Below are 122,550 nucleotides of genomic sequence, written 5' to 3'. Positions count from 1 at the left end.
GAAAGCAGAAGAGGAAGAGGTGACGGGTCGTCTGCAGACGCTGACCTGCAGTCAGGTAACTAAACACAGTGTCATACGGTACAAATTATTATTTTTTCATCATTAGTGGATTATTTGCCCTGTTATCAAACCAGCTTCTGTTATCTTCAGAGATAACAGAAGCTGGTTAATCGTCACAGATGGACACATTTTTATGATTTTTGAAGCGTAAATTAAATCAATTAACATTAGGCCACTGAGTTTCTTAATACACTGCACTATGCATACTTTACTATAAATTGATCAGATTCAGATTTCACCTTATTAAAAGTTTTTCCAACAGAGTCCGCTGTGTGGCACCATCATGTTTCTATAGCAGCCTAGAAGGGACAAACCACACACTGACTGTAGAGAGGACCTTTGTCATTTCAGTAAGTTGCAATTTGCAACCACACCACTAGATGCCTCTTAATCCTACACACTAATCCTTTAATCAACTATTATTTTAATATGATCTAAAATGTTCCTTTTTTACATTTTAAAATCTACAAATTAGGCAATTTTCTGTCCCTGTACAACCCACCTGATACAGTGCTCAAGTAACTAACGAGAGTCTATTAAGCTCATTTGATCCGACTGTCCTTGGTGTTAATTACAGTAACTGTTGACATTCAGCAGGATTTTAACCACCCTATATTAATCCTGTTTAATGCAGGGGAGAGATGAGCAGGCCCGCTGTCGTTAAAGAGTCTGATCAGCAGTCTGTGTTGTGTTTGCATGCAGACTCTGTCCTCCAGAGCTGCACCACCCTCTCCAGCTCGCTGCTAAAAACAGGCCCTTGTGCTCCCAGCAGGCTCCTCCTGTTTCATTTACATCCTAAGCATTTAGCTGATGCTTCATCCAGAGGAGCTTAGTGAGAGTGAGCAGACAGAGTTCAGCGTCTGGTTCAAGGACACTTTTCACAGGACACACGGCCCTTTCAGGACTGACTCCATAACTTCTCTTTTATAGGACAGTATCTTTTATGTCGGGCCACCTGGCTGCCTCAGATGAGGATGTGTAATATTTTGGTGTGCCGCTTTTATAAAGCACATGTGATTAAACTATTCATAAGCCAAGTTGGTGTTCAGTCGCACCAGATGCCATGCAGCTGGAAGCTGAGGGTGAAATCTCTTTTGAAGTAGTCTATTTTTAGAGATGGTTTAAAGGGTGAATCTCACAGTACAAGAAAACGTTTTGACCAAAACCAATTGAAAAGAAAGGGGCCCTGCATGGGAATGTTCGTATGGGGAGTTGATAACAAAGTAATAACTAAGTATCTTTAAAAAAAAAAACAGTTTTGCACAAAGACAATTTGATCTACTGGTTGAGTGACTCTACAAATTAGAAAAGTGCATAAAACTAAAAAAAATATATAAATCCAATTACATTAAACTTGAAGATAAACCAACCAGAATCAATCAAAAGAGATTGAAAAACTGCAATTGTATCTTCAGAGAGTCACAATGAAAAATCCAGGAAATCAGTTGTTTATTGGAAGACAATCTTGGGAGCAAAAATCCAACTGATAACATTGAATTAATTGAATATATGACATCATATACATCTCAATACATTAACAATACCGGCCTCGAAGGCCTCCAGCATTTCCACAATCGTTGCACTTGTGCACTTTTCAATTACTGACTCAATATTTCTCTCGGAGTCTGCACTTCTATCTCTGTGTCCAAAAAAGTGCTTCAGGCTGCAGCCTGTTAGTTTTGGCCGTCTGCAGTAGTTATGGCACTCAGCAGGTAACAGAATAAAACGGCTCGGCTCAACTCAACTTTGTCCCCTTGTGCATACAGTACTTACAATCATGCTACAAGATGTGCTGCATTTGGTGCTACCGAATGCTTTTCATAAAAATAACAATAAAAAAGACAAATGCGTCCACGACATATAAAACCATGATTTAGCCCAGTAGCCCTCGACAGTGTGATTTTTGAGATGATTTACAACAGCTGCAAAAAATAGGCTCCAATACACCAAGTAATATTTATTGTTAATGCCTTTTTCTTCAAATTATAAATATTTACAGGGTCTATACTTCTGTGAGAAGAAAATAAAAATTACTTTTGGGCATTATTGTTTGTGGGTTAATCTTCATGTACAGGTATCTTAAGCTAAAATGTCAAACCACTGATGATGCCAATGTTTTTCTGATCAGCGCTTACTGAAAATGAAATTCAAGTTTTTTTAAAAATTCTTTTAGAAGACCTAACATGACACAGAATGAAATAATGCTGAAACATTTTGAGAATGACGATAGAAACCTCACTTTTCCCCCCACATGAAACAGAACACAGTTTTGGCTGATCAAATCTCCTTAAACCTAAACACACCGTGGAGAAGTGGCACGTACAGGAATTATGGCAACGTCACATCGAAAGGTTGTCAAATTTAGATGGAGAGAAAAACAGTCCTCACCCTAAACTTACATCATTTTGAACGTCCAGTTTGTAAAAAACATTTTTCACAAAAGTCTTTTCTTGAGACGACGAGGAGCCTCCGCCTCATCAGGTGCCTCTCGGCCAAGCTGAGCTCGGCTGAGAGCTCTTGAAAGTGGCCTCTGGTGTGATTGGTCCCAGTGAAATTGGCTCATCAGCTACTGCTTCATGGTGTTCTTGATGGTCCATCTCTGCCCCGAGCAGGGCTGCAGGACCAGCAGGTGACCGAAGTAAACATTAGCCGGCACCACCTCCAGACAGCGCCCCGTGGCTCGATTTATGATGGACTCATTCTGCAGGGCAGGAGGAGAGACAGCGTGCTGGTTTTATCAGGTTTAACAGATGGCCCTTGGACCACATGTGACTCTGACGGGATGTGACGAGAGCCAGGCCTGATGTGGGACGATGTTTCTCATTTAACCTTCTCAGGTGTTAATTATAGTGTTTTAATTGTGGGGGAAAAAAAATCATCGGCACATTAATTTTGAGACTTTTGTAACACTATTGCCATGAACAAGGCCACTGCAGGAAACCACAACCTGTTTCTACTGGACTTTTCTTCACTGCTTTTCACTGACCGTCTGCTGTGTTCTGTGTGAACTCTCCTTTCTAGTGCAAATACAGCTTCAAAGCTTTGACTCTTCAGCTTTAAAAAATCCTCAGGTAGAAATGAAAGACTGATGGAAAAATGATCTTTTGGGTTTGTGTCTAAAAAAGGGGAAAAAAAATGTCAGACGTGCCAAATGTCAAAAGTGGCATCCTGTGTCCTCGAAAATTGGCCCATAAGTTTAGAGTAATTACACCATAAATCAGATATTGATCCTTTAAGCTCAAAGATTTAAGTATATTTTGGCAGAAATCTATAAATTCCCTTGAAATAGCCTCACAAGGTAAAGTGTTAATCTTGTTTAATGCCACCAATTAAACACTCATTCTCATCTCTGCTTTACTCTAATGTCCACATCAGGTTTACATCAGTTAGCACTCACAAAACAACAAAATTTGGCTCTTTTATGAACAACCTCAAAAACAGTTTTCTTTCTTTTCCTCACCTGAGAGAAATGCCATGTCTTCTGCTTCACGTTGGTCACCTTTTCACAGTTGAGGAGCTGAGGAAAGCTGTTGATCTGGTCATCCACCACACAGCGAGTGTCCTCCCCGGTGCTGCCCAGGGGGCCCAGGAACAGATGACCCTCTTTGGTGTAACGTCCCAACTGAGGCAAAAGACAAACATGCCGGATGGTGTCTACTGTCAAATTTTCCACTGAGATTATGGCTCAGCCCATGAAACATGAATGATTAACATGTGTTCTCTGTCAAGTGTTATACTGTAGCTGACATTTTCCTTTCAAACCACACCCATCGTATCAGTCTAAATCACAGGGTTGCCTCAAAATTTCCAAACAAACCCTAATTTTAGTTTGCTAAATCAAATTCTTGTCATGCATGGTATGGAAACTGGTGAGAAACCACCTCGCACTGAAAGTAAAAACTCAGGAGTAACAACAAAACTTGATTCATAATACTTCATATTCACCTTCTGTTCCATTGGTTTCTTTTCCTGAAGCTTTCTGTCCATTTTCTAAGATAAATGAGCATCTACGTGCATCTAGCAAAGACTGATCAGTTATGTGTTAATCACCTATAATTCTGACAACAAAGCGCAGGCTGCAGTTTCTCACTTTGAAGTGCACGGCTTTACAGTAAAAGGTTTGCAACAGCACAATGAAGCAGTCAATTATTGAGTTGTGCTTTAATTCAGTCTTCAAATGTTGAAGAAGCCCAGTGTGATGAGTCTCTCCATGCACTGTCCCCGTCAGGGCTCTGGTGTCAAACTGCAACAGAAATGTTGAAGCACGTGCAGAAAACTGTGTCATATGTTTGCAGTGCATAAACCAGGTGATGTGGGTATATTTTGAGCTTAAAATCCTAACAATGCCACTTGCAGTCCCTAGAGGTCACTGCTGCTTCTTTAGACACCTTGGGCAGCAATTACCTGCAGTGTGAGTGAGACATTTTTAAGTCATCAGACAGATGACTTAAAAACACAACTGAAGTGTGACTTTTAAAGAAAGGGGGGTATTGTGCTGCACGATTGCCAGAATTGTTGTTATTTTTAGCTCCGCAAGCTTCCAGCATTTTACCACTGAAACCAAGACCAGTGCTCCCTGAAGCACCTGTTTACCACTGCAGGCTAAAAAGAGATGCCCCGTGGGCTGAAGGGCAGAGGAAGTGACACTGGCTGACTCAGGGCCTCGGCACAAAAAGTGCAACACAGAAACATTTTTATCCTGACAGCAGAACTCTCTCCTAAGAGGATTTCAGCTGAGCCTGTGTGAGAAACACAACTGTAAATCACGTCACTGGTGAAAAGTGGTAATGAGTTGTATGTGTTTTCAAGAGAGAGGCAAAGAAAGTGGTGAGAGATGCACTCTGTATGCTGAATGTATAAATGTGACGTGAAAGATTTTTTTTTTCTTGTTTTCAATATTTCACAAATGACTGAAATCATCACTGGGAGGTGCATTTTAAAATGTAATTTGAAATTATTCAGGAGTGATGAATTTTATCATTGTTGTTATTCACACTGGAGCCACTGCTTCCCTGTTGATGATCCTTTTTCCTGATGCTGTTTGCTGCAAATCACTTAGTAAAGTCAGTTTTGGACCGTTCTGTTTGAGCTTTATATATTAATCATGACCATCCTGATGTTTAATAATGATGACTGGGATATTACAACAATGCTGGTTTACAGATACATGAACGACACTATAAATAGCCACAGCTGTGCGTAACGGTCGCTCGTGACGACAGCTGTCTTGATGATGTCGGAGAACCTTGCTGATGAAACAGTCGGTTAAATTGCACTGTTCTTTTTTGGGTCTGTTGACAGGGTGCAAGTACTAATATGCAAAGAGTATATTTATGGGTGTTTCGCATCCATTTATGGACAAATGAACCTGATGCATGTAAGCCAACCGCCAGAATGACTCAGATTTATGAAACAGAATCGTGTCGTCACACAGATAAATCTGACAAAAAGAATGCGTATGCATAAATGAGTCTTTATACATACAGACAGTTTTAGTCATGAGTCTACAGAGTTGTATGCATCTGGCCCCCACGTCCATGTCCTACCTGAGGACCCCATCCATGGCAGGGGTGCAGGGTGGCTGTGTGGTTCTCCTTCACACCCTGATCCATACACAGGTGGCTCACTTTAGAGTTACGAATCTGAAATCACAGAGCATCTTTTAAAATCACACTCAACTTCACCTGTCACAATTCTTTGTATCTTTGTATTTAGGTGTTAAGTTCAGGATCCAGATGCATATTAAACATTTGCTACAACCCTGATTCCAGTCTTTTGTTGCTCTGTGTGAAACATGTTGCTGAGTGCAGAGGTTGCACAGAGCACAAACCTTTTAAGGCATCAGGGTTGTATTATTTTTATACCACAGCTCAGACAGTGTGTGGGGATATGCTCTCTTTTTGTTTGGGGTTGAGATTTTTTTTTTCTTAAAACCCCCCCAGGATTTATTTTTCTCACTTCATCTCTCATCCGTTTTCAGTGGTTTCATCTATATGTACAAACGCGCCACACCGTAAAAGTACAAGCTTGTCTTCCCCCCTCTTTCATGTCAGTTTGACTGCTGACTCACCTCGCCGTAGAAGAGCGTGTTGTTGTACCTCCTCATCTCCGGGTAAACATTGTCGAGGTACCACTCAAAGCTTTTACACTGCAGACTCTTCCTCAGTGCAACCCTCTGAGAGATGTCTCCATAATCAATACCGTGGTTCTGCAAGAGCACAGCGAGTCATTATGGGAAGTCTTTGCTTTACGGAGGCATTTTTTCCACGTGAATGGTTTAAATGGTGCTGCAGAATATTTTAACACAAATTTCCACTTTGCTATCGTCTGTTGATTACTCCCACAACAATGATTCAACTAATTCCCAGTTTATCAAAGTTTGGACATTTGTTATCTGCCATGCAGGAAACGTTGCTCTTTAGATTTTTATCAACTGCGCTAATAGTTCATGTGCAATGAAAACGAAAACGAAGGGCACAGAAGTTAGCATCGCCGTCATCCTCTCTGCAGGAACAGTCTCTCACCTCCACAGGGATGTTCCAGGCCAAGTAGACATTGGACTTGTACTCATCCATCCAGACCTCAGCCACGCGTAGAGCATTACGCCGTGTGTGGAAAGCTATGTTACTGTGGTAGGGTTTCTTCATCCGTGCGATGTGAGCCACTCTGGAACAAGGCAGCACCTCCATACTGCCTCCACACAGCCACACCTGCAGGTTGGTGGTTTACAATAAACATGAAAATTAACTTAAAGCTAGCTAGTTACATTCAGTTATGTTTGCAGACTTCCTTCCTCACTCTCTGGCGTATCATTTAATGTTTTCCAAGAAGTTACAGAAACAGGCGACAAAATGAAACGCACCTCGACTAAAATGATTTCTCTGGGTTCGAACATTGTTGGAAATATTTGGGATAATTCAAGTACAACTCAACAAAATATACATCAAGGTCTAGTCGTTTTTAGACATTTCAATGCAGAAATGTTATGTATCTTTAACGTTGGTATTAAAGTAATTGATTAAATCAGGTGGAAAGTCTTACTTCACTAACCTAACAGCAGAACTGGAAATAGACTTTTCTCATACTCATCACTGACACAGAGAAATTTGGAAAATGTTCAATTTCCTTTCCTCTGCCTTTTGGCAAAAAACCCCACAATAACCGTGCAGAACAACAATTCACTCTCCATCTCTCAAGATATACAGCAACAGACTCCCAACCTTCTCGCTCCATCTGACCTATTTATCTCCATTGCCCTGCTGTGAGCTGCACACACAGGGCTGGTCCTCCAGGACTCCTAATGGGGCCTCATTTATCAGCGGTGCTACGCTACGGTGGCCACTGCTCCACTTAAACCTACAGGGGTAAAAAGGGAGCAGGAGGAGGAGGAAACTGGGTGACACACAAACCCTGATGCCCAGTTCGATGTTCTCCCCTCCGTAGACGTCCATGCCTGAGTCGAGGAGGCCGAGTTCGCCAAAGTAGTCGCGGTTGGCAACGAAGGAGCAGCCGATCATGGCGGGAGTCCTGCAACGAGGGAAACACAACAATATGAAAACAAGCGACACAGAACATTTGCTCCTGCATGTGTGGTGTGTGTGGATTTGTTGTGATTTGTCTGTATGCATTTGTCTGTGTGAATGCAGCACGCATACAGATGTTTAATATATAATTCTGCATGTGTACAAGTGATAAATGCATTTTAATTTTCTTTTCTTAAAAATCTGCTTATTTATTAGTGTTTATTTTGAATTTCAAAAAAATGGAAAAATGGATTAAACACAAATATCTGGGTGGAAATCAAATTATAAAAATCCAATTTGCAGCACAAAAACTGCTGTTTTTTAAATGACTTTGAGTCTTATTTGTTGTTCTCCTCTTATTTATTCCTCATTTATTACACAAGTATATCCCCCAAGAACTTTTGATAATATAAGATATATAAAACCCTGCTTCTCCCAAAAACACTTTGTTTTCTTTTAAAAAAGACAAAAAAGAAAATCGTACATATTAATAAAAGTAGCGTATTTCTATTTTCTGCTACTTTACACTTTCGTTCCATTTGTTTGATAACTTAAGTTATTGGTTACTTTGCTGAATCATTGCCAGAGTAGCACAATTTAAAATGAATTAATTTTATTGGCAATTGTATTAAAACAAAAAAAAGACAATTCTAATAATCCAAAAAATGCTGAATATCGGATCTGATATCTTTACCAAAGTAATATTATGACTCGATATCTTTACTTTTACTCAAGTATGACTTTGGGGTAAACTCTGATTGTTTGTCAATGGGACTGAGTGAGTGCGGTGGCGTTGGCTCACCTGATGGGAGCTGATATGTCGCCCTCATCCCACCACTGCTTGGGCGGGTTGATGTACATGCACCACAGCTCCCAGTTGTAGCCGTGGCCTGAGTTCTCGTAGCGCTCCACCTCAAACGTGTCGTGCTTGATGTTATCGATGGAGGGCAGAATAATCCTCTTGTGGTCCTCTTTTATTCTGGCCAGAACCGGCTCGGCCCTGACAGGAGAATAAACACACACACGTGTCCACACTTTACAGACACAAACTGAAAGACAGACGACACAGAGCTTCTTTTAAGATCCCCCCTCTCTCACCCACTTCACTCAGTTATACGGTCCCTCAAGTTGTACCAACTTTATCACAAATTCCATTTGATTCAGCTCAGCACAGCTCTGGAGGGCATGTGTCTATTTATGCTGAGTGAACTGGGTTGTGTACATACTCTAAAGTACACACTGAGCTTGAAAACGAATAGGAGACCTATAAAAAGGTGTCAGTGGGATTTACAAAAAGGCAGTCAAGTGTTCCCGTCTCAGCCAAATCATTCTCATCTTTTAAATGATTTCTTGAAATGTACTTTCATGAACGTCCTATTTCATTGCTTGCTTTATGTTTTGTTTATTTGACAAGCTATACGTCCGACAGTATCTTTTAATCCTGATTGTACAGGCTTTACCCTTCTCCCTCACTCCTTATCTTAAAGCCTCTCAGGTGTGAAATTGCTTTTTGTGTGTTCATTTTATGCTGCCTCCGCTATCCTTTGTTCTCTCCTTTAATGATTCTGTAAAGCACCTTGTAACTTTCTTTTTAAAGTGAAACATACAGTCTATTCTTGTTATTGCTCTTATCATTATTTGTAATTCAATGGCTGTCGCACTGTTTGGTTTGGAATACTAATTTCTAACATTCATAAATGTGTCCAAGTGAAGGTCTACCTGAAAAGAGGAGGAGGGATCCCAAGATGTTTTCATCCCAGACATCACTGACACTTACAGAACTATATATAAAAGAGCAGGTGTCAATAGTTATTCCAGTCTTACTCACCAGGACGGGGTGAACTCCACATGGGCGTCAAAAAACCCCGTCACCTCGGCGGTGGCTACCTTCCAGCCCTCGATTCTGGCCCGGATCAGTCCCTCTCTCTTCTGGTTCCTGACGATCTTCACCAGGCCGGGGTAGCGCTTGTTCACATACTCCTCGAGTGGTCCTTTCAGCTGCTCTGCAGTCCGTAAGACGAAGATAACACAGCCAACAACATATTGAAGCCCTGATAGTTCCAGTTTTGCAGCACAGGACAGTAGCTGACCTGAACTTTGAGCTCTGAAATAAAGACTAAATCATTTCTTTACAGCTCTCAGTAAAGTATGACATGTTATGTTTCTGCCTGTCCTCTCACTACAGACTGCTTGCCAAATAAAAAAAATAAAAACTCACTTGTGTCCTACTTCAGACCGAATGAATATCACTCACAGCTGAGTGCACAGTTGAGTTAATTTGATTTCAAAATGCTCATTTTTTCAACACCAAGTTAGTTTTCCTTTTTTTAAATTTCTGTTCTTGTTAGTTGATGTGGTAATGTTTTTGATTGTTCAGGCCCTCTCTATAGCCAGGTTGGTTTGTCCATTCTGGGCTACTGTAGAAACACGGTGGTGCAACATGGCTTTGTGGATGACGACCTGTTCCCTCTCAAGATATAAAAGGCTCTTTCTAAGATGACAACAACACTGACTTTTAGTTTCAGGTCATTATACACTAATGAAAACACAATTGTGAATATTATATTCCATGTCTGCCAACAGATCCTCCTAAATCCCATAAATCCTATAATAAAAATGTTTGAATGCATCATTTATTAAACTGTAATTAATCAATGAAGCATTATGACGTGTTTTGTTAATTACAGTAAACCAATGGCAGACTGAAATGCCAAATCAACATAGCATAAGAAAATATGTGAAATTAAGCTTAAAGCTCCCAATTAAAGAAAAAAAAAACACTTTGCGCACAAATCATCATAAATGCTATGAACAAATGCATCAGCAGAGAGATCTGACCTGACTCTGAGCACTGAACTGTACAAGCTGAGGTAGACCGTCATTATATAGCCTCTCATTAATTATTTGCCCCATTTATTAGGATAATAATCACATTATCTGTCGTCTAGGACTGACACTGTGATGCCACATCCTCCAGGCCTGACACCGACATAAACAAACAACAAACAAAAAGTTTCACCACAACCACACAATGAGATTTACGTCAAGAAAGAAAAACAAATGACGCACACACAAACAGTCAGATGACATAAATCTGTTCTCTCGGTTCTCTGCGGTGCCGTTTTGAGCTCCAACAGACTCCACAACACGAATCAGAGTCTGCGGCTTCCTGAGTGTCATCGACTGCTCCACCTTTGATCTCTCCATCAACTCATCAGCCTTTTCCCCCCGGACCCAAACACTCACAATCCTTCTTCCTTTGCATCACAAACACACACATGCTTAAAAATTCCCTTAAACAAAAACACATTTCTCATGCTCTGTCTTTTCTTTTCTCTTTCTCGCTGCTTTTTTTTTCTATTTCTTTCTCACTCACACACGCTCTTGATCACAAACTCATTTCCCATGCCGTGTCTTCTCTTTCTCAAACACACACACACACACACAGACACACATCACATCACTCATACACACTCGGGTGTGTACACTGCAAGGCCACGGATCCGGGTGACTCGTGCAGGCGGTGAGAGTGGTGAGTGTTATTTGTTTGCATGCCTCGCCCTCTGCGCCGCTGCAATCTCTTCCCCGCCGTGATGGATAGCTGGCTCTCAGCCAATCAGCAGTTTCAAGTGAGAGAGGAGTGATGGGGTTCAACTGTCTCCATTTCCTTTTGCTCCTCCTCTTTCTCCCTCAGATATTTTTGAAGGAGAAGAATGACAATATTCTATATTCCTCTTATCATCAATAAATATTTGATGCTTGAGTAATGTTTGCAAAAAAACTACAGTGCGCATCTCTTTTAGGAAATGATTTAGCCTTTTTTCAAAAACAATATATTTGTGACAGTGTTATAGCGAGGATTTAATTCTTCGGTAGGAACCAGCGGGCTTAGTGCTGAAGCAGACGGGGCAGGGACATCAGAAAGTGTTGAATGACAGGGAACGGCATTGTTGGTTTTTCATGAGATTTGTAGAAAATAAGAGAGACAGAATAACATCAGCTTTATCCTTTAATCCTCGACCATCTCATCGTTCTCTTCCCTTTTTCTCGTTATTTGTGTTTGCTTTCCGTTCTGTCTGATTGCTCCCTCTCTCTTTATTCTGGATTTCCATCGCCTTGCACTCGTTCTCCTCCTTTCTGTCCAACCTCATTTATCTTAGAGCTTCTCTGTCTCTCATCCTTTCCCAGTCACTGCCACTTTCTCTAATAGCCTAGTTGCTCTTTCAGCCTCTCCTTTCATCCTCTGATGCCTCTTCATTGCCGTTTCTCTCTTCTTCTCTCCTGCTTTTTCACTTATGTCTATATTCAAAACCCCTCCACCCTCTTCACTCAACCCTTTTCTTCCTTCCTTTATTTCTTCCCTTCTTCCCGAATTTCTCTCCAACACCTCTTGCTCTTTATCTTTCCGGTACCTCCTCTCTCGTTTACGCACTGCCTGGTCTCATCTCCTTCCCCTCCCCTCGTCTCTCTTTCCGTCCCTTGATGTCACAAAGCCCAGCTTGGCAGCCCTGCCCGATAAATAAGACAGGGACATTTCTCCTGTGACATCCAATTGTGGCGCTCCGCCTCTATCTGCCTGTCTGCCCCTGCGAAAATTCGACACCATCAGTCACCTCAGCAAATGCTGCTCCTCCAAAGCAATGACCACGGCTTTTGTCAAGGAGATGCTCATCACCTTGTCAGGCCAACAAAGGCATACCACAAGTTTGACGCCTTTATCCCGTAACCCTTCAGAGAGCAACGTGTCAGCAGGTTCATGAGGAACATATGAGGATGAGAATGTGTCAATCATTTCCTATAGTACAGATGATAACCATAGTTTATTTTCCTTTATGAGGCGAGAACATGTCATTTCGTGAATCCATCCTGCCTACAAGCTTCAAGCTATGTGCTTGTGGCTGAACCACAGTAGTTCTGACCAATCAGCATCCTATGAGGAATTACTGGACGCTTCAGCTGTGGTTTAGATATGACGACCGGCGAGAGAAGCAGCTGTTCGTTTGAAAACAACAATGGTAGCTCTTGACGAGGTTAGTGTAGATGCTACTGTAGCATCTGTTGTATCAGATCTGAAAGTATTTCTTCATTGAAAGAAGAGCGAAGAAAGACAGTGACGACTTCCCTCGGTGAAAAAAACATGTTTTCACTCTTCTCTCGACTGACTTCAGTGAAAGTTTGATTTACAGACACCCTGCACTGGTGGTGGCTTTAAAGGAACAGTGTGACATTTCGGAAAATATTTGCTTTCTTGCAGAGAGCTGTAAGTCTAGATCGATAACACATATCTCATACTTGCCCATTAAATAGTGGCCAGGACCAGTAACTTCCCAGAGTCTCTGGCTGTGACGAAACTGCTCAGAGCCAAAAATAGACCAGGACAGAACCCCCCCCCCACCTTTTGTGCGCATTACACAATTAAGATTTAGCGAGGCCCTCTCAGCTCTCCCTGTATCTGTCTGCTCCGTTGACTTTCTTCATCAGCAGTATGTCTTATAAAGTCGCCCATAAAACACAGCTTTGGATTTTTCTCATCCGCATTTCCGTTTTCACAACAGCAGGTGATTTGCATGTGGAGGAGGCTTGTCATTAATTATGTAACCCTTTCGAAACTATCAAAGACAATGTGGTACTGAATGAAATCGCCACCACCAGGTGAACTTACAGGCTTGTACGAAAAAAGACGGCTCAAGTAGGCCCTCAGTGAAGAGGAGAGGTTGTATCACAATCTGTGCATGTACAGGATGGATGCAACACCAGCGCACATCTCTCTCTCTCTCTGTGTTTCTCTGCAGAGCATGTGCGAACTTCAGCAGACAGGAAGGGTAGAACGAGGGCAGACTGTCCACTAGTTAATCGATCGTGGATGACGTCATCGTCTCGGACAGATGACAGAAAAAATTAAAGTAAAAAATGTGAAAATGGGTCGCCAGATATACCAGCCGTTAATATACTTGTGCGGCCCGCTCAAGTAATGTCTATGTGTGGGAAACACTATGTGGGAGTCAATAAGCCTCATATTGACCACACAAACGTCAGAGCATTATCGACCGTTTTATCTCTTGGCAAGACATCCAAAATTTATATTTTCCAAAATGTCAAACTGTTCTGTGAAGCCACTTTAAAGGTTTTTATGTGATTACAGGATCTCTCAGTTTTCTGACAGCAGGTTTTGTTTGTAGAGAAATGAGACAATCAAGGTAAAAAATGCTGCAGTCTATGTGTTACTGTCAAACCTTTAATCTCAGTGAATCGTCTCAGCTAAGTTGTCTCACTAAAGTCAAAACAAATCTTTTGCCTGAAATGCTGCCATATCATTCGATATAACTTCAATTTACATGTCTCCTTTACAGAATCGCCAACATCTAATCAAAACAAACAGGATCACAAACACGACACCTCTGGAAAGAAATAATGATAATCTTTGCACTAAAAAACCTCTGAAGCTGACCGGGTAAAATACTTTCTATCATTTGGTGGTTGGTCAGGAGAGAACAGGCCATCTATCAAACTAAGAGGCCTACTGGGAGCCTTCTGTCACCCTCTGGTTGTTTTGTCCTCTCTTCGTCCGCCCCTAGAGGCAAATGTTTTCTTTCACTTAAGATACAATAATTTTTAAATCATTTGTGATTTGGGAGAGGAAATCTTCCTTTTCTACTGACCGTCATCGCTGTTGTCGTCCACCAGGATAATTTCTTTGAGCAGGTGAGCCGGAGTGTGATTGACAGCTGAGTGGACGGAGCGCAGGATCACCGACAGAGCCTCGTTGACGAAGATGAAGATGAGGGAGATCTGCGGGAGGTCTCTCGGGTAACTGACCTTTCTGCATCTGTACAGAGACACGCAAACACACCACACCATCTGTAACACAATAACGTTATATGCCTGCCTGTGAAGCAACATTCTGGGCTTTGCACGCTCCACTTATCCTCCATCATTGCTGTAAAAGAGCAAACTGCCTCCATGGGGCTGCTGACATCTTGTTCGATGAGGCTGAAAGGCAAACCACGTGCCGCTTCCTGTTCTGCCAACCAAATTGGCCTATTCATAGTTTGTCTGCCGCAGATAGGAGGCCTGTTTTTTCTTTACTGCTGTTTTGTTTAAGGAGCTCTAATGAAGAGGAAAGAGGCAGGGCGAGGCTCTGGCTCTAAGTTTAGCAAGAGTGGGAGAGGAAATGCCTTCTCTTTTTCTTGTCTTATTTAGTATCAGTAATCTCATTTCCAACATGAAATTACATTTTAATTACAAGCAATTCTATAATAAATCCAATGTTTTCATGAACATTTGTGAAACCAGATGACACTTCTTAGGCTTTTCAGCAGGAAACACTCACATCAGCGTCGGTTGTTAGTGGATGAACCATGAAGAACGGTGCCACCAAAAGTTTTTTTTTATTTTTTTTATTTTTATACTGCTTATATTTTGTGAAAGTACCAAGTCATCGCTGCAATATTGTCGTACTATAGATATCGAGGTATTTAGTAAAAAATATTGTGATAGCATTTATGAAGTCCCTTTGAAAAGATTTCAAAATATCGAGACATATATTGTGTATCCTGATACAGCCTAAAAATACTGCAACATCATTTTAAAGCTGTCTTGCCTAGCCCTGTGATGTATTTGATTGAGATACACTTTATTTTTTTTATGAAGTGCATACAGTTGCAGAGAAGGTTCGCTGTTTGAAGAAGTTCTCCAGATGAAGCCAATTAAAAGTGGAAAAGTCTGAGGGAACGTATTAAACCCCCCCTAAGGGCAGATACATAAACTCACTGATATGGAGAATCTATGTTCATAATATACAAGGCAGGGGATGCCACGGCAATTATGGTAATAAGAACAGGGGGAGGCCGGGCTGGTGCAAAGCAGCGTAACCAGTAACAGCAGTGTGTAGCAGATAGAAGGGAGCAGCATGAACGATTTGAAGTGTGAGAGTGTGAACTTGTCACTTTACAAGTACAGCTTCATTGACTAATCTGAATGTGACTACAAGAGTCAGCTCATTTCAGCTTTCTGTACAGAAGTACGTAGTTTCTTATCAGCCGATACATACTGACATACCTGAGATAAGCTAAAGTCTGTTGTGTTTATGTATCAGTTGACTCTCAGTATTATTTTGTAATGCAGGGGAAAGCAAGTTTGGGCAAATAAATGTAAGAGCTCTGAAGAAGACAGTAAGCAGATTTAGAAAAATTCCCCTAAACTACATTTCTTCTTTGTTTCTTTACATCTCTCCCTCTCCGTCTTTTCACCGCCACCTCCGGCTGTGTGTGTGTAAAGGGACCTTCAGTTAAACACAGGAGACTCCTCAGAATCCATCATACATGCTGCTGCTAAGCCTGAAGATATCACACCCCAACACGCTTCACACGCCGCTTTGATCCCGGCAACATAAAAGACCCCCCCGAGTGACAAATGAGAGTGCTGGATTCTGATTCCTCCACTCCGCAACCCCAACACACACTCACGCACAGTTGGTGGCAGCGTTAGGCCCACGGCTTTCTCATCATCACTGACTTTCAAATAGAAGGACTGTTACTCGATTAACCAGCAATGTGGGCCAGAGACAGACAAACTCTTTACAGGACCTGCACCATGAATGTCACTACAATTTACTACACAGGGCACACTGGAAGAGCACGAGTTGACGTGTGCACACTCACAGACATGCACAGGGATCTGCATATTCATCAATGATGTGCAGCACAATTCAAAGTGTTCCTGTTGTGTGTGGTGGGAGCATCCATGCGTGCCTGGAGATCAATAGCCAGCCTGTGATTGCAACTGCATCAAACATGAGTAAGAGGCAGCGAGGGAGGGAGAGAAAGAGCTTCACACTACATGTGTGTTGCCTCATCCCATGAGAAGGGTCACCAAAACAAATTTTACATTAGTGCAACTCAGCGTGCATGTTTTGGACTTTTGGACAGATGATGCACGTTCAACTTTCATCCAATGGGTAATGGCAGAAGAGGAAAATCTAAAGGGTATTTCAGATTATTTGTATTCACATATAAAGTAACAGGTTACACATTACTAGTAAGATCGTACAAATATAATAAGGAATGTCACTATTTTAATTATTTCATCAAAATAATGAAACTTATTAGACTTGATTACTTTTTGATAACTTTTCTAAAAAATGTTTTAAATCGGGCGATAACTGTTTCTGAATCTAAACCAGCTACATCACAACAAGAACACACATAAATAACACTGTGGGGCGGCAGGTACTTTATTTTATGCGAGGTTGGAGTGATGTAGGGAGCTGCCATGAGCGCGCCCACAGAGTAACAATGAGAAGTGTCAGGTGGGCTGCGTGGTACATGATCCAGTTATTGTGAAGCATGAATGAACCGGCTGATGCCAATCACCTAAAGCAAGAGGGACTTCAGCGCTCAGACTGAACTAAGGCTGTTCAATTGAAATGATTCACCAGCAACATGTCTCTGCATAACCAGGATCACAGTTTTCATTGTAACTACATTAGAAGGTGTTTTTCATCTTATATCTACATCTTGTTTTTTCTTATTTCCTTTTTTCTTATTTCCTTAATATTTTGCTGGGTTCCAGGCGTTTCTGGGTGATTCTGGAGAAACATAATAGATTGTTGACCCAAAGCATCAAATACTATCTCCACTGTTCAACTGTGTGTCTACAAACAACAATCGATAAATCCTGCACGTCTTTAAATGTAATTGTACCGAACTCTTAGCATCACAAACAAATTCCATTAATCTCCATTTTACTCGGCCGTGGCAGAAATCTCAGAGATGGATTGCGTCTCGAAATTGTTCATTTGTTATGAACCAGCATTACATTTTAAGTTTATCCACTCTTGTACTCACTTTCCAGGCCGGTGGTCCGGTATAGTCCGATCCAGAGAGATCCTGTCACTGAGGTAGGCGTTGTAGCCGTACTTCTCCCTCAGGTATTTAGCGTCGCTCTCCTCAGCTGGCGACAGTGTGGCAGGGAGGCCACCTTTACCCCGACCCCCGAAGCCCTCAATCAGACCCAGAGATTTGGACAGACCTGGGTGAGGCAAACAAGATTACATGTCAGGATCCTTTAGTCAGGCTGAGTCACTCTCCCCTCAGTGAGGCACTGTGTGGCTTACAGCCGATAGCCCGCCTCCACATCACAGCTCCAACCTCATATGAACATACAGTGTGTAGTCAGCGGCTGTCAGCACAGGTGAACCTCTGAGCTGAATTCACATTATGACAAGTGCTGGCACAGATTCACACAGAGTACCTTCACTGTACAGATATATTTCACTAACAGGGATGTGTGGGCCTATTCCAGGACTTCCTACTCTCACTGAGGTCAGTAGCTCCTGTGCAAAAACACGACATGAAACACTTTTAATGATAAAACACTCATTTCAAGGCTGCAAACTGTTAATGAAGCTTCAAGGATTTCACTGTTTCAAATTAGGGATAAAATAAGCTTCTTCTTTGTGTGACTGGATGTATTTGTGGGCGGCGGTGTGATTAAAGTGACTATCCTGCCAACGTGGTGAGCTGCGTTCAAAGCCTCTGCGTTGGCAAACATCCTGCTGAAGAGTCCTGAAGGCAGCGAATCTCTAAAAGCTCCTGCTCTGTAGTCGACCCTGACCTCTGAGCCCCCTTTACCCCCTGGTCAACACAGCGCTCCTCCAGGGATTCATTAAATACAACACTTAACTAGAAGGGCCCTCAGTAGAGCCCACACCTCAGAGATACCAGCTGCCTAAAAACGGTTGATTTGTAAATTCAAGATTCAGGCTTGACTCCCCGAGAAATGTGTGTAAATGTAAAAAACGCCCTAGCTTGGAATAATAAAGAAAGTGAGAAAAAATCCTGCTCTGTCCCTTTATCCAGCTCTGCACCAACAGTTAATGGGGTCCAATCAGGGCCGAGACTCAGCCTCCATCAAAGTTTTGGGGGAATCATGGAAATTGAGTAGTTTTTGTGTAAACATGCTGAAAAAACCAACCAACAAACAAACAAGAGGACCCAGGTGAACGTTTAACTTAAACATAATTATAGTTTATAGTTTATTAAACTTAATAGTTGTTTCACTGTTAAACTGCGACAGGCCTAATCAACCATTTACAAAGTCTTATGAACATCAGCTACAACTTTCAAATAAACAATGGCTTAATACATCATTTACAACACATCGTTAACTGTGAAATAACTATTTTTAAGTTTAATCAAATATAAAATCACCTTTCAAAAAGTTAATTTTCTGTTTCAAGTTCAAATGTTGTTCCTTTAGTCATGAATTCAGGATGACCTAACCTTTATTCATCCAACTAAACCCACATCTGACCTTCATGTAGGTTTTTAAAATGAAATGTTTTATTGTAAATTATTCATCATGTCATGGTTGGTCTTTGCTACCAGCTGCAGAGGCTAAATATTCTTATATGTAACAGTTGGGGATGTTTGCTTGCAGGTCAGCTGGCTGGATTTTTATAATCTCATCAAACATGCTTAAAATGAAATGATGTGACAGGAAGATCCTCACTATGAGAGGAAGAGGTCACACTGTCACATCCTCGCAGCTCCAGGAGAAACTCTTCCTCCCTCTGCAGATTCCTTGAGGGAAATCAGGTCGACGTGTTATTTCGGTTTAAATGTTACACTGCTCTTTACCGTTTAACTGCCTGTACACCACGTCCTCCAGCGAGCTGAGCCTCTTCAGCAGCACCTCATGGCTGATGTTGGGCCCCTGCGCCGTCCCGTTGCCCCGGGGCCTCTTCCCGTCAGCCGGAGCCTCCGGACCGGCGGCTTGGACGCTGCGTGTGTTGCACTTGGCCCAGAAAGTCATGAAGCCAGCGACAGCGAGCACGTTCAGCACCAGTAAAACCCTCCATCTTCTGAACACAAAAGCCATTAAAAAGTCGCCGGTGTCCGGGCTCCGAGCGGCGGGGGGACAGGAGGGGGGAGAGTCTCCGGAGAAGCCGAAGGTGTCACAGATTCAGGGCTCCTGAGGCTCGCGATGCGCGGAAAGCTGCAGGGATAATTCAGCATAATGATTCAGGTTAAAGCTTACAGAGAAACAGCAAAGACCAACAGACACGTTGCTGCAGTTTGCAGCCTTTCATTGCACTGACTCCCGGTCATTAATCTGCTCTCTTACCATTTGGCACCGGGGTTATTTTAGGTTGCATCCCCCTTCTGAGCAAATTTGGGGCGCCTGGCCATCGGCTTTCATCCGTGTCACCGCCACTTCCAGCCCGGCTGTAGGATCATGCACGGACGATGTTAAACAAAGACAGCAGCATATGTTGATCTTGAGGAACAGATACTCCTAAATAATTGAACAGAGAGCAGAAAATCAAGTCCGTCTTTTTTTCCCCTCCTCCTGCGTCTAACAGAAGTCGGCAGCGATGCGACTGAGGAGGACTGCGCGCAGGAAAATCCTCGCAGATACTCAGAGAAAACCCTCCAAATGTCCAGTCAACCTTTGTGCTCCCTGTATGCCCGCTCGTACATCGTCTTCCAGCCGTCACACGCTGTAATATTCACAGTGAGATGCGGCTGAGGAGACCGTCGCTTCGGGTTGTGAGCGGGTAGCAGCGCTTCAAGAGACGCAGCATCCTCCGGTGGAGGTTCAGATGATCCGGGAACGCGGCGGCAGAAGAGAAACGCGTCCTGATTTCTCGTTTTTCACATTTTCCATCATTCACTCAGCACATACCAAACGTTTTCCTGTTATTCTACACGCCCTTCTTGTTTGTTGCGCCTTGTTATTTCCCCTAATTCTCCTTATAACCTACACAGAGCTTAATAAGGGCGCAGGGAAAAACGTGGAGTGGATCCGGCGACGATTCACTTCACAGCAGGGCAGCGTTGGTGGGTGGGGTGTCTGCTCACTGCTCCCTTATTATCTGCAATTAGGAGAATATTCAAATGTTTCACAGGGTTCCCACAGTGGGATCCTGGGTCCACTGGGGAGCTTTAGGGTGGGTTTTTTAATCCCTTATAGACTAAAAAATGTATTTTATAGTTGACTTCAGCCATTACAGAGATAATCACAGCGGGATAATGTTTAATACGGACGACTCTGCAGAAATATCATCACCCTCACAGAGCTGGTACAGAGTAACCCAATTCTGCAGGTCTCAGGTTGTGTTGCTCCTCATAAGGAGACATCTTATCGATTAACTGATCACTGATCATCTGATATGACACCCTGTGGTTTGTCTGTCACCCAAGTGGAATGAACGAGCGGTGGAAAAGATATTCCTACTGAGATAAAAGTAAAACACACCACAACACAAAAACAGTCTATGACAAGTAAAAGTGTCTCATTGTTATTGTTTAAACACAGCGTGCAACAGCAAAATGTGTTAAAAGTGTTCAATTATTGACACATGAAGTGAATGTTAGCAGCATTTTAATGTTGTTACTGCAGGTGGTGCTCCACTGATATATATATATATTTTTTATTGATTTTGCATGCTGATATATACTGGTACTTAACTGCAAAGGAAACAAGATGTTAATAAAAAGTTCATAATGTCCTTCACACAACAGTCAGAATGCTTTATAATGTGGACGTCTGTACGTCTTTGATCGTATGAACTGTATGAAGGAGTTTCCACTGCTGCATCGTATATTCTGTGTAATGAAGCTGTGACCCAGTTAGAGTAAAAAACTCTATTAGTCACTATTAGACTTACAAAGCACACAGCAGTATTTCACAGAATGTCATCACTGTTAGGCAAAATGTCAAATAGTAGTTTTATGGTTGAAGCCTGGTGTGTAAGAAGAACTCACTGATCCTACAGACCATTTTATTTGGAGATGCTTTACTTTATATTTCTTTCACCACTGAGGACCAGTCTAACCGCTGGCTGAGATGTGGAGTCAAGTCATCGAGACTTGGACCTGAGTGGACCTGAGACGTTCAACATACAGTTATTCATACACACACTGAGGATGGTGGCTGTCTCACAAGGTGCCAAACAGGGGAATCGAACCACGAACCTTCTGATAACAAGACACTGGCGCTACCCCTGAGCCACAGGTGCCCTTATAACAGAAAATCAATGTATTGTGCTAATGTTTGACAAGGTTTGATAAACTGGCTAATAATAAGGGCTCTGATATCAGAATCAGAATGATAATTCCTTTATTTGTCCCGCAAACGGGGAAATTTCTGTGTTACAGCAGCCAAAGGACAGTAATATTACAATAAACAATGATAATAGTTAAACAAATAATAAGAATAGAAATAGACTCATGTACATTGTATATACATAATATTGTACAATATGAACAGTTGTTAATAAATAATAAATATGGGTAAAAAAATTGTCCAGTTAGCGCAAAAAAAGAGTCATCCTGCTCTCTCCCACCACCTGCACTGTACCTTGTCTTTTCACTTTATAAAGACCAGATACTGCAGGGAGAAGTGACTTGACTTGACTTAGACAGTCTGCGACCTGACTACTGGGAGTCCTGGGGAACCTGTAGTTTATGCACACCTGAGGGTAAGAAAGAAAAGATGTAGTGAGCAAAACTGGACGATGTAATATTTCATATAACAGAACATTTTATAATAATAATAATAATAATAATAATAATACATTTTATTTATGGCGCCTTTCAGGGCACTCAAGGTCGCCTTACACAACATATAGACAGCGATTTAAAAGAGCAAAGGACACACATTTTCCCTCATATTGGACCCCTTATAGAACATTCAATATTTATGTTCTGCTTAAAAGAGCTCTGGTGCTGGTGGGATTGATCTCTTGCTGCTTTAATTTTTTCGGATTTGTTGCAGGATCATTTGTCGCAGGCAATGACAGGCGTTTATCTGATTTCCGAGGTAGGAGGAAAACGTATTTCTTTAGTTGGGTTAATGTGCATTTACTTTGTCCTTCATGTGGATCCTGGGTGGACCAAGAATGGACCTCTGGGGTACTCCATTTAGAAAGCACACAAAGGCTTGATTTATAGATGTATAGTGGGAAAAGTATCAAATGGTGGCAGTATAGATATATTGTTGAACTGATGTGGTAAAACACTTTACAGTACTTCATTTCAGAGCGTTAAAATGTGCGAGATTGTGCAAAAAATGGGTCACCCAGTTAGCTGGGATGAATCAAGGAGCTCGGTAACTCTGCAGCTTACTGAGAACCATGCCAACTCTGATCTGCAGGCAACCCAGGAGGAAAGAGACAGTCTGAGTGTGTGTGTGTGTGTGTGTGTGTGTGCGAGAGAGAGACTGAGAGAAAGAGGTATAGGTATAGTGAGATCAAAACCAGTGGTAGATTGTGAGATGAATCAAGAAACAGAAAGAAACATCAAGGGGGAAGAAGAGAGAGATCATCAGTGAGACGCACACGAGGAGGCAGAGAAACAGAGAGAAAGGGAAAAAGAGAGTTTTAGAAAAGGCGGGAGAAAGCGCAGACACTGGGGAGGAATCAAAATTCAAAGGGAGGAAAATTCCTAAAGCAGTAGAGAGAGACACGCTGAGATGCAGGCGAGAACAAAAGAGAGAAATGTAAGAGGGAGAGATTGCGTGACAGCTCCACAGAAGACAACCGGGTAAAAAAAAGAAGTGTAAGAGTAGATTTGAATTGATATTTGTTGAAGGGCTGAATGAGAAAGTCTCAAGTACTCTTGTCAACCCATCAAGTTGCTGCAGAGGAGTTAGTAAAGAGGCGGACAGTTCATGTAAAGCAGGCAAGTTGAACTGCGTTCAACCCCCGAAAAAACACAAACTAAAAACTCTGAGGCTGTGCTCTGAGGATGCCATCAATGTAATGTCAGTGTGTGTCTGTCAGTGTGTATGATGTCTGTTTATCTTTGGAGTTTTTACTGCGTTCACCCACCAAATAATTCATAATGCTTCTCTGGTGTAGTTGTAGTAGTGTATTTACTACATCCCTGAGTATATTTACTCTATTTCATCCTGTCTGCATGTCAAAGTGTCCTCGAGCAAAACACTGAGCCCTGAATTGCTCCATATGTGTTGTTATGTACTACTGTTATATATCTATTTAAATCGCAGGGAATATACAGAATATTAATGAAGCATGGTTTTTATCATCACTTACTGATGTTTATTAAATCTGTACCGATCACAAAGAGGAGGGGCAATAAAATAAAGAAGAGCAGATACATCTGAAGCTTTGAGACAACTGATGTTTACGCTGCATCTCAGCGTCATGAAGAGAAAATCTGTGAGTGCATGCAGTGATTTGGATGAAAAGGACACAGGGGGAGATATGAGTCTATATAGTGTGTCTTATATACAACAACTGATCAGACATATGAATGATTGCTTGCATTTCAAAATATGGCTCATTTTTGTGACCTTGAGCCACCAAGATATTTTGAACAACTTGTAATAAAATATTACATGAAACATTTTACTTGGTCAAAATTTTAGCTCTGAACCTTCATCAAAGACATAAAATGTAAACGTGGAGCCCACAGTAGAGTAAATAGGCACAAAATTAAAAATAATGTTCCTTCATTGTCAAAAGTAAAATATCCTCCAATGTACGTGTTACTCTCTCAGTGATTTGGTCTTACAATAAGTCTAAAAAGATATTTTGACTACAAATCAGACAAATATACGATAGGAAATAAAAACAATGCCCTGATACACCCTGATAATTACACTTAGTTACACTAAGTTGTGCTGACGATGGTCCTTTAAACAAAAAAATCACTTTTTATAAAATGTATTCACATTGTTTCATCCTTTTGCACATTAAATAATTCTTTTTGAGTCTCTTACACTTTTTTTTTTATTAATCAGGCAATATTTTAGATTCAATGGGACTGCTGATTTTGCTGCTGACATGCGCCTGACATTATCCTTTGAAAAACCTGGATTAACCACCGATGACAACTACCTCACGGTCCTGTTGAGCCTCTTAGGGCAGGACAACCTACACCTCCATCCATGTTATCGTTGCACTGAGTTTGGTCTTTCTGGCTGATTAGAGCAGCGCTCTAATCAGCCAGAATAACTGAAGAGACCCGTGTGGGTGTGCAGGGGCTTTGATAGTGAGACAGGAAGTCCCATTAAGTTCGACTACAGGGCAGGGAAGAACAGGGAAAGCGGAGAACAAAGTCAGCAGGATAATTATAAGTGGGAGGGTGAGGGTGGGCCGGGAGTGATGGGGGGATTTCATGAGATTATCCTATAAATAGTGTGGCAAGTTTCTTTAGTCATCAACGGCAGTATGTAACTCTGGCACACCAGTGATAAAACTGTTCCAAAAATTAGCCCTGGGCTTATACCTCTGCACAAGTTAATACCATTCTCCATGAGACTTTATGAGTTGCTGAGCAGGATTTGAGTGTGATGAAGTTAATCACTGCACTGCGGGGAGAGAGAGAAAAAAAAAAAAGTAATCCAAAACCTCCGGCTCCCTCTTTTACCAAAAGCTTGTGTCATTTATGCAATGGTACAATTATCGGTCCTGTGGGAGTCTATTGTGATCTCAGCTGGCTTTGGCAGATGCAAAGACAAATTGACCTTCACGTCGAATTGAGTGGAGGGTGTTTTTCTTTTCTTTTTTCTGAAGGATCAGAGAGGGTATGCAGCACATGGCAGTGGGGTCGAATGTCTCTGCTAAGCTCAGCCAGAGAGCCGAGGGGTACTTTAGGTCAGTCAAGGTTTCAGCCCACCTACATGCACCCGTCTTAAATGCAGCCCTGTCATGGTGTGTTTGGTTACCAGTGGCCTCAAGGTCACCATGTTGGAAGGACTCTAATCAAACATCATAACTGTAACAGCTCTGACAGATTGAGACTCACTGTACAGTTCTCTGTAAAACAACCGTTTTAAGCTCCTTAAAAGACCTTTTTTCTTTTTTCACACTGTTACTACTTGCTACTTGTAAAGCATAGCATATTTGTAATGATCCATAATTAAAACACAAAGACTTTACGTCCATTATCTTTGCCCACAACTCAAGAAGTAGCCTAGTATATAAACACAATGCACAAAATAAGTCTATTACATTTCTTCATTCACTGGGTTCATCTGTGAGGAACGTTCAGCCTGATCTTACAAAACTGTTACAGGCGAATTGTCAAAGTTGAGAATCGGGTTTCAAATGTATGATTATTGACTTTTTTGCGTCAATACATAAGATTGGAAGATTGGCAATTAACTGATCGGTAGAAGGAAACTGATTGCCTACTTTGATACTCAAAATAATGAGACTAAATGATTACTGGATTAATCATGAAAATAATCATTGGATTAATTGATTATATAAGAATTCGGTACATGCAGCTCTAACCAGGTCAGTATCTTCTGTCTTCATCTATAAAGTGGGAACACAAAATTACATGTTTTGGGGGCAAATGGCTTTTTGATGATAACAAAAACAATTTAAGAGATTACTGAACAAAATAAGGAGATCACAGCTTCAGTTATAGTTTGCAGCAGGGATTCAGTGACTCGCTCAAGGATACATTAGTTCATCTGATGCTGTCGAAGGGCTCTGAACTAGAATCTACTGGTTTAAGAGTTACTCTCATCGAGCCTCCGTGCCGTCCTAACTGGCTAACTGAACTCAGCCTCAAATGAGTGAACCAGGAGAGGAGTTTCTCAGTTTTGTCTCTGATGCTCAGTGACAGTATCACAGCAGTCTGATCTTTTCAGAGACAGATGTGAAATGATGAACTGGGATACAAATTTCCCCGACATGTTTAAACACTGAGAGCGACATAAAATCACCAACACGTCAAGAAACGTCTTTTAAGTACACCCGTGCTTCAGACACACGCACAGTCTGCAACAGCAGCAGCCGCTGCACTGTGTGTGTCATCCCTGTCCCCATCCTGTCATCGTCTCCGTCACTCTTCAGCCTCCCACATTCATGTTCTGCGAGGGTCCTGCGCTCCACTCGGCTCCCACACTCCCCTTGGCAGGATTCAAAATCAAACTGCGCAAACTGTCAAATGCATCAGATGTCAAAAACAGTTCTACATCCTGGTGTCTGTGTCATTTACACACAACCTCTTCACCCCTGCTTCCTGCTCGAGATGCCGTGTCGGGGACAGGCATGTACAGTTTGATCGGATCTTCTTCAGCGTGGTTTTAGACCCATGTGGGGTGATGGCTCGTTGGCTCTAATTTAAGATGTCCTACTTCCCATCATGCCTCAGGGCTTCAGAGCCAGCAGTGTACTTCTTCAACGCTGCTTTTGTAACTTTGCTTACAGTCAGTGTCACTCCCGCGTGGCGACTTTTTAGAAAGTTTAGAGTATGATGTCGAGTTTGATGAAGAAAAGGAGATTCTGCGTACCTTCATGCTTTTCTGAAAATATTGTATTACCTAAAGTAATACTGTACGAGAAGAGGAATACTACTGAATACTGCTCAAAAGAACATTTATTACAGATGTACCATTACAGGAGCCAACTGGGCATGCATGACAGCAGATGTGTGACCTTTTAACGTACATCAGCACAGCAGTCATCAACTATGGGACCTCTGCAATGGTTATGTATGACTTGCCTCAATACAGTGTGGTGTTTTGGTAATCTGATAAAAGCTGATTTGAAAGGAAAAAAGGAGTCAGTCGGAACAACATGAACAGCATGGAGAGAGTCGCAGCTTTCAGAAGTTCAAAAGCATCATTCTGGTATAGCTGGTATATATTGACTGAACCCACTGTGAAAATACTGGCTGGTTCAGATTTAACATCTCATTAAAAAAGAAAAAAGAAACTGAAATTCATTGGTATCCCCATTAAAGATTTAAATTCCAGCTTCATTTCTGCCTGAAGCTATCCCACTGCTTTTCTCAATATTACCTTTTGAAGTTTAGTAATAGCTTTAAAAACCTATTGAGATTTAAAGTCTTACCCGCTGCGAGGTCAGCATCTGTTTCATTAGCTTTCACTTTCAGTTTTTCAAAAAGTGAAATACCTTTATTCTATTTGTGAGAACAGAAAAAGGGCTGATTTCACAGGTTTTTTTCTGTATCCAGACCACATATGATAAAGTTTAGATCAAAAACCCCTGGACTTATACTCATACTTCATTTTTAAATCAGGAGGACTCAGAGCACAGAGGTGGTGCTGTTCTGGCAGGTCAGGAGGAGAGAAAAAGTCATGAAATCCGTCAGAGATCCACAGTGACTGGAGCACATTGGACAACGCCTCGATGCTAGCTGTTAAAACTTAACAAAACTAACATGCAAAAAGAGACGCGTAGAGACAGCTGTTCATGGTTTGTATCTCTCTCATGCTCTCTTGAAACAGGTTAAGAACACAAAGTAAGTAACGTGTTGTTTGTTTGTCTCTGTGTGAATCCATCGATCTCCTTCGCTGCGTTTCAGTTTTATCGACAGCGTGGCACCGACACACGCACCCTCTAAATCAGCCAAATTCATTCCACCATTTCAAAGCACAAATTCCAACATGCTGGTTGCTTTTATATTGATCAGATGCCAAACATTTTCAGACATCAGAAAGTATTAACATTCCTGCAAAGCTCATGTGATGTGCACAAAACTCAGGCGTCAACGACTGACCTGACTTTGATTGTGTTAGTGACAAAGTGTGAGATCTAATCAAACAGGTGCCGCTCCCAATCTGGGATTAGGACCGTTTTATACTGAATTATCCTTGATTGACACAAGATAACCCAGTTCTGAAGTCTAGACTTGGTCTTACACGGCCTGGATGGAGAAAAACTGGTGACCTTTCCTTCTGTTTTTACTGATAGAATAAAGGTTTCAAACCTTCATCTCTGAAGACTACTTGTTTATTAGTCCATGTCTGACGAGTCTAAATATAATATTTAGATCTAGACCTGGTCTACTGTGGTTTGGATGGAGAAAAAGAATTGCACTTTGGTCTGTTTACACAATGAGACTTCATGTTTCTCAAATTTATAATTGGGCTAAAACTATTTTATGGCATCTGTTTTGACCTCTAGTGCCCTTTTCAAAACTTTAAGTGGTATAACAGCAGAAAATTGGCTGAGAAATATGACAAATACTCATTAACTTTCCTCTTTTTTGATTGGAAGCATTAAAATAGCTTTCCATGGCTTACATTAACTCTTTGGTAACACTCAGAGGCACTTTAACAGAAAGGCACCACACAATAAAAGAGCTGTTTAATGTGTCTGACTGTGTGGTCAGACCTTTGCATTCAGGTTGCTCTTCCTCAGTCTGTGGAAGCAGAGTGTGGACGAGGCCTCAGGAGGGAATTCCTCTTCTGTCTCATCACGGACTGTTCTTCGTCTCCACTGGCTGGCAGTTCAGCTGTCAAACCTCCTCAGCCTCCTCTGCCTGATCTCCTCAGCCGTCGCCTCCTCAGAGAGGTTGAAACCATAAGGAGGCGGAGCTCTTCTCTGGTCGCTTTGTCCTAGAAAACAAAATATCATTACATTTACAGTAATCACTTTAGATTTCACATGATTCTTATCTGGACTGACTTTTAATTGTCAAAGGTTTTCTCATTCATCAGTACTCTCCATCTCCTCCCTCACCTCTGTCATTCAGACTGTTTCTAATGGCCGCCTCTATCTGCTCTACCTCCGTCAGTCCACCTGTATAAGATGCTGTAGGGTCTGTTGTGTAATCTGATGCATATTGATGGTTTCCTGAGTATCCTCCATGAGTGCCACTGTAGCCTGCAGACACACACACACACACACATACACTCATGGTATAAGAATTTAAATTTGAGGAACATGTTAAAAGGTTAAGGCTGGTCGATTCTATATTCCTCTTACTGAAAAGAAACAAAACATATCAAATTCTGTGTAAATATCATAACTTTCCTTGAATGCTCCGTTACCTGAAGAGCCTGTAGAGCTGTAGTACGCACCGGGCCGGGAGTTAAATCCGTTTGCTGTCACAAACTCTGGTAAAAATGCATACAAACAGACTTCAGTATAAACATAGCGTGCATTTAGGTTTACATACTGATAAATACTCAGGCACAGAGGTCTGCACACGTTACGCAATTTTTTGTTACGCAAAATAAGAGCTCCCATGAGGCCAGTACATGGTCATAGACATCTTAAATCACACGGTGCTTTAAACAGGATACACGGGTCAAAGGTTACAGACGCACATAAATACAGACCTGCACATTTCTTCATTACGGCCTTCAGTGGTCCAGCAGTGTAGAGAAGACCTACCAGGATACCTGCCAGGTGACCGATGAAAGAGGTCCTGAAGAAGAAGCAGGTAAACTCTTAACTAATGAAACACTGACATCTGGTGGACACTTTCACCCACTGCACCAGACAGCACGTGTTAACGGGACTTCACTAATTGTCAATCATGTCACATCAGTCAGTGGAGAGAAGATGGAAGTACATTATACATAAAACATTATGCAGTTCCTCAGATTCGGGATAGTTAGTGAGTGGAAACAGATGCTGTATAATTGAAAAAGGCAATAACACTCTCTGTGAAGCAGCTGCAGAATACTAACATGATGTTTGGACTTAAACCCTAAATGAGTTCAGCTTCCTCAGAAAGTACCGCTGCTGCTGCTTCTCTCATTAATGTTGCTGTCCAACTTAACTCTGTTCAATGACTGTACCTACGTGTGTACTTCAGAAAGTAGCACTTATTACTGTATAGCACTTATTACTGTATAGGGCTGACCGATAATTGTGTTTTCATTGTCATGGGGATATGAAAATGCACATCATAAAAGACGGCCTGAAACGCAATGAATAGGAAAAAAATCAATGTATATACACACACCATGCATTCATGCTCAGCATGCAATCATTTGGCCAATTCAATGTGTGAACCGGTCCTTGATTGGACATTGATTATCTCACTGAAAACAGAAGCATTGACCTCGGCAGTGCTCCTACTCTGCTATGTGTGTCAGTACCGTTCACACTAGTATCTCTACAGTGTGTCTGAATCCTGGTTCATTTGTTATACAGATTTCTGGTTTGTTACTCACCCTGGTGATGTTATATGGATCAGCACCAGCTCTGCCCAGCTAGCATAGCGATTAGCAACAGGTAAACCCATCACATAAGTCACACCTCCAGGGTGGTAATGGTTACTGAGCACCTTCAGCGCGAACAGGACTCCTAGAAACACAGTCATATTAACAAGAATTACAAACAGGACGGTTAAGAAATGTCACCCTAGTGTGATTAGAGTTAAAAGTATAGTAGAGATTAGAGTAAAACAAAAATGCCTTAGACCATGTGGTATGAGAAGATGCGATATACCAGCTGTTATTCTGTAATGTGATGTTGCTTTGATGCATTTTCACAGAAGAAAAAGCAATAAAAATCACAAAATATCACGTGGATGGATCAATGATGACAGAAGGGTGTTTGGAGCATACAGAACAAAAACAAATAAAGTCATTAAAAGCACCATAGAAGAGAATATATTTAATGTTGACGATGTCAGAATCAGATTTAAAGTGAGTTCTTCAGCTTCTTCACCAATTTTCCACATATTTTTAGTAAGTCGACAGTTGAGTCTTTACAGATACCCCCAGGACGTCCCTGAACCTACAGATTTATCAATAAATAAATACTCCCAAGTATTTACTTAGCATTTAATTATAATTCCATGTTGTAACAGTAGAATTACATGAAAGTAAAATATTTTCGACCAACTATACTGTTTATCTTTTGTGAGTCTGCTGATGAGTCTTTACCTGAGAAGCCGACAGCACAGGCCATGCTGTAGGACTGGTCCTGTGTGAGCTCTGTTAACAACGCCTCCAACACCAGATAGACCAACCCGGTGAGCAGAGAGAAGACCGACAGCAGGTAGACGAACCAGGCTCCGCCCAGCCGCCGCTCCAGCCTCATACCTTTCCAGAGGAAGGAGGCCATGTTGAAGTAGAGGTGCCAGTCGTCTGCATGATGCAGCGGGGACAGCAGAAGACGCCGCCAGTCTTTAAACCAGTACGCCTGCTGGACGCTCACACAGGCCTGAGGATTGGAGAAGCAAATCGTCACATTAGATGAGCTGGAAACAAATGTTTGCTTGATAAACGACTTCAACGATTTTGACGAGGTTATCAAAATTGCTGTTGATTCATTTTTTTTGTCTACAGAATACTTCATTTGTTTGCTTTTCTTTTATAGTCCTTTTTTATTGTTAACTATTTATTTGCTTGTTTTACCGTCTTTAAAACAGAATTTAAACTTCTCTCAATGTCTAATTTTAATATACCTCTGTGCCTCTGTGAATTGCCTCGTGTCTGAATGGTGCTACTCTGACTGTTAGTGCCGTATTACTGCATTACCTGCATGAGTGGAGCTGCAGGAAACAGGTAGAGGTACACGTTGAGTCCCAGGACACCCAGGGTGACTGGGGGGATGTTGTCCAGGCCCACCTGGAGCAGCTGGGAGGCCAGGAGCAGCAGGCCCAGATGGGATCCCCTCTGTCGGTTCCTCATACTGAAAAACTGGCTGAGGAGAGACAACTGAGAGATTATGTTTCAGTCTTTTCTGCCTTACCAGAATATTTACAGTGGAAGGAACCGGGGAAGACGGTGAAACAAAACACAGAGTTGCTCCACTCTGGAACAAATCAGGGCAAATATCTGTTTTTCTGAAAAGAACAATATGAATAAAGTTTGGCTGCTCGGTGGCAGAACAAAGATAATGAGTTAGATTCAGTAGGTACACTGTTAATCTGAATATCCACCAAAACACTGAAGCTAGATATCAGAAGATCAAGAATGTGTGTTTGAGACCGGTCCACTGGCACACTCTTGGGCTCTGCCTGGAGGTTTGATAATAAGTAAAAGTTAAATGTAGAGTAAAATGAGTGCTTGCTCATATTAATGCATTCATTCAATCGACTTTTGCTCCAGGTTAGTTTCCCCCAACAGTATTTCAAAAGATTTGAGGACATGTTTTTTCTCTCCTGTGCCTGCGAATGACACAGAAATCAATGCAGCTGCTGTTCGAGTATTTACTGTCTCCAGACTTCACCAGTCTGTCTCTGAGCTGTTCAGATAGTCACATACTAACATGCAGTTTGACTTAATGCTTAAAAAAGACTGACTAGACTCAGAAACGATGTGATAAAACTTCGAGGCAGCTTTTATCTCTATTCTTCCTCCTAAAGGAAACTATCTAACGACAGTAAACAGCCTAACATCAGAGTTTAAGACGCATTTATCAGCAGCATCGACGATAATTTAAATCAAACTTACTGTCAGCTCAGTCGCGTCAGACCACTTCCTGCTTCTGTGACGCTTCAGCTAATGCTAAAGCTAACTTCAAATATTAGTTGGCTGTTTTAGCCTCGTTCGCACATAAACTCCTCTTCAAATGATTCAGCGCTCACAGACGAGTTGGGATTGTACTTATAAACATGTTAGACACACGTCAGCGCAGCGACTTTCTTCATGTTTCATCATTTCCAGCAGAAACTAGAAGCTACTCAGCAACAGTTGGTGGTTGAGTTCGCTGTCACGTGATCATAACAAACCTAGCGGCGCATGCGCATCACGGATCTCTTCTTCTTTGGTTTTTAGTCCTCATCAGTCCTTTTCTCTTCTGAGGATGCCAACTGAACATCTTCAGCCTTTAATATAATAATAATTCAGTTTGCTTTTTATTCAAATGTATATTATAAACTACTTTATTGCCATTAAAGTTTGGAGACATTTTTTAATGATGTTTCTTTGGTTGTCATGATCTTTTGTGTCTTTCCTTTTCCATTCTGTGGTTTCTGATTCTGTACTCAGTCAGGATCTGTCTCTGCTTTCTGTCTGTGGCAGTAAAAAGGAAATTCTGCATGTTCATAATCTCTTTAGGGTCAGATAGCGTTATGATCTACTTTGCTTTTGTTTTCTTCCTTCCAGTGTTCAAAGTAGATTTCTTTACTTTCTGGCAATTTTAACAAAAACACATTCCCTATAATGTGAATGATGGCGTCCAGACTAGGATACTCTGTCCTATTAAAGCAACAAAGTTAATAGCAGTCTACACACGCAATATTAACCCCTGCTTAATGTATTTGATAAAGAAACCTGTATTAACTACAACCTTTGTGGAGATCTTTCCATACATAAATCTCTGTTGTGCATTTTAGTTTTCAATTTCTGATTTTCATTATTTATTCAACCTAAATATGAAAAATGTAAGCATAGCAATCAATCCATTTAACACATGTATTTATATGTGTACTTATATGAGTTGACTGTTGAATGTTTCAATGTAGAACTGTGAGTGTTTACTGCCCTCTAGCGGCCACAGGGAGGAACTACAGCCAGACAAGATCTGTCAAGTTAGACACAATAAAATAAGTTACACTTCCGGTCAATACTTTCTAAATCAATTAAAATGCCCAGGCTGAAACAAACAAATTAATAAGCAGATTATCATGAAATTATTATTTGAAATTATTATTTGAATTGTTTTCTAGTGGTCAACAGCTCCACATTTGAGAAATTTGTTATCATTATTTATAATAGATAACTATTATTATTTAGTATGGGTATACGTTACTTATTTATGTCAGTGCTAATACCTTTTCTACTTACAAAGATGTTACAATCCAAAATTATGAATTCCAGCACCACATAATGTATTTTAATAAATACTAGCCCACCTTTATCTCACTGAATATAAGCAGAGACAGACACAAAGTAAGAGAATATTAGCAGGTACTTAAATTAAAAACACGACGTGTTGAGAAACACGAGTTTTCACTGCCCTCCAGTGGCCACAGTGGGGAACTATATAAGGGGAAACTGTCAAGTTAGACCTGACAACGGGATGGAGCTTCCTGTCAGCAGTTTCAAAATAAGTCTAAGAAACCTGATTGAAACAAACGCATGATTTAACATAATTACCATTAAATTATTATTGATAATTATTATAATTATTATCTAGCGGTCAACAGCTCCTCATTCTCCAGCGGGATAAGCAGAAAAATATGTTATCATTCTAATATTTTTTATTATTATTTAGATGTAAATATGGGAATACATTAGTTTGTTAGTTGTTTATGTTAGTGCTCCTATCTTTTCTACTAATAGTACAGACTTGATGATTTAAAAATGATTAATTCCAGCACCACATAATATATTCCAATAAATACTACATTTATTTCACTGAAGATAAGCAGACACAAAATGAGAGAAAATTAGCAGAAATAAAAATTAAAAACATGAGCGTGTTGAGAAACACGAGTTTCCACTGCCCTCCAGTGGCCACAGTGAGGAACTGCATCAAGGCGAAATGTCAAGTCAGACACGACAACATGGTAGAACTTCCTGTCAATACCTTCAAAATAAACCCAAGCGACTTTGCAATTAGCGATAGATCAAATAGGCCTAGTTGTTGTTTTTTTACACTTCAGTGAAGTTAGTTTTAAGTTGGATATTCGACAGACATTCGCAAGCCACTCCAACATTTCAAGTGCACCCGTATTGCAGACATTACAGTAAACACAAGGAGAAGACAGCTACAGCTTGTACCGACTTCCTGTTTTCAAAATAAAAATGTGGGATATTTAAAGCAGAGACACTGAGTTTAAAGCTATTGAGAAGCTATTGAGCTAAAATGCTAATATTTACATATAGCCTAAAAAATAATGAAAATTATGAACAGATGTAAAATGTAAAAACAAGAGGTGTTTCTCATACAGCCAGTGTAGTTACATGATCCCACACTGATTTTGAGTCAATTGATCACATGACCTGGAAGCTATTGAGCAAAAATGCTAATGACCCGGAAGCTATTGAGCTAAAAGGCTAATATTTACATATTAAAATTAATAGAAAATATTTAGAGATGTAAAATGTAAAAACAAGAGGTGTATCTCATGCAGCCAGTGTAGTTACATGATCCAACATGATTTTGAGTCAATTGATCACATGACCTGGAAGCTATTGAGCTAAAATGCTAATATTTACATGTAAAAATTAATAAAAATTAATAAAAAATATTTATAGATGTAAAATGTAAAAACAAGAGGTGTATTTCATGCAGCCAGTGTACTTACATGATCCCACACTGATTTTGAGTCAATTGATCACATGACCTGGAAGCTATTGAGCTGAAATGCTAATATTTACATATAAAAATTTATAAAAAATATTTAGAGATGTAAAATGTAAAAACAAGAGGTGTATCTCATGCAGCCAGTGTAGTTACATGATCCAACATGATTTTGAGTCAATTGATCACATGACCTGGAAGCTATTGAACTAAAATGCTAATGACCTGGAAGCTATTGAGCTAAAATGCTAATATTTACATATAAAAATTTATAAAAAATATTTAGAGATGTAAAATGTAAAAACAAGAGGCGTATCTCATGCAGCCAGTCTAGTTACATGATCCCACACTGATTTTGAGTCTATTGATCACATGACCTGGAAGCTATTGAGCTAAAATGCTATTATTTACATATAAAAATTAATAAAAAATTAATAAAAAATATTTAGAGATGTAAAATGTAAAAACAAGAGGTGTATCTCATGCAGCCAGTGTAGTTACATGATCCCAGACTGATTTTGAGTCAATTGATCACATGACCTGGAAGCTATTGAGCTAAAATGCTGATATTGTAAATGTAAAAACAAGAGGTGTATCTCATGCAGCCAGTGTTAAATCAGTGTGGGATCATGTAACTACACTGGCTGCATGAGATACGCCTCTTGTTTTTACATTTTACATCTGTTCATTATTTTCATTAATTATTAGGCTTCATGTAAATATTAGCATTTTAGCTCAATAGCTTCTCAATAGCTTTAAACACAGTATCTCTGCTTTAAATATCACACATTTTTATTTTGAAAACAGGAAGTCGGTACACGCTGTAGCCATCTTCTCCGTGTGTTTACTGCAAAGTCTGCGATACGGGTGCACTTGAAATGTGTGAGTGGCTTGCGAATGTCGAATATCCAAATTAAAACTAACTTCACTGAAGTTTTTTTTTTTTTACATCATGCTACGTGTGACTTCTCTCAACTTCTCTGTGTGACCGTCAGCCTCAGTGGAGGCGGTTTAACCTCTCGCTTTGCCTAAACAGTCTTTGGCATCAATTACGAACACGTGCGCCACATTAGCTCACCGCGTCCCGATGAATAATGGAGGAGCGGCTCTGACACCGCATCACGTTTCTCTGTGCAGAAAGTAGAGACGCGTGTTTACAACCGAGTTCACAACTTCCTGTTTCTGCAACACACACACACACACACACACACACACACACACACACACACACACACACACACACACACACACACTCGTCGTTCAGCTGCGTCTCTGCCGCCTCCAATGAGCACGAGCCGGAGCGTGCCGAGAGGCTGTTGCTATAGTAACAGCGGTATGCGAGGATGTGTCGTCAAGACAACGAGATTCAAATAGATCATCACCGGAAAGACTGGCGGTGCTCACTTCAAAATAAAAGCACACCGTTATCATAAACAAAACATAGATAGATAGATAGATAGATAGATAGATAGATAGATAGATAGACAGATAGATAGATAGATAGATAGACAGATAGATAGATAGATAGATAGATAGATAAAATATCGTATATGTTATAATTTACCAACCTCAAAAAACAAAAACAAAACAATCTGCAGAACAGTAAATTGAGCCACGAACAAAACAATCCGTCATGTTAAAATCGGCATGTTTTCTTTTATATGTTATGTGAAGATATAATTATTTTATATATTTATTTAAAAAAACAACTTTTATTGCATTTAGTTCAAATGTCAGTACAGCCACAGGGGGTCTTTTGTGTTTACAAGCATGTTTTTCGTTTTGCATATTTCATGCACTCAGTGATGGAAAAAGCAAAATGAACAGAACAAAACGTTAAAAAAAACAACAAAGCAAAGTCAAAAACTATGTTAACATATTCATCTATACATGGATCCACCTGCATATTTGAAAATGCGTTACATCTTCTTTTATTACTGCCCATGTAGAGATTAACTGGGAAAATAGATCATTATAAGATATACTTCTTAATGTAAGAGCAGAGGACATGTAGAGAACAACAAGACATTTTGATTGACTAAATAAAGACTCCTCTTCAAACAATGGAGCCTAACAGTCAGTAGGATAGTGCTTGGAGCTGTCGGATGTGACTATTACTTAGAAAGCGTGAAGCGGAAGTGCCTTTAGTTTGATAGGGTGCAGCTTGGAGCCGGCGGTGAAGCTGGAGCGGGAGAATAGAGGGGGAGCTGAGGCAGGTACAGGTGTGTGTCTGTGAATGTGAATGTGAATGTGGGGGAGAGAAGAAGGGGTGACGGCGTGAAGAAGAGACGGAGAGGGGTGAAAGGAGGACAAAGGAGCCGACTGAGAGGAGGAAGAGCTGGAGAGAAAGAAGGGAGCAGTAAGAAGAGAAGGAGGGAGGATGTCGGAGAGGATCGCTTCGTGTGGGAGCCTGTATGACAGCACCAACCTGCTGCTACAGTACTGCAACAACGGTGAGCTGCTCCGTTCACAGCAACACACTAAATAACTCATATTTTGAATGGAGTTTGGTGTACGCCCTGAAATCTGTTTGGAAATACGCACGAATTCACCTAAAACGTGTTGACAATATCATTCATTCATTCATTCATTCATTCATTCACTGGAAATGTACTGGAGGGAAATATCCTCAGCTGTTTATGTCCTGTGACTGCGCACATTAACCTGATTGGATGCATCAGAGGCTTCATGAACATCATGACATGACAGTTTCATCTGATCATCTCAGATATTCTGCTCGTCTTCATTGATTATGTTCAAGATTTTTTTTAGAGGTTTATTTCCTCTTGAAAGCAGAAAAGATGTTAAGGATAGTAATTAAATTCTGATATAAATATTACATTAACCTCATATATTTTAGTGTTTAGTTTATATGTTAAAACATTGACTATTCTGAATGTGTTTAAATGGGATTTCCATGGTGGATATATCCATTTTTAGTCACAGTCCATCAGTGTAGAAGAAGAAAACCCTTTTTTTTTTGCATTTCCTCGTGCTTTTCCCACACTTTGCATTGATGCTATTGTAGAAATGAGTTGTAATACAGTCCAGGTAACATTTGAATCAGACACCGTCATTTCCTGTCTCATGAAATATATCAAGCATTATGTGAAATATATCATTGTATCACAAATGAGAAGCTTGTCATGTTTACGTGATCCATTTTCTGCATTTGAATACGTGATGATCATTTGGCTGTTTCAATATCCTCGTCTCTCTGTATCTGTCACATCCTGCTTTACAAATGTAATGCAAATATCCTCCCGCTGCTGCTGCCGGGCCATATCATATCTGCGGTGACAATGGGGGATTGTGCCTGGTGATTAAAATGTGTCTCTGTCCTCTGAACAAGGAAGGAAGTGGAGGTTCTTCCAGCTGTTTCAAACAGATAGATGGCATTTAGATATATCATGAAGAGGTCAGTTAAATGCATGTAAGCTACTGTTGTTATCCAAGAGAACAGTCTATGGACTGACACCGTGTCCCTGCAGTCTGCTGAACTTCACAGACAGCCATATTGAGCGGCAGGTGCAGAGACAGCAAGGGGTCATGGGAGTCTGATCGGAGCTGTGAAGTTCGTTATCCAACATGTAGCATGTGCCATAATTTGAACCGTTGGGTGAGTGTCAGGTCCAAAATATAAAGGTTTGATATAAACTGAAAGGCAAAGCTTCAGGTTCTGCATACAGGAGCTTCACACAGGTGATAGAGTAAAACAGAATGAATATTTAAAATAAATAATATCAGCTGCAGAAGGAGCTTGGTGAGTGACAGCTGGTCCTGCCGCGAGGGATCAGCTGCCTAACCTGGGCGCTTTTGTCTTTTGTATCTGGTCCAGTGTGACGACACATTTCTGCTTTAAATTACAGTCGCAGATAGAAGACTGATTCCAGTTCAGTCACTCTGAAGCCTCTGGGACAAACAGGTAGATTAGTGAGGTGTGTGTTTCTGTATTTCTGAGCACCAAATGTTCCTGTAGTGACAGAAACATGAGGCAAATGTCTTATCCCCTTTTATATCTGCAAGAGTTTGGGTTCAGGGTTCATGTTGAACTGAGATTAGGTTTATGGTAAGTTGGATCTCAGCGAAGGTCCAGTGTAGGAAAATAAGCCCGAATGTGTTTGCTGACATTTACAGAGTGTGAACTGAAAACTGAAGCACAAAAGGAAAGAAAAACATGTCTTTTTTCTTGCTTCCTCCGCTCAGAGATCAGAGGTTGAACTCTCTGGATCTGTGACTCCCCCTGCGCCACTAGACCACCTCCCTCCCATTACTGTGCCATAAGGATTAGTATGAGTGAATCCCATTTTGGGATGTTGATGTACCGATCCGATACCTTGTAAGGTATTTATTAGAATTAAAAAATATATATATATAATATATATATAATATTATATATAATATTTTTATTTTTTCAGAATCAGTGTCAGGAAGGAACACATGGTCTTGGGACATCTTTCACACTTGACATCATAGGTGCTGAAATTGAAGCTGAAAATAGGCCTCTGTGTGTGTGTGTGTGTGTGTGTGTGTGTGTGTGTGTGTGTGTGTGTGTGTGTGTGAGTGTGTGTGAACACAACCTGAGAATATCATGAAGTCGGGAGGGAAAGTGTGATGTCTCTCTGCTGTGCTGCGGCAGGTGAGACGCAGGTGGAGTGGAGAATAATGACAGTATATCAGAGAAGACGTGTATCATCTTGTCGGCCATGTTGAGTCTGGATGTGTTGGTAATCGCAGCAGCGCAGCATCTGTCAAGTGAGTTTCAATCGACCCACTTCTTTCTTCCTTTTTTTTGTTGTGTCCGTCCGTCGTTCCTCCTCTGCCATCTGTCTGATCGTGGTAACCAGAGATCTTCGACAGGTCTACCTTCCTCGGCCACCTGCTCACATCTTGAGCCAAAAGCTGTTTGTATTGTGCCTTTTGAAGTTTGTAAAGTTTTATTGTTCTCAGGTGAGGGGTAGATCTTCTGGGCAATATAATTAACCGCCCGTCTGGGACTCCAGGCTGCGTAAAACAAACGCAAAGGATTTCTTTTCTATTTCCTCCTCATCAAAAGTCCATTATATATTACTGACCCTTTATCCTTTCTTTTGTTCATTCCTTAAATTGTCATCAGCGCAGAGACATATGATGAATAATTAAATAAGAGGCTGTACACTATGAAACTAAACACTAAGCTAATACTCAGTCATTTAAGTTAAATGAGTCTGCACTGTGTAAAAGCACACCAGCAGCCCCAAATGGCAGTCAGGGGTAACTGAGCGCCCACAGTCGCATCATTACACCACAGTGAACGGCTCTCTTCTCAGTCCTGTGGTCTGCAGGAGGTTTGAAAGATGTTCAGCTGTTGTCGGTGTTTCCAGCGTTCTCTGTGCAGTTTTATATTTCACCCAGATTTAATTTAGTCACCAGCAGGGCGTGGAGACGTATACTTCTCACTGTGCTCACATCCAGAATCTGATTTGTGCAAGGAGGCTGGGATTTGTCTTGATGATTCAGCTTCGTTGGAGTGCCCTGAACACATAGTGCAGCTCTACAATCAGGAATTACATCAGGACTACATTTACTGTGTAACAGTATCATAGATGTACTCTGGGAGTGTGCGAGGCGTGCAGAGTACAGAATGTTCTCTCAGCTGTAGATTGAGATGAAATGACCGAAGAAGTGTGCGCAGTGTTACAGCAACAGGAGCTGTTATTCATTTAATGCTGCACAGACGTGTGATTTACCAACTTTATTGGCATTTACTGTACACAGAGAAAACAATCTCTTAGCTGATTGTTTTCCTTTAGTCGGATTTCTCCAAAATGTTAAACTGTCAGAAACAGAGGAGGATCTAACAGCCTATTTTCAGTTCATCCAACAGGATCTTAGACGACCATTGTGTTGAATGCAGTGGGACTTAGGAACAGAAATGTGATGCAACATAATCACCTGAAATCAAGGATCAATTCATTTCATTACCTCAGAATGAGCCTTTTATGTCTCCAGCAGCTTTTTGTAGGAGTTACTGAAAGTTAAACTCCACCACTCGTACACATTAAAGTGTGTTTACAGGTTTTGTGGGAGTACCACTGCATATGTGAAAAAAGTAGTGTAAAGCCTGTTGTGGCTCCAGAGGAAGCTGCATGTAATCTGATAAATTGCCTCCTGTGATGTCACCCAGTGGCAAAGTTGCATTGTGGGTAATGTAGGCATATACTGCACTGTTGGACTCATAATGGACAGTTTGAAAACAAAACAAACTAAAGCCTTTTTACCCTCTCATTCTTCTTCCTACCTACATTACCCAGAATGCAACTCAGCCACTGAGTGACATTACTGGGGGCCATATATCAGATTACATGTATTACTCCCCTGTAAGACCTGTAAACTCACTTTAATGTGTAAAATTGGTGGTGTTACCCTTTAAATCTGAGTGAATAGTGCATTAGTTGGGGACTATTTTCAGTTGTGGATTAATACACATCGGTGCTGTAGTGAGTGTAACTGGCAGCAGGACGCTGTGACTGACTCATAATAAACTACAGCGATAATGAAGGAACATGACACCAAGTCATCACTGCGCCTCATTTATGTGTTTTTCATAGACAACAATGGGGCACAGAGTAATAATATATGTATGTATCAGGCTTTGGCCAAAAAAAATCTCATATAAATCACAAAAATCAGCATAATTGGTTTTGGCAAGTTTTCACATTTATACATAAGAGACCAGAACATGTTGTACCGTGACAGCTGGTCAGTTGAGTTATACTTCTATGCAATCGTGCAGTGAGGGCATGATGGTCACGAGTGCTGCGTCACCTTTATTTGTGTGTGTGTCTGTGTGTGTGTGTGTGTGTGTGTGTGTGTGTGTGTGTGTGTGTGTGTGTGTGTGTGTGTGTGTGTGTCATTGATCCTGGAGTCCGGCTCTGCAGCATCTCTTCCTGGTGGTGCCTGGCTGTACAGATGCTGATGCTGGTGCAGTGTGTGTGTGTGTGGCCCTGAGCCATGCTCCACCCCTTCTGCCTCCATCCTCTCTGTCTATAGCTAATGAGGCAGGAGGAGGAGGAAGAGGAGGAGGAGGAGGAGGAGGGGTTGGAAATGAAGGAGTAGAAGAAGAGAAAGGAGGAGGAGGGAGAGAAGGGGGAGGGGATGATCGGAGGAGGAGGGAGCGGTCCAGGAAGCGAGATGGAGGATGGGACGGGAGAGGAGAGTTTGTGAATGTGTGTGTGAGACAGTGTGTGTGTGTGTGTAAAAGAGAGAGAGAGAGAGATCGAGCACTGGTCGCAGACAGAGAGGGGAGGGGAGGGAGTCGGAGTCCAGGAAGCCTGTGGGGGAGGAAGAGTGAGAGCAAGTGGACAACCTGAGTGAGTGTTTGCTCCGTGGACTGACACTGGGGTTGATTGGCAGGAGCATGATGGCAGGTAGGCGAGCGGAGCTCCACCTTCATCATCATCACTTCACTGCACCATGAATATTTGAGCAGCCTTCAGTTTTCTTGTTGCCCTGCGCCGACCTCCCATTGTCCATCTCACCATCTCTCTCCCGCTCAGCCCACCCCCTCTGCATTTCATCATCCATATCTCTCCATCTGTCTCCCTTCATTCTCCCTTTTACTCCTTTCCCTCCAACTCCTCACGGGCTTCTTCCCCCTCTCCATCCCTCCCTCCTCCCTCTCTGTCTCTCCTCTGTGTCATGATAGCAGCCATGTGTCTGTCTCAGCTGGTTTTTAAGTAACACTAAAGTCATGTCTGTCTGTGCTGGGATGGCTGAGAGGGAGAGCTTGTAAAACAATGTGTGTCGCCTGCTGAATATCAAATAGATGAGGTTTATAGGGAAAGTAATTGAATAATGCTGAGGTGTAAGCGTTGTTGGTGTGTGTGTGTGTGTGTGTGTGTGTGTGTGTGTGTGTGTGTGTGTGTGTGTGTGTGTGTGTGTGTGTGTGTGTGTGTGTGTTTGTGAGAATTCAAGGGCGAATGGAAAAGTAGCCGGCTCTGCAGTGTTTTTTAACAGGTGTCCTGACAGGAGAGGAGACGAAGGTGAACTCTGCTCATCTCTCCATCTGTTTGCTCTTTCTCTTTCTTTTCTCTCCCCACTTGTTATGCATCCTTATTCTCTCTCGCTCCTCTCCTCAGTGACATGCTAAATGTTAGCATAGTTCTCAGGTTTATAGCTCATGTTTTCATAAGTTATATTTAAAGACAGAAGGACATCCATGTGAGCTGGGTGTTAGCTCGATCGCTGCCGGGTAATCTGGTCCCTGGACCGAGAGACAATCCTCTCATTTGTGGTACTGCCTGTTAGTGAAGGTGACAATCGGGACTTGTCAACATCTACCCACAGCGCCCACAGCACTGTGCTAAAACCACAGTTGAACAAGTAGTCTTCAATGATGCACAGTGTAGACATGCTGGTGGTTTTCATAGCCGACTGGTCGACTGTACAGTTAAGTCGTATAATCTAACAGAGCAACAGACTTCTTCGGCAGTGTTCAGATTTGTTAACTGTGTAGGCTAGGGCTGCAACTAACAATTATTTTCATTGATTAATAGATTAAAAATAAAAAATGTTGATCAGTGTTCCCCAAAGCCCAAGGTGACATTCTCAAATGTCTTGTTCTGTCCACAACTCAGAGATGTTCAGTTTACTGTCACAGAGGAAGAAAGAAGCCAGAAAATATTCACATTTAAGAAGCTGGAATCAGAGAATTATTACTCAAGCCAGTAAATCTGTTATCACGATGGATTGAATAGATGACAACTAAGCAATTAATCATTGCAGCTCTGTAATCAACTAAAAGCACCCAAATTATCTCACAATAACGGCTCAACAACTAATCGGAATATTGTCAGAATCACAATATTGTGATATAGTGCAATGTCCAAGTGGCAGGTGCTTTCTAATAAAGGTAAAATGTGTAACAACAAACCATTATTAGTGCAGCGCTGTGGTGCTACAGAGATGCTCCGGCCTGTGAATCATTTTCTACAGACATACAGGAACATTGAGTTGGTTCAGATCCAGTAAACATCTCATCGTCATCATATTTGTATTTTTTCAGGGAAAATGAAATCTAAAAACTACTGTAAACTGTAATTATATTATTATTATTATTTTTATATTGTTCAGCCCGACTCATGATGCACCTTAAAGATATAGTAGTAGTAGTAGAGATAACTGCCTCACTATAAGGCCGGCGATATCTGCCGAATTTGCATATGACGATGTCTACAGTGAAACATCGTGATGGACGATGACGTCGTTGTTTAGGACTTTGAGGCAGTGTGTCCCCTCAGTGTCGTTGTAAGGCAGCAGTTGTGTATTAGCTCACCACTGTAGCCGCCACTGTTCCCACCGATGCTCTGACATGAATCTCCAACTGTCACCCTGCACAGGAAACTATCCCTCGTTACCACCGACATACATCCCTGTGCCAGGTGTGTCCTCGTCTTTGCACCACACGTCTGTAACTTAGCTTTGTTCAGCCTTGTATGCATAAAACAAAGTTGGCCTACTAGTCAAGGAAGCTAAGAAAACTGTGTGTAAACAGCATGAGTGAGAGAAACAGCGGCCCGCGGGGAAAGAAACACTGCTGCCACAAATTTAACCGAGTGTCTTGGGTTCTCCTAACTGAGCTGGCTTCATAAGAAAATAATAAACGGGACATGGAGACGTAATGTTATTGCACTGAGCAGCAACATATTTCTTTTCATTTCCTCTCCCCACATATCACAAACAACAGCAACTCTCGCCCTACGGCAACTCTGAGGGGACATGCCTCTTAATTGTGCTCTCCGGTGGGGAGCCTTTTGAATCACAATGTTACGATGGTCTGGGATCAGTAGTCGATGGCTGTCAGCGTTCATCAACCCAACCCTACCTCACTATGTGCAGTGTGTATGCAGTTTAATAAACATGCAGTGTATCCGTCTTTATCTTTTCGGATAGTAAAATTGTCTCTTTCATGTTCTTTCATCATCTCTGTCCTGTGTCCCTCTCACTTTCACTTCCTGGTTTGTTATCAGTGAACCTAACTGTCCCAGCAGTTTAGATAAACACGATTATTTCTGTGTATAGTTAAACATTAATCCTTCTTCTCACCCTATTTCTGTCTCACTGTTCGTTTCACTCTCTACCTCCTCCCACCGACAGTCTGTCCTCTCCTCCGTCAGTTCATTAAGTTTGTTTGTTTCTCTCTTTCTTGCTCGCTCATTCAGTTTGTTTTCATTATTTGCATTAATTCTCTGTTTGTTTCGCCTCACACATATACTACTAAGATGTTTTCTAACATAGCTAACAAAGACAATAAGAGGAGATTTAGTTTGTGTAATAGCACCACTCATGACGTGAGACATCACTTTATCTGTATGCTCATACCAAAGAAAACATCCTTGGAAAGGATACTTTAACGCTTTCCATAATTAATTTGATTCTCTGACTTTTAATTTTCAAATGGGTCATTGACTCTGAAACTGCATTTGGACCATAATGAAGACAAATGAAGGGGTTTAAGAAACTGGCAGCCGTTTTAAAAACCCATCTTTTAAATTGTGACGGAAACTTTGGGATACAATGCCAAGATTGAATAAGTGATTAATGTCTGTAAAAAGCAGAGTTAATGAAAATAAGTGTTTTTTTTCTCAGTTTTAGAAAGTTCAAGTCAGTTGAATCCTGTGGTCAGAGGAGCACAAGCTCCAGTTTTAGTGGTAGATTACACAACCGTCTGCTTCTACTACATCAGAAAAATTAGCAGAAAGTTTGAGAAATATAAGAAGAGAAACAGTGATGAAGGCTTGAGTTAATCCATCTGACCTGCTGCTGTTTCATCAGCAGCACCTGCCATGCAAATCTCTCCTGAGCTTCGCCTCTGTATGTAAATCTGACAATTGTTTTCCCCGTGGCACCTTCCTGTCTCATTTGACTGCAAGATGTGATACAGTAACAGTAACAGTGCTCCCTGTGTCCCCCGGCTCAGCTTACAGCGCTGAACTGATGCATGCTGGGAGTCCTGTATTGGCTTGTGCAGAAGTGGTGTGGCCCAAAAAATCCCTTTTTCAAGTGCAGCTTTCATTTAGTTTAATCATTGCTTTGAGTAGTGTACACATGATGACTGTGACATTTTTTATTAAAAAAGGAAGCAGCACCTAACTTACAAAGTATATCATTTTATATTTTTTTTAATTTATTAGTATCATATTCAAGACTAGAAAAAAACTGCAATAACTGCACACTGCCAGGGTTGACTTTCAAAGCTCAGGTAGAAGATAACATATCTCTCGTTGCTGTAATATATAAAAGCTGTAATCACTTTTTAGTCTCTTTTTTAAATGAAGGATTAAGAGGATGTTGTTGCAGAGCTGGATTCATGACAGAGAAGAGACAGGGTTCAGGGTTTAGGGCGCTGCATGAAGAGTCGAGATGTTCTGTTCAACCAGAAATTTGCTTTTGACTCTATCAGGTTGTAATCTGTTAGACCACAGATTAATAATCCACACTGGGCAGTTTGCCTGCTATAATCTAGTCAGCCTCCGGTGATGTCACCGTGGTGGGTGGGAGGATGGTGGACGATTAGGCTGGAAAGAGTTCAAGATGAGAGGACTGAAGGCAGAGGACGGAGGGATGTGAGGGGGCTGACATCAACAGCAGCTCATTTGCGTATATATTATAAATTACTAATAAAAAGCACACTTCGCTGGTTGAAATGCTCCAGTTCAAGTTCAGCTTTTTCTATTATGGAGAGTTTTTAATGCTTTTCAACAGGAGCCTGCAGCCATGCTAGTGGCGCTGCGAGTTGTACTGAGGCACAGTGGGGGTTTTTTTTAAGATAAAGGCTAACATGCTCACAATGCTGATGTTTAGCAGGATAAAAGGAACAATTCACCCAAACATGAAAATTTAGTCATTGTCAATTCAACCCCCATGCAGAGGGAAAGTTGGTTCAAGTTTCACCGTCTGCAAAATATTTCTTGAACTTCACAGTAAACAGAATTGCATCATTCACCTAAACAGCTGAAGTGGCTGGAGACTTGTTTAAATGCTGTGATACTTGTCTCTGAATGCCCCAAGATCCCAAATTGATTTGAAAATATGTTATTTACACCATTTTTTAAGCCGAAACCTAAGCTGCAAAGCTAAAAGTGTAAGCACGCACTCTGTCTGTGCACGAGTCGGGCTACTAATTATTTCATGTCTGTTTTCTGTTGTGGTTTTCTTGTAAATATTTATGCTTACAATCAGTGTTTCTCACCAAAACACAGTGTGTGTGTCCTCAAGGCCAAACAAACATGTTGAATATATTTCTTCTCATAAAACATAAATGCAAAAACCCTGCATCATTTACATCCGTGTGACATCAGCTATTCTTTCTGTCACATTTGCATCACTGCCCTCTGCAGCTGGCAGGAACGGTGCTGCAGAACAGAAAAAACAAAACAGGGAACTCCCCATCAAAGCACAACAGGTGGTTAAAGACTCGACAGGACACCAAGTCTCGATGCAGGAGGACGTAATGAAGAGGACAAGGTTTTGCTTCTCGGTCTCCATCCCTCTTTCTTTTTTCCTCCTCTCCCATGCTGTCCACACAACAACCACACAACCTGCTATCTGGTGTTGTTTTCCTTCTCCTACTCTCTGACTCATACTCACACACGGAGTCTGAATTATTTAAACCAGTCAAGTTTCGTGTGAAACTCAAAACCATGTTATTCACAGAGCGGCGGCAGCAGTGGAAGATATCCACAACACTCGCCCGAAGGAGCTGTTTGTGTTTACATGCAAATAACTGGGTCCAGATGTTCAAATTATGCAGTATATATTATATTAATAATTATTAATAATTTTCTCACTTTCATTCACTCCCTCTGATGTGTATCTACCAACGTTTGTTAAACATTGTGGGCTGAACTGTGATGTATTTTTTGTGTGTGTTGTGTGTGATGTTTAAGGCTGCATGTGATACATTTTTGAGTAAAGTACCACAGTAACTTACTTTTATCCGTGTTGTACTTGACTACTCGGGGATGTAATTTAGTCGAACCTAAGACTCAGAGGACTTCAGAACTGCCTGTGTGTGGTGCATACTGGACTGTGCACAGGCACTAAGTTGTAGTAGTCACCACAGAGTCTTCTCATTGATAAAGAATAGCGGTAATATATCGTCACGACTCTTCATGTCCCAGTAACTAAAATCTTTACTAAACCCTGCCTCCTCCTGTCCAGATGACACGGTGTCAGCCAGCAGTAACATGGACATGGAGGACCGGGTGTCCCACCTGGAGCAGAAGCTGCAGCTGCAGGAGGATGAGATCCAGCTGCTGAAATCGGCTCTGGCTGACGCCCTGCGCCGACTAGGCTACTGCGAGGAGCAGAGCCTGGGGATGCAGCCAGGAGGTGGCCATGCTGCTGGGAGGAGACCTCTGGCCACCACAGCTTCAGCACCAGCTACTAAAGGTAAGTAAGGCAACCAGCTGAAAGGCAGCCAATGTCCTGCACCCCAAATCTGTCATTTCCTCTTTTTGCTGAAGCTAATAATAATTTGTTACCTTTCAGTGCGTCAGCTCCTGCAGGCTCTTCCCTCCAGACCTCTGAGTAACGGCTACGTTCAACAGAAACGCCTCCTCTCATCCCCTTCCTCTCCGAAGAAAGAGGTGCTACAGTCCATTAAGAGGTATAAAGACACTAAAGAAAAGAGAGACTCACACAAATATGGGAATTTTTTTTTATCTCAGAAGGGAATTGCAAGGCTTAAAGTCAGAGATGCAGCTCATTTTCAGCCGATACCACTAAGCGATATTACATGCTTATCATGGCCGATACTTATAAGATAAGCAGTAATTTCACATTTTTTAATTTTTTTAAAGAAGTTCATACTTTGTAGTTTATGCACACCTGAGGGTAAGAGATGCTGAGATGTAGTGAGAAACAGTGGATGATTTGATTTCCACAGTTCAAATAATATTTGTTGAGTTAAAACTCATCCATATGAGTGACGACATGTTTGGCTGTCTAGTCTACACTGCATGGCTCTACCCAGGTGCAGCAGTTTGACTTCACAACAGGCTGCACATCAGAGTTTGTAAATGCTTCGCTTGTTAGGTCAACAAAAGCAATTTGGCCTCATATTATCGGACAGAGTCATTTTGCTAATAAGAGGAACAGTCCAGTGAATTTTTTGCTGTTTCATCCTAAGTTGTGTTCCACCGTCTACATTCTTTCACAGTTCATTTTTTCTTATCCATCACCCCTCGTTTCGTTTATGAGACCCCCATCTAACCAGGGAAATTAACTAGGAGTGTAACTTTATTTTTAGCAGTGGCCTCAGGGAGTAGAGGTGAAGAAGGGTAAAGATAAGTTTCACGGCAGAACATTCTGATTTAAGTTTTGTTCCTCCTCCTTTGTCTCCTCTCCTCTCCTCCCCTCCAGAAAGAGTATGTCCACAGAGCGCCTCACCCTGGTGAGGAGAGAGATGGAAGCTGGGAGTCGGAGTCGAACCACCTCCTCCAGCAGCTCCTCTGGAGGCAAAAGGTATCAGCCTTGTGCAGCATGATGGTGTAAATTATACAGTGTGTTTCTAAATTCATGAACACCTACTCATACCTGGTATATTCTTTATGCATGTGATGCGAGAGAAGCAATCATCAGTCACATTTTCAGAGCCAGATGTTACAGACAGTCTGTATTATATGTCAGCATGAAATCAGACTAGAAACTCTTCATTTCGCCTCTAACAAGCCCAGAGAGCATGTTTGTGTATTGTACAGAAGCAGGGTTGTGTGTAATGAGCTGCCTTACTGTCGACTCTCTCTTCTGTCACACAGTCTGACCACAGTCAGTCTGAACACGACGTGCAGCCGTCAGAGGCAGAAAGAAAAAGTCAAGAGTGAGTGTTTGGTTACAGCAAGACCAAGAGTTATTTCAGATATTAGATTTCTGATATTTAACTAACCAGATATCAGTTACTGGACATGATAAATACACTGGCAGCCTGTCCAGGATGTGACCTGTCCTCACTCCCAATGCAAACTTGGATAGGCTCAGCTTCCCACAACACTCGCTACTTTTACACAGACTCTAATATTCCACTAAAAACTGGAGTAATGGCTCAGTCACAATTGAAACGCCTCACATACCCACCTCAGTTACAAGAGACTCACCCGAATGGAAGGAATCTTTAAAAAGGTTTAAGGTGGTGGTATAAAACTTTGATCTGTTCAGTAGTAAACACTTAAACTGATCGCTTCTCTTTGGTTGAAATAATTATATTCTTCTCTTTGCATGTTTGCACCACAGTTTCACTTAAAGTGACGTGAACAAGTTTCTGGGAGAGACAGAAAAATGTTTATTATTTAAAACTTTAATTATATGAAACTTTTTGTGCAAAAGAAAAGAAAAGTAATCTGATAAATTTAAGTTGCGTCCTCACACAGTTTGTGCACGGGCGCTAAAATGGTGGTCTGCGGTAAAAGACAAGTGGAACGACTGCCTCCGCTCCCCAATCTAATCAGCATCTGTATCTGAGTTTGATGGAGGCGTTTTGCATTTACAGCCCAGAGTGTTGGAGCTGCTGAGGCTCCGACAACTGAAGGTTTAGAGTTTCTGAAGTTTAAAGCTCACTCAGGATGTGTGAGAGGGAGGCGAGGAGGAGCGTGAGATGAATTCTGCACAACATCATCATCATTAGTGTCGTCTGATGTGTCTCATCATCATCATCCTCATCATCATCTGTGGCTGTTACGCTTCCACAGTCAGCACTTCCTGGTCACCTGCAGAATATCTGGGATGTCACCATGAGTTACCTTTTGATGCTAATGGACTGTTGGTCTTTGTGATGCCACAGCTGTGATAGACAGTGAAGTATCCACGTGTCACAACATGTGTGGACTTCAGCAAACAAACCAGAGGAAGTTTATCTTTGATTAATCATAGTCACACACTTTCTCCATTGTTCTTGTTTGTCTTTTCACACATCCGTCTGTCTTTCACTGTTTAATTGCCTACATTTTTTTTTTTTTTTTTTCGATTTTCATCCTTTTCCTACCATTTCTCAAATTTTGTATTTCTCTTTTCCTCTCCTTTACTCTCCTCTTTCCTCCTTTTTCCCTTGTAATTTCCTGTCCTGTCCTTTCCTTTCCTTTCCTTTCCTTCCTCTCCTCTCCTCTCCTCTCCTCTTCCCTCTCTCTCCTGTCTTTCTGCTGATGGATCACATTTCCAGTAGTTGTTGGTAAAAGGGGGGAGTGGTTAGCAGGCAGAGGGGATGGGTCTTCACAGTCGGGAAATGCGTTCTGATTGGATGATGGGGCCTCTACAGGCTGAACTAAAACTTTGCTGAGTGAAGGAGGAAGTCGGTGTGTTGCTGCGGCTGTTAGACAGGACAGGAACCACTCTGACTGCTCACCACTGTTGACTGTTACTCTAACGGAAACCTTGCAGCCATGAAGAGATCTTCCAGGTAAATACCTGCTTTATAATCGACAATCAATGATTGACAGAGTGAGTGGGAGACTCTGAGCAGAGAGGATTTACTGATAAAGCTTTTTGAAAGAGAAGGTGTTATGAGGTCTGACGGATTCATTGTACAAAAATGAAGTATGTATTCTGTGAAGGAAGGTGTTTAGCTTTAGTCTTTGGTAGCTACATGCTGACAGCACTTTTAAAAATGCGTATGCTGTTTTTAAAGTCAACCGGAAGAACTTCAGAAAAAAGGGAAAAGTGTTTTTTTTGTGTGTGTGTCACACCCAGCTGGTCCTACGTTTGTTGGTGACTAATATTTAAATAGATTACAGGTTACACAATGAAACACAGTGTGGTTTGAAAAAATGCATTCAGGCTTCACCATGTTAAGTTTTTTAAAAAAGTCAGTCAGCTCTTTGTGTCAGTCTGCCAGACAGCCTGAGGAAGTTGTGTTGTGTGAGGTTTGCGTGACAACAGAGTTTGTCACGCAAACGTTTGATCCCCGTCTGCAGGGCTGTGGGTGGCTACGGGGAGGGGCTGCTGCATGGTAACATGTATACTACAGTAACAAGAGCCAGCTGTGTTAGTGGACCACGGATCAAATGGCATTTTAGCCGTTAGTCGTAGTTTAATTGTGTAGTTCAAACAAGGAAGGAAGAAGTGATTTGTACTGTATTACGTGCTTTTCATGAAGAAAGCTCTCAGAGGCCGAATTTCAATTTGTTCAACTGCTTAAAAAACTCAAATCAGACTTTTATGTAAACCAGAATGAAGCAAATGTGTTTCCTTTTCTGAAGTTGATTTCTTATGTAAGAGGTCTCTCATTATGTCACACATGTGTTGAATGAATTTATATGCCTCTTTATGTGCAATTAGTGGCTCCTTTGTCCTCAGGCTTCTAATTATGGTGGAAACAAACAAACATGTCACATTTTTGTCCAGTTATGAAACACACACACACGCACACACACACACACATACGGGTTGAGTGAATGTGAAGTGACAGGACAGTCACACTGTGCTCAGCAGTTCTGTCAGTTCACTGACTGTTCTGTTAAATTAGATCGACTCTGGCAGCGGACAGGACGCAGCTCCTGCTTCACATCACAGACTGAAGTTCACAAGAAAACCAAAATCTTATGTTTCTGTGGAACAAGCTGCTTCACATCACCTACTGCAGTTTTACTTGCATGTGTCACCGTGGGTGATGCACATTTGTACTTCAAGTAACATTAGTTTTAATTTGCTGAAAGGGGGGGTTGGAATCAAACCTCTCTGTATTCTTAATATCACCCTGCAGCATTGTGACCACAGACAGGAGGCTGATGCAGCTGTCAGACTGATGTTACGATTACCGATTCTGCTCAGCATGCAAAAACACTGATAACATTGATTGGACCTCCTGGTTAACAGGCAACTGACATATCGACCATGTAGCTCATTGCAGAGAAGCGCTTTGCACCACTAAAACAAGGTGAAAAGGTAAATTAAGGTTGAGAATCCTCCGTATCTAAGGATGTTGTACAAAGTTGAGTTTTGCAGTACAGGTCTAGATTTATGCAAATACAAGGAAAAAGGAAAAGATTTCTATCACGTTCACTCTGTCCCTCTCTTCATGGGACAGAGCGCTTTGATCCAGAAGGAAATCTCATGTGGCTGCTCTTCTATTTAAATGAATACGTATGCGTGTACAAACACAGCATAAGTAAACAAGGTTAAACATCTCGTATACAAACCTTCCCTTAGTCACTTTAAAACAATGCAAATTCTGATGAAGGAAAGAGGGGAAAAAAAACATCTGCATCCAATCAAAACTTTCTCCCTCTCACTCGTTCTCTCTCTATCTAATTATCTCTCCATCTCTCCATGTCTGCCACAACAACATCATATTAGTCTAATGGAAGACGGCACAAAGTTTGGTCTCTTAGTGTGTTTCTTGTATGAGCTGAGTGAAGATGTGCTTGCATCCATTAGCTGAACCACTGCAGTACTTCAGTCATAATGGACCAGGAAATGGACGCACACTTGACCGCTCCCACAGTTCAGGGAGCCACAACTAAACAGTCGGACCACAACATCCATTTTCTCTCCGCCTGCATCACTTTAAAACCAACAGATTTTCTGCAACGTCCATTGACGCAGTTCCCCGCAACTGGGTAAAGCAGCTTCCTCTTAAACAATGTACTGATGCTGATTGAGTTATCAGTAAGATGCAAGGAGAAGGCACTTACTGTAAATGTTTCAAGATGTTAAAAAACATTTGGAAACAACACACAAGATTACATAAAAGTTTTATAAGTTACACTGTGGCCTTTCCTTGTGCGTACACACCGACAGTCAAAAAGTTTTTACTCAAAAGAAACTTTTATTATTTTTTCAGCTTTCCCGAGGCCATCTCTTATCTCTCCGTCACAGTTTTTTATATAACACTCTGGTCTGTGAATGATGACGACAGCTAGCAGCACTAGATTTGGGATTTTTAAGCGCAAATCCAAAAACTCTGAAATAAAAAAAATGGAAAAAGTAAAACATAAATTATTCAGCATTAAGTAGTAAAGTAGTTCCTTTCTCACCTGAGATTTATTCAAAAGTTTGTTCTGCTGAATCATTTTGTGAAGCAGCTTTGCAGAACACTCGCCATGTTTTTCCAATTTGAAAACTCGCAGTGACTCACGAGCAGAGCTGAAGAGAAGCAGAGCACATTAATTACTGTATCTGCCTGTTGGGTGAAGGTTGTCCTAATCACTTGCCAAGCTATCTCTGTGCCCATTAGTGTGGATCAAGCAAATATCTGTTGAGACCTTCCAGACCATAATGAGAGAAGAATGTTTTCGCCTCGCTGACGGAGACGAGAAACTTTTTCGGAGAACTTGAGATTCAAGGAAATTTTAAGCCATCGCTTCACAAAGACTTCTTGGTGTGTGATGTGAGGATTTCTCAGAGGAACCATGAAGCGTGTTTGATGCTCGTTAGTCCCCGTTTGTTTTTACAAGAACACATTGTGTTTTCAGACTGCAGGCAGCCAGAAAATGTCAACAATACACTCAGTCTGCATGTTAATGAGCGCTCTGTTTGTGCGCTCCCTCTCCCTGGTAACCTGGTGACTGGGACTGCAGCCGCATGGGTTTCAGATCCACAGTTATTTGCCCTGTCCGGCTGCCAGTTACCCAGCATGCCCTGCACTAATTACTGGCTCTGAATCAATCTTGTCCTCCCATTGGCTAGAGCCAGGCCACGCCTCATCTTCCTGGCAGACCAGGCAGAGCACGCACACACACACACAACACGCAGCCTAAGAGACAAACGGGTCTTTATGTGGGTATTCTTGAAGAGCCGACACCCTGCCTGGTCGCCTCCAGCTGCCCAGAGACACAACAGACGCCAGTCAGGTCTTCAGATCAGTCGCCTGTTTACTCTTTTAATGTTCTTCCGATGCTTTGTGTAAGGTTCAAACACACACACAAGCTCTGATCTTTTATGATCGTAATTAGTCTGATTTCTTTCTACTTGTGTCCTTTATTGATTTATGAAACTGATTATGGCCGACCTACTTTATGAAAAGAAAAAAACTTTATGGATACATATCACATGGCATTTCACTTGGCGTGACCAGACAAGCTCAGAGATACAGTGAGACATCCGCGTGCTGTAAGACTTTCTCAGGTAACTCCCTGTTAAACAAATGTGTTGTGTCCTGTTAAGTTCTCTTGTCAGCAAACAGAAGTCGCGCCTGCGTTCAGTGTTCAGTGTGTGATTTGAGGTCTAACAGTTCCTCCTGAAACATTTGCAAAGCCGATTTATTTCAGTATTTTAAACATGATTTGTTTGCATCCATCTGTTTATCAGGATTAGGACGGCTGTGGCTCAGGAGGTAGAGCAGGCTGTCCACTAATTGGAGAGCCGGTGGTTCGACCGCTGGCTCATGTCAAAGTGTCCTTGAGCAACACACTGAACCCCAAATCGCTCCTGATGGCCGTTCCATCAGTATGTGTGTGGATGTGTGAATGGCTGAGTAAAGAAATATCATGCGGCAGTTTGGATAGAAAGTGCTTGTATCGCTCCTGATGTGCAGGTAGGCACATTGCTTGGCAGCACCATCCGTGTATGAATATGAATGGGTGAATGTGCAAGAGTTGTAAAGCCTTTTAAGTGGTAGGTCGACCAGAAAGCACTCAATAAATGCATGTCCGTATACCAGTCCTCTTCTTTACTTGCTTCATTGCGATCAGCTGGTTTGCATGAATGTTCGTACATGAAAAATACAAAAGAACTGGGACTCGTTTGTAAAAACACCGCTCCACAGTCCAGGGTACCTTTACATTTCACATTCAGCTGCCTGAAGTTGCATCTCCCCTCAGTTTACGTCTGCAGAGCCCATATGGTTCATTATTTTCTGAATGGACCCGTTTGCTTTTCTCAGGAAAATCAAACAAATCATTCCTGTGGCTGTGCAGGAAGAGACGAGCCCTTTATCTTATCACGCCATATTTTTACTGCTGTTGCCATGGTGATATCCACCTGTCAGCTGAGGCAGCGCTTCAACATCCTGATAAACTGATTGGTTGACAGCGTCCTGACAGGTTCAGGTTGAGTGGTCAGCATGCACTGAAGTGCTCAGCGGGCAGTTCTGATTGGTTGACAGGCAGCTGATTCAGGAACAGCTGAGGATGAAGCTCCGCTGCTCCGAACTGATGAGGCAGCTACAGGTTTTGATTGACAGGTCTAATTATGAATTCTGGCAAAGTGGCTGACACACCAGCTGTCATTTTGAATTTAAAGTTGTTATCCAACTTTTTTATATAAACACATTCAGCTTTTCTACGCTTCTCTTCCCCCTCTCTTCTCTGCTCTGATCGTCCTCGGGCACATTGTTTGGCTGAGCAGCACATTCATTGTGTGTTTAACTGATAATAAGTGTCACCATCCCTGTGTGATTACACCTCACAGGACCTCTGTTTACTTTGTGTCTGCTGACTCCATCAAAGCCACTTGTTGTCTTTATTGACCTCTGTGCACAGTCGCATTAAAGCATTGGTACTTTACTCTTTTGGTACTTTTACTCTCTTCATCAAAGAAAAACAGAACTGTGTCCTTTGTATCTTGTTCAATAACAAAGATGTTTGCTCAGCGTACTGTTGGAGACTCTGGTAAAAATGAGCTGTTGGCCATTGTTGATCCCCCAGTCTTCCCACAATCTGTTCATTATTTATGAATCATCACTGTACAGCGCACACAACACACTACACAGTTTTATTTTCAGTCAGGCGGAGGAGGAAATATGAGCAAGAACATGCAGTATTTTGGCTCGATCTGAACAGAAAAAAATAAATAAAGGCTGTAAAATTTTACTTCAGCACAGGAAAGCGCCTCAAATTAGCGGTCCTTTCTGGATGGGTAACACCAGACTCACGAAACATCTCATGAGATGATAATTGCACGGTGATCTCTAAACGATGATCTTTCTCCAACCCTAACCGAGGGCTTTTTGTGAATGAAAATATCCAAATCCTGACCACAGCAATGTTGTGTCAGTGAGTTTAGAAAGATTTACATACATTAAAATTGTTTTTAATTGTTTGTTTTTTAGAAACCTAAAAAATAAACTTAATATTTGTTGCCACCAGGGGGGGAAATACTTTTCACAGCAATTTAAGATCCTCCAAGTTCCACCTAATATCTAATATGTACATGCACACAATTTTCCAAGCACCAGGAGGAACCTTCATCCGGCCTCTAGAGTCCATTATCTCAAACAAGAGTAGCAATAACATGGGAGCGGTCTGGATTATATGATCTATGGCCTGAGTGTGTTTGTCTGACTCTGTACTCTGCAGCTCCTCCACAGACATCCCTGTTGTCCAGTTAATGTAAAATGGAGCAGTGAGGGTTGCAGCCCTATAGAGCAGAGAATAAATAATTCAGAATCTTTCAGGAAAGCCTGATGTTATGGAACAAAGTGTAATGAGCTTTGGAAAATACTTTTTTCATAACAGACGACAGGCAGACCCTGAATCATCTTATGCTGCCCAATAATCTTCCAAAGCATTTCATTATTTTTTTTCTCTTTCTGTTTCAGCAAATCCAAAGAATGCACCCTCAATGCAGGTAAGAGGAGTTTAACGTGTGTGTGTGTGTGTGTGTGTGTGTGTGTGTGTGTGTGTGTGTGTGTGTGTGTGTGTGTGTGTGTGTGTGTAAGTCTCTGAGTGTCTAATTTAAGTCTGAATTAGTAATTATGTCTTACCCTCACATTACTGTCGCACTTTAATTCACTGTAAAGAGGATGAGCAGCCTCTGATGTGTGAAACTCAATTATCCTTCAGGAGTCCTGGAAGAACTCTTGAAGGATTTTTATAACTGTCAGTTTGAGCTATCAAATATCTCGAACATCCAGGAACATTAATAAAGAGCCGAAGAGTACCGACTTCTAAAGCTTTAATTCTGTTAGAAAAGAAATGATGGTGTTCAGTAGTTGAGGTTATGTTTGCATTTTTCTGAGAAAACCATAAAGGTTACTGATGGACTGGCTGCAGTCACATGTTCCATTTGTGTATTGATTATCTGATCATCTGAAATAATGGAGACAAAAGGTTTCCATTGACATTCTGGTCTTGGGTTCACTCGGGAATGATAACCTGCAAATTTCCAGGGAAAAAAGCAAAAAAAATTCAGAAATGAAGGAAAACATAACCAATGAAGTTCGAGATGACACAGTTTTCCTCTGACTGTTGTCAGCAAAGGAAGTTTGAACAAAGCACTGTCAGGATTTCAGCATTGATGTTTGATTTTAGATTTCAAGAAGCCAAAATTCTCTCATCTGCTGTTCTGAATCTGTAGAGTTGTGTCAGAAAAACACTTTTTTCTTTTTTTAAATGGCAGAAATCAAAACAAAGCCACAAAGCCTCTTTGTGTCTGTGTTTAAATGAAGACTCATGAAGTCTCACAACCTTCGATTAACAGAGTTTTGTTATTTTCTAAAAAAGAGATCATCGTTCTGTCTCTTCTACTTGATCTGCAGCTTGACCTCCTTCTACTTGATCTGCAGCTTGACCTCCATCTCTCTTTGTCTTCCCTGTCTCCTTCCCTCCAGAGGACGGCTACGTGAGGATGTTCCTCCGAGGTCGTCCTGTTACCATGCACATCCCTGATGAGCAGAGGGAGAGCTACAGCATCGACCAGAAGGTGGCGCTACCCGACCGCAAGCTCAAACTGCAGTGGGTGTATCCTTCAGGGAGAGGGAAGCTGTGAAATAATATTTAATTCATCAGCTTACTCCTGATCCATCAAAGAAACTGTTTCTCAGTTTTCAAACTGTGAGGGGCGCCTCCCCCCGGGGTACAGGAGAGGTGACGGGGAAGCGTGGAGAGAGAGGCAGGAGACAAAGACTGCATGAGATGAATCTGGGTCAAAAACATGTTAACACAGAGACATACGGTGTCACAGCAAAACGGAGACATGATACACATTTATTTAGACTCCCTGTGATTGTCACTTCTCAGGGTATCAGTGAGTTAGTAAGTTGTAAGTAGTTTTCTTCAGTGTCAAAGTAATCCGATTATAATGTCCAGCCTCACCCATCTTGTTCCCTAACTTAAGCATTGACCAGGTACGGCTACCGTGGACGTGACTGCCGCTCCAACCTCTACCTGCTGCCCACGGGAGAGATTGTCTACTTCAACGCCTCTGTGGTGGTGCTGTACAACACAGAGGAGCAGCAGCAGAGACACTACCTGGGCCACAACGACGATGTCAAATGGTGAGACAGCAGCAGGCTGATAACAGCTTTCTTTCAAATGTTTGATAGTTAACATAAGGTCAGGGTAGAGTAACATGCTGACTGATGCTCCCTTTTACACTGGTTCTTGTGTGCATGTCAGCGTATCACCTCTGCTCAAAGGCTTTGCTGAAAGATGGTTGGTTCATTAGAAGATTCATCATGACAGCCAAAACCAAAACAAGGACAAAGAGAACAAAGCTTCACATTTTTCAGATTCTGTTTCTATCGTCATTTAAATTGTTCAGCTTCCTGCAGCTGACTGTGTTGATCATTGATGTGATTTTTTTGGTTTACTTAATGAGCGCTAGTTGACATCCTGAGTGAGCTCTGTGACTGGATCCTCGAGGATATAAACACACTGAATCCCCCTGAGGCATGCTGGGAAAACTACTCATCTCTACAGGGATGCAATCATTTTCTTCTCTCCCACGGCATCACGTTGAGTTCTCCTCTGAAAAAGATTCTGTGCTAACAACTCTAATTATTTTGTCACTTTTTATTTTAGAAACACAAATTTGTTGATATAAAAATCTCAGAATTTGCAAGTTTATATTTTGAAAGGTGTCGATAGTGTTTTTCTAAAAAAACATATTTGATATTTATTTTATTTTCGTTTATTTCCTTGTGTATGAGTCAGTGCCCAAATCTAATATGGTGTCAAATATGGCTGCAGTAACGATTATTTTCATTATCGTTATTCATTTTCACAATTTTTAATCGTTATTCTATTAAATGTCAAAAAACTGAGACAAATGCTCATCACAATTTCCCAAAGTCCAAAGTGACATCTTCCAATTGCTTAATTTGTCCAACCAACAGTCCAACACCCAAAGACTTTTCATTTATTGCAGAGAAAAGTCGCAAATCCTCACATTTAAGAAGCTGGAAGCAGCAAATGTTTGACATTTTTGCTTGAAAAATTATTTAAACGACTGATCAATTATCAGAAACAGTTGGCGATTAATTTTCATTTGATCGACTAATCGATTAATCGTTGCAGCTGTGTTGTCTATAATGGAAACAAAATGTCTGCGGTTGTGACGGCTTTTAGTGTTTAGTGTTTATATTTTCAAAGATGTTTTTACTTCCATTGTTTGAACCTGAAGCAGCTGTTTTAAATCCGCAGTTGGACACTCATCATTTTTTTACAAAAGCCTGAAGCAGCATAAGAAAAATATTCAAATGAAGTAATAATCTATATTTTCTCTTCCGCAGCCTGAGTGTGCATCCCGACATGGTTACCATAGCAACGGGGCAAGTGGCTGGAAACTCCAAAGATGGAAAGGTGCTGTGAAAACTACGCTTACATCCTCCCACAGAGTTTCACAGTTTTACTCACAGATACATACAGACACAGTTCAGCTTACAGCAGGTATTGAAAAGGTGAAAACAGCTGATTACAGACAGGAACAATGCCAGATCTGTTTCCATCTAATGGTTATTAATAGCAAGAAAAGTTATTTAATTATTTTTATTTACTCCCACTCCCCGTGGTTTCTACATATTAAATGAGTTTGTCTAACGCGTCTCTTTCACCTGTCTGTGTAGCTGCTGGCTCCTCATGTCCGTGTTTGGGACTCTGTGAGCCTCAACACGCTCCATGTGATCGGGATGGGAGTGTTCGACAGAGCGGTCACCTGTGTGACTTTCTCCAAGTCGGTGAGCAGGTTCACATCCTGTCGAGTTTCAAAGTTCAGTCAATGATAAACGCTTTTAACTGTTGTTTTGCTCGATGAAGATCTCACTCCTCATTGTTCTGTCAGAATGGCGGCACCTTCCTCTGCGCTGTGGACGATGCCAACGATCACATCCTGTCGGTCTGGAACTGGCAGAAGGAGAAGCAACTGGCTGACGTTAAGGTGCCCCGATCCTCTGATCATCTGACCCTGATCCCCTGATTATAAAGCATAACATCTCCTGGTTGTAAACATTGATAAACAAACAGTATGGGTTACTAGCATGGACAAAATGGACAAATTACACTTAATGAACATGTTTCCATCTTCATGCCTCCTGTCTCTGTCTCGCAGTGCTCCAACGACTCTGTACTGGCTGCTGTGTTTCATCCCATGGATGCCAACCTGATTGTCACCTGTGGAAAATCTCACATCAACTTCTGGACCATGGAGGGCAACACTCTCACCAAGAGACAGGGCCTGTTTGAGGTAAAGACACTGCTTCAAAAAAGTCACACCGCCCTCCAACCTCAAGTTCATCAAAGCCTATAAACTTGCTTGTTATTTCATTGCAATACAACTAGCTATTACAACAATCTTGTAATAAACCCTGCCATCTCTCCCTCTGTCTTTCTCTCTAGAAACACGAGAAGCCAAAGTACGTGTTGTGTGTGGCGTTTGCTGAGAATGGAGACGCCATCACAGGAGACTCCAGTGGAAACATCTATGTCTGGGCCAAAGGTAGAATTTAAATAACTCACAATAATCCCAACCTTTTGTTCAAATCTCCAAACACCGACAGACTGGCTGCTGACCGAAGTATGAAAATGCAGCAGTGCTGGTCATGTAAGAAGATGATTGGATGTTTGAAAAGCAACCTGTAAATTAATAATCCAATTATGGATCATTATGGTAAATATAGCCATTAAAACTGTTGTGCAGGAGTTTTAGTTTTAGGTCTTAATTTCATAATAACTTTGAAACTCTTGAAAAATATTCCTGGGGCTCATCATCAGGCAGTGTCAATATTCTGTTACCCTTCTCCATTGAAAATATAAAAGCATCCATCAGAGACAGGCTGTCCTCTGTTTGTGTTCTGATTGACAGGTGGTAACCGCATCAGTCAGCAGGTGTCGGGGGCCCACGAGGGCGGGATTTTCTCTGTTTGTGTCCTGAAGGACGGCACCATGGTGTCTGGAGGAGGGAAGGATCGCAAGGTGGTGCTGTGGGGGCACGACTACAGGAAACAGGCCGAGATGGAGGTGAGAGACGTGAAGTGTCCTGTGTGTATCAAAGACATCTACAGTTGAAATGGCTCAGTCTTGAAAGTGTGTGAACTGCTCTAACGGGAGCGTGTGAGCTTGTTTACAGTCTGTGCTGTGTGTTTGTCCAGGTGGGCGAGTCGTTCGGTCCTGTCCGGGCTCTGGCTGAAGGTAAACCTGGAGAGCTCTTCGTAGGAACCACCAAGAACGCCATCATCAGAGCTGCTTTCCCTGACACATTAACTCCTATTGTACAGGTACACACACACACACACAAACACAATGTGCATGTTTCTGTAGAGCACGTCATGTGGTTTGTGTGTGCTAACACAGACGCCTGTTTCAGGGGCACACAGATGAGCTCTGGGGTCTGGACATCCATCCCTCCATGGAGCAGTTTGTCACCTGCTCCCAGGACAGACAGGTTCATCTCTGGGACACCAACTCCCATCAGCCCCTCTGGAGCAAGACCATCGAGGTGACTGGCCTGACGGCACTGGAATATAACAAAGAATTAAAGAAGATTTGACAATCTTCAATAATGTGGGTCTAAAATAAAATGAACTAATTCATCTTCTTCTCTGCTCCCTCTCGTGCTCCAGGATCCAGGGAGGTCTGCTGGTTTCCATCCCAGCGGGGCTGTTCTGGCTGTGGGGACCATGACTGGAAGGTCAGCCTCAGTTATATTTCAGTTAATTCAGTTAAACATTCTCAACAGGCAAAACAACGACTACACAAGATGACAACTAATGTATATTTTAAAGCAGCAACATGTAAAGCTACAGACTGTTTAAAGGGGATTACTTTGTTTGGGTTTTTTCTCAGTTTTAAGTATTTACTCCTTTCTCTGCTTTATAAAGTGTAAATATTTCTGTAGGTTGGATGAAACAGTTAAGACATCATCTGTGGTTGTGTGTGTGTTGCAGGTGGTTGGTGCTGGACACTGACACACGAGATCTTGTTTCTATGCACACAGACGGCAATGAGATTATTTCCAACGTCAAATACTCTCCAGGTAAACATCACCTGTTCCTCCACATCACTGAGCCAGAGCCATTATACAGTAGACACAGTGAAGAGGCAGCTGGTAGAAATGTTCACGTCACAGTGCTGTGTTAACTCTGGACTCTTTTGCTTTTAGACGGTAACTTCCTGGCTGTTGCTTCCCATGACAACTATGTTTACATCTATGCTGTGACGGAGAATGGCCGAAAGTACAGCCGTGTGGGGAAATGCACTGTGAGTATACTTTTCTTTTTGAAATTCATATCTCTGTTGTCTGAAAGCTATAAAAACTATTATTTATTTATTTATTTATTTTTTAACTTCATTGTTATTGTATATTTTTTTAACTGCCACTTTTACTTGAAGTACTGAAATAAAAGTTTCCCTCCATAATTATATGATTAACAAGAACACTTTCAGTTTGAACAAAACTAAAACATACTGACTGAGAAATTAAACCCACATTTTCTCCAACATGTGTTTGGAATGAAACCCTCACATCCCTGTGATCAATCAACATAAACTCCTTGTCCACAGGGCCACTCCAGCTTCGTCACCCATCTGGACTGGTCGAGAGACAGCCAGTACCTCGTCACCAACTCAGGAGACTACGAGATCCTCTTCTGTAGGTCCTCCCTCTTGTCTCTCTTCACATACACTTAAAGTTTACTCTTTCATTTCATTGACAATAAACACTTTCTGCTCAAATACGTGCACTCAAGTAACTCATGCTTCAAGACAAAAAATGGAAGTGACATTTTGACTTGCTGCACAGAGCATGACAAACTGTTTTTGTTGTTTTTTTCAGGGGAGGCATCCAGTGGTAAACACGTGACCAACATGGACGTGGTGCGCAACCTGGAGTGGGCCACTTCCACCTGCACTCTGGGCTTCAACACCTTTGGTAGGTTGAGAAAACTCACTTTTTTTTTCCTTCTGTGATTTAATAATATGAAGCCTGTGAGCCCGCCTGAGATCAACAAACAGACTCCACCTGTAGTGTCAACCAGAAGGTCACATGGGATTGGATTATCACTCCTGTCCAAACCCACCCCACAAAAATATTTCTGTCCCGTCCCAATCCCAGAAGAATAAATCCCATCCTGCAGCCAGCAGCCAACCACAACAGCAGAGGGTAGAGAATAAAAAAGAATAGTAAAAGCAACAGAATGACTAGCATTGTGTTATTAGTAAAGAAATTAGCATTTTTTTTAAATTAGAAATGCATATTTATACATGAAAATTCACCTTTTGTTGTTATGAGAATTCACATCTATTCCTGTTGACTTGTATTCTGTCCTGTCCCAGTCATGTGATGTATCGTGACATTGACTCCCAGCCCGCAGGATTCCCCCCAAAAAATCAGCCTCTAACGTAAATAGATGAATTAACAAATTCATGTAGTTTTATACAATTTGCATTTTAGGATCAGTTGGCTGATGCTCAGAGGAGTTGGCAGTAAAAGCAGAATAAGCTTCAAGCTGCACCAGGCAACTCTATATTTTTTTTATCTTTACCAACCTGCAAAGTCCAGATTTCTGTGGATGGAGCATCCACCCACAGCCGTTAGGAAACAGTTTTGTCCTCTCTTTTACATTTGACTCATCAGTTCAGTTGCTGGAGAGATGTCCAGATTGACCTTTGATCAAACCACTGCACAGCATTTTGATGCAGGCTGAAACAGCACATGACTGCTTCTCACCCTCTCTCTCTCTCTCTCTCTCTCTCTCTCACCCTCTCTCACCCTCTCTCTCTCTCTCTCTCTCTCTCTCTCTCTCTCTCTCACCCTCTCTCTCTCTCAGGAATCTGGCCAGATGGAGCAGACGGCACAGACATCAACGCCGTGTGCAGGTCACATGACGGCTCCCTGCTGGCCTCTGCCGATGACTTTGGCAAAGTGCACTTGTTCTCCTTCCCCTGCTCTCAACCAAGGGTCAGTCGTGTTCACTCGCAGTACCACGCAGCGCATCACTGTCTGTTTGGATGTCTTTGAAATTTGCTCTGCGCTGCAGAGGCGTTGACCTTTTACACTTCCAGAGTCGAGCAGCCACACTGTTTTCTCTGCGAACCTTGTCATTAAGTGTTAATGAACACTGTGAAACACCATGAAAGCTCAGCAGAAAGAACAAAATACTCAACCACAGGGCTTTCACTGTGGGATTACTACCAGACCTATAATGTGCACAATTTCTCCCAGGTGTTTATTTTGTTCTCACAAACAGGTTTAATTGTTGGGGGGGGGTTTTCAGGGGTTTTTTTTTAACACGTTTTTAGTCAAAGCCCTTTAAGCTGGAGCTGTAAACTTAATTGTCCATTCAGACAAGCTGGTTGCCATTAGCACAGAAACTCAGAGGCTGTAAATAGTTACAACAAGTTGATAAACTGGGGCTACAACTAACCATTATTTCTATTATCAGTTAATCTGCTGATCCATAAAATGTCAAACAACTGCGAAAAATGCTGATTAGAATTTCCCAGAGCCCAAAGTGACATCTTCAAACTGCTTGTTTTGTTCAACCGACAGTCCAAAACCCAAAAACTCTTCACCTGCTGTCATAAATCACAAAGACAAGCTGCAAATCATCACATTTAAGAAGCTGCAACCAGGAAACGTTTGACATTTTTGCTTGAAAAGTGACTTTTAACAATTAATCGATGATCAAAATAGTTGTTGATTAATTTTATTTTGATTTTTTTATTGGTTACGAAAATGTTTTTTCACACATAGTGGTAGTTTTTTGTGTAGTTTTAGTTCACTATAATAACCTTGTGTCCCACTGAATTAAATATTTAAAGCCAAGGCTGCAGCAGTTCACCAAATGGAAATACTCAAGATGTCTTCTGTGTCTTTTTATACACCTGAAATTTTCTGGAGCTCCACCAGAATTTAAAATAAAGTACTGTGGGTTTGAGCACAACATATGGCATGACTGTCTGACTGACTTGCTGTTAAGTTCAGCAGCGAAACAGCTGACCTTGTTGTTGTTGACTTCACGATGCATCGTCAGACTAATTCTTACTCGACTTCCTCCCTCTGTCTGCTCACATTTCCAGGCTCCGAGCCACGAGTACGGTGGCCACAGCAGTCACGTGACCAACGTTGCCTTCCTGCACGACAACAGTCACCTGATCTCCACCGGCGGGAAAGACACCAGCATCCTGCAGTGGGTGGTCGCCTAGGCAACACTATCCAACCACATCTCTAATCCCCACAGTCGGGGACCAGCATCCTCTCTGACCCTCTTCACCTTTACACTGTTTTATCCTCCTGCCACCAGGGGGCAGTATCTCCACTGTGCCTACTGGAAATAATAAAAACACACAAACGTAAACACGACTTGACCGACCCACAGATGTCACACCAGATCAGATGATTGAGTATCCTTGTAATAAATGGAATATTATTTAGTGTCCTGCTGTTTGTACTAGAATGTAGAGAAAATGACTTGTTGTCATGCAGGAAGTGAATCCTAACTGTTCCCAAAAAAATCTACTACTGCAACACCAACCGAGCTGGAAACTGCTAGTGGTGACTACACAGTAAACCTGTGATTTTAGCATTAGTACTAACTGTGCCTAAACTATATTTATCTTAACCCCCTTTAATGAGAATTCCACCTATTTTAAAGGGAAAACGTGTTTGCAGGTTTTCGTTCCTTAATTACAAATCATGTAAACTTCACAGTTTTGTTGACCAGTTTTGAGTGCATGCTACAGTAAGGGTTGTATTTATATTTTAGGGTTAAATATTAGAGAACTTGCCCTTCCTTTCCAAGCAACTATTGGTGTCAATTAATTTCCATAATGTACGAAAATCAGTCACAAGACTTCAGCTGAATGCAGTTTTCTATTCAGTTTACACTAAAACAGCATCAGCACCCACCCACAAGAAGAAGATTGGATGTTCACTGTAAATGAGTACTCAACTAAAATATTTTCTTATATAGATTTCCAGGTACATAGAAACAATGGATTCTTGAAAATGAAGAAAAAAATGCATTTAACTTTCTTGATAATCGCAGTTTGGTTGTCAAAACTGTGAGCTGTTGTATGGTATACATTATTCGGGGAGTTAAAAACATGCAATAACACTTGACCCTTTTAAGAAGTCATGTAACGCTGCACCCCAGGTGAGTGTATCAGATTCTTGGAAACATTCCTGAAGCCTGAAATCTCAAAGACACAGTAACCCTTCAAACATGAGACAAACTCGTGAAGGGGCAGTATTTTTAAAGTCAGTGTTCCTGTCCATTAGCCTCCAGCTTTAAGGAAAGAGTGATCCATGTTTGGAAGAACTAACTGACATACAAAGAAAGATTGTATTAGAATTCCTAAAATGGGTGGAATTCCCCTTTAAAAAGACTATAACCCCATTGCCTTGTTATCTCACACTTCTCCATCCTTCAACCTGATTTCAAAGCTCTTAAGGTGCAGATTGTTCTGAAGTATTACAGACTGCTGTTGGAGATTGTAAACGGTACAAAGTGGCTGTTTTGTCCCGAGCCTCTCATTTCGCCTACTGTGTTTCTGATTGTACTACTACTGTAACTGTGCTGAGAAGGCACTAGATGGCGCTACAATGCAAGAGAATGAGCATGACCGAGGCCGCCCTCCTCCTGTAGATGCTGTTAATGTCGCAAAGGTCTATAAAAAGTAAATATATGTATTATGCAGTATATCCGAGTGGCTGTGTTATTTTAATATTTAACTGTAACGATGATGGATGTTATATTATTCCTGTGGCACTTTTAGCGATGGACAGAAGGGTAATGCTGTGCTGTGGAAGTGAGCTTGAGCTGTGCTTTGCCTTCTGTTTTGTTAATAAAGTTTTTACCCAAGTAGTACTCAGTGGAGGCTCTTTACTTCCTTAAAGTTGTCAGGAAAAGGAGAAAAAAGAGATCATGATCTCAAGAGACAATATCCTGGTTCAGTTTGAGGTGTAACAGGCCATAAAAATCATTTGTTAGGTCTTAATTGCCTCAAAATGTTTTATCTTATTTATTTTCCCCATCTTTTAGTCCTTAAACCTGCCACAGACCCTAATACTGTCTTTACTTTATACTTGCACTTACTTGTTGGCAAATGTAGATTGACCTCACTCTCTCCAATAACTATCCTACATTTATACTTTTATACTTACCAGCATTTCTTGCATAAGAAAAAGTCTTTGGGTTAAAAATGATCTTGAAAAGGTCTTAAATCTAAGACATCCTCATTTTTTATGCCTCAATATTCGATAAATCCTGTTGTGCTAAACTCTTAACCCATCTGAAAATGGAAAACTATTATTGGAAATATTTTGGCTGAAAGCTTGAAGTCGAAACAGGTACAGCTGATGATAAGTTAGTTGGTTCTGTGATCTATTGACAGTCAATATGTGTGTGACGCCAGACAGAGGTCAGTTTGTGGCCAAAGGTTGCTGGTTCGAATACCCAGTTCATTCAGGGTAATCTGGGTGGGTGCATCATAAACCAGTTTGGTTCAGCACATACAGGAACATTTTCGAGGATGGCTGAAAGGCATTATGGGAAACTACAGTAAGTGGCAACCCCAGAGCGAGAGTGATCATTTAACCCGAATCATGATCTTTCCCTCACTCCAACCAAGTGAAGGCGCACAAATCTTGAAGTAGGTGACGTTACCGGTCAGTTACAGCACTTCATCATAAACAGTGATTATGTTTGGATTGATAAATAAAGGTGTGGAGCAGGAGATGGGGAGACTGAGGTCAGAGCCAAAGAGGAAGATTCCTGTGTTTATCCAGCATTCAGCAGGCAGTGACCAAGGTCAGGTCACGTTGGTATTGTGGTGATAATGACCTGTTGTCTGTCAACACCTCTTAGGTCAGGATGAGAAGCTGGTGACCCCGGAGCTCCTCACAATAAACCAAAACATGAACGTCAAAGGTGGTCAGGAGGTTTGTAGTGTGACTGATCCTCGGAGATAGTACAGAGCCTACGGGAAACAAAGACAACTTCAGTTCTTTGTCATGTTTTGAGTGCTTTTCATGAGTTATGTTGCCATATTAAGCACCAGTTAAAGCAACTGTAGGTCCAGTAGACTGACTCTGATTCTGGTGTGTGGAGATTAATCAGAAAGAAAAATCTGAACGATACAAGTGGACACAAACAATTTGCTCTTGGTAGCCTGAATTTACGTAAAGACTGCTTGAGCAATAGTAAAATCAAGGTGTCACATGGGAGCAGGCCGGTATGTTCTGCAGAAACATACTGCTACCACACAAAAGAAGTTGTGTATTGTTATAAGATGCTGAGCATTCCCTCTTTTATCAGTTCCTTGTTGTAATATGATAAGGTTGTATGATGTAATAATGTGAAAATATCTTGTCAACAGCATTAAAAACATCCTGTTGTAACCATAAACTTTTCACATTTTTACCTTGTAATGATCGTTTTTTCCTTTTCTGGCATGGCAGCAATGCTCTACAGTAAGTAAGAAAAAACAAAAAGTAAAAGTATTGGTTTATATTTATGTTTTGTGTCATTTTGATTAAATGTTGTGTGTTGTCTCTTCTACTTTATATTTTGCATTTCTCTTTTCCATTTCCTTCTGGATTTTGAGGCAGAATTGCCTCACATGTCACTGTATAGCAAGAAATAAACAAGAATTTGTCTCAGTAGCTTCTGTGAGCTTTACAGGACGTACAGACAACATGAACATAACAAGGACAAAAGGATTTCCCATACAGTGCAAAGGAAGAGCGCGAGACACATGATACCCTAAACTTTAACACAATAAACATCGACCTTTAGGATGAGGGTGACACAGAGGACAAGGACGAAGAGGAAGGAGCACTCGGGCTTCTTATGACAAAGGAGAAGATTTCTTCTTGTCAGTGAGTTTTCATCAGTCAACTTAATATTTTTTCTAGGCGCAGTGGAAATGTAACTTTATCTTGACAGTCAAATTTACACCTCTTCTTCACTATGTTTCTACACTTTCCACACACAATTATTGGTAAAAAAGCTCAATGGGACATCTGGACATGTCCACGTTTGAGGTAGGACTGGTGTGATAATATATGATTGGCTAACAAAGTAGGGATGAAGTCAGTTCACTGACAGCAAGCTTGCCGTTCAACAAATCACCAAAGAAAGAGGTATATGTCAGGTGAGGACTGCTGAATGCCCAGAGGCTACTCCTTTTGGCAGTGCTTTTTGTATTTGCATTGAATAACTGGCATATTGGACAAATGGAAAGAAGCCAGTTTTAGAGAAACCTCTAGTGAGGAGGTCTGTTGGTGGTACAGTAGGTGGACCTGCAGGTCTGCACACAAATGGGGTCTAAACGTGAGGAGGGCTGAACGTGAGGGCCGACTCTTCAGTTATTCTCTTTGAAAATGACTGGATTGGCACCATTTACAGATCAACTCCTGACTCCAGGTACTAACATGTATCTCCTCAGAGGGCAGGTGAGCTCATCAGTACAGAAGCAGGTAGAGTTTTAACGTCCTGCTTCAGGTCACTATGGTTTGGTTTTGTGTCACCTCACATCGACAACAACCTGCTTTCACAGCACAACCAGTGGACTCAGCAGCAGCAGCAGCAGCAGCAGCACATTCCACACTGTCCACTGCTTTCATACAAATGATCATCTATGGGAGATTTATTGCAAACAAATGTTTATCCACATTCCCCACAGATGCCAAACAGCCACACTGCTGGACACAAACACATCATCTAGAGCTGTTTTCTAGGCTTACGTCCAGTCACGATGCTCTCTCAGATATAACACTGAGCATCTCGTTTGAGGGTAGTTTTTAGCTTCAAAGCATCAAAACATCTGTATGGACGACAAAAAGTTTCTTTTCTGTTCGAGCAAATACTTCTCAATGAAAGAGAAAGTGTTGTGCTCGATGAAGGCCTTAATCAATACAGCGTTCTCATGTGGTTGCAACTAAGCACTTGAAGAAAGAACAAGATGTGTGCCAAACACTGAAGGGGGCTCAAGCTTGGCACAACAATAAAGTGGATTTATGATGCAAATCAGTCAAGATGTGGGCTGTAATTTATTGATTTTCACAGGGAGAGAGCAGTCTACTCTGTTTGGCATTTTCTTCACTGAGACAACAGGAAGATGGAGTAGGCTGCATATTAGAGGAGATTAATGCAGTCATACTGTTAGCCTCTCTCTGCAGGGACCCACAGAGTAAATATATATTTGGCATTAATCAGCTCAGTGGAGGAGGGCAGACTGATGGAGAGACAAAGCAGCAGAAACCAAAGATCCATCAATCGTTTCCAAAGTATTGATCCAACAAATGTGAGGAATAAATGTCACTGCTGCTACTTTAAAATGATCCATTTTTATTCATTTACCTTTTTTTCTTTTAAATTATTGCCGTCATGATGAAGCTTTCACATTTTTTCATTCCTGTTTCGCCTTCAGTAGGAACTGTAAAATAATCAGACAGGAAAGTGCTGCAGATCTGTGTTTTTTTCTGAGGGGAAACGAGTCATGAGAACAGAAAACAGCGAGTTGTTCTCAGACACACTTAATCAAATAACACAGATGGAATATTCTAGCAGTCTGAGGTCTCAACCCCAAAATGTACAGGCCTGAGGCTATCGCAAACATACACTTTCTTATTCTGGGAACGAAACAATAAAAGGACGTGCTGAAAATGGACAAAAATCTCATTACTACACACATACACACACTGGTAAGCATTAAGGCGATACCACAACAGATTGACATGTGATAAGAGAGCCTGAAAAACAGCTGGTGGAGGAAACGACTAACTCTCAGCAGGTTTTTGAGACTTTATTCCTTTGGTCAAACATTAAAGGTAGAGGTGATGACCACTACAGACACTACTTAAGACGGATTCTTTCACATGAGAGTAACACCGGTTGTATGTCAACTTCGTCGCAGTGATATTATTAGCCTATTATTTTACATATTCACACCATCAGCAGTTTTTGTCGGCTACCCTTCCTGTTTTTATCAGATGCGACTGTGTGTCTTTACCCCGTCTTACGTGCTTAACATCTTCACAGATTGCTCTTCTTTTGCAACCTTTCCATGCTGATAGACTTGTGGGTGTTTGTGACATGCTCATATCTAGAAGTGGAAAACCTACGTTGGCTTAATGAGTTGATAACCACTTTCTTGTGGAAGCTTAGTGTGATTGCAGTTGTTACCCTTACTGATGCCAGATAACTTTGCACATCTTTGTGGTTCACAGCGTTCCTCTTGCCACCCAGTTCACTTCCTATGAAGATATTATGGCTTCCTCCACAGCACGGCAGACAAACCGAGACACGTAGAGTTTGTTCACTGAAATCTTCTTCATGTTTTTATTGTATCTCTGTTGAGATAACACAAACAGCCCGATGTCTCAGTCTGATGAGTGGAAAACAAGATGATCTCTCTGAAAACTGTGTATATCTTTTTGAAGGTCATAATGAAGATTGACGTTTTGTATCAACAACAGTGATACCATTTATTGCTGTTGATATACAGTTCCCTTTCGTTCTAACAATATTTGGGTATTGTTATTTCAGAAGATTAACCTTTATAAATTTTGCTTTTTGGGCTTGTAAAACAAATGATAAAGTTGGTCATAGTTTGTTTTATTCAGGTAAATGGCACAAACAGCGAATCACACAAGATGTCGTTCATTTTATTGGAATCTACAGCAAAGACAAATATCTGATCAGGTGATATGATGAAGCACTCCATTCATGTTTTTGATTAACAACATACATACATGTTTGATATACAAGGAATCAAGGAAAATCTTTATCATTTGTCATCAGTTATTGATATTCAACATAATTCCCTCTATAATATGTCTCTTTATATCCTGCTGTGAGGGAGGTTTATGAGCTGCAGCTCCAACACTGAAGCTCACCATCACACAACACTTCATCGTCTGTGCATACTTGCAGTTTAGTGAACACACCACAGGGTCTGCCAAAATGTTGTGTTTGGGATAATGCAAACATCAATTAATATTCCAGACACAGTTTCATAACAATATCAGAGAGAGAGAGAGAGAGAGAGAGAGAGAGAGAGTCAGTCCAGTGCAGTGAGTTGTGTGTATAAAACACTTATTGTATTGGATTGCATTGGATTGGACTTACTATATCAGAAGATGTGCTTTAATGTATTAAAACCACACATACCCGTCTATAACCTTAACAAAGTTCATTTTGGTGCAAAACAAGATATTTCCCTAAACCTGAGCATGTTTTAAAGATATAATATGTAACATTTCTGCATCAAAGTTTCTAAAAACGACAAGAGCTTTGTTATATGTGTACTTAAATTATCTCAAACGTAACGTAATAACGTTAAAGCCCAGAGAAATCCTTCATTTTACTCAAGTTAACAGTTTCATTTGGTCCCCTGTTTCTACCTGAGTCACATAGAAAGACTTTCATCACCACTGGTATTGTGTTTAACAGTGAGGATGACATCTCCCATGATCCCACACTACTTACATCTTTGGTTTGTCCTGATAGAGACACAGAATATAACATACTGTGCATTGCAAGTTTATTAATAAAACTGAATTATTTTTGCAACAGTAAGATTTGTTGCATGTGTTCTTCTTACTTTGAGTTGCATCTAATCTCTGGTATCATTTTGAAAAAAAAAAAAATCGTAGAAACAGGAACTTTCTCTCGCCTACTGTCATGTCATTAAACAACAATTTGTTAGCAGTGTCATGTATTTCAGACACGAACATTCAGCCTCACTGAATGAACCAGATCGTCATATTATATGTTATGTGTGAATGCATTGTGTGTGTAAAGTTTACATACAGACTGAGGAGGATTTTTTCCGTCTGAAAGGGGCTGAGAAAGAGCGCAGCAAAAGAAAATAAAAGAGACGAAGAAAGCAGCGAGAAGGGGATTAAAAATAAGAAAGAGGGAGTGGAGGAGAGGAAGAGCTCAGGGAGAAGGTCAGGAATGCAGATTGTGTCTAACAGTCTATTCTCTGAACCACCAGGGTGTCTGAGCTGCTGCCGACGGCCCGTTGAGCAACGTGTTGATGTATGGGGCGTTTCTGAATAACAGCGGTTTGTCTGCTAGAGGTCCTGCAGAGCGGAAAAAAACTTGAGAAGAGAATCACTCTATGTACAGTAGGTTTCCATTGGCTGCTGTTATAAAAGCACATCAGAGTAACCGAACACTTGTCCTTCAGTGTAACTGCTACGTAAGCATGTGTAGAAGCGTAGAAATGGACGCAGGTGCAGAAATCATTTTCACATTCAACTCAGGGCTCTGAATCTATTCTGTCTGTGTTTGTTGTTGAACGTATACACTCACAAACACCCAGAAAAATGTCTGAACTTTCTATTTCACATGTGACAGACAAACATCAGAGGCATTGGTGCGTTAAATTATTTTGAAAAAAAAACTCAGCTGCAGAACAGATGTAGTTCAACATGATGCAATTTGTAAGTGAAGGCAGCAGTTGGTCTCTAATGACTTCCAGGAGGTCAGACCTCCTCGAACTTGAGCAGTGTGAACCTAAACAAACCAAACGCAAAAATACAACAAAGTAAACTCTCCAGTAAACTGTCTGCACCCACACAGCTTCACACAGTGTCACAGAGAGCTACGCTTCGAGCTGTGACGCTGATTCAAACGAAACTAAGAGTCTACAGACATGCTAACGGCTCTGTGAGGCTGACACAGTGGTATTCTCAGCTAAATGCCAACATCAGTATGCTAACATGCTCACAATGACAATACATGCTGATGCTAAGCAGATATAATGTTTACCATGTTCACCATCATAACTTAGCCTGCATATTACCGTTTGCTGATTACTGCTTAACACAAAGTACAACTGACGGTGATGAGAATAGTTTTACAGCTATTTGTTCGGACATTTATTCACTGGACGAAGTGAAAGTTAATCTTAATGATGGTGTGAGGTGCGAAGTCAGGTAGCAGAGATAATAATATGCTTATAACCTCTGCCAAGGAGGTTATGTTTTCACCTGTATCCGATTGTTGGTTTGTCAGCAGGATTACACAGAAACTACGTAACAGATTTCCATGAAACTTGCATGGAGGATGGACCTCAGCCCAAAACTGACCCCATTAAGTTTTGGTGCAGATCCGTATAAAGGGACAGATCCAGGATTGTTTTTTCTCACTTTCTTTAACATTGTGAGATAGGGTGTACTTCAACATTTTTGGACAGTTTCTTAGGGAATACATCATGGTTCTTGATGAAAAAAATCAGGCTCTGGGGGATTTAAATATGTTTTATTTGATATTGGATTCGCCTTGATTAAAGAGGAATGCTGGGCCTTGGCAGTGGGCCTACTCAGTGCCATTCTAGTTACGAGACATATTTAAGTTTATTGTTAGTTGGCAGCCTCTAGTGGCCACTGTAATTATTACAATAGCAAAAGAGGAAGTCAGGTGAGGTGGTATAAAGAGCATCAAAGTCTGCATAAGGAGGAGGTGATTGATGGTTCAAACAAACACAGGACGTTTACCCAGGAGATTGCTGTTCATGTCCCGTGAGAATCCAGAAGTCAATATGAGTTATTTTCACTTAGTAACATAGTTACAGGGATAATATTCTACTTACTGGATAAATGAAAACATTGACCTCACTAGATAAAAAGTCAGGAGACCATGAATATTTGTACCAAATTGAATAGCAATCACTCCAAATGTTGTTGAACCTACTGACAGTAAAGTACTGAAATGGGAGAATAAAATACATGAATACCTTGTAGTGAAGAAATCCTGGGCTGCAGATGACTATGCTGCATTTCAGTATTGTTCCAGGCTCGCCCACCTCACTTGACAGTCCACCTGCGTCTCCTGAGAAAGTCATAAAAATACTCTATCAGCTTCATCTTTCATCTCTGCGTGGCGCTGATCTGTCTGTGTTTCACATTGGCCTCATGTTCAGCAGACAGCAGCTGTCTCAACAGAGCTGGTTCAGGGTGATGGGTGTGGATACAAGTGGACAGACACGCTGTATTATACAATGTCACATGCACCAGGCATCTTTTACTCCAGGCAGTTTTTATACTGAATGACTCAAATAATAGTAAGCTGTGTTCAAAGTCCGACATTTTAACAACTGTTATGGAAAAGGTTATTGGTTTTATGAAACGCATCATTGTGTTGTTTTTAATAACACATTTTCAAACTGGGATCTGCATTTTTGCAAATAAATGATCTTGTTTTGTTTATTTGTTGGCTTTATTGTGCTTGTAAAGTCATTTAAAAACATCCTGTGACACACTTTCTGTCTGCTGTACTTTGTGACTTTGCAGTGAACACCCTTATCCTAGTTTTCTGACCCTCTTCTTAATTGGCAGTGTTCCTAACATTATGTGGAGCATCCTGTGTCTGATTATGCCTCGGTGAAAAATGCCCGATGAGTGTTTTATCATATGGTTTTAGAGCATCTTGAAACATTTATGGGGACAGATCGAGCAGACGAAAAGCAGTAGCCCACAGCCACGTAAATAAACAGAAGTAAAATAAAGCCTTCAGAGACAGAGCGGTAAGTCGAAGGCACTCAGCAGCTCTGCGCTGCTCAATTTCCATAAAAACACAGAGTAAATGAGCTGGATGGTGTTTTAATGGGACATAATGAGTTCACTGCTGGGAGACGTTTTACACCAGCTTGGCTTTTACTTGACTGCTGTTTAGATACTGCACTCACACACATGCAACACAAACTCACTTACCGACATTAATTCCTGGAGACTCACCTTGTCAAACCCAAACCCAAAGTGTAATTCTAACCTGAAAGCTGCAGTATTTATACTAGCAAAGGATCAGTTGACCACCACTTATCCCATTATGCCGTTTTCCTCAGGAACATGGAGTGTTTTAGCATCTTTCAGCACATTGTTTTGGTTTCACAGCCCACGACTTTTTTGGTTACATCTCAGTGCTCTCATTGATGTCGTTTTCAGAGGCAGCAGCAGCTTTTTCACCAAACGGCAGACAAAGTGTTAGTGACTAGTAGATGAACATAGCGGTGCCTCAGGAGTTGGGGACATATGTGCAGCAACTTTGACCATTTTTAAGCATTTTTCTGAAGTAGCATTGTGCCAAATGTCTCTTTTGTGCACTGATATTTAGGATCACTTTAAAGTCAGATACTTTTTCAGTTGCCTCTGCTGCAGGAGCTGATTCACCAGAGCAAGAATCCAATTATAACTAAAATCAGTCACTGAACAATATTTACAAGCATGGCAGCTGTTGCAGAGGCACAGTCAACAGATGTCAACACTTCTCTCCCACAGTACTTATTAAATTGTGCAGCTCACAAACATTCATAATAATGAATGAAAAACACACACACACACGGCTCACATTTACAGCTTTACAGGGTACAAATGACATTAAACCCCTTCACGATGTTCCTGCAGGTTCAACCAAACAGATCATTTAACGGTAATACACTTTACAGTTATTCGACAGACAAACAGCAGAGCAGAAAGAGAGAAGCTGCACACAGACAGCCTGCTCCTCCTCCAGCTCTCACACAGGCTGAGCATCAAACACAAAACACATGGAGCTCATTGTGAGGAAAGCAGAATCGCACGGACATCAGTTTCTGATTCTCCACAGAAACGACACCATCGTCTCCCAGCTCCAGATCCCAGACGAGCCGGGGAGTGTCCTGTCGCCACTGAGCTGCACGTGCTGTCCACATAACACTTTACTGGAACAGTCAGTGCTGATACTCTGCTGTCTTCTATCAGGTGAAACTGCACATTTTACATGTCTGCAATCCTGAACACCGGGGACCAACTGGTAGTTTTAGCTCACCGACTACAGATAATGTGTATCTGTCCTTCATGCTAACCTTTAACAAAGCAGACACACGTCCAGGCAGGGACTGTTTGTTCATGTCGGTAAAGAATGAAAATATTTTTGCAAAGACTTTAAAGTTGCTCGAGATAAGTTATACATCATGACACACACGTCCAATCACCCGTTGCTTTGTTCCTCACAGTTTCCATTGTTCATGTTGTTTTGATTATATGATGATGAGAAGGGCAGTAAATCTGCTGCAGGCTCAGAGCGACACGCCTGGTCCAGACACAAAACATGTTCATGGGCCAATAAAAAAACCACCATTGATGCATTAATATTAATATTGACTAAACATTTTATCAGACTTGAAATGACCCTCAGTGATAGCAGTTACCACTTTCAATCTTCTGAATTTGTTATGCTGTTTGCTGATCCTTACAGAATATACACATATCCGAGCCACAGTATTATTTTAGACTCAAACAAATCAGGTGTACAAGCACAAAACTGTATTTGTTGTCATCTTACCGGCCCCTTCACAGAACTGTACCTGTGCAAAAGATATTACGACAGTCAGTAACACTGTTCATACGTCATCTGGCACTAACTCAAGGTACATCAGCTCTGCAATTGCCCTTGATGCACTGGCATAGCTCTGAATGCCCTCTGCTGACCTTTTTCACACCAGCACACGGATGCACGTACACAAATCAGTCCCTGGAGCTGTGACTGCATAAAGAATACAGAAAGAGTACAATATGTCTCACCCCTGGAAATACCCCCACCCCTAACTGAGAAAAGATGTGGAACATTCCCGGATTAAAATGATTAAAAATGACCTTCATTATACACTGCCCGGCCCAAAAAAAATGCTTTGGGCACATAATGTTGGTGAACCTAGACCTGACCAACTGAATCGACCCCAGATCATAACACTGCCCCCACAGGCTTGTATGGTAGGCACTAGGCATGATGCGTCCATCTCTCTGGAATAGTGTAAATCTGGACTCATCATGACCTTTTCCCATCGCTCCAGAGTCCAATCTTTATGTTCCCTGACAAATTGAAGCCTTTTTGTTGGATTAGCCTCACTGATAAGGGATTTTCTTAAGGCTACACAGCTGTTTAGTCCAAATCCCTTGAGTTCTCTTCATATTGTGCGTGTGGAAATACTCTTACTTTCACTATTAAACATAGCCGTGAGTTCTACAGTTGGTTTTTTACCATTTGATTTCACCAAACGTTCAAGTGTTTTTCCAATCACGGTCATTCAAGATTTATTTCCAACCACATTTCTTCCTGGAAGATGATGGTTCACCACTATCCTTCCAGGTCCTAATAATGCGTTGGACAGTCCTTCAGCCAATTTTAGTAGTTTCAGCAATCTCCTTAGTTGTTTTCTTTGCTTGACGCAGGCCAATAATTTGACCCTTCTGAAACAGAGTAACATCTTTTCCACAACCACAGGAAATGTCCTCCGACATGGTAGTTTAAGGAATGAGAAGCTGCTCACTGCATCAGTCAGAGTTAAATAACTTGTTGCCAGCTGAAACATATTAATCACTGCAGTAATCATCCAATGGAAGGCTCTTGCTCCTGTTTGCTTAGTTAAATCCAGGTGGTGACTTTTTTTTTTGGCCAGGCAGTGTATATTCTGTTGGGTCGTGTATCATCGCAAATGTTTCCAACAATGTTCGAACCCAGAGACATCTATCTTCTGTCATTTGTCTACCTGCAGACCCACAGTGCTCTCTGCAGTCCTGCAGATTGTCTTGACTTATATACTATATCTACACAACAGAACAGTGGTTACATACTTTCTGACAGTTGTTAACCATGCCTTCCCCGAGGCAGTGACCCTCTGATGTTTCTACTGAACAATAAGTGTCATCCTATCTACCCTCAAATCGCCCCTCATATGACTTCCTGACCCGTTCTTACCCTGACAGCTCCTCACTCTCCTGAATCTAAAGCTGGTTTATTCCCACACCTCTGTGAATATTTCTGCCTGAGGCACGTAGATAGATTTTCACCAGCGTGGGCGGTTGTTTGACAATGAAGACAACAACTCCCATGATCCCCACCGCTACTTACATCTTTTGCTTTGTTTCGGCTGAGAGACGCCTGGTGGCAGAATTAAAAGGAGTCCAGGCGAATGTTTGATTTTTGATTGTTTGCATCTTTAGCCTTTTGAAAAAAATTGCTCTGTTGAGTGCAGTAGTTAAACAATCAGGTACTTATATTTTATTGTATTTTTAATTTTGTATTGCATGAAAATCCTTCATCATTTCTGCATCAACAGAACAAGATTCTCTTACACAAGACACAAGATTTATACTTTATGTTCATGTAGGGAGAGAGAGAGAGAGTCAGCATTCAGCATGACATAATAACGCCCTCTGTCTCTCTCTCTCTCTCTCCCTCTCTCTCTCCCTCTCTCTCTCTCTCTCTCTCTCAGTCTGCAGTCTGTTGCCGCTCTCTTCACACCGTCCTGCGCTCTGGAGGCTGTTAAACCGGACCACCACCGCTGTTGTTGGGCTACTGAACATTTTTCTCGGGCGCTGAATGACATTAAGTGACTTTTCTCCCCCCCTTCTCTCTGGATGGATACGCGCAGTTCTGGGAGCTGACAGCAGGAATCCGGGAAGCTGAATGTGAGTAGCAGCGTTGCGCCTTCACTCAGCTGTGTCTTCACTGTTTTTCTTTCTTTACGCAGAGGAGAGGAAGAAGTGAAACTGTCACCTGCCACAGAGAGCTGTAATTCAGCTCTGTACGTTACAAGGAAGAATGAGGTCATGACATGTATTTATAGACGAGGTGGACACCTACAACGTGTACTTTATGTGCGTAAAGCAGGTGGAAAAACACCTATAGCATACAGGAGTGGTGTGAATTACTGCTGTTTTTACAACAAAACTTAAGTATAGTGAATTATACGTATTCTATTGGCTTTAATATGAATATTTCGCACTATTGAGAGATATTTTGAATATTCTATAGCCAGAAACTATAAACCTGCAGTTTTAGGCACTCTATATATGTTACCACATGGATAAAAAACACAAATGCATAATATAAGTAATCCACAAAATCTATCTATCTATCTATCTATCTATCTATCTGTCTGTCTGTCTGTCTGTCTGTACATTTTCTGTAGTTTTTCAGTAGTTGTTAGGATTGTTCTCTGCACTTGGATCATTAGGTCAGTATGTCAGCATATTCACATCCCTTAGCATTCAGTCACACATTGCCTTGGTGTTTATAATCTGGATTAAACACTCCACAGTAAGTGAACATAATGTTCTTACTGTACACATAATAAACCTTCAGAGGGGTTTTAAGACATCAAAGTAAAAAATATGAATTCAGAACTGGCTCTCCTCTGCTCTTTCCCCCGACTTTGAACCCAGTTTTTGTTTCTACGTCTGACATCACTTCCACTCTTTGCACAGCAGCCTGGTTTTTTGCTCCCATTAACTTCTTGCGAGTCAAATTGCATTAGAAGACGGAAAGCGGGGCGAGCTTGAAGCGTGGACGTTACAGTACAGTAGGTACTTGTGTCTCTGCCACAGCTCCAGGGGTTTTGTCTGCAGACAATTAATAAATCATGAGACTGAACAACTAAAGCAGCCACTTGTGTCACTGAACCTCTACAACTGTATCTTGCTTTGTGCACGGACCAGAAAATTCATCTCTAGCAGCTGTGCGGAAGGCTTCTTCATTGAATCTTTAAGTTAAAGGAGATTATTTGTGTCACGTAGAGTTTTAGCTGATTTATTACTTCTATTTGAAATTTTGCCATTTCCATCACTTTGACAGGCATCTGTAGATCTCACATCTTTCCCTCTGCCAACAAAGTATGAGGAGGCTTCAGTTTTCAAGCCTCAGCGTGCTGCCTGTCAGTCAGATTTCTCATAGACAAACAGACATGACTCAAAGTTGGAGAACACGTCGCCCTCGGCTGACAAATCGGTTGATTAGAAATTGGTGGTGATCCAGTTTTTTGTGCAGCGTTCACTTGCTGGCGGAACGGTCAGATAAAGGTGCGGCTCCTAACTCTTCTGCTCGACGGTGCTGTGTTCACGTATCTCTCTCTCAGAAACCAACATAAACCGTGACAGTGAGATGGCAGCAGATTTGCGAGTGTTAAACCGTGCACCTGTTTTTGTATGGTCGTAAATTCACTGGTGTTTGGGCTGGCACTGATGCTCTGAATTAAAAGACACGGATGTGAGAGTAAAAGTTTATAAAGCGACATCTCTTTGAAGGATTATTTCCTGGCAGGAGTCTTCCGTTTCTTAATGTCAGGAAGAAACCGAGGGACACGACATGCAGCACGGATGTGAAACCACACAAGTTCAAGGAGGATAAATGGAGTTTGACCAAATCACAATAAGAATTCATGTTCACTGTCATGGATTATCTCACTCAATGTAGGTTTATTTTGATGCTGCAAAAGGATGAAGGGCAGCCTCTTGCTTCTTCTCAGAGAAATGTTGAGGAAGCTTATGAACCACATTTAGTTTACATGATGATAAGAAAGGGCCTCGATAAACTCCAGTGTTGTCGCACACACGAGCGAGTCGATATGTAACATCGTCTTTTGGTCGAGCAGATGAGCCACCTCCGGCAATGACAGAGACAGAGAGACTGTGATCTCCAGGAAAGCATCATGCCTCATCGAGCTGCAGGGAAATGTTTCAGCAGATCTTAATGGTCTTCTTAGTAAACAGTCGGCACAATGAGTCCGCTGTTCCTCCTCCAGAATTCCTGCTTTCAACTCCAACACTTGTAATATTAAAATCAGTAGAATCTCTTTTTCTTCTCTCCGCTGTCTGCACTCTCTCTTCTCTTCACTCTGTCGCTCTCTTCAACCCTCTGTGAAGATCCCCGAGTCAGTTTGTCATCTTCTGTCTCTTCCCTCGCATTCTCCTGTTTTTGTGTCTCTCATGTGATTATCATTTTTTGTCTTAAACTCCGTTCAAACACAAATACTGTATATACAAGAACAATAACTGGCAAAAAAAATGCAATCTGGTAATGAGAAACAAAATTAAGAAGTGAAGTTACATTTGACTAATGAATGCAGAACTTCTTTCTGTTGCATCCTTTAAAATAAGATTCTGAGTAAGCCATCCTCTCCTCTTCCTCACCCCACCACCTCCTCCATCCTTCACACTGAACTATTTCTGACCTCTCAGGAAAGATAATCTCCGCTGTTTTAGCTCCGACCTTGAGGGCAGAAGAATGACTGTGGTTAGCCCAGAGCCCCGGCTTTACTTACCTACCAGTTCCTTTTACCACTCCCCAACCAATCACACGCCACCTCCACCTCCTCAACCCCTCGACCCAGATAGATGTCTCTCTCCTCCCTCCTTGTTCACTGTGTCCCTCAGAAGTCAGATGGTGGTGTGACCTTTAAAAGAATGCATTCACCCTTGGGTGAAGTTTGGGAGACAAACAGTCATTCAGCTCATTGCATCGTCAGTGTGCGTTGCGTTTGCTTGAAAAGTGCACAAATGTTTGTCCGCACCACACAGGACATTTAAGCAACAGCTTGACTGTTAGCTTTTCTATAATTCATTTATTAGGGTAGTCTATTTTCTAGCCACCTGAAATATCTCTACAACCATTGGATGGACTAAATCAGGTACAGATCGGTGATCCCACTGGTTTTTATTGAGCACCGTCAGCAGGTCAAAGTTACCCTGTAAAGTCTCTCAAAAACGAATGGGTTGGAAACATTTTATTAGGAGAGGAAATTCAAGGACGGGAGATGAGACAAGAAGAGAAGAAAAACGAGCAACTAGAAAGAGGAGACAAGAGACGGTAAAGAAAAAAGGGAGCAGAGGAGAAAGGAGAGGAAGATACCGAGAGGAGAGGAGAGGAGAGGAGAGGAGGGCAGTATGAGACAGACTAGAAACAAGAGACGGATGATGGATGGCCAGTTGGCAGCAGACAGCGGGATAAAAAAAGGATCTTCAGAGGAGGGTGAATGTGAAAGAGAGAGCACTGATGGTGTAATTGCTCTCCAGAGGAGTTCTGATAAGCAGCACTTAAGAGCCTCTGTGGTTAAGTAATCACTGTGATTAAGGACCAAAACAGCTACTGTGTTAGAGAACGATGCTAACAGCTAGCCTGACTGGAGGATGGACACCCACTGCACTACATTATCACATTATACTGTCAAATTAACATAACACAACATTGTTTAATGTGAAAAACACTTGTGAAACGTTGTGACGTGTCTCATCTGCCAGGCTCCGGCGGCAGAAAATACCTGCATATTCTGTGTTACCTATGTAAATTACATGATCAGTGTTAAACATGCATGACAGGCAAAAAACAGCTTGTTACTTTTGCATCCACACGTGTGTCAGAACATCAGATTACAGTCACAGTAATGCTGCGTTCATACAAACAGATCACAGCAGTAGGTCTACAGTCTGGCCGCTCATGAAGCTGCAGCTCTGTGGGTGTTTGCTGAGCACATCATTTACACACTCTGCTGCAACTGGACGGTTGTTTTCTAGCGTAGCCTCTGTAGTACACATGGGTAAGATGCTCATTTCCTGTTTGTTTCCTGCATATACAAAAGCTTTGTTTGCGGTCTGTTTTTCACCTTGCCGCTCGTATTGCTGAAACTGTTTTATATGACAACACCCTGGTTGGAAACACCATTCCCCCGATCTATGGGCACAATTAGCTCTTGCGCGGTAGTCGTCGGTTTTGCATCCCAAGACATCTGCACCAAAGTTAAACCTTTTTCAGCTTTCCTCTTTAGTGATGCTGAGCACCCTTTAAATCTCTGTAGCTCAGCAGGCAGTGCACTGCTGCAATGCCATGTCCTATTTACATGAATAGCATCCTTTTCCTGTCACAGCATTAGATACACATACAGATACGGACGGAGCCTTCTGTCTGTATTTCTGCACATTGTCTGAAAGCGCACGGATACGGACCAATGGAGCAGTACCTCCGGTAGTCATGGGGGGCAACAGTTCAAGCAAGACACAAACCACAGGACATGAGAAAGAGGTTTTAAAAATGGCGGAAGCTTTCGAGGAGAGGTTATACGAGAGAGAGAAACAGTTAGTACAGATCAGCTGGGAGCAGATTTGGACGACTGCAAAGGAATAGTGTGAGACCTCTGAGCGGCGTGGTGGTGCCCTCATCAATTAATAATTAATTAATAAGACACTTAAACTGAAAGAGTCAGTGTGGTGTTCTACAGTAATTGATCCACCAGGGAAGTTACTGATGCTTAATTGTGCATGTGTACCAACAGGTCAATCTCCCTAAAACTAAACACACACACTGGGATGGTGGATGGACAAATAGATTGTTTTTGTCTGGTTCAGAGTTAGAAAACGTCAGCCTGCAGGCTCACAGCTCTCCTAATCGGATAATTTTTGCAGAGACGCTGAGAGGTGTCACGATTCTGGTCTCTCAATTAGAGGGATGACTCATACACAAGTGAAGGTGGCAGTGGTTTGAGTCACACACACACACACACACACACACACACACACACACACACACACACACACACACACACACACACACACACACTTCCAGAGCAGTCCAGTGGTAAGTGTAGCTACGTGTTTAATTGGAGGTCTGTGAGCGGAGTGGTGTTTTTGTGCCAGTGAGTTTCTATCGTGGGCAGATCTGCTTTTGTTTTCTCAGAGTCAAGAGCTCATTTGCATCTGCAGTCAACCTCTGCTTTGTTTGTTGTCATGGTGATAAGATAATTATTAGTTTTCTCCAAAATCAGTTTCGTCACAGTGCATCAGAATTACCAGTTCAATCATCTGAAATTAATAGTTTTTATTCCCTCACTCACATCCGACTGTCACCAGCTGCTCTGTTCTTAAAAGAGTTAACTGGTCTGACGCCAGTGAGGTGACACTTTACAGCTCTATCAATTCATTAACTAAGTGATGATGAGAAAATAATTAGCTTCTTGTAATTCATCACAGTGAAGGGGTCAAGAATTAATAACTTTTTAATTAGCATCGTTAGCTCATTACATTTTCATGTCTGAAACTAGAATTAATGGGTGTCTGACACAGCTTGATACGAGCTGTGTGGCAGACATTTTTTATTCATTTTGAGATAATGGTCTAGTTCTTCGTCTAAGTGGTGCTGTCTGTTAGCTAATACCTCAAGTTTAAAACTAAGTCTCAGTGTTATTGCTGAGACTCTTGAAGCTCTGGTGAATTTGAATAGCGTTTACTTTTGTCTACAAGTGCGATCAAACTATTTTTTAATTGAATTGAACTGATTTTACTACAGTGTCCAAGGACAGGACCAACATTTCATGACTGTTAAACACTTTGGCCCACATTGACCTGCAAAAACACAATCACAAACAGCAGTGACACTATTCCTTATAGATTATCACTGCATTTGCCTCATTCACCTGTGACTGCAGAATAAATAGAACAGATACCCAAACGATCGCTGCAGATTGTGAGTCAGGTGCAGCGCGCTCTGTCTGAACAGCTGGTGAACATGAGCACAGAAAGCAAGCGGGCAGTGCTCTGGTGCACCTCACGCTGCTTCAGCCTCACTGGTGCAGCATGGAGAGGGCAGAGGAGAGTACTGGCAGCTTGTGATAACTGCCAATGCAGGAGAAAAAAGTCCTGGTACTGCGCACTGGTCAGTACCAGCCCACTTAAAGCACTGTATCTATATATGTAAAGAAACCCAGTGTTGCCAGATTAATCCATCCTGAAGACCATCTGAAGACCAAAAAGCTGTTTTCAGGTGAGATCAACGTTAGCCCCGCATGGACGTGTCTACTGTTAACCCTGCGATCATTGTGACAAAAGACACAGCTGTGATAACTTATATTATAGTATTACAAACTTCAGTGCAGTGTTGTGGTTTCTGATAAGCCTTCAAACACATTCATCTGTTACTCAAACTCGACTTCCTGGTTCGGATTTCATCGTCTCTCCGGTACCTTCAGCAACACGCCGCAACTGACGCAGCTGTTTTAAGTCAGGTATGTTTTCAGTCTGAATCCCTGCTCCGTGTGGACACTCTGTAAAGCAAGCTGCTACCAGACTGTGACAGTGTGAACATCGTGGTTTGTTGGTGCATTTCTTCAAATGGAAAAAGGGATCCTGGTATCAATAAACTTTGAAGGCCTTCCTAGAACACGGCAGCGTGAGTCTCTGTAGTGTAACGCAGCGGAGCACATCTCTGTGTGTCGATGAGATGATACGGCTGACGACCTGCAGACCGAGAGAGAGATTTAAACAAAAGAGGGGAAAAAAGAAAGACGGTGGGGTGCAGAGTGCAGAGGTGTGTGTGAGCCTCTCCGCATGTGTGTGTGTGTGTGTGTGTGTGTGTGCGTTTGTGTAACTGCTGATAGTCTGACGCCGCGTCTAAATGCACCCAGGGCGTGATGAGGTCACTGCTGTCTGTCTGTAAACACTGTTAGCCCTGTTAGACACACACACACACACACACACACACACACACACACACACGCACACACACACACACACACGTCTCCAGTGTGGAGACAGCAGCACCTGTGGCCAGCATTAGAGCAGTTTCAGATGGTCGATAACCATCTCACTCTCTCCCTGTTTGTCTTCTTTCTTTCCCATTAACCTCCATCTCTCTATCCACTCTCCTCTTCTTCTCTCTTTCCATTTTATATCCCTTTCTTTTCTCAAGATCAATGACTTTGTCCTCTTTTTATTCTCTCTCTTTTCTCCTCCGTAGTGTCTCTCCCACATGATTTTTTTCCTCGCTTTTATTTTCACTCTCTTCTGTCTTCACTCACGTCTTTTTTTTTTTTTTGCCTGGATCTAAAATTACCCTCTCTATCTCTCTATCCATTTGGCTCACCCACTTGTCGGTCTCTCACATTATCTCTCTATCTCTTATCTCTCACATTTTCAGTATCGTTCACCTCTCCTCTCGTTACTTCCCCCCTGATCAATATTGTTCTTCTTGCTGCTTGCTGTCTTATTTCTCTCGTAGTTTTTTAGAACTGTGTTTAAAAAGCCGCAAAGTTTCTTTTTGAGTTTTTGCAGAAGATGGCAATCTCACTTGTACTTTTATTTCTCTGGTTGTTCGAGACTGTATGGTGGCTGTGCTCAGCTTAAAGTTTCAGATGGACTTTTTCTGTGAAATCATCACTTTGTTACCTTGTGAGGCAGCTGGATTCACGAGATACCATGGTCATCCATCTCGCCAGGCTTCAAGCTATGTGCTTGTGGCTGAACACACAGTTGCTGATACAATCAGCGTCCTTGAGGAACTAATGGCAGCAAGCGACAGCATCTGCGGGTGTGGTTTAGGTGTCATGAGAAGCTGCTGTTCATTTGAAAACGATGATGGTGGCTCGTCAAGAGGTTAGTCAGTTATATCAGAACTGGAGAGTTTATCTCATTAAAAGAAAAGCATGTTGATCTGATTGGTCAAAGTTAGCCAGTGAAATACGGTGATAGACAGACGGTTCGTCCAATCACTTGCCGAGTGTTTCCTCTAAGTTCCTGCCCTTTTCCAGACAGTTTCCAGCAGCTCGTTTCCAGATGGTGTCAGGATAATGACATTTTCAGTCTTAATGTCTCACTTTCATTTCTCTGTTTCTTCTCTCCTGTTGCTGGTTTGAATCAAAGGCAAAGCACTTCCAGCAGGAGTCGACTCAGGTTCAGATGTTTCGCTTCAACACCCCACTGAGAATTAATGATGTGGTTGTACTGACCGATTGTGCGTATCTGCCAGAAAAATAAAAGTTATAATAGAAAGGCTGTAGTACAAAATTAGATTAGTGGTTATTAAAAACCTGACTCTTGCTCTCAAAACCACATGATTAAATGAAAACAAAGACTTATAATCTGCTATTAAACTAGCATTATTTGAGGCCTTAAGGAAAATGCTAGAAGTGAGTCTGGATGAAATCCTAAACGGAAAGTGTGATGATGTCTTGATATTTAAAGCGTCGGTCGAAGGAGAGGAAAGAAGATATCCCTCTCTCTCTCTCTCTCTCTCTCTATCAGCCTCTTTGTGTCTCTCTCCCATCTTCAGTCTCTCATCAGGTCTGCAGCTATCGACTGTTTTAGTAATGGAGTATTTATTATAATTAGATGAAACTTTAATGATCCCAGAAGAAGAATGGGAATGCTGCAGCAGCAAGAAGAAATAAGATACATCAAGTCTTCTCACTATCAGCACTGTTTATTTAGGATTGCATATAAGAAGGTAGCTACTGTTGTTGCCGGTGTTGTATTGTCAAAAAACCTCATTGGATTTAACATTTATATTAACTTTTAACTCCTGAGGCTCCAAACAAGACACTTGAGCACTCGTTCAGACACATACTATGATTTTCACACGTCTCGCTCTCAGGCCACTCGCTCTCTTTGTCTCTCTGATGAAATGGATACAACATTGAGGCAAAAATTGATATCTGATCCAGACCTGGTGTAGCCTCACAAAGAATAAAACGTCCTGTCCTGTATTGTACGTTATCCTGCAGTGTGTAATTGTTGGTGTTGGACCAGAAGAATAATGTTTCCAGAAGTGAAGTAAAGATAGCTTGTTTTGATTATACAGTAAATGTGGTATATGGTTTAACAGATTTAAAGGACACGAGAGCCGTAAAACTCACTCAACACAAACATCCAGTTGGGATGATGGACTTTAGTGTTGTGTTATTACTGATTTTATATTTAAAGCAAACTTATTTTTCTTTATCATTAGACCTTTCGAATAAATGTTCACACAAAGTTCGAAGGATTTATTATATTGTTGGACTGTCAGACCGGTTTGAAGGCAGGGAGACGGCATGTTTTTAAAGTTTCAGTTCTGCTGCTACACACTGTATGACAGGGCATTGTTTTTAGAAATGGCCAAAAAAAGACTGGAGCCTAACGTCTACAGCAGCTGGTCAGATTAACCTGCCCTGGGAAAAATGCACAGGCCCCATATTTTTAGGAATATGTAATATACAAGCACAAAACTAAAATAATGAAGATCTGAAAACACAAGTTTCACACAGGAACTTTCTTCAAGAGTCTGAAGTTCAGACATTTCACATTAAACATGTTCGACCAGTGAAATATGGGATGGCTTTTATTCAAACATATTTTAAAAGGGGACAAGCAATATATTTGACAATGCAGTTAGCACTTGCTGCAATTTAAAATTTGTAATGGAACGAGAAAAATTAGACTCAGTGAGCTGTGAGATCATGAGTTTCAGGAAACGCGCTGCACACCTCCAACTCCTCAGCAACATAACCAACCTTTAATGTGTCCGGCTGTTGAGCGCAGCATGAAATCAGATCATGCTTGTAATAATTAATGACTGACTTCTTTATTAAAACAAGCTGAGTTTGTTTGGCTGTACACCAGGTGCTCCTCTGTTGTATTTCTGACAAAGTAGTCGGACAAGGAGTAAAGTATTCGATATCACTTGTTGTTGTCAGGGTAACCATGGGCACTTTAAGGATTACGACTTCAAGGCCACTTCAAGGCCTCATTATTGTTGCATATTACCAAACTCAAGTTAAGTTCAGTCTCCACTACTTAGCAGTAGCAGTAGCCTACATTAAAATTATTCATAGTGCTGGTGTTGCGGGCGGAGCAGTAGGTGGGGAAACGTAAATAAGCTATGAGGGAAATGGTGACGACGTTCTCCCTTCAGTCGTTGTTCCTCCGACATGGCAGTGTTTCCCTTCATAACTTACTTTCTCAAACAGAATCCATGTTGTGCACAAATATCTCACTAAGTCACTTTTGATTTGCTGTAACTTATATTTTCCACAATGGCAGCCTGCAGATTTGTGAGCGCTCATGATTTCACCTCACTGCTCTTGACTGACCGCCAGCTATTGCCTCAACCGAGCTGACAGAGAAGCCTGTTTGTTTTTAATGAAATTCAAAATATACTAAATCATTCTGAGAGGCATTTTGGTTTACAGGAGCCTTTACTACTCAGCAGAGACGAGAGTTTACATTTTCCTCTATTGGTGCACATTTAATTTATTTTAGTTCCCTCGATCATGTGACCACTGCGTAAATAATTTGTAAATATCCTGCATCAGGCTGTATTTGCCGGCTGTACCACGTCTGTCATGTATGTGATGCTGTATACATCTAATTGTGTTTTCGTCTACAAGTCTGTGCAGCAGCCAGTGGGTACTTGGATCTATGTCAGATATTTGTAACCCACTTCAGCTGGAGTTCAAAGAGGAAAAAGATTTTATAAGCCTTCTGCCCTGCGTGCCCTCATGTCACTCGACATGACTAACCAGAATAGAACCGACCAATCAGACGAGAAGAGACAAAACAGGAAGTAGCACAGGAAGCAGCCGTATCCTGGCAGCAGACCGGTGCGCTCGAACACATAATTATACACACACGCTCGGGCTTGTAAGCTAATGAGGACCTTCATTTACATTCAACTCCCAATTGCCAACACACTAACCTCACCACAGTTTGTGACTAAACCCAACTGTTACGACCCTCTGAGATAAAATGTCCCCACTTTCAAAAATGTCTAAAAATGTCGTCCTCACAAAGAAAAAAGTACAGGAGCACGTACAAGCTCAGATTAAAGAGACTTCTTTACGTTTACTCAAGTATGACTGGTGGTTACAATATAATCATTAAAACCCAAATGAATCACTAACTATGTCTATAACATCCACAGCATCGCACAACCTTTTTTTTTATTTCTTCCTTTCTGTATTCAATGATAAGCGTGATGTTCATGTGGTGACAGACCCACCTGTTGGCTCCTGCCTTTACATTTTCATACATAAAACTTTTTAAAATGTTTATTTCGGTGTAATTTAAGGTGCTGCACATGTGATTTACAGTTATTTCAGATATACATCACTTCTAAAATTAGTCCTGACCGATGGGTTGAGTAGACTTGTGTCATGTATGTTTTATGTATGTTTTTTTATTTTCTTTTTGATAACATTGACGAGGTTTGACCTCTGCTGTTGTGTGCATATTGTTGGGTGGCCATTACGGTTAACTCCCATCCGTCAACGCATATAGTCTCACACACTCACTCGTCTGCACACCCACACATACCCTCGACTCGACAGAAATTCAGACAATCATATGCATTCTCCCTCTCTGTGCCTCTGACACACAAACACAGAGCTCCGGTGGGATTAGTCTGGCAGGCAGCGCCTCAGAAATGAGTGGAGGTTTTCTGCAGCCTGTCATTAAAACTGCTGACACCTCCACATCCAAACCTCCACTGGAATATCATTTGTCTGAGGTGCAGTGAGCAGCCGAGGACTCAGCGTGCAAACCGCCGTGTCCCACCGACACGCTGCAGAACACTTCACACGTACACTGAACAAGGAAGACAGCTAATGAAGATGTGGGTTTATCCTGCAAGAAAGGTTTAACGAGGGTATTTTTTTGGGTTGCAAAGTCCAAGACATATTTTGATCTGTGATAGATCAGAATCAGAATATAGTTTGGGCTAAAGTCAAACATAAAACATTCAAAAGATTGGCAGAAACGACCCTGATCACATTTTATTGATTTTATAGAATATTCACATATGAATCCAAGTACAACTTGTCAGTTGGGTCTTATTGGTGGGGATCAATGGTCAGCTGTTTCAAATAAGAAATTGACAATGTCGAAAGTGCCACCCACACACAAACCACTGGATCAAAAACACACATAACAATTACATATGGTCAGGATTTAGTGCGGAAGATGGTCTGTTTGGGGACAGTGAGGGTAAAATGAGTGGGAAAGAATCCGTGGGAAAGAAGTTCAAACTAAACTTAGTGGTACAAATCGAGTTTGCATTTCAATGTGCGGTGCTAATGCTTTATTTCATTCGCTGACGCTGAAAATCTGATCAAGTGGACAAAAATGACCCACTGGAACAAACCTTGCCTGGTCATCCGACGACCTTTCAGAAAGACTGCAACAACACAGGTGCTCAGCTAAAAAGACACAAGTATCATACATCATGTACTTTGTATTGGCTGCTGCTGAAAGGAAAGGAGTTAGTCACCCACACACACACACACACACACACACACACGCACACACACAAAGTGCCTCATTCATTTCTCTCCAGACGTACTGTAACAAGCTCTGGTGATCTGATCAGAGCCAAATTAAGATTTGTCCAATAAAGCTCGATGCGGGAAACGTCACAGGAAAATGAGGCACTTTTATTGAAGTCATTAATTTTCCCTGCAGGGCGTCAGTTGAGCCTACAAGGTCTTTGAAACATGGAGGGCTGCATGGCCACCCGAGCATGAAATGAACAGCCAGGATTAACTACCTGCAGCCTTCGACTTGCCTTCTGTCTCTGCCTCAGGCCAGCTCGGACAGCTTTTGTCTTTCTCTTTCAGTTTATGCGTTTTCTTCAACTCACTTCTTTCCCTCCATGATACTCTTGTCATTTCTTTTCCTCCTACATGGTGATTACTAATCTCAATGTGCCAGATGGTCACAGTTTCAGACAGTGTCAAGTACAAACAAGCTGGACACATTATTCGGGCAAGACCTTAAGAGCTTAACAGCGGGCCTGTGTAGCTTCACTCAACACAACCTCATACCTAAACAACAGAATGGATCTGTATGTTATGTAGTTAACATTGTGTAACTGTTGCAATTTGATTAGGTTTATGAAACAAGACTGTTTTGTTAGTTCAAGGAAAAGATCATGGTTTGTTTAAAATAAGTATGTTATGTTACATACATGAGGTAAGTTACGTTTGTAGGTTACAACCTGATGTTATGACGCAAATTAACTTTCAGACGTAGGTTTAAATCCACCCAACCATCCACCCTGACCTCCTCCCTACAGGGACCTCACCTGACTCATATTTACTACGGCCACTAATGTAAACATCTGTCGTTTTAGCCCCCTTAAACAATGGACCAGTTTTTTGGTGAGGACGGGTTTACAGCAGCTACAAAACCACATGGAGACCTCAAAATCTTTGGTCAGTTTGAGCTGCCAGTAGGTTCTGATGCCAGTATTAATATCAGTTTTGAGCCTTGATTATAGCCAGCTGAAAGATGACAGAAATTATGCGGAGAGAGAACAAAGCTTGGCATCTAAGCTAGTAAAGAGAGAAGACAGTATGAATATGTAGACAGGCTTATAACACTTATTTTGTGATCCTGCAAAGCAAAATATTACTCTGGGGTTTGTAGTGCAAGGACTTATGAAGACAGTCATGTTAAAGACATACAGTAATCAAGGTAAATGTGGAAGGAAGGAGAGAAGTCAGGGGGCTGATCTAGAATCCAACAATACAAAACAAAAACAAAAGTCATCTGAAGTCACCTGGTCTGGTAGGAATCCTTAAAGCCGTCCCCACATTGCACTGCATGAATGTGTGTACAATGAGACGTTTGTGCAGACATCTTCCACTCTTGTCAACAAAAGCAGTGGCATCTCCAAAACCAGTGTTTCTTGCAAGGCTGCCCTGGATACATTCAAACCTCTTGATGAAGAGTTGTCCTTTCTGCGAATGACAGTTCAGTCATCTCAAGCGAGGTGTCATGAGCACAAATTCTTATTACTGTAAGGAATGAGGTTTATAATCTCAGTGCTCTTCATCGCTAAAAACAGAACCATGTGGGTAGTTTCTGAACTTTCCTGCTAACTAATAAGCAGCCAGGACAGAATGATATCCTCATCATGCAATTAAGAGGGCTAAGTGATGATGTTGTGGAAAGGAAATGTCTGAGCAACATGTGTGGGTTTTACTACAGCAGAGCAGCAGTCTCTGCTAATCGTAGCTGAAGTGGGCAATAACTTCGATGTGACTTAAATAATGAGGTGATAATGAAGCTGAAAGTGAGAAAGAACTTTTGTCTTCCGCGATCGTAAATCTCACACTTTGTGCTGCAGTGTGTATCGGTCACATTAGCCGTTTTTATACTGGACAGCAAGCCGCCAATTTGGCTGTCCTTTTTGTGGCTAGGTCCGCGAATTTAGACAGAGTGCGGCATATTGGGGGTCTGTTTTGGTCTGCCAATATGACGCCTTTAGCCGCCTCCATTGCTATGTAAATCCAAGGTGTCGATGTGCCGGCAATTGCGTGACATGGGCGGAGGTGTCGATGACGTGTGCACTGTTGTGCGACCCACAACCGGGAGTTTTAAAAGCAGGAAACAGCTGATCACAGCAGTCAGTTCATCACTTCATCCGCGGACGTCAAGATGAGCAACTGGAAAGCCGCTGAGATCCGCGAGATGCTAACCATCACAGCCGAGAGAATCATTAACAACCAGATTACGGGGATTTTGTACGAAAAGGGCCACGAGGAGGAAAAAGCAGTTGTTTTACATCACTGTTCACACCCAACTTCGTGCTTCACGTCACGTCACGTGTTTACGCCTACCCCAGTGGCAGCTTTTTTGCAAAGGAGGAATATTACACCTCCGTTTCAGATAGACAAGGCGGCAGATTGCAGCGTTTACCTGGCTGCAAATGTGGCGCATTTTCTAACTAGAAAGGGGCTATTGATGGTGCGGATGTGTATTTGCATATGAAAATGATGGAACCCGTCTGTGTGGGTAGTTAAACAGACAAATCATCCTGACACACCCAAGTTTAGTACTTATGATCCACTAACATTTGCATTCACTCTCTATTGATGATGGAAACCAAACTGTATCCTCTGCCAGGTGTTTGTCATGTAAGTACAGAAGTGTGTGGTTACAAGTCTGTGAAACACGGTCTGCAGAATTAACGTTGGCATTGTATGTTTCTGCATTTCTTTATGTTGCAACTTTACATTTCCTTTGGTTCAGTTTTCAATTTTGAAAAAGGAAAATATTCTCGTAATATAGATGTTTCTGGCAAATTGTTGGCTGATTCATTAACAAAAAACAAAACAGTCACACAAAGGATCAAAGCCCTGTCACCGTGTCCAGTACACCTTCGTTGAATATCCTATCAGGGTCTCTTATCAGGCTTATCGGACTCTTTGTTTCATTTTACGGCCGTGTGTTACTGTAAACGGGCTGCTGGCCAGCAGTGGGGCTGTGGATGTAAATGGAGCTGGTTGATTGAGTTTAGGTTTCCTGAACATCGATAGAGAAACCGGACGTGAGGCACATGAAAGAGGGGCAACATCTGAGTGTGTACTGTACAGTGCGGTCTGCAGTAAGTTACCCAGTCTGCGAAGGTGCCTCAAATTCCTGAAATATTTCTCAGAGTGATTCATGTGACAAAGCAGGAAGAACACTTTGAGGCTGTGAACAAGAGGAGGTATAAATCTGCAGAGTCAGGGAAAACTTCTGGAATTCCTTATCAGTGCTAAAGTTAGCTGCACAAAGAAAGTAAAGGAAGGAACCAAGGTTTTGTTTTCATACCTGTCTTTCTTTTCGGCCGTAACTGTTCTGCTGCTGGAAAGGTCCGAGAGTTCAAACTCAGCTGCTTTACATTCATCTGCTACAATCTGCAGCCTGGAGAACTGTGGGTTAAAGCTCAGCCTCTGACTGATGGGGGGACTGAGCAGGGACGCCAGTTTCTATGGTTTATCCTCGTCCCTTTTATAATGCCATGATACGTATTTTAACAATAAAATGTTTCTATGCAAAACAATCATAAAATATGATGACAGTAATATGATAAAACCGAAACTATAAAAGAAACAAAACAGCTCAATTCTGACATTGAAAAAGCAAAACAAAACATACTAAACAAGTGTGTAAAAAAGCATAAAGAAGCAAACACAAACATATTGTCGTGCACATTTTGTATTTAAAATAAAGACTCAAGTTGGTGGCAGTGAGCTACTGTATTTAAACTCACTATCATAGTGAAGTAATGTCACGTACAAAATGTTACTGAAGTTAATAATGTAGTTATTTTAATTCAAACCACAGTGTTTGCCCAAACCTAACCAAACGCTGACACTGGTACTGTTGTTCAGGATACGGTGATATATGTTGTCATTGGCAACTGACAGATTCAGTCGCAGCGTTTGCTTCAGGAGAATCTCTCATCCACCTTTTCTTCAGTCTCGTCATCAAACGCCATCTTTGACAAATTAGATTTCATCTCCTGTCAGTAGAGATTGTTTTCTGTCTCAGCTTTAAACAGACTTCTGTCTTCCTTCCTTCCTTCCTTCCTTTCTTGTCTCACTGTTAAGATTGTACTGTGTCCGGGCTATGTTTTATCATATTTGATCATTTTTGTTGGTTGTCGAAAAATTGTTGACAAAAGTTTCTGTCCTCTCTCCTCTCTCTCACTCTTTGTCTCCCTCCCTCTCCCTCTCTCTCTCTCTCTCTCTTTCTATCTCTATCTCTCTCTCTGTCACACACACACACACACACACACACACACACACACACAGGTGAGACAGCCATATGACGACAGCGTGGGTCCTTCAGGCTTCAGTCTCATGACTCAGCTCAGCAGCTGATGACGGGCTGGAGGCTGTTATCATGCGGTCGCTCTCTCTTGTTGTTCTCTGCTGCTCTCAGCGTCATCTTGTCTAACTTGTACTGTGGTGACAGACGCCGTGTTCGGCCTGTGCCATAACAGCAACACATCCTGTCCTGATTATTATTTTCACTCATATTCTGGTGGTGTGACATGCTCGCTCGCATGTAGGCATTAACTTTGTCACTGGTGAGCTGTCGTGGAAAAACTTAAGACTTCCTCTTGTTGTTCTTCACTGATTATCATCAACGAGAGCTACGTCATAATATGTCCGATTGTTAATATTTCTTCTTCATCCTACGTGGAGCGTTCTGGTTTGACAGAACTTTCACCTCCAATAAATCTGGGATCCAACACAACGTCTTCAGTTTCACGTTCTGAGTCCTCACAGCGGTCCACTCCAGCGTCATGGCTGGTGTTGGAGTTGCTTGCGAGTAAACTGAGAATATCAGCGTCATCTGAGAATTTCACTATAAATTGATTAGGCTGGAAGCAGACACCATCATTTGTATACAGAGTAAACAAAAAGGGTGAACTGCACATCCTCTGGGAGCTGCTGTATTGATTTCAGCCGTATCAGAGGGTGCTGGATTCATGGTGACTTGTCGTGGCCTGTTTGATAAAAACAGAATATCACCACTTAATCAAAAATCTGATTCACCTTTAACTGAACTGAAGTCGTGTTGATGTGAAAAGCAGAAGTAAAATCAATGAAAAACTGTCCAGCATAGCATAAAGGTGCAGTATTGTAGGAATGATGCAATTTGTGCTGCAGATGGTGCTGATCTTCTCACTGCTCCTTCTCCCAACACAGTTCCTCTGTCATGATCCTCTCTAAGGGTCTCATAACACTGGAAGTTAAAGCCATTGGCCTGTTATCTTCCTGTGGACAAGACTTTTTTGGGAACTGCTTTGTGCTGCTTTTGTGTTGTTTTAAGAACCCTGAAATTCTGTTGTCACAAACCTTATAAATGACTTTATTTACACCCGAAGTCACTCCTGTCTGAGGTCATATTAAGTGAACACAGAAAGAGATGTAGGCAGTAATTGATTCTGTGAAGGAAAAGTATCCTCGCAGCTCGTCTGCACGGTCACCACACCGCATGTTTACAGTTCTGATTACTAATTTAACATTACCACAGCACTTGTGAAGAATGTGGTTATTCCTCAAGCTCCACTTTACATATTGATGAAAGCCTGGCAGGGATTTCTCGAATGGTTAAAATCACCAAGAAAGGATCAGCACAGGTACATCAGGCTTATATGTTGGTTTATTCCCTGGGTATAGGTAACGTGGTCACAAGATCCCTCCACTCCTTACTTTCTCATCTCTTTAGCGTTTATAGGACAATCATCAGTTCTTTATAATCCAACTTGTGTCTGAGGCAGCGATGATAACAGTGTTGTGTTAACGGCAGTTGTATTTTGGTGGCTGTCTGCCCTTTGTCACGCTTCCTGGCATGACAGGTGGCTGGTCTGAGTTGACCTAGTAGCTCCTCGGACGTGTAATTCAACAGGTTTGGCACCGGTGACGCTGCAGTCCTCCTGTGTATTAGTTTACCAGTGTTGACGAACCTGATAGTGAGGCATTGCACGACCTGGCTAGACAGGAGAAGCCATGTGAAACAGACTGACGCTCATATTTAACCACAACAAACAATAAACTGAGAGGCTTAAGATCAGAAAATGAAAACAATCTTGCACGAGTATCTTGAGCGTCACTGGAAACTGGAGTCAGATTCCTTGTATGCGTTAAATATCAATAAAGCTGATTCTGATTGTTTGATACATCATAGTGCAGAGGACAGACATGAAAGACTGGGAGACATCATGTAACAGATGACCTGGTATGACGGACAACATTACACACAGCTGAGAGCCTGCGACATGTCCCAGTCACCTTGCTGGGACCAGTGCAGGTCAGTGTGACACACAGTTTCCTGCTGAGCTTTACAGATATGACACAGGTGTATGACAGACGTGTTCTGGTCTCAGCTGATGACAGACTCTGACTGCTGCACTCTGCTGACTCACACTCTGCAGGGACACTGAAGTCAGATGCCATAGTAGTGCATTTTACTCCAAAGATATTACAGAAACTGATTACCTTGCTGGAGACTGAGCCTTTCTAATAATACAGTCTGGTTGTTTGGTCCCGATATACCCAATCATCTTCACTGTAATCCAATCTGAAGTCACCGTCTGTTGTGACTCACCTGTAAAAGGATTAGGCCTTTGATGGATCGTTGTAATAACCGTAACCCTGGGCGGCAGCCGCGCCGCTGGTGACAACCTGCTGTCAGCACTTCCTGTAACAGAGTAACATTTTAAACAAGGTGCTGGACAGATCGTGGAAACTGTAGCAAATTATAACATCAGCACTCTGTATGATAAACAAACTGAGGAATAAGTTGAAACTGAAGGGAGCGTCTCGTTACCACAGCAAACAGAAACCTCCAGAAACTGCTTCAGAAACACCACCTGCTGTTCAACACGTCGCACAGCGGCACTATGTGAACATTTCACAAGATGCTGTACTAAAATAACCTGATCAAGTTCAAAGTCGTGCAGTGATTGAGGAGACATAAAAGTATTTGAGTTTTTTCCCCTCATGGTCCACAAAAAATGACTCATCATGAATTTTGCGAGCCCTTCAACAGAAGGTCAAAGTTGTCCAAAGTGACCTCAGTTCATAACAGGGCACCTCTGAACCTGATGACTGACTCCCATCATCTTCAGCTGGATGTAAAGCTAACATAGCACCCTGATGTGCAAACACATTTACAAAAGAAACTCTTGTTCATGTTTTGTTTATTTGAGGTCTCTTTGATATACATTTACTGTACGTATATCAAGAAGATGTCACATAAATAAGTGTGTGCTGTGGGAAAGGTGACATGTTCAAGCATTAGTCTCAATAATTAAGACATAATGATAATAATAATAATAATAATTGCAGCCATCTCAGATCACAATGATACAGCTGCAGAACAGCTGCAGAACGTGCAGCATCAACTCTGATACAAACAGACAGCGTTGTGTTTTCAGACTCTGTGAGGAGGGCATGAATGCTACATTATGGACAGTATTGCAGTGTTACAGAGCATTACTGGAAGCAGTATTTAAAGTTTAGTTTGGATCAGTGTTTGCAGCAGTAGCATCATATTTTCCTGCCTCTTGTGATGGTACAGTTCTCTGTACATCTGTATTCTCTCCTATAACATAACTGACGTGAGGGTAATTTCATTAGAAGCCTGACATGTCTAAATCAGATTTGTGAAATGTTTTACAGCTGCTTTAGGACTGCAGCCCGTGGCATCGTCAGCGACCCTCTGTAGCTGCCGTCCTGCCACATCCGGTCGTTTGTCTCTCTGCAACATGAGCGCTGGTGTTACAGCCGCTGGCCCGCGCCCGTGTGACACAGCAGATACGTCTCGCCACAGATGTCGTGTTTACGATAGCACAACAAAAAACCGGCCAATGCTGTGACTATCATAGGAATATCTGTTTATCTCTCCTGGGAACTGCCAGTGGAGGGTAACAAACGACACACACGCAAAGTCAAAATGTAGAGCGGTGTGGCGAGCTGTGATGTATGAAGTCTTCAGACAGAGAGGCCACAGGGTGCAGTTTGGAGCTGATGATGTGTCTGAGTGAAACATGCACCGTGTCATTTATTCAGCTTTATCATAAATCATTGTGAGAAAGTGTTGAAGAAGGTAAGAAACACTTGATGACCACAAGACTTTTCGGGTCCTTTAACTTCCTTCTTTTGCTACTTACTGCATAATTTAAATTGACGACTTCCCCTTTATAAGCTCATTTATTCTACAGGCCGAGTCATATAATTGTCATACATCTGGTTTGGCAGGATTGTCAACAAAGATAACATATCTTAAATGAGCTGTCACTTAACAGTTATTCACCTTTCGACTATAAAGATAACGCCTGCTGCTAATCTGCAGCAGCATCATTCATGAGGCTTCTCCTACACAGCACAGTTTCTCTCATATTTGCAGGATTCATATGACAGTAAAATACAGTTTACAGTCTCACATTTGGATGATGTGGTGGTAACATAAAGTGCTTTGGAGGAGCATCTTTACAAGACCTCAGCTGTGGGTGTTTATTGGTGCGTTAAGAGTTTTTTCACGCAGTGCTCAGGGGAGGTACAGTAAGAAGTGTTGAAGCAGTGCAGACTCCCTCGAGCCCCGCAGGAGGAAAATAAAATACAAACAACAAGCATCAGCCATCTGGAGGCTGCTGTGCATGAACAAACAGTTGCTCTTTCGGCTTTTGGTAAAACTGGAACTTAAATGTTGGTAACAATCCCTCATCTTATTTCATGCAGTTTCCCATAATGCCTCAGCCTGAAAACTGCAGGCCTATGTAGACTGTAAAGATTATACTGCTGTCCTGGTAGTTTGCAGCAGCTCAGTGAAGAGTAAAGGTCAGGTAAAGCTCGATTTGGAGTGGTAGTAGTTGAGAGGGGAGATGCTTCATCATTTTAATATGGTGATCTGTGTAAAGAATGAATTAAAACTTCTGATGGCACACGTAGCATTAGCCTCAGTTTATCCTCTCATTACTGAGCTTCCCTCCAAAAATGACTAAACTTTAAGAGCACTAAGTAAGCAAATAAATGTATTTCCCAAAATACAGCCCTCTGAAAGTGACTACTTGAAAAAATGTCTGCAGTTTCCAAAAAGGTCCCGACTCTAAAGGTCTGAAACTCACATTGGTCCTTGCAAATAAACAAAAACACACGCACACACACACGCACACATACACACACACACACACACACACAAACACACAGGGTAAATGCTCAGTTCAGCCTGACCCAGTCTCTCTGTCTGCACTTTCGGTCATGGAGCTGTTAAGTCAATTTTTGTTGTCTCCTAACAAAACTCTCCTCTCCTCTCCTCCCCTCCTCCCCTCTCGTCTCGTCTCCTCTCCTCTCCTCTCCTCCTCTCCCCTCCTCTCCTCTCCTCTCTCCTCTCCTCTCCTCTCCTCTCGTCTCCTCTCCTCCTCTCCTCTCCTCTCCTCTCCTCTCCTCTCCTCTCTCCTCCTCTCCTCTCCTCTCTCCTCTCCTCTCCTCTCCTCTCCTCTCCTCTCCTCTCCTCTCCTCCTCTCCCCTCCTCTCCTCTCCTCTCTCCTCTCCTCTCCTCTCCTCTCCTCTCCTCCTCTCCCCTCCTCTCCTCTCCTCTCTCCTCTCCTCTCCTCTCCTCTCCTCTCGTCTCCTCTCCTCCTCTCCTCTCCTCTCCTCTCCTCTCCTCTCCTCTCTCCTCTCCTCTCTCCTCCTCTCCTCCTCTCCTCTCCTCTCCTCTCTCCTCCTCTCCTCTCTCCTCCTCTCCTCTCCTCTCCTCTCCTCCTGCTCTGTTTATTGCTGCGGGGTTCGACAGGATGATGTCGGGGCTTTTCCCACCACACTTATGGGAGCTGACACCGAGCCGTCCTCCCTCCTGTTTACAACTCATTATGACAGTCAGTCCCTCTGGGACATCTGTCTCAAACTCTGAGCAGTGAGGACAGGAGACGCAGCCTAACTGTTGTCTCGGATGTTGTTGGCAATCACGACGGTTTTACATGATATTGTCTCTAATTTCCTGAAAGTCGGCACACATAAGCACCTGGCAGGTGTGACCAACTCATTTCAAAAGGGAAGGAAGTTTAAATCATGCAGCATGGCGCTCAGTATAAAGTGTCTTCAATTATCTAAACAAGAGGGACAAATTATAAGAAACACCTCTGAGCGTAAAACAATTCAATATAATTCAACAGCACCACAAACTGCAGCCTCCAAAATGACCATAAAGTTGAATCACCACCTCTCTGACACAGTGTCAACACAAACAGAACAATATAAGCTTCATTAAGCTGTGATTTATTGCAGGACAGTAGTATTAGGTTCAATCAGGTCAACCTGAGTCATGTGTGAGATCATATTGAGATCGTTTTCAGTGTTGTATTATAACAGTATTTGCCGCCGTAACAGCTCAGTATTCCCACAGGAATCGTTAACATTTTATCTAATCTCATCTCTTATCTTTACTGCTGTACCGACACAGCCACATGGGAAAGTCTCCGGTGAAGCTGTTAAACTGATGTTTTCTTTTCCATTAAGGTTGTTGGTGAGAGTGAACAGCTGAAATCAAACACAAAGAGACCAGAGCTGCGTTTTAAGTGCGACATCGCTGGTGCTGCTGGTTGAAACCACTCAGTTTAGCTCCTGTGGTTGTGTTCTGTTGGTTTCCTGCTCTGCAGTTGTTACACAGATCTCATAACAAACAAGTCTGGCGCCATCAGGGAGAAACTGACTTTGTGGAAGTAATGGTTAAATATACAACCAGTGGGTTAGAGGACAGATCTACCTGATGAAATGGACCATTTTGGGACTTTTTCCATGATGATGCACAGAGGATGGCCGGGCTCATCCTGCAGGAGCTCGCTGCAGAGACGTTACCTGATAGTTTTACGACTTGGGCTGATAGATTGACAGCGAGGCCAAAGGTAAGATGTGATGTTTCTGAAGAAAAAAAATCATATTTTCCAAACTTAACTGTATTCTTGATACAGGAATAGTCTGCATGCTGGCAATGGGTCAAGGTCCTTGAACACTGTGTATGTTTGGGCGGTCTCATGTAGTTGACAGTTGCTAAGAACAAGAGAAAAGTAGAAAATATTGAAATGTGAAGCTTGGCTTTGTATCTGAGTCATGGCTGAAACATGCAGCGGGGGTTTTACTTCAGATGCTCATATGCTTCGTCTATGAAAATGTGCACACAACAGAACACAGTCGGTTCAGTGCTATTGTTGTGACTTCATCAAGCTTTATGAGCATAAACAGATCATATTCAAAGGCTGAAATATATTGGTGAGACGACACGATGGCCCACTAAACCTGATTTAAATTAATAGGAAAAAATAACTCATCCAGTATTATTTTGTCTGTGTATACAGTACATGTGTATACAGCTGCTGTGGAAATGATTATCATCCAGCTCGAGCCATGATAAACAGAGAACAAACACTGAAGTGAATCAAATCATCCGTGCTCTCAGTGAGAACTGTGGAGGCGGCTCCATCCTCCTGTCAGAGGCTGGCTGCTGAAGCTAACACCCACCATCCACCGCTCTCCTCCATCAGCCCAACTGTCCCTGCTGCTCTCTGCCAACATGTCTGTGGAGCATAAGGAAGAGAAGGAACACTTTATCGCCTCAAAAGTGAAGTTGATATCTCTGCTGTGTCATTCTAGTTGCACTCAAACTGCTCAGTGAAACTGTCAATGCACCACAGGACCGATCGCTCGGGTTTAACAAGGAGCTAAACAAGTGATGTCACGTGAACATGCCCTGTGTGTTCAAATCTAGTTGAGTGCACATTCAAAAATACAGCTACAGGAGAATGCATTTTGTCCAGAAGAGGCACATAATGTGGCACAGTACATGATATAAGCACAGTAGAAACATCAGATAGGTCGGACCACCATGTTTAACTTTTTGCTTTCTAACGTATCATTTTCACAATGCCAGTAAATCACTTCCTGCCGTCCATCTGCAGTTTTTATAAGAAGCCATTGATCGGAGCGGCTGCATTTATACACGCTTTTATCCAAAGTGATTTACAGTTTGTCTCGATCGAGCCACAGCTGCTCAACAAAGCTATGAGAAGTGGAGGTTGGTAAAGTTTGTAGTGATGAATATAAACTTTGGCAGACATGTCATGTAAATTTAGAAACGCAGTCGTAGACCTCCAACGTGGGCTGCTCATGTAAAGTCACAACTAAAAATGACCACGTGCAGCTAAAAGTTTAAGATGATTTGATCTTTCACCTGTTTCTATCGGTGACACATGAGCGTATGAAGGATGAGTAGTAGACCAGACTGTATTTTATTGCCACAGTCTAGCGACGCTGCTAAATGTGCCAATTTTATGGAGAAATGTTTTTGATCTGGAAGCAAGATGTGACCTAGATGTGAAATGTGCACCCAGGGTTGCCTTAAAAAGTAATAATCTGTGACACACAGCCAGATAAACATGACAAACAGCAGCTCCCCGCCTGGAATATTAAAAATATGTTTGACCGTAACAGAACAAGCTGACCTCAAACTCTTTCATGTCTCTCCACTGGACCACTGGAAATCTCTTTGGCTTCTCTGGGATTTTAACCACCACCACCCTCATTGTGTTACAGTCATACTGACTGTCAGAGGCTTCTGGGTAGGATGGAAATATGATGCTGTGAAGGCAGCTCTCACCCTTGGGTCTTTGTTTCTGTACAAAAACGTTGATTTCCCCCCAGACCTTCAAATTCCTCCTCAGATGTTCCTCCAGTAGTCTATTATTCTTCCCCAGGGGAAGCATGTTTGTGACCGGAGGGTTGCCAGTTTGAGTCCCCAGAAGAGTTGGTGAAATCACCCTCCTCCCTGAGCATTCATAACTAACCATAAACTGACATGTTTAATCACAGATTATATCTTTCCTGTCCTCGTAGGAGCACTGCAGCCACAGGCAAACAGTTAACAGTAGCAGGGCTCACTGGGCATATAAAGCATATTTATTTGACTGTGTGATGCAAATTAGCATTATTTTCATGTACAGAACAAATAGCTCTGGAGATTTTAACTCCAATCCCTCAGATCAGTTTGCCTAAACGTAAACTGAGGGAATCATTTGACATCCAGACGATACTGAAAAGGGGTGTATATATACGTATATCCCACTTCATCCAACACAATAAAAGCAGCCTTAAACCTTGAACCCTGATGTATTAACGTCAGAGGTACCTGACTTTGTTGAGTGGAGGATCATTTTAAACAGAAAAAGACAACACAACAAAAGTAATCCGCGCATATTGAAATTGATCTTTGTGATCTGGAAGAGCTTAAATGGAAATACTTCAATGAAAAATGTCATTTGAAACGGAAATCGTAATGAAAATGAGGACGGAAGTGACCAAAACGAAACATCCTGGAAAGTGCAGACGTGCAGTATTTCACCAAAGAAAAATTCTGCCTGTAGAGATAGACTCTGAGTCGTCGTGATAACGGACAGTGAACGGCATGTTGTTATTGGTGGGAATGAGCAGCGTAGCGTCTCTGGTGGGAATGAGCAACGTCTCTGGTGTGCAGTATAAGTTTGAATAGCTGGGTCGGGGTCAGCGGTCTCTGAATTCATTACATTCAATTGATATGTGATAAACTAACCAAACTAAATGACTTTGTTTTTATGAATTCATATTTAATTAGTTCCCAGAACAGTTTAAAACAATTTAATTTGGTGCTGACTGAATTGAAGCTGTGGGCTATTACACAGCACTCAAAACCATTATCTCATCATTTGTGGAAAATGATTGTACAAGTGACTGATCGGATGAAGAGTGGAGCACTGCAGGCCGCTCAAACTGAAAAGGCGTACTCTAAAGGTGATGCGGGGAATGTTTCGGATTAAAACGTAGACATTAGACGCACCATTTTCAGACTGTTTAGTCTTTATTGAACACTACAAAGTCTGTCGAGACAAACAGTCCACACAAGGATCATACAGGTCTAATGGACCCACCGTCCTTCAGGACAATGGGCGTCAATGGTGAAGATATGTTGAATCTTTATGTTTCAATCTCGGCACAAAAACCACTTGGTTGTGATTTGGAAAAGTTAATGTTGTGGGTTGAAATACCGGCTCCCAACGTCTCACTAAAAACTGCTCATATAGACGTCATCTAAATGACCTGTGTTGTAGAAATGTTGATGTGATACTGTGTGTGTGAAACATATCTGTGGTTTACAAAAATGCACACTGTCAACATTTTATTTTGACGACGGAGCTGTTTGGGCCTCAGCTGAATAAAAACAACCAGAATCTGATCAGGATTAGTTTAAAATATGTTCGTGGAGAAAGTTTGACGCCATCCGGTTCGCTTGAATTCCCCAGAGCCGTCACACACCACAGTGAGCAGATGTGCCGTCAGCTGCCTGTTTACAGAAAGCAGGTTACAGTGAGCTGACAGACAACAGGCGTCTTTGTCTAAAATGCATGATAACTGACTTGAACCTCTGCTAGAAGACTCCTGATATCAAAAATGTGATAAATGTTGGGAAGTTGAGTCAGGAACATGGGTGGGACAGCTGTCCTGTTTTTCTTGTTACTGCTTGGCTGTAGCTCAAGTTCTTGTCCTTATTGTCTCTCTTAGAGGGCCAAAGGGCAACAGAGACTTGAGGAGAAAATTAAAGAAACAGACCCATCCGACATGTTCAGTTAAGTTGCAGCGACTGGAATCACATTTCTTTCTTTTGTTGCCAAAACTTTGACCAGGCACCGTACAGGTTACCAAAACTCCCCCTAAACAGGTTCGGTGACCCCACGCGACTTGTGTTTGGTTTCTTTATAATCACACACTGAAGACCTAAACAAACCAAATACAGATGTAGTAGTAAAAGGGAATGTTTCCACTGTGGTTTGTGCCAAAGAAAATGATGTGTAGGCGTGATGACACCCAGGGGCTGGACCCTCAGATGTCACTGACGCTTGTAACAAGTTTCGGCCACAAGGCCAAAAACATAACATCAATCGTTTGGCTACCGGCTTTCACATATCAAAGACACCGTCAGCTGAACCGGTCAGGGTCATTGATTAACGATGGCAGCACTTGTAATGGGAAAACAGATGTGCAGCCTTTAAATGAGTGTAACATTCTGTCAGACTTCCCTGAGACTTTACACGCAAACATGAGAGATTATTTTGGTTTTGGTTTTGATGAGTGTTTCCCATTTTGAGATTTGAACGAGGGGAGTGTGTGTGTGTGTGTGTGTGTGTGTTTGTCTCCGGGAAGTGACCGAGTTGTGAATAGAAGGTGTGTTGACATGTTTGATGGTGTAGCATTACTGTCTTCCTGCTTCCACTGTTTGACTGTCAACAGGAATGTTTGGCAAGCAGCCACGCAGTTACAGTACTGCTCCAACACACACACACACACAGAGAGACACACGCACACACAGACACACACACAAGGATATACACTTATGACATTTTGCATTTCCGCCCCTCTCACCCTCAGCTTCACCTAGTTTCAACTTTAACCCATAAAAATCACCAGAAACAGGTCGGACTGAAGTGGTCATACCACCTTCCTGCTTCCACCCACAGTCTTTAGCATCCTTTGCAAAGAGGTATTATTAGTTTCATATCCGATACTGTCCGGTGACTCCAGTTTTACCTCCAAGTGAAGTGGTTTAGATGACCTGACCTCTTCATCTCTTGTTCCACTGAACTTTGTTTTATTCATATCTCAACTTATTGCTTTGGTGAGTAAAATGGCATTATAGGGGGCAACTGAGGGCAACGATGGCCACGTGCACAGCAATGAAGACCCTACATTTGTTGTCACAGTCTAACAGTGAAAGACTTCACTATGACCCTGATGTTTCCGTTTTCTAAGACACAGGTCAGGCTCCTGTTTGTGTCGTCTTCCCTCCTGGCTCCACCGCCTCAAATGTCTGCACCGACACCAGAACTATTTACAAATCCAGACAATCAAAGGAACATTTTTCAGACCCTGAGCAGAGTGCATTGCCTCTGTATTCTGGCACTCCCACTTAGAAAGGTTCACAGGTTTTGGTACCATGTCTTTTTACCAATGCGACAATTAGAACTAAGAATCACCAAGTGGTCTGATCAGCACTAAAATTAATTCCCAGATAATCATAAATCACGAGTGTTGTGTAAAATGTGGAAGCCTTAGTTTGGCTTGATTTTAAAGACTTTCAATGTTTCAAAACATTAGTTGTCACCAAGTCTTTCTCTCCTTCGCTGTCAGCAGAGGAGCTTCATGTGTGGAGTCTTGATAACATCTCCAGCAGAGCTGCTAGACCACATCCTCCACAGTGTGGTCACAAAAAAGGAAAATTTGTTTTATCTGAGCTGTTTTTTTTTAATTACTTACTCACCTACTTATGATACGACTTGTGTTTAGTCAAGTGACTTCAACGACTTTGACGTTACCTTAAAATGACCTTAACAGCCAGATTTTGACTTATAATGCTGCAAAACAAAAATCTTTTAAGCATATTTGACTGTTTGGCTCGAGTTCATCATATTGTTTATTCTTCCAGTTTGCTCTGGGAAAGTTAGTCTGAGAAGGTCAAGTTGTGATATTCAGGGTTTACTTACCTGGATCAAGACCATGAGAGCTGAAAGTCCGGACAATAAGGGGGAGTGCAGCCGGGAAGGGAAAGGGAGAAAATCGCATCGTAAGTGAACGATGGAGGGAGGTGTATTGTTTGTGTCCTGTAGCAAACCATGTGTGTTTGTATATGAGAGCGAAAACATGTGTTTGTGTGTAGTGTTTGAGAGAAAAAGTGTGTGTCTCCGTGTGTGTGTGTGTGTGCTGACAGCCAGCATGACATGTTGCACGGCTGCCTTGACCTAATCTCCTCTGGCAGCAGATCAGACGCTGCTGTGTTGCACCGGACAGCACAGAACAGGTTGATATAGGCCTCCATTGTACATGCACACACACACACACATACACAACTCACACACACACACACACACACACACACATTCCTAATTTTTAATCACAAATAAACCTTCTGAACCGCTTTCCAGCTGTGAAGTGTGACCTCAGACCTTCAGTTACAGTACATCGCTGCAGAACTGTACTTTATGTAATACACACCTTTTTTATTATAAGGAAATGACAGAACATTTGAGCAAATAAGCACTTAAATACATGGAAGTCTGCACGGGGAGAGTGATGAGATACATGATGAAAAGATTTTTAAAAAACTGAGCCACAGTATTTTGTAAAATATCTCAAGATGCGTCCTGAATTACATCAGAGGCACGTTGAGCAAAGCCACACATGGTCAACTCACTGTTAAACAGATACGTTAGCCATGACTGTAATTTTAAATGAATATTGTAATGAATACTTTATTATTACTTGACACTAAGCCTTCAAAGCATCAGAACCAGCCACTTGTTTTTGAAGGAGTAGGTTTACGTTGACTGAAGCATGAAGAGATAACAGCCCTGCACTGAGGATTGTATGCTGGCAGTGTGACAGCTGTGATGATGATCCATGCGTTCAGTGTGGCTGCAAGTCAGTTGACACATGCGATTATTTTAGAGGATATTATTTTTAAATAGTTGGATTAAGGCAGCAGAGTGTGCAGCAGCTGGGAACATCTTTAAGTGTTTATGTAGGGTTAGCAGACAGTCTATAGTAATGTAATAAAGGTGTTTTTGTATTTACAGCATCTGTATATTCGGCCTCCCTGCGACTCAAGCATGGTTCATAAATGTTGTGTTTCAATCAGTCAAAGAAACGTGGTTCAGGCACAAAAGACTGTAATGCTGAGAGTCACGAAAACAATTTAAGATACGAATCCTGTAGACTATATTTCATGACAACTCAACCAACAGCCGTATTTGTTTGTTGCACGACTAACTAACTGTCCATCAGTGGGATGATATGAAAACCATGGGCAGATATAAATCATGCTGCCTACATGCTTAATATAAAACAGAGACCCATCCTGCAGAGCTGCTCCATTTTTAAACCAAAATTAGGACGCGCATGCAAGTTTTTGTAAACAGGGGTAAACGAGGTCGTCTTTCTGCTGTGTCACATTTAAATGTGCTGAAAACAGGAAATGGTAGAAGCAGTATGGAGGCCAGTGAAAATGTCACAGTGGTTACTTTTTTTAACTTCAGTCACTCAAGCGCAGACTGAATGATGTTTGAGCCAACTTTATGTGACATCGTCCAGAAGTTCAAGGAGCGTAATAGCATTGTGTTGGAAAAGGGGTGAAAGTTAGTGTGTGCACCCATGTTTCATGTTTCCGTAATAAGAGGTGGAGCCAATAAATACCTGTGACTACTGCAGATGCATTAGTGTGTGTCAGTCATAGATTTGTATAGAAAAAACAAAATAGTGCGCAAAGATGAGTGGCTCTTCTGTCAAAGAGGACAAAGCTGTGTGATACTGTACTGCCACACACTCTGCAGGTGTGTGTGACATGACTCAGAAACAGGCTGAATGTTTGACCGTGGAGGAGCCTGTCATCTGCTGCTAACTGACCTGACAGCTTACAGGAACCTCCCAGGAGGACAAACACACACACATCGTCACTCACATCCACACGAACACCAGAGGAGCGCTGCATGTGTGGGGCCATCGCATGCAAAGCACTGCGTGATAAACATCTGTAACTGACAGAACAAACCACATTTCTGGTGACGGTGTGGACAAAGATAACACAAGTGATGTGTGCTGCATGCTGGGAAACAAAACCCACGTCACCCTGTGTTAGTCGTGCTGCTTAGGTAGATGAGGGCTGACAATGTGTCCTTGAGCAACACATGACACCCCAAAAAACTCTGCGGCTCGTGGGCAGTGTGTGGTCGTACTGTAATCAGAAAGTTCAGATGTGAGCTCAGAGCCAGAATCACACCCTGCCCTCCACACACACACACACACACACACACACACACACACCCTGAGGGCAGACTTTAAGTAGTGATAAGGTTGATTGACAGTGATTTTGTCACTGGCATGTGGCCCTGCTGTTTTATCTGAAGAGGAAGTGAGGTCACTCTGCGTGGCGCTCAGCAGTGACAGATGTGATCTCAGTTGTCGGGTAGAAAAGTGCCGCGACTGCCGGGTGAAGCAGAGACACTACGTTTAGTTGTAAAGGTCCATTGTCAGAAGGTTGCTGCAGTTAAAAACATCAAATCCAAGGTATAAAGAATCCCAGTACAATTTACAATGGTGATGATATATTATTTTATTTTATTATTTTTTTAATTTAACCAACTTTTAACTTCAGTCCACAGCTTTTTCTAGAGTTCCTGTTTTTCCTTCATCTTTACTTCTTTTTTATGTCCGTCTTTTCAGTTGCATCGAAACTGTGCACATCATGTGCACATGAATGCAAAGTGAAATTTCAACTAGATACATACTGAAATACCTCAATGCAACACGCGGTATTGACCTTCTACTTGCACCAGTTATCAGTAATATCCGTACTGTGGATCTGATGTGTGTGAGAACAGATTACAGCAAAAGTTGTGACCCAGTTGTGGTTCTTCTTATCAACATGGGTGTTTCCCCCCAACGAAGACTTAAGGCCACTGTAGAAATGACCTCACGTGTGTGTGTGTGTGTGTGTGTGTGTTGGGTCAGCTCTGTCCAAAGTCACTGTTCCACACCAGTGATCGTTACATTATCTCAAGCTGAAGCTGTTTCCTTCACAGATCTTTAAACTGTTTTGTTGTGTGCTGACAGACATCTCTGAGGCCTCTTGGTGGACTCAGCGAGTGCGCCATTTTGCTTTAGAAGTGACAACACATCCTCTTACCTAAACAACTGAATTGGTTGATTGCTGTGCCTCACAGAGCTACATACGTACCATCCACAGTATGTATCCACAGTAAGTATATGGACGCTTTTCTGATGTTGACAGGCTGGAAATGAAGGCTGCCCTGCGTTATAGTCATCAAGCCTCCATGTGGGGGCTGCCCAGTGCAATCACAGTCTCTCTCAGATCCTTGATAACGGGGTCAACAGGGTTCACTTTACTTCCCGACAGCCAGCGTCTGCTGGGTTGAGTCATTACTGCGATGATGTGTCAGATTTCCATGAAATCTTTCGTGTATCTCTGCAGTTGATTATTTTACTCACTTCTCCTCTTGCACAACATTTTCCAAACACATTGGTGGTTCCCACAGGAACCCTTTCTGCTGCAGACACTACCCGAACTATTATTATCTGAACCCTTCCCTGAATCTAATTGTCAGTTTTGTAGTCAAGAAATCAAATGGCTGGATTGTCAACCACATTTGTGATGAACATTCATGGTACTCAGAGCTCACGCTACACTATTGTTTTCAGTATTAAAATTGCGATGGACATATTTAAATGAAATTTACTGAACACGTCCTGCTCCACTGGGGATCTTCGTCCATTTGCATGAGGGTTCAATTACAAACAAGATAACTCCTGCTAGATTGCCATGAAATGCTCTGTGGATACTCTTGGTCCACAGAGGATGAACTCAGTTGATCTTGGTGATCCTGTGGATATTTTCCACCCCGACCTCTGTCCCTCTGTAAGAAAAAGTGAAATTCCAAGAAATATTTTGTCACTTAAGATGATGAGAAACAGCCTCTGGTGGGTGTCAGCAGGACTTACTTGATCTGATTATATTTATTCATTCAAATTCAACCTTCTGTGATAAATACTTCCACCAAAATGTGCCATGTTGGCTCTTCAAGCTGAAAACCTTCACAGTTATTTCTGAAATCTATTGATCTGAGAGGAATGACAAGAAGCTGAAACATACATAAACTCTGGAGGACGGCGGTTCACAGTGCTTAAGAACACATTCACGTAAAGTGATTGAAAGCATATGTGGACTCACATCAGCCATATGCAGAAATATCAGGGCGCTCCAAGATGTATAAACAGAGGCTGAGTTTGGGGCAGAAGTCGAGGAGTGAAAGAGAAACTGAGCTCTCATCTTCTGTCTTTCTCTATTGTACATGTACATCGAGGAGAGATTACATAATGTTTATCACGTCCTGAACTCTCTGTCTGCACTCCACGCAGGATCTCTTTGTGTCTGCACAGTGTGTCAGCATGTTCTCTGTTATCACAGCAGATGTTAGAAAGTATCTGTACAAATGTCACCCAGATAAACTGCAGCTGCTTCACTGTCCTCGCTGCATGAAGTCTTCCTCTCTGTGCCTCTTCCCTCTACTTCCACTGTGTCTGAGTCCATCGGGGCAGCAGAATTCGATGTATTGGAAGAAAATGGGTCGGACTGTATGCGTTGAGGGTGCGTTCATTCCAGGCAGTTTTGAATGGTTTGTTTTCACCGCGAGAGGGATTCCATTCATTTCAATAATAACCAAACCAAGTGCCTTAAAAAAAACTGGAGGTCTGAGTTAACCTGCTGTCTGCCTCAGAGCCTCTCTCTCTCTTTCTCAGAAGAAGAAGAAGAAGAAGAAGAGAGCCAGACGAGTAGTGAAGGTTTTTACTGAAACAAACAGGAGATGACTGGGTGGTGAGGACGTGGAGCCAAAAGCTGATAGGAGGCTGAACAGCACTCAGTACGTTTACATGATGTTAGAAAAGTTGGAATATTATGTTAGTCCGACCAAAACCAGACTTTTTAAGTGAACATGTTGGTCTACTAAAGTCGGACTAACAGAACCAGATAATGCAGCTGGAGGTCGATTTACTCTTTCATGTACACGCCTTGTCGGCCTGAACTGGCCTCGGCGTTCTGCGTATGCACCACAGTCCACGTGCCGGGCACTGACCCGGAAGTTGTCCATGGCATAAATCCGTAGCAGGAAGACAAGGACGAAGGTATTAATACAACATATATCATGTAATGTACAGCGCCAAAAAGTCATCCATGTTTTCACTGTTCGCTGTGCAGCCCGTTTGCCGCTTGTTAACTTGTTTGGTATGTGACGTAATAGGTCAACCGGATGAAGGTTGTATACTGGGACAATGGCAGTAGTCCAATTAAATGGCCTAATCGAGATCCAGAGAGGTTTCCAGTGGTTCGTGGGTGAGGGTGAGACCAAGGTAGAGTGGCAGGGATTATGGAGCTGCTATAAGGCAGACAGAAGGTTAATAAGGAACTGCAGCTTGTGCTTGAGGGACGGATATAACACTTCATTATCAACAGGATGCGAAGAAACACCAGCATTGATCTTATGTCAAGACGTCTGTGTGCTGTGTTGCAGAGATGTCTGCTGAAGTCAGTATGCCCCCTCTGTTTTTAGATAGATACCTTTGAATGAGCATATTATACAAATTTCACCTTTAATTGTAATTGGGTTATACTGTAGTTGTAACTTATTTCACAGAGTTATATAACCTGTCCTCTTTATCTTATTTATGTGACTGTATTACACGTTTCATTATTTGAAGCAGGTCATGAACATAAAAGTAACCACCAAAGAAAACAAAAGAAAGTTATTTATTTTCTGTCTTTCTTTCTCTTGTAGGACGTTTATTTACGATGCATCATAACCTAACAGTGTGTCTCTGTCTCTCTCTCTTGCAGATGCTCAGGAGTCCGGAGTAAATGGACGGCCTGTCGGCTGCAGAGTGGTGAAGCTCTGTAAAGTCATTCCTGTATTTCAGTGGGAGCATCCCAGAGGAGTTTTGTGTGTCATCAAGGCCTTGAGACACACCCACACACACCCACATACACACACACTGATGCCGAGCCTCTCCCTCTCGCAGTGGACCTGGCAGACCTCTAATCTCTAAAAGATTGATGAGGCCCTGTCCAGGCGCAGGAGGCCTGGCACAGCGTCGATAAGGCAGCTTCCATTTCACCACATTTTATCCCTCGCTCCTTCCTTTCTTCTCCTCTTCTCCTCCGTGCTGAGGGACGCGGGGGCTGGCTTTGAAGCGTGAGAGAGGATTATGACACATCGAGCCCTGTGGGTGAGAAGGACAGTGGTTTAAAGAGGAACCATGAAATGCCCCCGAAATGACAGGTCGGACAGCCGTGTGGTAGCCGAGCAGGACGCCAGAGTCGGCATGTCACTGTCAAACTGCTGGAGCTGGAATATAGTGAAACTACAGAGGGACACTCAGAGCTGAGAGTAGCTGAACACACATCACACACCTGCACACACACCTGCACACACACACACACCGACCACAGACACACCCAGAGTGTTCCACACAGGACAATGTGCAACATCTCGTTCTGTAATGTGGACAGTAAGGTGGACCTGTTCTTCCAGCCCACGCTCTACATCATAGTCATTGTTCTGGGGCTGCCCACTAACTGCATGGCCCTGTGGGCTGCCTACATGCAGGTGAGGAGACACACACACACACTTTTGATTTTAAGGTCACGATTCAATTCAATTTTCGATTTATACACATTTTTCAGCACTGACAGTAATGCTGATGTTAGACTCAGACTTCGACATTTGATTTTGATTGTCGATTTCTGTTTTTTGTGAGTGAGGCAGGTTAACACTTAGAGTAGCTGTGGATGGTCAATGAACAGCCTCAATGTGTGGGCTATCCTCTGTGCTGAACAGTGTTTTGTTTTCTGTTAATTACTTCAGAAGTCATGTATTGCGTGATATCACTACTTACCGTGACTATAGAGTCATAGTTAACATGTTTATGTTTACACTGTGTAATAAGAGATGTTCCATGTAGCATGTCTGACGCTGCTGTACAGTACTGGGGATACTTTCCCATACAGCATCAAACATTTCCAGCATTTCCCACAGACTGTCAGTTTGCTTTGGCAGCAGCAGGACGAATTGTTATTGACTTTTCATTCAAGCGAGTTCACTATCTCATATTTTTTCAGGCACAAACATTATGAAAAGTGATCGACAGTTCAACTTTAGATTATTGTTTTGCTTCACACTCAGCATCGACGCTCTGATCGCAAACAGTCCGTAACGAAGGCGCGCTGTGTCAGAGGTGCATTCTGGTTACTCTTCAGTGCTCGTCATTGCTGAGAGCCATCAGCTTCATTACACCTGAACTGAATCCAAAAACATGAATATACTTGGCGTGCAGTTTATTTACCAGGGCGGTTCTGCCTAAATATTAACATTGGAATATCAATACAGCATGGGAAACAGAGATTTCTCCTTGTAGCTTGATTTCTATCTAAGTGCTGACAAATCAAATTACAAAAGCTTAATGAAAGGAATGAAAGTTGAACTGCTGCCTCCGAAATATCCGTCCATCTCTCTGGAATATGATCAAGTACAATAACACACTTCGGACCAGATCAGCTCTCCAAAGACGTTGCATTTGTTTTAACATTCAGAAAACCAAATGATTTGCAGCTGATGGAGACACGTGCATCATTTGTGTTTTAGTTTCTCTCTCATTTGCATAAAAAAGCAAACAGACTTTTATACAAAACAGAAGTTAAACAACACATGACACACTCAACTCTCACTAACCTGTCCTCCCTTCATTTCTCCTCTCCTCCAGGTCCGTCAACGCAATGAGCTCGGCGTCTACCTGATCAACCTGTCAGTAGCCGACCTCCTCTACATCATCACTCTCCCTCTGTGGATCGACTACTTCCTCCACCACGATAACTGGATCCACGGTCAGGAGAGCTGCAAGCTGTTCGGCTTCATCTTCTACACTAATATCTACGTCAGCATCGCCTTCCTCTGCTGTATATCACTGGACAGGTACCTGGCTGTGGCGTATCCTCTGCGCTTCGCCAAGGTTCGACGAATCAAAACAGGTATGTAAGGATGGGATCACTTCTGAAATAATATATCACCCCTAAAGCATATTCACAAGAGCTCCCCATTTTCTTTAAATAGAGTTCAATACTCACACAGACAAGAGGAATGAAAGTTTAATATATCTCCCTCCTCTTCTTCTCTGTCCTCTCCTGAACCCCCTGCAGCTGTCATGGTCAGCGCCATGGTGTGGATCATTGAGATTATTGCCAACTCTGCTCCTCTCTTCCACGATGAGCTCTTCCAGGATCGGTTCAACCACACCTTCTGCTTTGAGAAGTATCCCATGCAGGACTGGGTAGCGGGGATGAACCTCTACAGGACATTTTTGGGGTTCCTCGCTCCATGGACAGCCATGCTTGTTGCCTACCGAGGGATCCTGGCAGCAGTGCGCTGTAACGTCTCAACAGAGCGTCAGGAAAAGGCCAAGATTCAGCGGCTGGCGTTGAGTCTGATCCTGATCGTTTTGCTCTGCTTCGGACCGTACCACATCCTCCTCCTGGTGCGGAGTGTCATGTTTCTGAGGAAGCCATGTGACTGCGGCTCAGAGGAGAGCCTGTTTGCAGCGTACCACGTATCACTGGCGCTGACCAGCCTCAATTGTGTCGCTGACCCCATTTTGTACTGTTTCGTCAACGAGGGAGCTCGGCACGACGTCGGCCGAGCTCTCTCGGCTCTAATATCAGCAGCTTGTAACCGGGGCTCCTCAGCCTCGCCATCACACGTGGACATACTCAATGCCGGTTCAGTGACTATGGAAACACCTCTGTCAGCAAAGAAGCAGCCTTGTGTCTACGCTGATGGGAACAAGACCAGCAGCTACAAGACAGAACTGGTGGCTCTAAAGGAGGAGTGTCTGCAGATGTCCATCCTCAGTGTTAAGAAGTGACCTCTACCTGGAGCATACTTTACTACTCAGCCCAGTGAACACTGACTGGGTCTGATGTCTTCAGGGCTGACAGGTTGAAATCAGATGTATTTATGAGGCTGGAGATGCCTGGGGCGGTAGCTTCAACAAAATGGCAAATTAACGAGCCAGAATGGGAATGAGATGGAAAACAAATCGCCTGTAGCCGTGGGAGCAGCCTCTGAAGATTAAGATGCTCATACATCAGAAAACAACACTGTTGGGTGAACGAAAAAAATTAAGACACTTTGCTTTTGTTAGATCTTTACCACTACTGGGGCAAAACCTGTACAGCTTGGCCTGAGGACAGGTCAGTTTGTAAATCATTAAGGTTTATCCTCTGTACTTTGACCCGTTTAGGACAAATCAGACTGACCACTCGCCAGGCTCAGATCTTTGTTGCTGATTCGGTTCCACCTTCAGTACTTCAAGCTGTAGGTTGTCAGCATCTGCACAGCTGCACTGCATGCTGATGTCGTCGTCATTAATCCCAGAGTGAAGCTGTAGCTGACAAGGGTTCAGTCATTAAAGGGGAAATTCTGACCTGCTGGTGGCGCTGTATATTAAATCAGGGGATCATCAAAGTCCTCAGGATTCAGCCACAGTCGACCATGAATGTCTGTACCAAACTCAATGCAAACCCATCCAGTCGACGGACCAAAGTGTTGGACCGACTGATCGACAGACCAGCTGACATCCTTTGGCTATTAAGGATCTTAGCAGACAAAGTTTGACAACATGGATAATTGGACAATTTCCAACTGCTCCAGGAGTGAAATGCCTCGGAGGACATTCTTGAATATTTAAACAGAATTATTTAAACAGACCACACTGCATGGCTGCGTATTGTCTGTGATCTGAGAGGAAACACCTCTGCATTCACACCCAACTGGACAAAGGGCGGATGTAGCATATTGGGGTTTGACATCCAAATGCACCACTTTGGACTGAGGAAGAAGAGGAGAGGGTTAATATAAAGATTGTAGATTACTGGTCAAAAACATTTTTAATGCTTGTTGGAAAAGTCTTTCTCGTTTTCTTAGTTTCTTGAAGGAGATAATGAAGCCTTATGAAGTACCTCAGCTCGTAAACTGTGATAGAAGTAGTCTTTTATGTAATGTGAGCAATGTTTTGTCTTTTTCTTTCATTTTTACCACAAACAGCAAAATAACTCAGTCCAGTCCAAAGCCTTACGCTGCGTTCAGCTCAGTTTGAAAGTCCAATTCATCAGTTCTTTCAGCTACTTGTCACAATATAGTGTCACAGTACACTGAAACAGATTATTGTTATTTGTTTTTTATGTGAGCGCATGCTGTAGTTGCCAATAATAATTAAAGAATGGGGCCGTGCATGCTGGAGGTATAAAATGAGATTTTTTATTCCTGAAAGGTTCTGACAGCCTTTACTGAAGCTGTTCCCAGACAACCATCTCTCACCTACATGCAAAAAGGCGTTTGGCAGAGGCTTCCCACAGCTGACCTGATACTGTTTACATTCCTATTTCAGACAGATGCCTTCTAACTTAACTACACTGTTGTTTTCATTTACAGTCATATTTTCTCATCACACACACACAGACACACACACACTGCGCAACAAAGTTGTAAGAACCTTTCATGATGCCTTGATGTGAGCAACACTGCTTTCTGCTAACATCAGCCAAGTTTGTCCAAAAACTTCAGCCAAATTTCAAGAGAATCTGCAAAAGAAATGTTTCCCTGCATTACCATTATGTGATTATTAGGAAGTGGTCCCTGGAGATGAGCGAAGGGTTTCCACAGTCAGAAAAACATTAAAGCATCACAGAAGAAGACATTAAACAAACACCAGTTAAACCTCAAATGGAGAAAAGATGACATGTCTGTTTGTTTCATGTGTTCATTTATCTCAAAATCTATCAATGATTAAAACTGTACAGCAAGCATGTCTCTCCTTTTGTATATGAAGATGTAAATACAGCCGATTATAATCCACCAGTGCTGGATTAGCTGCCATATGTTGCCATGTGTTGACTCTTTTTTAAATCATGATGTCAATGAGAGCCGTCAGGGCAGGAAAAGAAATGTTCACTAGAAACGTTCAGGTGCTGCATATTTTCACCATAAATTGACATTTACACAGACATGAGTGATCTTCCTTCACCTATTTGGCAGCTTGTTTTTATAGTAAATCCAACACAAAGTGACAAAACATAGATTTTCTTTGAGCAGTCAGAGCTGGAGGGATCCCAAAACTTAATGGCAGCTTTTACAACAGAGAGTTGAAGACAAGTACAAAAGGAAAGTACCGATGTCACTCTGAAAGGCGTCAGAGCAGAAGCATCTTCTAACATTCAGCTGCAGCTGTCAGCTTTCTCTCAGCTTGCTCTTTTGTGCAATCCAAAAATTCATTTTCACATTTTCTTTTACCGTTTTTGTGAATCTGTGGTCATAACATTTCAACAGACTGTCTGTTTGCATACAGACTGTCCTGCTGTATGTCAGATATATAACAGTGACGTGAGAAGCTTACCTTGTGTGAAGTGTTACGGCTCAAATACATCTTTTTGCGACAGTGATTTCATGACGACAGACAGCGAGTATCCACTGGCCAACAATGACGTGTCAAGGATGATAAATGTCTCAGTGATCCCAGCGACTCCATTTTTAAAAAACTTTTCTCAGCATGAAATGATGTTCAGTGCAATGATGTTGATGTTTGGACACTTTGAGCTCGTCAGTGTTGCTCTGAACGCTGCTCTGTGTAGCTTTGCTTTGGTTGTGCATCTTTGTGTCAGTGTGAGAGAGGAGGTACCAGGCTTCATAATGTGTATTTGTTCATCGACAGTGTCAGTGAGAAATAAATTATGCATATGAAACTTTGCATCCACATGTGTTTGTTTGTTTGTTTGTTTGTTTGTTTGTTTGTTTGGCACCTACAAGCTGAAACGCTGCAGCAGCTGGATGAAGGTCTTCACTGGTAATGAGGTGAAGAGGGTGGACTGTTTATGATCATGTCTTCCTTTTATCTACTGGAGCTAAGATCTAAGAATGCAGTGAGCAACAAAATAAGTCAGACAACTTATCTCAGGTGAGTTTTGTTTGTATTGAAGTTACAAATTAAAGACGATAATATGCAAAATGTGATAAAGTAGATTTCTTCTCCGTCCCTGCTGTGTGACAAATCCAGGACAGATTAATGTGCACTAAATTATACCTATCACAGACTTTGGACCGAGTACTCTGCAGACTCCTACAACACTGTTAATATCCTCTGGTGACACATCACTGTATGGATCAGTGGAGAGCAGGTCTGGGATTCTGCCAGCACAAAGTCACCTTCTTCACTCCTCACTGTCCTGTTCTGGACGCCCAGAGGTGTACAGCTAATGAATGATGTACTGTAAGGCCTCTGCATGTGTGTGTGTGCCCATTTGCATGCATTTCAGTGAGCGTACTTTGCGTGCTTGTCTATTCATCGTTGACAATGC

At 41.9% G+C, this 122,550-nt stretch overlaps 4 protein-coding genes and 1 long non-coding RNA gene across 11 annotated transcripts; 3 read left to right on the top strand and 2 right to left on the bottom strand.

The window, feature by feature from the left end:
- Positions 1 to 1,492: 1,492 nt before the first annotated feature.
- galnt17 (polypeptide N-acetylgalactosaminyltransferase 17) lies at positions 1,493 to 20,413 on the bottom strand. The gene is made up of 12 exons (XM_084351638.1): positions 19,710 to 20,413; positions 19,223 to 19,580; positions 17,429 to 17,612; positions 14,243 to 14,409; positions 9,412 to 9,586; positions 8,386 to 8,583; positions 7,470 to 7,587; positions 6,585 to 6,770; positions 6,131 to 6,268; positions 5,607 to 5,702; positions 3,521 to 3,682; positions 1,493 to 2,761 (listed from the first exon to the last, which is right to left on the bottom strand). Exons 2-12 carry the CDS (start codon positions 19,461 to 19,463, stop codon positions 2,627 to 2,629), a joined length of 1,800 nt encoding a protein of 599 aa, XP_084207764.1. The 5' UTR covers positions 19,464 to 19,580; positions 19,710 to 20,413; the 3' UTR covers positions 1,493 to 2,626.
- A 1,312-nt stretch (positions 20,414 to 21,725) lies between these two features.
- Positions 21,726 to 36,841, bottom strand: rhbdd1 (rhomboid domain containing 1). Of its 5 annotated transcripts, XR_014622507.1 has the most exons (9): positions 36,611 to 36,841; positions 31,818 to 31,979; positions 31,221 to 31,500; positions 30,504 to 30,636; positions 29,661 to 29,749; positions 29,370 to 29,435; positions 29,059 to 29,202; positions 28,711 to 28,934; positions 21,726 to 22,062 (listed from the first exon to the last, which is right to left on the bottom strand). XR_014622507.1 is itself a non-coding variant. In XM_084351728.1 (8 exons), the coding sequence occupies exons 1-8, from the start codon at positions 36,650 to 36,652 to the stop codon at positions 28,828 to 28,830; spliced, it is 1,023 nt and encodes a 340-aa protein (XP_084207854.1). In that variant the 5' UTR covers positions 36,653 to 36,841; the 3' UTR covers positions 26,930 to 28,827. The 5 variants fall into 5 exon arrangements, 4 of the variants coding, with proteins under 4 accessions (XP_084207854.1, XP_084207856.1, XP_084207855.1 ...); XM_084351728.1 differs by lacking the exon at positions 21,726 to 22,062 and having other exon boundaries at positions 26,930 to 28,934; XM_084351730.1 differs by lacking the exon at positions 21,726 to 22,062 and having other exon boundaries at positions 26,930 to 28,934; positions 31,818 to 31,983; positions 36,611 to 36,840.
- Positions 36,842 to 37,681: 840 nt separating this feature from the next.
- eml2 (EMAP like 2) lies at positions 37,682 to 68,527 on the top strand. Of its 3 annotated transcripts, none has more exons than XM_084350665.1 (22): positions 37,682 to 37,985; positions 48,736 to 48,966; positions 49,066 to 49,183; positions 49,939 to 50,040; positions 58,043 to 58,071; positions 59,054 to 59,183; positions 59,570 to 59,719; positions 60,956 to 61,025; positions 61,289 to 61,399; positions 61,504 to 61,599; positions 61,771 to 61,905; positions 62,058 to 62,157; positions 62,524 to 62,678; positions 62,810 to 62,935; positions 63,025 to 63,156; positions 63,281 to 63,348; positions 63,605 to 63,693; positions 63,820 to 63,917; positions 64,221 to 64,308; positions 64,492 to 64,587; positions 65,486 to 65,616; positions 66,738 to 68,527. In XM_084350665.1, exons 1-22 carry the CDS (start codon positions 37,913 to 37,915, stop codon positions 66,861 to 66,863), a joined length of 2,454 nt encoding a protein of 817 aa, XP_084206791.1. In that variant the 5' UTR covers positions 37,682 to 37,912; the 3' UTR covers positions 66,864 to 68,527. The 3 variants fall into 3 exon arrangements, with proteins under 3 accessions (XP_084206791.1, XP_084206792.1, XP_084206793.1); XM_084350666.1 differs by lacking the exon at positions 37,682 to 37,985 and adding an exon at positions 42,834 to 42,941; XM_084350667.1 differs by lacking the exons at positions 37,682 to 37,985; positions 48,736 to 48,966; positions 49,066 to 49,183; positions 49,939 to 50,040 and adding an exon at positions 51,856 to 51,964.
- A 12,415-nt stretch (positions 68,528 to 80,942) lies between these two features.
- On the top strand, positions 80,943 to 116,290 carry LOC311256446. Its single transcript, XR_014622502.1, has 2 exons — positions 80,943 to 81,120; positions 115,987 to 116,290. It is a non-coding gene; the product is annotated as an uncharacterized lncRNA (long non-coding RNA).
- Positions 116,291 to 116,545: 255 nt separating this feature from the next.
- Positions 116,546 to 121,943, top strand: gpr4 (G protein-coupled receptor 4). Its single transcript, XM_084351527.1, has 3 exons — positions 116,546 to 116,755; positions 117,909 to 118,173; positions 118,342 to 121,943. Exons 1-3 carry the CDS (start codon positions 116,627 to 116,629, stop codon positions 119,061 to 119,063), a joined length of 1,116 nt encoding a protein of 371 aa, XP_084207653.1. The 5' UTR covers positions 116,546 to 116,626; the 3' UTR covers positions 119,064 to 121,943.
- The last annotated feature ends 607 nt before the right edge of the window (positions 121,944 to 122,550 follow it).

This window comes from Pagrus pagrus (assembly GCF_965226575.1).
Source record: "Pagrus pagrus genome assembly, chromosome: 4".
Lineage (NCBI taxonomy): Eukaryota > Metazoa > Chordata > Actinopteri > Spariformes > Sparidae > Pagrus > Pagrus pagrus.
Note: the sequence above shows the minus strand (reverse complement) of the source record. Positions and strands in the feature narration are given on the sequence as shown.

What these genes read in the sequence shown, in the direction of transcription:
- rhbdd1 (XM_084351728.1), bottom strand. Translation starts at nt 36,652, where the DNA reads ATGCGGTGTCAGAGCCGCTCCTCCATTATTCATCGGGACGCG. An exon ending in CTGCAGCTCCACTCATGCAG is followed by an intron (nt 31,501 to 31,817) that starts GTAATGCAGTAA and finishes TCCAATCCTCAG; the next exon opens with GCCTGTGTGAGCGTCCAGCA. An exon ending in ATCCATATAACATCACCAGG is followed by an intron (nt 29,750 to 30,503) that starts GTGAGTAACAAA and finishes CTTCTTCTTCAG; the next exon opens with GACCTCTTTCATCGGTCACC.
- galnt17 (XM_084351638.1), bottom strand. Translation starts at nt 19,463, where the DNA reads ATGGCTTTTGTGTTCAGAAGATGGAGGGTTTTACTGGTGCTGAACGTG. An exon ending in GACATATCAGCTCCCATCAG is followed by an intron (nt 7,588 to 8,385) that starts GTGAGCCAACGC and finishes CCCTCGTTGCAG; the next exon opens with GACTCCCGCCATGATCGGCT. An exon ending in CCTGGAACATCCCTGTGGAG is followed by an intron (nt 6,269 to 6,584) that starts GTGAGAGACTGT and finishes GTGCTCTTGCAG; the next exon opens with AACCACGGTATTGATTATGG.
- gpr4 (XM_084351527.1), top strand. Translation starts at nt 116,627, where the DNA reads ATGTGCAACATCTCGTTCTGTAATGTGGACAGTAAGGTGGACCTGTTC. An exon ending in TGTGGGCTGCCTACATGCAG is followed by an intron (nt 116,756 to 117,908) that starts GTGAGGAGACAC and finishes CCTCTCCTCCAG; the next exon opens with GTCCGTCAACGCAATGAGCT. An exon ending in GGTTCGACGAATCAAAACAG is followed by an intron (nt 118,174 to 118,341) that starts GTATGTAAGGAT and finishes AACCCCCTGCAG; the next exon opens with CTGTCATGGTCAGCGCCATG.
- eml2 (XM_084350665.1), top strand. Translation starts at nt 37,913, where the DNA reads ATGTCGGAGAGGATCGCTTCGTGTGGGAGCCTGTATGACAGCACCAAC. An exon ending in GCTACAGTACTGCAACAACG is followed by an intron (nt 37,986 to 48,735) that starts GTGAGCTGCTCC and finishes CCTCCTGTCCAG; the next exon opens with ATGACACGGTGTCAGCCAGC. An exon ending in GTGCTACAGTCCATTAAGAG is followed by an intron (nt 49,184 to 49,938) that starts GTATAAAGACAC and finishes CCTCCCCTCCAG; the next exon opens with AAAGAGTATGTCCACAGAGC.